Genomic DNA, 121896 nt, shown 5'->3' on the forward strand with positions numbered 1-121896 from the left:
CTGTTTCCCATTCTTTTTGATTCTTGCACAATTTTCCTCTCACAATTGGCTCTGAAATAAGCTTAACTCAGTGTAACAGTTGTTCTGATTTATCCTTTGACAAGACAGGGTACTGAGCTACAGAATGGCAGCACCTAGGAACTCTGCGTGAACAGTGAGAAAGAAGAAACAAGCCCGGAACCTTTCTTCATGTCAAGCTTAATCCTTCTTTTTTGTCTTACCAGTTCCAAAACACTCTTCCTCTTTCCTGATGTGTTCATGAATGTTAGAGGTTCATACTAATAACAAGAATATCCCAGGATGTTATTGAGCCACTGGAGCCCAGAGAATCGTATGTTTTACTCTGTCAGACTGCCTAACTGGGATCCCAGACTATCTCCTGTTAATTAATGAATAAAACTGTCACTGATATCAATGGGAGCAGACCCACAATTCACATTTGAATAGTGGAGTTCAAAATTAAACTTTTTGTATGGTTTTGGACATATGGAAATTTTGCATCATTTTAGCATTTCAGTGTTTTAGAGGTAACATAATAACAGCATGTATGCACAAAAGAGGTATTCATAAACAAGCTATTTACTATCTTATGCACATACTTTAATTTTCCCTTTCTTCACAACCCAATACTTTCATATATTTCCATTTCTCTTCCCGATTTTCCTTGCAACGCGGTCTCCTGTTAAAGCAGATCGAAAGAAGGTCAAAGCAGTAAGTGGGAGGAGGCTTTATGCTCTCTGTTTCATATTAATTTCAATTTCACATAATTAACACTGTTAACAGGTCATAATTGGCCTAAATACGCCCTCTTTGAGAAAGAGGGAAATCTGAAGAGAAATAAGATTTTAAAATCTTGTTTTCTAGTTCCTCTCAGAATACTGGTCCAAGATGAATTCTTAAGATAAATTCTAATGACTCTGAAGAGCAACCAAAAATGAAGAAAAAAGTAAACAAAACAAGCAACAGAATCAGAGTATTCTTTCACAAAGCACTAACATAAACAGATACAGCAGAAATTAAAGTGACAAAAGATAAGAGGCTTTTCTTTGGGGCCCTAAGGGAGCCTAATTAACTTCTTTCTAGAAATGGGATAGAAGCATCATACTGATTTTACTGGCAGATATTTGGCTAGAAATCAAGAGCTTCAAAAGGCATTAATGGGGAAAAAGGTAACATCTGACAATGAGGCAGACAGGCTCATATAAACTGGGGGATCCTTAATTTAAGAATTCCTGAGGACATACGGAGAGCAGACAAATGATGGACTGCAAAAGAGAATCTGAAGTAAGTACCAAAGATGAATCATACCAAAAACAGATTATCAGCAAACCAGCAATTTCCTTTCCATGTAGTAAGGGCTACTACCAGCCTGAAAAATGAGCAATAAAGCTCAGAAAACAGGTTACGGGGTTTGCTCTGACTTGCTGTGGCTGCTATGGGATTCAGGCCGTCAGCATATCAGCATTGCATGTAAGTACATGAAATCATTACTGGCATACAGGCACGCTATCTCCTCGTTTCCATTTATTATTTTTTTGCCAAGGTCATGAAAGAATTTCTGCTGAAGGTGCAATATTCCAGATGATGTTACAACTAACAGAGCAGGCCACGTGCAAGCCTTCATTTATTTGATATTTCTGACTGACTGAAGCTCTTTTCAAAGTTGAATTTAGGTCGGTGTTACTTCCTATGATATTCTACCTTTTATTAGCAGTGTTGTCAGAGCCACCTCCTGCAGGCAAAAAAGGTCCATCATCTTCAGAAATTCACCATATGTAAGCCAGAAAACTTAAATTATTATTATTCTAAAAAAAACATCAGAAAGGGAGAAGGTTGCTAATGATGCTATATGAATTTTTCCTGAGGCAATAAGCTTTCTAAGGAATTATATTTTTAAATACAATCTACTGTACCATACTTTTTAGATCTGGTCAAGTACAGACCTTTTCCAAACATATATATTATGTAAATATATACATCTAAATCCTCTAAGGAAAGTAGGTTTGGGGGCAGAAATTCCAAAACTAAGATACTTCAGAACTAGAATAGAGATACTGTGGCTTTCAGCAATACTCTACAAAGAAGCATGGGAACTATTTTTTTCTGTTATAAAGCAGCTTTTCAAGTAGAGCTCTGAGCAAGAAACTGTTCTCCCAATTGCAATTTTCATGAATGGTCACCAGTTTGCCTTTAGATGGTAATTTTCAGCCATTCCCATACTACCTGTTTCCCCCTTATTGGATGTTTCTGCTCCCTCAGGACACAATATAATTTTCTGAAATAATTCGGATTTCATCTATTAGTGTAAGATCCACTTCAGGGAGCTGTCTGCCCTCTTGACTCGCACCTGCTTTTTCTCTTTCCCATGCAGATGCCTTCACACCCTCAAATGCACCTAATCCCAATGCTATTTCCATAGCCATACTATAACTGAGGTGGTAAAAACTTCTGGCAAGGACACAACAGTAATAACTGGGGTTAATCTTTCACAAGTTGATTTGTGGGGTTTTTTCCCAAATAAATGGCAGACAATTATTTGGCAATGCTATATATGGCAATATATTGACTTTAAGAGAAGAATGGAAAAAAAGTACTTTCAGATAAAATCACTATGATTTTGGTTTCTATTTCAGGAAAGCAACGTAGGTGATAAAAATAAGTATCGCTACTGGCCTCTTCAAAAGGTGGGGGGAAAAAAGGAGGAAAACCCAACTGACTCCTACTTCACTTATCCCACAGCACTACTGCTGGGATAAATTACTTGCAAAGAAACTGGCCGGCTACTCAGCAAGAGTAAATCAGTGTAGCTCCTCTGACATCAGTTAAGTGTTGTGAATGTGTAATTTCTCCCAGGCTCCTTCTTTGACATGCAGCACTTTGTGACTAACTCTGGAACTATACACCAGTTGAGGAAACAGCCTTGAGCAGTGCTGATCGTAACATTTTTTAAATTGTGAAAAGTTTGAAATATCACCCAGGTCTGGTACTGAGTGAAGTTGTTCGAATCACTGTGTGACTTCCCCCTTCTTCTCATATTCTACACAGGAGACAGGTTCCCGCTGACTTGCCCAGTGTTACACCACATCTTTTAGCAGAGCAGGAACCAAAGACAACTTCTAGCCAACTCCCTTAAACAATGGTCAGTTCTTTTTTTTCCAAGGCAACAGAAATGCAGTTTCAAAACCACTTAGCCTGGAGCATTCCTGGACACACTCCTCTGCACCTGGAGCTGGAAGGATGTTTGCTGTTACAAAATACATTCTTTCCAGGCTTTAAATTTCAAGATGATGTGAATAGTGATAAAAGATACGAATGTGTCTGTGAGTAACTGACAACTAGTAACCTTACGTCTGCAAGAGATGTACATACATACATGGATACAGAGTTGTAACACATGCCATATATTCCCACATGCGAAATATTTAGTGTTCCATTCTCTCCCCTCTCACTAATCCAGCCATAGTTAGGCAACAGTGTAAAGCATAGAGAGGGACATTCACAGATTGCTGTGAGAAAATTAAATGACTTGACTTTTTTCTAGTTTAACTAGCAGTGATCTTTCTAGTTACATCCAAAATTGCCAGGTCCATTTTTAGGGTTGGCTTTTCCATTTTATGCCAACAATTCTCCAGATGCTAACGTTAGTGTCATTAGCATCTCATGGGGTCATTGGTATCCATACCTCTGAGCATGACTCTGAACAGACTGCCAAGGTAGCTTACAAAAATAACTAAGCTGCAGGTGGTTTGTGTGTCACAGAGGTCAGTATTTGGTAGTTCCCAAATCCTTCTGGGTCTTCAGGTCCTATGACCTGTGAGCTTCTTTTGGTAGTGCCGAAAGCCAAGGAAGAGCAGCTTGGAGGAGGCTGGAAGAAGACATTCACTGCAATAAAGACGTGCAGCTTTCGACTCAGAGCATGAACAGCAAAGCTACACTTTCATCATAAACTTAAGTCAAAATCAACTCAATTTACATAGGAGTCATTCTACTGATTTTAATGGGCTTTGGGTTAGGAACAATCCTTTAAAAGGTATATAATTCAGCTCTCCAGGTCTGATGACAATCAGCTGATACAAGAAATACAAAATATTCAGATACAAGAAATACAAAATATTGTGTGTTTGCACAAAACTGAGTCTCAGTCTCTGTGGGTCTGCAGATGCCACCATAATAAGAAAGATTAGTAATAAAATCTCATTCATGCCAATTATTCTGCAATATTTTCTGTTTTCTTGTAGTTTCACAGCAAGAAGATGAAGTGTGGTTCTCTATAACAGTTGGTCAGGTACCTATAGCTGTAAAACAGAAAAATTATTCAGTCTTATCTGATCACTTGAGTGTTGCACTTAGACTGGAAACAGGCCTCAAAATGCAGACTTCTTGAGAATAATCATGCTGAACAACCTACTGGGAAAGGCAAATGGGAAGGGGAAGGCTGAAAGTATTTCAGTTCAGAAGAGACATACAGAGGTTTACAAATATTTCCCACTAGTGATGGTGCCTCAAAGCTAAGACTTATTCTTCAGACCAGTAGTTCAAAAATATTGCCAGATGTTTTATGAACTGGGCAAAAGATTTTATCAAAATTTTCTTGGCTAAAAATGCTGAGCTGGATCAAAGATGTGTTTCACATGGTATTTTTTATGACGATGGCCAGACTCTATTTTTAATACAAATGCAAAACATCTTATTTTTGTTGTTAAAAATGTTCAGCATTACTGACATCTTCTCAAATAATTTGATTTGAAATGTGGTAACATGGGTTTTGGTTATAATTTTCCACACTCAGTAAAAGTCTATCTTTTAAATATTGTATTTGGAATTATTTATCACAGGTAAATTCAGCTGACAATTTCTCACTAGCCTGAGCATGTTTTAGGCAAGAACAGCTAGCCAAAAAAAAAATAAAAATTCAAGTTCCTGAAGTTAGAAGCTGAGACTGCCAAGAGGCAGATGTTGCTCCCATGCAATGCTGCAAAAGCATTTACAACAATTTCAAAAGTTCTGTTTCCCAAACTCAGCAAAAGCCAATCTTTGCTAGTGGTTCCAAGCACCTTTTTCTGACAGTACATAGCTCAAATGTTCTTTCCATCCTTCATCATGGTCCTAAACAAAATGCTTTTTCAGAGTGTTTGGGGTTTTGGGGTTTTTTTTCTCCGTCTTTTACATCTTTGATTTTTCTGCTCCCCTTTCACAGGCTTTTATTTACAAGCTAACCTGGGATTGCTCATTGTTCCTCAGTGCACTGTAAGTTCGCATCTGTATTTGCTCTTGAGAATTATATTATTTCAGGTACCTTATAAATAGCTTAAATTTTCCTGCACTTACGTTAAAAGAAAGGCTAAGGTCACATACAATCTTTAACAAAACATTATTACTGCAGAAGTAATAAATTGAAGGCATATAACTGCAGATCATTCTGAGGCTCTTGGTACATCTTGGTTCCTAAAAAATCTATTTGTTGTTACAGTTTCATGACACTTAGCATGCCTAGCAGCCAACAGTGAAGAATAATTGACTCTGTACCGACAGGAGAGTTTCTTATCCAGAGAACACTTCACAAATATCCTCACATATCATGTTGCAAAATGGTCTGAAGTCTTCTTTTTAATCTATTTTTGCTCAAAAAGTTAGGGTGTCAAAGTACTTTTCAACAGCATATGAATTACATGTGAAAGCTTTGGTAGAAATATTAACATTCCTTAGCTAATCAGTGGGAAGTGAGGAAATGTTAAAACTAGGAGTTGTTCTTGCAGCCACCGAACTGCATTGCATTGACAAGACCTGCATTTCTTTAGTTATTAGACCATATAACACCATGAGTCCAGGAATTGTTTTACTCTTCCACAGCACAGCTTAAAACCATAAGTTTTCTCTCAGCTTTTCACCATCTCCTGCCACTGCAGAGGTTGCTGCAACTATTTAGTGGTTCCCTAATCAAAGTGCAGTCAGATTTCTCATGTGTATTCTCCAAGACAACCTTTCCTGAGGTAGCGCATGTAGATCCATTAAAGTGAACAAAAAAATACCTCCACAGTGGTTCATATGGGTGACATGAAGACTAAATGAACTGCCAGATGCACGACACATTTAGAATTTGTAAGGTTTTTGCTACAGTCTAATGAAATCACACAGCATATACCTACGGCCACTTATGCACAAATTAAAATAATGCCATCAGTGAAGCTATTTCTTTCGGAGAACTAAGAAAATATCACTACTGACATCACCCACAAGCAGTATTTTGTGTATTTGTAGTATTCAACCTAATTTACATTTTGTTTTAAGAACAGAAAGGATGCAAGCTGCATATTGAGCCAGTGAAAATCCTAAATAATTAGCTCAAAACAGGTACAAGCGTCTCATGCCTGGATACTGCCATTCTGTGGGGAGACATCAGCTTAAATTGTTGGATTTTACCAGAGAAGGCATATATGTTAGAAACCTCCCTTTACTTCTGCGGACTTTGGACAGATGCTGCCCAAAGGGCCATATAAGACTGTCTCTTTCTCTATTTACCTCAAACTTGGACGCTATATCATTTAATAATGTGCATGATCTGATTGTCGAGATTATGATGATTTGGTTCTACCAGAAAGTTAGAGGTAACTGACATATGTAAGGAGATGATTTGAACCAGATTCTGGAGTACAATGAAGGACAGTGAGAGTCATCTGCCCTAGTTGGGGTGTCTGAAAGCCTATGCACAAGCTAGTCATCCTTGGTTCACTTTACGGCAAGGAGATGGTCGCCTTCAGAGAGTTACACATTCCAACCTAAGATTAGTGAGATGGCATTACATAAGTTGAATCACACTTTTGCCCCCAATTAGATGTTTCCATAGAACTTCATAAGAATCAAACGACCACCTATCAGTCAGGGGTAGGGGGTTATTTAACAGAACATGTGTGGGAGCTGAACAGCTAATGCCAGATGATTATCCAAGTGATTATCTGATCATTCAGCAGTTACCTCCGTCAGAAAGCTTCTCTATGCTTGGGTAATAGATGCTCAGGAGCTCTTTTTCTGACAGACACCTTCTTGTTGCAGTACAAGAAAATTCAAAGCTCTTCAGACCTTTATTGTGCAGTGGACCTATGCAGCGGTTTCCTTCAGCTATTCCACTGCTGACTTAGGAATCTTGTTTTTAAGTTTGTTAAATGTATTTAACCTCAAAGCCAAAGCAGGATGAATGAAAAGCTCATTATTTATTCATTATTTTACATTCCAACAGAAGAAAGTAATTCCTATACTGCTCCCCCATTTTACATAAATGGAATTTTTCAACAACAGAAATTCAATAGGCAAGTGTTTATGCCCAAAACCAAGGGTAAGACCTACACCACCCATGGTGAATAACAAGCTTCAGCTCCCTTTCTTTGGCAGTAGGTTTTGTTTAGTACCTCACAGACTTATTGCACTTATGACCTTTTCCCTTTGTCCAATGGACTAAGGCTCAAGGCAGATTCTGACAAAGTATTATGGGATTTGAGGCAGAGAAACTACTTCAGTGCTGCAAATATTCACTTCTAATTATTTTTAAGAAAATACTTAATGCGTTTAGAGATATGATTTTAGCAGAGAACACGGAGTAGCAATCACATTGACCGTGACTGACTTGCTCCAACTTTTCTAGGTATTAAGCCGCAGCTAAATGCTGTAAGTTAACACAAATCTAACAGAGTCAAAACCGCATCCCACAGAGTGTGGAGCCACCACCAGATAAAACCAAGTATCAGGTAGCAAATTTCAGTCAACTCTCTCCAGAAAGCTTCTAAATATTAAAGAATGGTCTCTTCATAAAATGGCTTTGCAATATTAATGGGCTACCTCTGTACATGTTCTTTCAATCAGTGCAACTGGTGTGCATGATATATCTAAAACCAATACTTTTAAGGAAGAAAGAACTATCAGTTAGGTTCCTTTTAAGAGCCTTTTGAGTATGCAAGTCCCATTAACATTTCTGGGATACTAAAATGAGGCCTGGCAACATAGAGAAGGCAAATATTTAGGAACTTTCAAGAGCTAAAAGAAATACGGTTTTATGTTTCAGAACAATACAGAAGAAAACTAACGACTACAGAGACAAAAAAGCAATAGAGACAAAAGAGACGAAGAAGTGTCTCAAACCCCTTTTACTAAGTTGGAGAACAGATGACTGTACAGATGAGAATAGGGGTGAGAAACATGTTTTGGTTTGTTTTTTTTCCAAGAAGTGTAGTCCCACAACAGGCACAATATAGTTTATGTTTTTGTCTCAGGAGGCTTGTCATACAGCCAGGTCTGAAAAACCTTGCTGCAAAGCCAAGTTCCTCCCTTAGACACACACACTTAGTTCCCATTGAGAAGACAAACCATAATACACCCCAGACTAGGATCTGATCCTTTTCTGTTCTCCAGTCTCCTGGTGGCTATTAATGGGTGGACTAGAATTGGAATCTCTTTATGAGTTGTCAAAGTTTCCTAGTCACATGCCAGACTTCTGTGGAATCGATACATTTCAATGATAATGTTTCATTTGTCTTACTTCAGAAGTTTGCTACAAATTAACCCCTAATTTGGTGAAGTAAGCACACAAAAATACAAATGCACAGACACCCTTAACCAGCATAGTGTAATATCACAAGGAATGGACATTGCACAAAAACATGAGTGCATTTGAACTAGTCTCCATTAGTTTCTATATCCCCAACTCAATAATACTATGAACACACTCCTTCCTGTTCTGGTACTTAAGAGAGGGTAAATGGTACCTTGAGACCTGTATTTTACTACAGAGACACAGAAACGTAGACATTTGTGATATTAAACATGTGCTCATGTGTTCATAATTACCATGAAACATGGTTTTCTTGTAGCTGTGGAAAGCAGCATCCCCCTCTGCTTAAAGACTACGTTCATGAGTCCCATTAAGAGCTCTGGCAAACCCTGACTGTGACAGACTTGGTGTGGTCCAACAGAGCAGGGAGAAGCAAGAATTAACACAACCATCTCTCCAATCTTATGTATACCACCACGCACAGTTTCACAGTAGCACTCTCCTCGGAAAGCTCGGCGTGCGTGAAGCAATTCTGTCTACAGTGAACAACTGTTAGGACTTCGGTTAGATTCAGCCTGAAACGTGTCACTCAGCCAATGACACACAGGCATTGTGGCCAAATATCCACCAGCCAGCCAAGCAGAGAATAGGATACATCATCCTCATTTAGCTCATCATCTGCAGGACATTTTCCCTGTGCTGCGGACATACTGCCACCATGTATCCTGAAGGAAAGGTAGTAAGGGTATCTGCTTGGGTATGACTGGGAATCAAGAAGACTAACAGCTTTGTAGGCTTTAGAACAATCATACTCAAACACATCACTTTATTGACAAATATTTAAAAAGAAAAACCTAGATCCACTCTACTCTCCTTCTTCAGACAGGAAAAGGAATCTAAAGAATTCATATAGTCTCAGTTTTTGAAATTTTCAAGCATGATTCACCATTTACTAACTTTAGTATGGTCTTAATATAAAATACTTTGAATACTAAAAATGACGATGATTCTGGCCATGAAATTCTTATTGGATATTTTTCTTAAATTGTAACCAGAGTCCGCAAGCTTGTTTTTTGTTGGAAGCTGCCCTCTGAAGGCTTTTCTGGAGACACTATAAGAGCAGATCTCAGATCAGACAAGTTGGTTTCAATTCAAAAAGGGCAGAGATGAGATAACATTATTTTAGCACTGTGAAGGAATAAAACAATGTGAACATCAGTCTATGCAGAGTTTAGACATAATGAAATAGCATTTATGCAACCATGCTGTTCACCACCACAGAATGAACTTTTGTGATCACATAATTTTCTCATGTGGTTTACCCAGCATCATACCAGAAACAAATGGTATAAAGAGGTTCTAAAACCACAAAATTTCCAAATTTCAGTCGAAGAGCTTTAGCAAAATACTCTACCTCTTTTTACTAAACTAGATATTTTACTGAACATCCCTTCATTCTGAATTCAGACCAGACTCAAGGTCCATTTTTATAAGCTGTCTAGTCAGAATTTTCGACTTCTATTTCTCTTAGTAACATGATAGCATAGGCTCAGCTCTGCTGTGGCAGGCAATGCTAATATGAAGACAAGGCTAGTTTTAAGGTCTCCCCACAAACCTGGGAGACAGCCAGCTGAGCTATAAAATTTGTTTCCACCTTTGTTTCCTTCTTCCAGCCCTATAGCTCTTTCTAGAAATAATCCACACAGAGATAAGCAATAATGTAGGAGCAGGTTTATGCACATACTGTCAAAATGTGGAGCATATCTTCAATATTTAATGTCCCGATTTAATAGAAAGATTATCACAATTTGACAATTTTAATGTTATAACTTTGATGTTATGAAATGCCTCCGATTCTACAAAGGCAACATTTGCTATACAAACTCATTTTGCAAGTGATTGCTTTGTAATAATCCTCTTGACAGATTTAATGGTAATTTTCAAAGCTAAGGAAACAACACTGTTTATTCCCTTTACCATTAATTTGAACAGAGGATTAAAAAAAAAGAAAGAAAAAGTATGTGTTTAGCTTAGTATGTCTCAAATTTCAAGTGTATTTCGTTACAGCTGGCATCTTTAAGAAAACCCTAAAAGTGTGTTTTAGAGAGTGATGAGGAAGAAATTAGATTATAATAATAATTCCCCCTTTAGCAACAAAGGGGAAATAGTTTTCCACCTCTTCTCGGTCTCTGTTGCATCTTAGCTACTCCCAGTGTCTCTCCAGAATGAAGTTAAAGAGAAAGATGAATCTATTTAAAGTCTATCAAAACTACAAAAGTGAAGCCAGCCTTGTAAGAATTTGCAAAAATAGTTATGCATCTACCATTTTCCTCACTAAGCAGGCCAAAGGAAAAAAAAAAAAAAGAAGCTGTAGTGATAGTTAAATAAGGCTTTATATTTTTCTGTACCATGAGACTTTTTTCTTCCATATTGGTACTATGGGAGCAATGTCAGCGTAAAAGTACATCATTTTCTTTACACTTCTGGCAGTTTTCCTTGCATCAGTTAGTAACGAAGCAGAAGGAGTCCCAGTTCAAAATAAACAAAGCAAAACCTTGCATGTATCTTTGAGCAGGCAACTCATCAATCTCTCTGTAACTGAGACCTGACGCTCTTTCTCTCCATGTCAGTATCTTATAGGAAAAACAACAGTCAGATACTTGCAAAACAGATATAAGCACAATAGGGTGACTCTGAGGACAAGAATGAGCAGACGGAGATGGAAAATGTTCAACCCAAAACTGCTGACAGATAAGTGCACATCACATTACTCTCCAAAACTGCTCCAAAAGTTAGAAGCCTCCTATAAGCCTGAAGTGGTTATGGCCATGGTTTGGGGTGTTCTGAAGTCCTGCAGCATGAATTCAAGCAAATTGGAAAGATAATACGACCTGCCTCCAGTGTTTCCCTGATTTAGTGAACTAAAATCTAATTTTAAAATTCTGCCCCCTTTTGGAAAGCCTTGGCTTTCTCCATCCTTTAAGAAAAGAAATTGACTGTGATAGAATTTTGAGAGGAAGAAGTTTTGCCAGGTTTGAATACCCTAAATTTCCTTATGGTCTATGAATGAACTGCGCCTAGGTGCCCTCTTTCTCTAAAGACTACTGATAGAGCACATCAAATACAAGCATATCTTCGCTTATGTGTATCTATTCATCTATTTATATCCACAGATATACATAAATATATGTAAAGGAGTGACTTGAGTGCATGGAGGTTTGTCTTGGGACAGGTGACAGATCGGTAATCTGATCTGATTAGAGCTGTTTGGAGCAGGAGAGTGGAATAGATGAACTCCAGAGGTCCCTTCCGATCTGGCTTATTTTATGATTCAATAGATCGATTGATCGATCTATCTATCTAAATAACTAACTATTAATATGCACACACACAACCTATATCCAAAGTCTGAGGATGGACAGAGTGAGAAGAGGTAGGTTTCTTCCAGAATGCAAGCTGCGATTATTAGTAGTACTAGTAATAAAAATTATCTCTGAAGAAATGCAAAAGTCATAATTAGTTGTTCCCTAGGTTCCCATTTTAATTTACCTTTTCCTTCTTTCCCTCAAAAAAAAAAAAAATTACTGTAATTGAAAGGAATCATTTATGATTTACATAGCTCATCAGTAGGGTGTTGTGGGAGGACAGATTAGTGAGTTTCATTGCTGTGCCTCTAGTAAAAGAATGAGACAAAAGAAATAATTATCTAGAGATTTCATAGTAATGGAAAAGGAGATAGCCTTCAGGGTGATGTACTTGGTGATTCTGAAACACACAGTGAAGGAACATACCCTTCTGAGCTGAGGAGTACCAAATAGGAGATATGCGATTTCTTTGTTACAAGTCATTTATATGCATCAGTTTTTATACCAGTTTTGTTTAAGGCATTTACTCACTGTTCTACGTGCCATGCTACCTTTTGAGAGAAATAAATTTAAAAATTAAATCAAATGTTTTGATGTCTGGAGGAGAATTTCCCAAAGTTACCAAAACTTATTTTCTCTTCTGCTCAGGTCACTATGCTACTGTCCCAGCAGGAAAAGACTGGAAGTCTTTGCAGAATCATACCAAAAAATCACTAAGTTAGGTTATGTTAGATCAGAAAAGGTGGAGAAAAGGAACAGTAACATTAAGGCATCCAATTAAAGACAACCTGCAACCCAATCTCTTCATATTTAAGTAAGGAATGTCATTAATTAGTGTGATACAGAGAAACAGAGTTTGGTGTCATCATGACCATTAACTTTGGTTTAAATTGCCTACCAAAGGCAATGGACCCATCCCCGATTATCTTTGATGTGTCTGGGACATCCAATGCCTTTTCTCATAAACTAATTAGAAGCTAGTACAGACTATATCTGCTGGTTTATGCCGCCATCCTGACCCTGGGTATCTGAACACCACTATCAGGCAGTACCACCCCAAGACAGAAATCCAGCCTATGCGTAAACTATGTATTATCATCATAAAAAAAAAAGAAAGCAGTGTGTTTCCAAAGTTGTGGTTGTTTATTTTTTTACTATCATCGGTAGAATCATCTTGGTCTGATGGTGCTGCCACATTTTGACGTGTTAAGTGAAATATACATGCAAGCAGCAAACTGTTATGGCTGAGTAATGGTCATGGTGGGACTTCTGTTCATGGCCTGCCTGAAGAACTCTTCAGATGCTGTAAATGCACCAGCAAATGATAACTTGAGGGTGTCTTCATACCTCTCTGCCAACTTGATTGCCTGCATCATGCTTACACCCAGAACAGTCGAAAGACTGGCAGTGCACACTCCCTAAATATCAAACTTCCAAACTGAGTTTGTACCACATTAATTAATCAGTGATTTAATCTTGTGTTTTGTTGAACATGAGGCTTGTTAGAAAAGACAAGGAGCATTTCACATTATCATTCCCTGCAGAAATCCTGCTCGGCCAGAAGTACATGTCTATCTAGTCTTCAAGGAGAAAGGAACAAAAAGAAAGATTTATGAGAACCTAGTAAAAATTAAGTTTTCTGACGAGTGACCTCTTCAGTAGATTAGTTGTTCATGAAATCTAGTGTAACATCCCTACATGGACCTAAGTCACAAAATCCATGCCCAGACACTCAGTTCCTGTCATAGACCAGGGCTCAAAGGCTGAAGTTTCTCAGGAATGCCCCCAACGTTCAGGAACCGACCTACTCACTTCTAAATCAAGAGCTGCATCCTAGGCAAATAAAAACCACACAGTTATGAAATAGAAAAAAGAATGCAACACATTGTGTGCGGCACAAAAGAGCACAGGTTTTCCTGTGAGATGGCTGGGATTTCTCCACTCTTTATTTCCTGTCTTTCCTTCTCACATGGGGCTCTTTTCTCAATTAGCAGCACACCTGGGAAATAAGTGTTCAATTAAATAAAGAGAACCAGCACAAACATGCACATTAAATCACAGACAGACACTGGCATTTATTCAGTATTGTAATCCTCCTCCAGAAACCAGTGAACATGCTGTGACACAAAGCCATACAGTTCTGTTTATAGAGAAGAGATTCTCTCCAGAGACCACTCTTCTTCAAGACAGGAGTTGTAACTTAATTCCCTTGAACAGATTGCTGGGAAGAAGCAGGGCACTGTACATTGGTTTCTGATTCCGAGAGATGCAAACACAACGTTGCCTCTCCGTACGTTATTAACTGCTCAGACTTATACTGCAAACAGCATTCATTTCAAGAATGGAAAAGCCCATCTCCAAAGACAGCCCACTTCAAACGCTGAACCAAAACTTTTCTAACACTCTAAAGCTCTTACTTATTCCTTCCCTCTTTGAGCAACACGCCAAATCTACCCTGGGCAGTCAGAAGTTCTGGGTCACAACTCATCTTTTTCTTTTTATTCCTCCTTCTCTATGTGCCCTGCTGCTTACATAGCCCACAGGGCCTGCACAGCTTCCCCTGTCACAGAGCTCACTATTACTCCACTGACTAACGCACTGGGTGCCTCCCATAGGCCAGACTCTCCTTTTTAACAAACTGCATATCATATGATTTACATTTAAGTTTAATAAACATGTCTATTTTACTGATAATTATATTAGAAATGGAAGACTGCTGCAAAATGTTAAGACAGGTTCCTGCTGGCCTCAAAATCATACGGACACAGAAGGATTTACTAGCTGCTAGTGCAATTCCCAACCATGGCATATCAGTTTCTGCCACTTCTAGCAAGCAGAAACTCAATTTCTTCAATGTCCTGATTGAAAATAATGATAAAGAAGCTAAATTACAAATTACTGAGCAAGCTAGATGACTGATATGTCTTTCTGGAAATGAGGATTTTCCTTTTCTGTCTCCTATCAGAAAACTTTTGTCAAGATAGAGTCAATGGACAAAGAATCAACTCCTACTTGTGGCATGTTTCCAGAAAACAGTGATTATATGACTTAAAAAGCAAAATGCAACAAGAAAAGACAGACAGAGTTGTCCTTGAAAAACATAAGTACCTTTCAAAATGATAGTACTTGGACAATAACGAGTTGTCCATCTGTGCCTTGCTATTGCACTGCTTCTTACTGTAGATGATCAAGCATCAAAAGCTAGCTCTAAAGGCATTGAAATGAATGAAGACTTTGAAAAGATCTCTTGCATTTCCCCTTCAGAAGAGTAGATAGGCAGTTTATACCAAAGACTGAAGTCCTCCTCCTGCAGTGATCCAGTTTTGGTAATTAATGTACACACCGAGCTGCTAAGAGAAGGGAGAGGATTAAGGGAGCCCCTGCACAAGGCACTAAATGGGATCACAGATATAGTCTATGAAATATGGATCAGGCCTTTGCCCCACCAAAGGCTGGGGTCACACTGGTGAGGTGCTAATGAAACACACTATAGATGGCAAATGACAAAAGGGACACACTAACAGGCTCCACTCTCCTCTGCAGGTTCCTTAGTGCACCATGATGTGCAGAACACTCACTCCTCTCAGGTGGGGCTAATGTGCAGAGAAGCTGGGAAGCACTTTCACAAAGGACTGAATTACCTAGAAATGATATATAGATATACTTCTGATTTCCCCTTTACATACTCACAGATCCTTAGTGGGAAAGGAGAATTGATTCTGCAAGAAGCACAGAGAAAGCTGAAGTTAATAAACATTTCCAGTCCTCAGTTCCATCCCGAAAGCTTCTGAAATCTGTGCACTTCATCTGATTAGAAGCTGTGCATTATTGGCATGCAGGAGACAGCATTAAAAAATGCTTGTTAGAATGACACTGATCCCACACTAGTATTTTAGCCACTAAGATGCTTGTATGCATCTGTTTGCCAAGAAACATCCCAGTGTCCAATCCCACATGGTGGACGCTTCCAGGAGAACAGTGATTATGCAGTACAGCGCAATATGACAGCCAAACGCAACTACGGAGCAGTGACGAAGAGTCTGTAAATTCCACCCAACCTAAATTGAATTTTTCTTTAGCAGTGCAGGATTAGCCCTTACTTATTCTTATAAATCGTCTGAAGTTACTATGCATGGTCAAGAATGATGATACACAAAACACATGGTACCCAGTAACATCACACTGGGGTAATTGTTGTAACTGCTGATATGAGGGCTATGAGTCTGGTTTTGTTACCAGCACAGTTGAGCTCTGCAGATTACATCATACAGATTGTTTCTATATCTGGCATCCATTCAGCCTGCGTGTATACTTATCCACCTCCACCTGCCTGCTTAGACAAATAGGAAAAAAATGGGGGAAAAAATAGCCAGACAGCATCCGTCTGCACTGAATTACAGAAGAGATAACATTAAATGCTATGCAATGGAGAAGTACTTAAGATTTCAAAATGGAAGAACTCCCATCTAGAGAAGCAGGGAATCCAGTCCACAGCAGGAACAGAAAAACTTAAGACTCTTATACGTTTAAGCACAGCAGAAGCCAGTGGGATACAACTTTACAAAACAAACTGACAGCTGTCTACTCAATCCTGCCATCAGTCAGTATTGCTTCTTACTCTTAGTCTACAATGTCTATTTTCTTCAAGTCTTTGGCATGGGTTGCCTCAAACACAATGGCGTTAAAATCCCACAGTTTATTACAAGATGATACAAATGAGGCCACAGAGGAAGCACCTACACAGTTGAATAAATGATTTTTTTTTTCAGAATAAGAATTCTGAAACAAGCCAGTGCTGAAAATGTCAAAAAAAAAAAAAATTCATTATACTCAAGGGGTAATGATCTCATTCTTTTTCTCCTCAAAAGAACGATAATCCTCAAGCCGGAGGTTAAAAGCTTTCTCAGTCTTAGCATTATCACACATGACCTGATAGTATTTGAATGGGACACAGAGATGGCCTCTCCTTGTCAAATATTGCATTCGCACTGGTACATTTTTTTTTGCATGAAGCTTTAAGTAGGAGCAGGTGTGGGTTTTCATTATATTCTGCTTTCCTACAAGCTTTAGAATTATGCAGCTTTCTGAGTGGCTGCGTTTGCCATAATGTGTTCTCATAATGAACCACATACCACTCTCGTCTTGTCGTGGTATGGGGAGAGCACCAGTTATTCATGATGCCTAAGTCCTGCACAACTGGAATTCCAAGTTTTTCCTAGAACCGTAACCAGGATGTAGGGACTTGTAACGGAAGTATTGAGGTTGGCAAGGGTCAAATATGAATGGAAATGTGTGTGAGAGAGAGAAAGCACCAGAAGAAACAGCAGAACAAGGGCTAAAAAAATAGCGTAATGGAGAACGCTTTTCCCAGTCAATCACGCTGAGGAATGTGTCAAACCCAGACAACAACGCGCTGTGATAAGACCGCAGCAGAAATGAGTCATTAATGGAAGACACTCCTAGAACAAGGGAATGGATAGCAACAAGGCTGCAGAACATCACTCGTGCCATTCCTTCATGTTACCACAACAGGAGGATAACAGTAAACCACTATTCCTGAATGCATATGAAAGATGTGCCCAAAAACTAGTTCATCATTGCCAATCATGAAGAACCACAGAGCTGTGATGAGGACCCAGTAGCTAGTGTCCCTGGTCCTTTGTGTCACACACAGACACACTTGGTGCTTGTGAGTAAGTGGAAGTAAGAGTGTGAATGAGAGTGTTTACAAATGAGTAAAATCAACTTGCTCAGAGCTTTTGCAAAAAACTTTCCCTTTCCCCTTCATTTCAGATCTGACGCTGAGTTTTGCTACACCGGTTACTGACAGGTTTCTTTGTACAAGCACCTATACTGACTGTAAAGCCAGGTCCACAAGGATGACCTGTCCTACAAAGATTTAAAAGGATTCAAAGGCCTTTATGCCAAATAATAAAGTCTCCTAGAAATTAATATCCATCAATACAATGCTATTAACTTCCTTTTCCATTAAGGACTTTTTCCTATAACATACATTCCTCAACACTTCTTAGTCAATGGGAAAGAGCAGAGCTTTTCTGTCTTCCTGAACCCAGACCACAAGTAACTTTAGATGAAACGAAAGAACACCTACCAAGCAGGCAGAAACGCTGATTGCTTTCCAGCTTTCATCAGCTGGCTGGGCTAATTGAGAACCACGCTATGCATTCATGGGAACAAACTGCTTGTTAGTGGTGTGAACAAGGAGGTTCTGAAATATTGCATGAGCTTTAAAACAACAGCTATTATTTTAACAGCAGTCGTTTTCCAGTTACTGTGGTAAGCACACCACCCAATATGACTCGAAGACAGGAGTATAAGGATGGGATATTTCAGAATGTCGAGCTTCCAGGCAAGCAACCAAGCATCATGGAAGAGCTGCTGAAAGCCTTCTTGAGAGTTTATGTTGAGAAAATAACAAAGCCCTTCAAGAAAAAAGCTGGGAGGTCCTCTTTCTCTGAAAGTTGCCATGCAAAGGTTAAATATGGAAACTTCTTAATGAGCACTGTGATTGTTTTCTGTTTGACACAGAGAGTAACAGAAAGCAGATGTTTCTGAATAGCCACCTTTAAGGAAAGGAGAGGGAGAAAGGCAGTTGGACATAAACATTATGGCTTCAGAGTTCAAATTTATTTACAGTATGTACACAGCTGAGAAGCCAAAAAAAAAAAAAGGCAGCAAAAATATTTTCCAGGAGGGACCTAAGGCATACACTTAGCTTTACATTGGACATATTAGCAACAGATAGATGTTAAACAGATGTTTGTTGTAAAAATAGCCATAATAATACATCTCCACATATAGGCTTAAGAAATAACTGGCTCACATGCAAAATTTAAAGGAGAGGAATACATGTTGGAGGAAAAAGTTCCAAGACAGAGTGTTTAAGACCAAAGAGATGGGTGTCTACTCAACAATACAAATGGAGCAATAAGATTAAGTGCCACTCTGGAAGACAGTGACATGGTGCTAGAGTGCTGAGCGATGAAAGATGCCTGTATTACCTAAGGAAATGAATAGTTTTGAAGTCCAAAAGTCTGCAAAGATTTCTAGCCCTGGGAGCAAGGCAGCAGAACAGCTTCAGGAGGACAGTCCTGATTCTTCATGAAACACAACTCAGAGATCTTTTGCCTAGATCTCAGGCTGGGACCAAAGCCAATGATAACAGTTCCAAAAGCACTGGCACAACAAAGAATGAACTGTGTGCACTTGTATATATGAAATTGTGTCAACTCTATGTTTACGTGAATAGTCATTACTGAAAAACAAACTAAGTTTTATAAAATATTGCATATTTAGCCATTTTTTCATTTCACTTAATTCTGTATCACTTTTTTTTGGTTGAAATTTCTCTGGATTCTGTCAAGATTTGTATGAGGTCAGGAGTAGTCACAACATTTATGGGAAATGAGGTAAAGGACACTGACCAATTGTTAAGGGAATTCAGAAAGCTCAGCTGAAGAGGAAGATCACCTCCTCCAAAACTCTCATTTGGCATTTCAGTATCTTACTTGACTGGACTCCAGACTCCTGAATGATTCCTGCGTGGCTGCTAGGCAGTGGCTAGAGCATTAAAGCAATAAAATCTCTGTGAGGCTCTTCCTTTCCAAGTACTATTTTAATCGGAAAATGATTGCATGCTTTTTGTCCATCTCATAATTTATAGATGGTGCAAGAATGTTTGGCTAGTTTCTAGCCAGCTTTATAAGCATCAGAAGATGCCATGAGAAAGATTACAAGTATGTTGCACCTGAAAGTCATTGTGTACTCAGGGGCTGAGAGACATTTGTGCAGGAGTTTCTAGGAGCCCAGAAACTTTGGAAATATAATTTCTTTTGCCTCACTTTCCCCTTTTCTATTCTTTTTTTATCATTCTGAGCCTAATCAGAAGCAGAAGGCATGCAAAATATTAATCAATGGTTTCTGTTCTGCCCACAATAAATAAAAATAAAGAATTGAGCACCTATCAGAGCAATGCCCTGAAATCATCTCACAGGCAGCAACACTTCTTGTTCTGGACAGATATTTGGGATGACCCCAGTAATATCAGCAAAGAACCAGGAACAAATTACAAGAATCTGACTGCAGAAGGGGAAGTTTAATATCACAAGTGAAGTTTCTAGAGGTGCATGAGTGGGTTTGAAGAACAGAAAAGTCAGTGGGTGAAACAGTGGTGTCAGCTGGTGACTTCAAAGCAAAGGGCTAGAAACTAGATATCCCAGAAGAAAACAAAAGAGAAAGAATGAAACATCCCATTCTACAAGAGGTTACAGACACATAAAATGATCAAAACCATAAAGGGTACAAAATCTCATTCCAAGTAGGAAGCACTGCTGGAAATGCCAGTTTCTGTTTAAGAGCAGATTCATCACTAACAATGAGAGCCACATCAAGGTTACATAGGCTGACGAGAGAAGCAACCAAAGCAAGAAGTCATTTGGCATCCAGAGGAAGGCACTGTGTACTCTCTGTTTTGTGACAGCGTGAAAACAGACCAAAATGTTTACCTAGAGGATATCTAGAACTGAAAAACACTTTCTACACACATATGTGATAAGACAGTTCTCTTAGGAGCAGAGATTGGGAAGAGGATTATTTTCAGAAAAATGATATAGCCACATTTTTAAGCATTGAAAATTAAGGTCTAGGAAAGAGGAAAGAGCTTATGATAGGAGTCACATCAAGACAAGGGTAGACAGATGGCCAGATAAAAAACATGAAGGTTTGAGAAAGTCCCTTGTGATTTTTTTCCAAAAAGCAAGTATTTATTTATTGTAATACCAGTACTCTCTATAAGGCAGACACAGATGGTGTGTCTACATCTGCATTTTAGTTCAAGTCAAAATTGCACTTTTTAAGTAAATCTCATGATTGACTCTACTTAGCAGGCTTAGGTTCACACAGGTCTTGTGAAATGGACTCCATGGATTTTAGCTGAAACCTTAAGATGCACTCCAAAAGCACACCTGATGCAACTGAACCAGTAATGAATGCCCGTGCCGGAGAACCAGAGTACAGCAAAGAAAACCTTGACTAGACATTTCCACACATATTTTTATTCAGGATCCCCTCAGAGTTTTCATTAGTTCCGTATTGTCTTCCTTTTGTTTAATGACCGCTGTCTTAGCTGACAGAATAAACTTTGTCAGCTTTCAATGAGTTCTTCATGTTCCTCTGAATAAGTCATCAAATATGGATATATATCCTGCAATTCAGTGACTACTGCCAAATAACTTTATAACCTCACTTGGAAATCCAGACTGTGGAATAGAAACCTAACATGTGAAACCTCTTACTTATATGTTTAGAAAAGGGAACTACTGCCTGATGGTATAATTTTAACAGGCTCTTGTTAATGTTGTGCTAGGCCACCCACCATCCTGAATGCGTGATTTTTAATTATTTAAATATAATAAAACACAAAGCACTTCCTAAACGCTAAGCTTTTATGCTTGTCCTTATTTTGGCCAAAAATAAGGATTCCTTCATAGAAACCAGAATTTGGTTAGGCGTCCTGATTTGTTCTTAGGGGTTTCTGGGATCCATGGCGATTATGTCAATACCCTCTGCTGCACAGAAGAGAGCAAACATTTCCCCATGAACTACAGGGCTGAGTTTAACCATGGTACCAATCTGAAAAAATGTTATCAAATATCAAAGTGACGCAAACAGCCCACTTTGGGGGGTATTTTATCATTTCAGCTAGAAAAGAAGGTTGAGGTTCCAACTGAATTTTACTAGTGGCAGAGATTTGTTAATACTGGTGCTCTACCTTCAACAACGTAGTCTGCCAACTTTTCCTCATGCGCATAGTCTCAGTGAAGCAGTATTACCAGGTCTCATAAATCTCTGGATATTTGGTAGTTTTCCTAAAGCCTCAGATCCTAGTTAAGTGGCTGCAAGAATTTCAACTTTCAACTTAATTTTGTTTCTCAAGCTAGCCTGAGGCAATACTGAATGAACAATTTCTGAGACTCACGCAGCCAAACCAAAATCGAATCACAATTCATTTTATAATTGTGATTCTAAACCAATTCAGAAATTACATTCACGACTTTTAGTGTTTCGAAATGGTCTGTCAAAGCAGATAGAATGATTCATGGGAACAAGAAATTAATAGTTTGCTCTTAATCCTCCGTTTATTCTACTGCATGAAAACTCCATAAAATGACTTGATCTGAAACTACTTGGCAATGCAAATGGAAACTTCGGTAACCTAAAAAAAGGGGCATAGTCAAGATTGCTATTATAGCAATATTTCAATCCTAATGCTCTAACTGAGCAATTTTTCACTCTATCCAAAGCTTAGTGCAAATGTCTTAGCTAAAGCATTTCTATTTCAACTTCATTGGTCCTTCATGACTCCTAATTAGAGAGTAGAAAACTGATATTTCCAGCATAAGAAAAATTAGAATCTTAAAACAACACCTACTCCCAATAATAAGACACAGAGAGAGCCTATAACTCACAGAACTTGTGTAGTCTTTGCAGTTAGCATTGTACCTACAACAGCCTGTCAGATGAGAATACACAACTAAATGCGTTTGTGATATAAAACCACAAAGATCCTAAAAAAAATATACACCTTTGCAGGGGGAAGTCAGTCTCTGGCCACTCTCAAACTGACTTACCCTGCTATAGAGAGAGCTTTCTGTCCAAAACTATTTAGATGGTCATACACATAGCAGATGTTCTTTACACATAACTTAATTATCTCAGTGGACTAAAGGGGTTTCACTGTTTTGACAGATATAAACCTTCATCCAGTCTACAGGTAACTTCAGCTGCAATGTGAGAAAATATCTGCTCTAGGAACTGAGTACTTTAACATGCAGAGGGGGGTTGATGAATTCTGCAAAGCAGCTCTGCGTCCTGGCTGGCAAAAATATAACTGCTCTCAAGCTAGATACAGTCATTTAGAAAAATACAGGCAGAGAAGAGTCTGTAGACCCTTGGCACCCTCCTGTAAATGCAGAGCCCAGCTGCCCCGTTCTTCTCACTCCTGTCATCCTGGGTGCCTCATGACCACTGGCAGTTTCCCTAAAACGTCAAGGGATTATGAAAAGATGTAGCTGTAATTTTTTAAAGAATTTTCCATACCTCTTATCTGAAGAGAAAGTTTCATTTTAAAAGGCCTATGAGGAAAAAAAAAAAAAAAAAGATTCATTACTGATTTTAAGTCTGTCTCATAATTTAAATTTTTAATCGGTATGATTAGGGTGAAGAATACTTCCTGTGACAGAATTTGTAAAACACCCTATGGATGGCTGTGGATTTTAAGCAATATTGCAACTGACATGTTAAATAGTAACAACCATTATAGTAAAAGTAAAAACAATCCTAAGAGGGTTATATCACTTTAGATTTTCAAGAAACTGCCTAGATTTGTTAAATTTAAATGAAAGTGTTTGGAGTTTTTAAAAATTAGATAAAATGTCAGACCTATGAATTTCAGGTTGCTACAGTCTCCTTCCTCTACCAGTTCTATAAAGTCACAGCCGTTACATGGAGGATGGTCTGTGCTTCCCCACTAAGCTAAGATTTTTGCATTGTTACTTAACATCCCTGTACTGAGACGCTCAAGGGGAACAAATGAGGATGCATTTGAGAATCCAAGTTAACAGAAATCAACTGCCGTTCTCCATACGGTAATCTCAAAGGGCAGCATCAAGTTAGCAAAAGCTGAAAAGCAGCAGCTATGGACCCATGGTAAGTGCAGTCTGACCCTATCTGGTTTAATCCTGACTTTTTTTCATGCTTTTGCCACATCATCATTTTGATGATTCAAATAAAAAGAACAAATTGTTAAATTTTAAAGCTCCAAAGCACTGAATTACAGGACAGTCAATTACCATTTAACACTTATTAATATGACAAAATAAAGGTGTACATTACATGAGCTTTTCATTTTTTTAAATGTAACATTATTGAACAAACTTTAAAATCATTGTTTTTTCTGTCAGAAAAAAAATAACCTACTAAGACAGAGGTACCATGTTATTGGGCTACCATATGGAAAGAGTTATATAAAAGAGGATCAACAGTGATTGAATTATTTTGTTATAGGCTAATGTAGTCGAGCAGCGAAAAACTTGTGCTTTACTATGTAGAGAAATAACAATAAGAGAAAAAAAAAAGTCTAAATCTTTTTGGCAGGAGACCTGAAGCTAAAGAAAGTCACGTCTAAAGCCAGGAATTTGTACTTATAAAATTCCTCAGTAAAAACCACACAGTGATCTCATATTACATTCATTCATAAAGCTGTTGGAAATGGCCATCCCTGATACATACATGGATTGTGTAGGTATCAATTAAAATAGGCCAGGTGGGAAAAAAGGGCTCACATGGGGGGTATCATATGTTAGATACTTGGTGCTGGGTTCTTCACACGGGACCTGCAGCACTTTTCAGAGTTCGAGGTTTAATTTGAAAACGTAACCCCTTCCTTTCTGTTTGAAAGGATGCTTGAAGTGTGGGAAAGAAAGGGGCAAACCTAGTACTGTTCTTCCATAGCCTGAGTGAGCCGCCTTCCATCCCACCCTTCCGCCCCTTTGAGTACGAGCGCAAGTGCCCCAGAGGAAAAAGCATGGTGAAGTGGGGTTCAGCCGAGTCACGTCAGTGCCTGTACTTCATGTACCTCAGCACACTGTGGAGACCGACTCTCCTCCCCTGCATGGGACCTCCAGGGTCCATGAGTCTACAGAGCTCGGTAACTTTCAGAGGGGAAGCAGCAAGTAGGAAAAGAAGGAAAAACCTAAGCAAATACACACTTGGTGCATTTTCCAGCACTTTGCAAAATACGTCACGAGGAGACTGAAGTGCATGAGGAGACTCAAGGCCTTAATTGCCTGGATGTATCAAGCTGAAGAAATAACTTTTCCACCCCGAATCTGGATTCAGAGATTATAGAGAAGGAAGCAGTCACGTGAGAGATATGAGCCTTCTCTAGGCCATCTTAATTACCGTAACTACCTTATAGCATAGCTAACTTCTAAATCCAGCTGAAAAGACAGCAGGAATATTGACAGTCATAAAAGACCCTCAAACATAATTTCATTTGTTAAAAATGATCAGCTTCAGTTTTCATTTTGTTTTCCCTTTTTATGTTTTCTTTCTGTTTGCTGTCACTACCATTCACCTGGAGCCATGAAACACATTTAGCGTGAAAGGCAAGAGGGCAACATCTGCAAAAAAACTGGTTCTTTGTCCACTAGGAACCTGAGCAGTTTCTGGCAAGAGCGGTCAGTCAGGGCTTTTGCAAACCTCTGCCAAAGCAATTGAGTTGTCACTGTAAGTAGGAAACAGATACCAGCTTCCCACTAGCGTTTAATAAGAGGAAAGCATGTGTGTTTCACTTGTGCCTTTAAAAATCACTTAATGGGCATTTTCAAAAAGTGCAGTTGAAATTTGGAGCCTAGGAAATCTTAGGTTCTTGAAGGCCAGAGATACCTTTCTGTAGAGATTCTGACAATGCTTCTCTACACCGGCTCAATCCCAGTTCCGTAGGGGTTGTCACTGCTAATGATGATGATGATGATGGGTAATGATGACGATGAGTTATAGAAGAACTGTGACTTTCTCGAGTGGCTAATCTGGTCTATACAATGGGACTCAAACCTACTCAACCTTACTCATAGGAACTGTGTGAATGACCCAAAATGGAAACTCCCCTGTGATTACTGAGAGCAGCATCTGATTCTTAAATTCATAATCATAAAGGTTGTGCCAATTTTACAGTAAGATTATTTCTGATTAAGCTTCTGATAAGCTAAAATGGCATATCTGTATACTAAAATTGCTTTAAAACATCTTTTTACTTTTGAAGGCAAAATATACATCATTTAGTTTAGCCTTTTATTGTAAAAAATTACAATCTTTATGACCTGTAAACCAAATGAAAGGAAGTTTTTCCATTATTGACCAGCCAATTTTACTGACAATATTTTGTGCAGGACTGAAAGCTGCCTATTTAACATAGTGATGGAAATCATTTTATGTGACAGACAAGGGAAATACAGGGGATTATTCTGTGTTAGTAAGAAACCTAGTTAATCTCAAAGCCATATCTCTTTATGGGTCAAGTCCATCTTGCAGTATTTTTTTATTATTATTTTATACATGCAATACTCACTTTAAATACAAGAGCAATTTCATATCTGTGATGAAAACAGGGTTTAATTTCATAACGACAGAGGTCACTGAGTGGCAGGAGGTGCAATTTAAAATGTTGTGGTTTCTTACCTATTCTTGCAAAGCCCAAGCCTTTAATGAAATTAACTGCAAAGTGTTGCAAGGTTGCAACGAGCAGAAATGGGCTTGCAGAATGTGTCACGTTTTCAGGCTTTTCGCTTCTTCAGCATAAGCACGTTTTCACAGGTATCTCAATGGAGGATGCGATTGAACAGCTGTGGAGATACAATACGCAAGTCAAGCAGCCATAAACCTGATTGAAGGTTTTAATTTGAAACACCAACAGGAGGAAATGAGGAGGGTGATCAGGACCATCACCACACCACCCACCCCACCTCAAATTCAGAGCTGTTACATCTGTTCACTCCATTTTGGGAAACTGCACCCTCAGCCGGCAAAGCAGTCCTGTGATGGGGCCTCACCTGAGTCCAGAGATGACAAACTGGGGTATACAAGATAGCTAAGACCCAAAACTAGGGTCAGTGCTTCATGAAACAATAACATGAACAGTGTTCCGTCTAGCGACAGGATTAATAATTGCCATCCCATTAATTTTTTATTGTGCATTCGAAATCTCAAAAAAGAATAATGGACAAGAGGACCCATGAGCTCTGCTTTGGGACCAGGATTACATGGAGTAAAAAAGGGATTTCCTAAAAGCTGAGGGAGATTCCTGTAAGACACATTAAATATGACTCTGGAAGCCAAGAGCCACTCTTACATCAGCCTGGTATAAAGTAGCCCCTGTGAGAGCTCAGGGCAAGATTGGGAAGATGGTCCAAAACCCACCCATTGGATTTCACACCGGAGGCAACCATGACTACAGCCCCAACAAATAGCTCCCTAATAAATCACAGGTAATGGGGGAGACCCAGGGCCAGTCCCGTTCCAGCGGGCATTGCTGTGAAATGCTACTTAGCAGGGACCACCAGGGCTGACAGACGATGGAGAAGATCACGCTGAGCTCTGGGAGCAGCCCAGAAAGGCAGGGTATTCCCCCGCGCCCCGCCGCAGGGATTTTCCTCTCATTTGTACAGGTGTGGATGAGGGGTTATTCCATTGAAATTTGCTGCCAGAAAATCCATGCAGATTCGCTGGTACAAAACGGCTGTATTGACAAAAATAAAAACATTTCCTGCAGATGGCTAAGGAATATACAGAAGTGTGTTCATGCTAGGTAGCGCATTTCTGGAGGATTACTGCCTCTTCCGCCTGAAATGGTAAGAGTGGCACTAAAAATGTACATATGTGCTATGTATACGTATGGTTCACAGCATCCTAACGTTATTTTGGAATTGGTTTTTAAAGCAAAACAAAGGCATTGTAATAGAGTATTTTTTGTGTTTATGACTTTACCGACATTCATCAGTAGGCTGCGTCTCCTAATGAGTGAAAAGAAGCAAAATCTTTGTCAGGCAACAAGTCCTCTGACAAAAAAAACCCAACCTCTCAGAAACTTTCTTTTTCAGATACCTCTCTTTTAAGTGATAAAGTTTTTTCACATCTTCTATATTCTTTCCCAAATTATTTTCTGGTATTTTTTTCTGCTGCATTTTTTTTTGTGTTGCTGCTTCCTGGAAACAAGGTGTTGTGATATCAGGGCTCCGCAGCTGTGCTCGTGATTATGTGCTGCCCTTTATACATCTATTGCAAAACAACATTTCTTCTTCATAACTGCCTTCTGGGAAAAAATATATGTGCATTTTAAAATGCATTTAGAAATATACACGCTTAAATCACACATTTTCCAAACAAATGTCAAAATAACTTAGTTTTTGCAATAAATCTCTTAAGACTTTGCATGGTCTTACAAATGTATGTTGAAATAGCAGACTCCCTATACCCCATTGTTCAGCTAGTCGTCCCCTTTAACACATTAACCCAGCAAATGCCTCCTGGCCAGGAGACAGGTAAGAAGCGGTATGTGTGAAGCATACCTGGGCATTTTTTGTGTCATTTACTCAGTGCAGCCTAGCTCTGTTTGCTGCAATAATCTGCTCTGTTTGCTGCTGCTGCTTCTTTACCTTCTGCCAGAGCAGTACTTTTCATACTCAGAGGAGTACAGATTGAATATATATTCTATGTATAAATCTGTCATGTTGGGAAGTTACATGGAGCCTGTGTGTTTTGTTTGTAACAGAAAAAAAACTTGAAAGTCTAGGTGGAGCCTTTTTATCACCTCACAATTTCTTTCTCTACTTCTGCACACCAGAGATTAAAAGCACATAGAGATTAGCGGTCTAGAAGGTCAACACTGGCAGTAGTGGCTGGGGATAAGGTGGGGTGAGAAATCATAAATACATTAAAATATGCCCCACCTCGGGTTTCAGTTTAACAAGTGCTCTGCTCTGGTGGGTTAATGTTGCAGCCCCGGGGAAAGTAAAATTAAAATGTCCTGACATCCACAAGCACTTCCAAAAATGGTCTGCAACACACACGCTGTTCTCTTCTCTGTTTTTTCACTAAAAATGGCTTTTCTATGTAAAACTATCCCAAATAAGAAGGATCGAAGACTCTTCTCAACTCTTTTGTCTTGTACTGCTGTGTCACCATTTCCACTGGTACTGAAAAGCTTTGTAGAAGGCATTCCCAAATTCAGATTCCTCTGGCTACCCAAATTAAAAACAAACAAACAGCCAAAAAACCAAACAAAACCCCCTACTTAAGTCTGAACTTTAATGTTAGTCAAAAACAACAAAGAGAAGGCAGAACTCTTATTGAAAAAAACTCTTGGATTTTTCCCCTTGTCCTCTGAATAAACTGTCTGCACTGTGGACAAGCACAAGCGATGCTTTGGCAGTGGAGTAAACATTTTCAGTGGGCAAACATGAGTTCGTCTTCCACTGCAAGGCAACAGCGAGGCGGCTTCTACAGCCAGCACGTGGACGGGCTCCAAACCATGAGCTGGGCAGAAGCTGCTCTCGACCAGCTGCAGATGTGAGGATGTGACCCTTGGGTAGAGGGCAGCACGGTGGGACACAGGAGTGCGTGCCACCCTGGCCAGTGAGAATGAAAAGGAGAGGGTGTCAGGTGCGAGACTAAACTTTCTCTAGTGTCCCAATAAATCTGCGTTTCCTACTGGCAAATCAGGATGCTTAAATTCTGATGGAAATCACGGTTTACACACTGTGGCTCAGGTTGATTAGAACAGCTGATTAAAACATTTACATTCCCATTATAACCAGGTCAGGCAAGTTTTTTTTCCAAAATCGTAGGTAATAAAAGTATAATTGGAGCCTTGACCTCTTCTGTGGCAAAGTTACACGTGTAACTTTTTGGACGGTTAAAGCAAAACCAAATTAAAATGGTAAGTGTGAATAATATCTGTGTCCTGTTTTACTCTGTCCCGTCTTCTCAAGGGTGGGTCATGACCTGAGACTTGAGAACTTCTCACCTTGGGAATCATACAGCAAAACCCTGTGTGACAGGGCATCTCAGGAAAGCTTGGTGTCTTGCAACCCAGAAAGACTAAACAATGCAGACATTAATATCCTAGCAAACATAATCCTACTCTATGAAATCTACTGCTCTTCTTTCTCTAATTATTGTTCTAAATGAAGGTCAGAGTTTCTGGTACTCATTTTATTACCTATCCACAAGTAACTCTTTGTAAAAAAGAAAGATTTTTGAGGAAATAATTTTAACTCATAACAGATTACATGCACTACAATTCAGAACTGAATTCTCTTCTGACTGGTAACACTCGTCTTGAATAGTGATCATTTTAATGGCAAGCCCAGCATCAAATGACACATTCGTATCTGTTTGTTGGAATAAGTGTGCATAAAGAAAACCGCGCGTCTTTGAACACAGGCTTTAATAATTGGAATGCTTTCTAGTTGGTCCTTATTTAACTAAAATCGAAAGAGTACTCCTCCCGTACAGGAAGCCAAGTCTAATGAAGAGAGTTGGATAGTACCTGCAAGAGAAATGCAGGTACTACTGCATTTCAGAAAGACGTCAGAACAGCCACAAACCAGCAGCGGCTTTTGTGTCCAGCAGCCAGAAAAAAAGCAGACAAGTGTCTTTACCATCCTGCGGAGAACAAAACCAGCATTGCCCATGTTTGTTGTTTTTTTTTTTTTTAATTGGATGTAATTTGAATCCTGGGACTAAATTTGCCATCTTTTGGTAGCTCTGACTTTGTACGGCTCCACCCTTTAAGGTGACTTCTTAAATTTATTTTGGGGGTATATCTGTAGTTTCAGAAGTCTGAAGAAATCAGCAGCGGACGACAGTCTGGCACACACTCAAAACCACGAGCGAGCGTATGGGCAACACAGTAAAACATTTGTTTGTTTTAGGACTATTGGAAAAGTTATCTTATTTAAAGTGTTGTGATATAAGCATTGTGGAGACTCCTGGAAAACTTTTTTGCAGAGATTTTAGACTGACCCGAATAGGCACCACCACTTCAAGTAGCTCTCTGGAGTGTAGGTGTTGATACTGCTCAGCAGAGGGTTAAGCTGGAGTGACTACAACAGTTGCCGTCCCAGCTTTCCTGGGCCTTCCCATTCCTATGGCAAGGATGACAGAAAAACAAGCTGGCCAAAAGCTTGCGCTTAAAATGCTGAATTCAGTATGCCAGCATACAAACGCTCTCCTGCAGCATCCCCGGCAATCCCTGGGGACCACAGACAGCTGGCAGCGCTCACTGTGCCAACCATCCCAGCCCAATCCGCTGAGGCATGCTTGTCGACACCTCCTGAACCGAATGGGCTGACTCACAGCAAGTGACCTTGCAAGAGGATCTGTTTTATTTTCCTGCCTTTACAACAGACTTCCTGGGAGATCACAGATAAATCACTCATTCCTCAGCTTTCCCTTCTGTCAAAAAGGGAAAATTTGTCCCTTCAAGCTCCCAGCAATGTTCCAGGACCGACCTCACACTCACAAGGGTCTATGAGATGCCCGAGTGGGTAGAGTGACTCCAACACAGTCAAGAGTGATAAAAGCTTTCCCTATTTTATTTGATGTTAGGTACCTCATCACCACAATCAGAGCTATTGTAGGTGTCTCATAAGAAATTTAGCCAGTAAACAACATTGATTGGTGGTAGTGGTGGGTATTTTTACTCCAGAATTATCATTGTAGGTCAGAATTCTCTCAATGTAAACATTCATATTTGTTTCAACACTAGTTTTATGAATATGTCTGCTTTCTGAGTCAACTTATTGATTGTGAATATTACATTGCACATGTCAGCACTTGGGACTTTTAAGTATGAATTACTACTTCCTTGTGATTACTCAGGTTGTAACCTTCCATCAAGCTGGCCTTTGTAACAGCTGCTCTTTACACTCCCTGGTCTAATTCTGGATGCATCCAACTAAAGATGGGCTCAGAATCCAGTATCCAGATACTTTTGATAAGAACATTAAATCTGACTAAATAGCCCCTGCTTTGTACAGATGCGATGCTATCTCTGCTGATTCTGGCTGCCCTCTCCATATGCTCAATACAGCAGAGTCGCTTTTAACAGGAACTGCCTAGAGCTTGGGATGGGGAAAATTGTTCATAGCAGGGTCTGGAAATTGGGAACAGAGTCAATGGCTTTTTGATACAATATTCTTTATTGTGAAAAAGTGTTTAGCAAGTAGGCTACTGTGAACATTGGCATTAAAAAAAAAAAAAAAAAAAAAAAGAAAAAATAAAAGAGAGACATATCCTTTTCCTGCTGGCTGCTTTTGTAGTATGAGGAAGGCATCAAGGGATACAACACAGGCAGAACACAGCTTACCAGCACTGCACTGAATTTTTTTTAAATTTCCTAGCAAACATCAGCCACATCTCAACCAAGTTTCTCCATCACTTCAAAAAGACAGAGTCCTTGATTAATATTGGGAAAAAAAAAAACAAAAACAAACAAATAAAACAAAACCAAAAACCTAATACGAAACCCAGCACCCCCCAAAATGCAAGCATTATCCTAGGAGGACACACTGAGGGGGCTGAGGCAGTTCACATGGGATCGCAGCAACACGAAAGCCGAAGGACTGGCGAGCAAGAAGTAATGTAACCAATTAGCATCAGCAGCTTAAGTAAAAACTTATCCCCGGGGCAGCTGCCTTAAGCAGCTTAAGCAAAGTTTGGCCACGGAAGGCCCTGCGACCGAAAGGCAAAACCCACAAAAATCTTTCAGTGCGAATGTGATGTGTCCCGGGATGGAAACCCAGCGGTAGGTGCCGGCCGCACGCCGGGATGCCTCCTGGGGAGGCAGCACCCGCGGGGAAGCCGTCGCCGGGCCCCCTCCCGACCCCGACACGGCTTTCCCCGCCGTGGCTCCGTGCCGTTACCCGCGGGGGAGCCTGGTACCCTCCTCCGGTAACCTCCTCCCGCCTGGGGCATCCCGCCCGCCTCCCCGGTCCCGTTCGCCCGCCGGAGCCGCTCGCCCCGCCGGTGCCGGCTGCCCGCCCCGTCCCGGGCGGCCGGAGGCGGGCCCGCCCCGCCCCGCCCCGCCAGGTTATACGGCCCCGTCCCGCCGCCCGCCCGCTCTCCCTTCCTCCGCTGCCGCCGCCGCCGAGGGCCAGCCAGCCGCCGCCTCACCGCCGCGGGGCCGGGGCAGGGGCCGCCTCCCCGCGGCCGGGCGATGGTGCCGGCGCCCGGGGTCGCCCTGCTCGCCGCCCTCCTCGCCGCCGGGCCGGCCGCCGCGGGCAGGTGAGCGGGGACGGCGGGGCGGCGGTGGGAAGGGGAGGGGACGCGGGGACCCCTGCGTGGTGTCCGGGGCTGGGTCCGGCTCCGCGGGTGGCCGTGCCCGGGGCCGCCGCGCTCGCCCGCTGGCGCGGGTGTGAGCCAGACCCTCCTCTGCCCGTGTCCGTGGGGGCTGGCCTTTCGCCAAAGGGTGAGGGGATGGCAGCCGGCGCCGGTGCCGGTTCCCTCGCAGCAGTCACACCGGAGCTGTGGGGTTGTTTCAGCCCGGGAGAAACGGTGACTGCAGTGGCCCGTGGGAGATGCAGATGTGAGCACAGCCGCACCACGTACCGAAAGGTGCGAGCTGCTCTGCTCTTCGGTTTGCTTCTCTAAACAGACGCTTTGAAACCAGCCTTGCCCTGGCAGCTGCTGCGTTCTGCAGAGAGGGTATGCGCCAGAAACAGCAGGAGATTTCGGGAGATGATAAATAAAGCCCTTTCCTTCAGATCAAGCCATTCCGTTGCTCCCCTTCCCAGTCCTCCAGAAGCCACAAGTGCTGCAGCAAGGGAGTAGCTAGGGAAAGGAGAATTCGCAGCAACTGGGGATGAAGCCTTCAAGATGTTTGTGTGCTTTATTTGTTTAGTATCAAATTCGTGAGCGGGAATGTTTATGATCAACAAGTGGCAGTGTGCCGTGCCGGCGCAGGCAGGGCTGTCCAGTGGTCAGTTCCTGGGCAACTGGAAGTTTATCATCTCCAGACCTGCTCTTATAGGTAACACGTTTGCCCTCACAGCAGAGCTCCATTTAAATGCTCCTTAGTTATTTTTTGATGTGGCGTGTTTGCATTTCAAACACTTTGAAAGGTGTAAAGCCACAAAATTAGAGCATTATCTCCTTCCAGAAGAAAGCACGGAGTTACCTGGAGCAAAGAGGGATGTGTTTGGTAAAAATGATGTTATTTGACAGTAAGCCGTGAAACATACGGGAAACCGGCAACTAAGACTGATTGCCCTACAGCCTGGCTTGTCCAAGCTGATGGTGGATGATGGTGGTGGCACCTCTCTTTTCTACCAAGTTTGTCATTCTGCCTTTTCCATTGGGAGGAAAAGGAAAGAAGAGATTTTCAAACATCTTGATGGAAGTCTTAGATGACGAGGGATTCCAGTGTAAGAGGTCAAAGAAATTCTATTGGCTCTGAATAGCTAGGACAAAGGAACAGGAAATAGTGAAAATTAGAATCAGTTTGGAAAAAATGAATTGATTATGATGATTTTTGTCTCTTAGAAGCGTGGTTTTTTGTGTCTGGACTTTTCTGCTCTGAGCACTTCCTTTAAGGAGTTTGATGGGCACAGGAAGCCTTAAAGGAACTTCTACGAGCCCAATCTAAACTTCATTTGGTGTTTTGGGAGGGACTCGCAGTGAAGCATGACTGTTGGCATGCTGAGTGCCTGAAACTGGCTGAAGGGATATCTAAGACACAGTTATAAAGGTGACACTTCTTTGGTTTTATTTAATATGACTATAGGTGAACTCTTCTCTAGAAGGAAGTCACTCTTCAAATAAACTTGTGTAAAAAAAAAAAAAAAAAAACAAACAAAAGCAAAAAGCCAACCAAACACCACAACAAAAACCCCTATGCCTTCATTTGTCAAAGTGTTCAAATTTATCTCTGCATGACATACACTCATAATAGACTTTTTAGGAATTTCTTTCAAATTGCTAAATTGTGAAATACCATCTATTTTTCCTTCCAAATATACCAGTTGATCAAAATTTTAGGTTTGCTTCTAGTTATCTTTTGCTAGCAACAATGTTGGGAATTTTTTTTTAGAGGAAAATTAAAGAAAGGGGTAATATCCTGTCTTTGAAGTTGACTGGAAGCTGCTAATAATATAATTGAGGCCTCTCCCTGCCCACCCCCCAGCAGCAGGCAGCTATTGTATGGGCAAGAGCTGACCGAAAATGTCCTGTAGAGATCTTATGGAAACAGTGCACTGAATCTATTCAGCAGCTGTGTCTTGAAGGGAAAAAAAAAAAAAAGAGGTTAAAAAAAGAATGAAACAACAAAAAAGAGGAGTAGGGGGTGGCGGGGGTGAGTCTGTTGGATAAGCAAGTCTCAACATTCAGGTGTCCTTTATTCACCTTTCTTTCCCTGGTTATTGTAATATTTTCCTTTGCAGTTGTTTGTGTATTTAAGCTATTGGGGATATCAGTCATACCCTATCAATCAACCTTGCTCTGCTGGAAGATCTATCTAGCCGCTTGATCAGTGGAGCAGGTGAACTTTCTGGACGTGTTTTACCGTAAATACATAAGTTTTCTTTTTTTCATGTCAAGTTAAGTAAATCACTGCAAGAAGTCAGAGGTACTGTGTAGGAGTTTAAGGTGTGTCTTCACATCACACACCCAGTTTATTTTGTCTGCTGCTCACCACTGTAGGTATGGAGTTATACGCTCACCCGGTCCTGGCCACTGTCTGAATGCTTTCCTCTGAACTGGTCTTGATGACTTCTTTTGGGATAGGATTCATAATCTTCATATTACTCCAGAGAGGAACAATTTTTTTCAGCAGCAGCTGAGCAAATGGGACGTTACGTCATTCATGCTTATGTTTGTATCGTTATAGGCAGCATTAGGTCTTTCTCAGTTTGTGAAAGAGAGTACATATCTTAAAATTAGGTAGGATTAGTTCTCCTGGTTCTTCAATGCTCTTCAAGACTCTCACCCCTCTTGTGGCTGTGTTCATACTCATGTCGCCCTCCGAGCATTGATGGACAGCAGTACAAGAGCAAATGGATATAAATCCGGTTTTCTCTTAACAAGCTCTTCTCTCTCTCATTTGGAGCTGCCTGACACCTAGTAGGAAGCGATAAGATCCCCCTCTCAACTTTTGGTTTGTTCAACTGGAGCCAAGTTCTTCGTGTCCTCTCTAAAACAGGTTTTTCATTCTTCAGATATCACCATATATACCATATACAATTCATATTTCTTCACCATGGATGTCAAGAACTGTACGCAATACAACCTGATACAGCCGCAGTAAAACTTCCCTGGAATTTTGACTGAAACACCTGAGATTCCCACCTATTTTATAATGGTCCTAGTGGCTCACAGTGATCTTATGACAGCTAATATGACCACGTCAACTAAGGAGGCCCTGGATTATTTTAGAAGTTCTTGTTATTCATCTTCAATGTTCTTTGCTGAATGCCATCCTACTGGTATCAACCTTGGATGGCTCAGTCTGCCACTTGTTACCTTTAGCACCAGTGCTGAAAGCTGCTGACTTTTGGAGGTTGGAGTTCTTCACTAGAAACTCAGAGACGGCTCTTGCCACTGACCTGCACAGTGATGCAACTTGTGCAGTCCACCCTCTCTTGCCTTTCTTCTTCAGTCCTGTGTTTAGGCTACATGTTCTTCAAGGCCTGGTGTATTTTGCACACTTAGCAGACAGTGACAAGCACAACAGTCTCACTTAGGCTTCTAGCTACTCCCAGTGAAATCATAGAATCACACAGAATCACAGAATGGTTTGGGTTGGAAGGGACCTTAAAGATCATCTAGTTCCAACCCCACTGCGATGGGCAGGGACACCTCCTACATGAGTGTCATATAGGCAGGGATCAGGAGCGTCCTATATCTCCAGTCTGCATTACTTCTCCCCCAGCACCCAGGAGGGTCCATGTGACATTGTCCCGGAAAGGATCTACCTGCCTGAAAGGATCTTCTCTTTATAAATAATCTTTCTTTTACACAAAATGTTGAACTGACAGCAATAGCTAAGCTGATGGCTGGTGGTTCTTCACAGGTCAGAGGGACTAACCTGGCAAAACTGTTTCTCCTCCCAGATTTTGGGATCCAGGTGGGCTCTCTGGTCTCATTGACCTTTCCCACTGCCAAAGGTTTTATTGTGCAGCAGACTAAAAAATGCAACAGTTCCTAACTTTTTGATTTTTTTCCACTTTTTTCCCCACCATGGGACTGTTTGTTGCTATGTATTTGCTCCCCTCAGTATCCCAAGTATCTTGCTACGAAGCTCTTGCAGATAAGGTATTTTCTGTGTCAGAAACAACACTTTGGACTTTTTGAAGAAAATGCATTTTAAATTATGGCCTGGAAAAAGCAGTGGGAACAGAGTATTTTGTATAAAGAAGAGAATTTCATAAAGGGCATAGGCTTGTGGTAATGGAGAACTTAAGTAACAGCAAGCAGAGGGAGAAGAGAACCAGAGTCACAGCAGCCTTTGCAGCATGGAGTAGGTCTACAAGACTAACACGGTTGTGTATTTCCATCGGGTTTATAATTTTGGCAACTAACATCATAGGTTTTCCAACTCTTGTAGCTGTTACTTACTGGCAGATTAAATGAACGTTAATCTGTATGGCCAGGGAGTCCTGTGCAACCAGGATGCACGTGAGCCTCTGAGCTTATACAATCAGTCTACACACATGCAGTGGCTGTGAACCTACAAGTCACTAGCTTTTATGGGGCTGACTGATGTTCAGAAAGCTGCTTTTCTGTAGAATCATTACTTCATCATCCAAAGCAATAGCGCTGTCAGTTATGGCATCATATATCCAACCCAGATTCTTCACGTGACACAAGCTGGAGTAGCCCCATTGACTTCACTGATACTAAAAATGACTCATTCGAGCAGGGGACCTGGCTGTATTTTTTGCCTTTGCCGTGCTTCTCATTAGAAAGGATTTATGTTGCACAGTTAATTTATTGCAGATGAAACATTCCCATCTCCTGTTTCTCCAACCAAATGCAACTTTGCATTCCTTTGCATTTAGGAACATTGCTGAATGCTCCAAGGTTTGGTGAAATAAAAATGCCTGAGAGTGGATAACGCATGAGGGAAATGTACAATGGAATACACGGAGCAGTGGATTAAAGTGTGTGAGTGCTTGCTGCAGCTAGCGTTTATCATTCTTTACACAGCTCGAGAGCTCGTGGGCAACTGATGACTGTGGGCCAGCCTGGGCTGTGTCGCTATGGTTCTAGGCTGGATTGCTGTTACGGCTGGAAAAAGAACAACAAGGGCCACTGCGAAGGTAACATTAATACTTAATGCTTGTTTCCTCTTCATGGCTGTGTACTTGGTACTAATAAAGGCATTTCATATATGTCTACCAGAAGCTACAGAAAGAAACCTTCCAAATGAAATCTCTTAACTGTGAGAGAGGGAATAAAACATGTTTGAGAGACCATCTCCTCAAAAAGGCAGAACTTTGGGTAAATAATAACAAACAACAAAATATATATTCGAAAATTCTTAGGTCCAGAAGGCACCATCTGTTCTTATCTCCTGCTCAGCCCTGGTCAGTGCCTATACTGTTACAGCTGTCGAGTAAGCGCCAAAAATGCCATGTCTTCTAATGCTTCATATGGACCCCTGAAGTGTTTTTTTTATCAGTTGGTATCCTTTATCTTCAGAAGTACACAGCCTCTGAGAACCAGGAGGTTTTAACTTTCTAAAAATATAAATCAAACTCAAGTAACATATCCACCTGTCTTCAGCTTGGGTAGCCAGCCAGTGTTCTGGTCTGTGGATCGTTGGCTCAACGAAGAGTCGATGTCTCTTAAGACGTTTCTAATTTGTTAAAATTTTAGAGATCTCAAGGAGAAGGTGATGTGGAAGCTCTCTCTAGCTGTACTTGGGCAAAACACAACAAAGTCATAAAACAGATGTTTTAAGAATCGTTCTCTGATGTTGCACCTGTTGTCCCGGAGAGTTTGGCATTGTATATCTGTAGAATTTGAGTAGAGGCTTCGAGTTACTCATTGCTGAAAATCAACAGACTGACGTCTAAAAAGGAAACATGCCAAAAAGTCTCTGCTCTGTATATACAGCATGACAGTATAAAAAAGGAAAAACTGTTTAATACCTTTATTAATATTTATGCATTGCTTAATAACATTTTAGTTTGATGCTAATTAATACTTTGAGGTACAACTGGCAAATGTAACCGATCAACCAGTGGAGTAAGTTGTCTTGTTGTAACGCAATTGGGTGCTTTCACAGGTGCTTTCTTAGTAAAATTCAGTTTTCATAAACTTTTAAGATTCTTCTTCGGCAGATTTCTTTAGGCCAACTGTAATTCTGCATTGTGAATCCAGCTGCAGTGGTGTTCTCTGCTTCAGTGTTGATACTCAGCTGGTCTTGCAGTATGCCACAGTGCATTCAGCGATACAGGTAGCGTTGAAATATGCCTTAATCTGCAGAGCTAGTATATCTGAGCGAATTTTTAAAAGTAGGGAATATACTTGAATTCAGCAGTATGTGTTTTAATTAAGAATTTTACTGTATAGTAACTAACACCGTGACTTTCATGTTTCTTCTAGTTCGCATAGCAGCTTAATTACACAAGGTAGCAAGATGCGCATCATGGTTCATACTCCTTTGCTGTTTTTCCACGTTTTCCCGAATAACTCTCATGTTGACAATCATATTGACTTTAGGAACCTTTAGCCTTAAAGTCAGCATTTAATTTCTGCCTAATGATCCAGAGGGATGAGAGTTAGAAAACCTTTACTTTCTAATGCATCCAGCGCTCTCAAGTCATCGTAAGCCTGATGCAATTATGCTTATTGGGATGTGTGGTAAGGATAGTTGTCTGATAGTTTGAGAGATGTACTCTGGCTGTTCCACCATGGGATGCACACGTTCCTCAGGTGTAGGTGAGGAGATCCAAGAGTGGAAAACTGCTGTAGGATAATGTGTCTCCTTTGACTGCAGGAGAGTGCCGTTGCCTCTTTCCTACTCCAGATGCCAAGCGTAGCAAGTCGAGCTGCTGGCTAGCTGGTTCTCACATAGGCTTCTTAAAAATAGGAAAAAGGCAAGAGTACAAAACTAAATGTGAATTGTAAGCATGGCAGAAAAATCACGAGGGAGAGAGCTAAAACGAGTCCCTTCTTTTCCAGGTCTTTACAAACCTGGCAAAGCAGACACTCGTGTACACCATACTAGTGTCACTTTTCTCCAGCAGAAATAAAGTGTTGATGGGTAGCTACCATGCCCAAACTAAAGGGAGAGGTATGAAGGATGCTGACCTTGTGCAACAAGTTTTTAGGCAACTAAGAAGGGACGAAGTTCTCAAACAGAGTCTTTCTAACTTTTTCTTTTTCTCTCTCCTTTCCCTGCCTGCCTCCTCCAGCTATCTGTGGACATGGCTGCAAGTATGGCGAGTGCACGGGACCAAACAAGTGCAAATGTTTCCCTGGATTTACGGGGAAGACCTGTAATCAAGGTTTGTGCACATGGGGGTATTACTCCAGAAAGCAGACTGTTGATGTTCTGTCTCCTGATCTTGTACTACGGATTGTGTCATCTTCCAAAATAGTAAAACAAGATATGTTCTTGTTTACATAAAAGAGCTTAAATTTTAAGACTCTTGCATGTCCAGCATCCCAGGCAAGCTCTAAGCTTCCTTCAGGACACAGTAGTTTGAACCTATGTCATGTATCTCCTGCTGGCAGATGACAAGGGCAAACTCTCATATTTATAGTCAGAGGACTAAGGCGGGGAGACATTATATAGGAAATTATTAGGAGAGCTGGAATTCAAATCCAGAACCCATGTTATTTTCTTAACTAGCAACCCATGTTACTTTCTTAACTAACCTTCTCATCAGAAAGACATGCAATTATGTGCTAGACATGTAATTTCTCAAGCTGCCTGGGCCAATGCCATCTGTTTGCATATGCCAATTGGTATTTTTGAGAACACAGAATTGGGAGTCTTTAGAACTGCATATTCAGAAACTTTGAATGCACCACTTTCCCTCCATAAACTTGCAATTCGACATGGAAATATTTCAGCTAACACGTTGGTGAGAACTCAGCTTTTTTTTTTTTTTTTTCCTTTCCTAATACATGAGACCCTTGTGTTGGATGAGATGAAAAGAGCAGGTCCCAGAGCATGGAGTGAGGTGGTCCCACTGCGCTGCAGATGAGTGAGGGAACGTGAGGGAACCATGATATAAATGGATGCATCTATTCTTGCTACCTTCCTAAGCACCTGCAGTCTTTGCTTGCAAATGTCACATTGACATGCTAAAAACACATATTTCAGAGTCAAAACAACCCATTTATTACACAGTGTCTTTCAAACAATATGCTGTAAAGCTGTACTGTTAAGCATTTTGGAAAACCATCTTTTGCACTTTTGTTGTAAGTAAATTCCTCAGCACCAGTAGAGAGGGAAGTGAAACAGCAGCCGTGGCAGTGTGTAATTGATGTGTAGGTATCACTTACAACTTCATCCTCTAAACCCTGAAGTTTAACCTCAAAAATTATTTGACGTCTTGAGTGTTACCAAAAGGCAACAGAGAAGCCCCCAGCTTTTCGGTGTTTTCTGTGCGGTAACTCCCGCTGGATTTGATGTGCCCTCCGTACACAAGCAGGTCAGTTCTGCACACTTGCAGTAGATTCAGAGACTGGGGCTTGGTGGAAACACCGCACAGACCTACATGTGCAAATTGCCTGTTAGCCCCCTGAGCTCTTCTACCTTCTGAAGCACAGCCAGGAATTTTTTCATAAAGCAGTGGCTGGCACAGGCCAGAAATGTCCTGGAGCTATTTCAATAGTATAGCCATATAGGTGGTCGTGTTCCAGCAGCCAGTAGTGCTCAGAGCCACTTTTAATTTACTAGCAGATGTAGCCTTGGTCTGTCCTTAAAGCAGAATGCCCTGCTGAGCAAGCTCAACATGAGCTAACTAAAAGAGATAAGGGGGACTGTATTAGTCTGCCACCGAGTCTGAGCTAAATTAGCCTTATCTCCATGGGTTCCCTTTTAGAGCTGTGTATGCTATCTGTACATTACTGCGCATTGGGCAAGATAGGGCAGGTAAGCGCTTTTGAAAATGTATGGTCTAAGTGGAATAACTTTTGTTCCCCTCTAGTTTCTTTGTTAAGAGAGTCTTGGTTATTTAGCGGAGCCCCAGTAGCACAAAAATCCAATGTGATTTGCAAGCTGATAGGTTGTCCTTTTTCAAACAGACCCTGTGTTTAAATAATAGAATGCAACCCTCTTTCTTCCCTGGACTGAGCTGTAACAAACTCTTCTGCACACCTGTAACCACAAAAAAAGTTTATGCTTTGAATGGTATGGAGTTCCTTTTGTGGTCTGCAGGGCCCATAGACACGAGAACAGATGCTTCTCCCATTGGAAGTGGAGCCGCACAAGCTCAGTGCTTGGAGACGGGCCTCTACTGAAATTACATCATTGGTCTTGTGTGCCCTTAAGCACATGTCGAACGGGCTGCGTACACTGGTGCATTCTGTTAATGAGTTCTGTCTGTTCACTGGTGAGGTTTCAAAATGCAAGAGGTAGAGGTGTCGGTTCACAGAAGTCACAAGCGCAGATGTTGTCCCCTTGCCACAGGACCACATAGCGTTGTCAGCCTGCACCACACAAATCAAACTCTTCAGGATCCCGGTTTTCTCCTTGTGAAGGATAGCTATTGGCAATTTGAAATTAATTTAGCTTCCGCAAAGCTGGAATTTGATCTCAAAATCCTGGATTTTGAGAAGGATTTAGGATGCTTTTATTCTCAGGATTTTAAGATTTTTGAGATTTGTGAGATTTTGACTTTTATTCTCGAAGTCACATGATTTTTATGTATTGTATTTCATCTCTGCTAGACGTCCCTGCCCTGATAACCTTGATACCAACGTGTAGCTCGCCAAAAAAAATCTTTGTTTCACTTTATCTCAACTGATCTGCTGTTCTTAGTCTCACATCTTTGCCTTTCTAGTACAGAGGTCAGCTGGAGGACTGAAATCTCCAGCTAGAATCAGAGAAATCCAGACGAATAACTCCCAGAAAACAGAGTAACTGCAATTCTCTCCCCACCCCTCCACCTCTTCCTAACAAGCTGCCAGATGTGGCCAGAGTTTGCATTAGTTTTTCAGGTGTAGAAGCCTGTGTGCGTTAGTTTTGCTAGCAGTCTTTCAGCCAGATGGTCTGCTAAACTCTCATCTTGCAAGGGGCTGGCTCACTTTCAGTCCGGGCGATTTTACTGTGGGGAATTCATGGCCTTAAGCAATATTATCCACCTATATGTATGAACGTATGTGTATAAACCCAGCACTCACTTCATTCCAATGACTTCTGCAGATCTGAACGAATGTGGACTGAAGCCACGTCCCTGTGAGCACAGATGTATGAATACACATGGCAGCTACAAGTGCTATTGTCTCAACGGGTACATGCTTATGCCAGATGGCACATGTGCAAGTAAGTAATAGAGCTGATAGGACAGGCACAGCAAAATCATCTAATCGCATTTGATCCCGGCAGATTTTCTTCCTGCGATGAATGGATTTAGCTTATTCAGGACAGGGTCTTTGCCTCCGCTCTCTGGTACTGTCAGCAGCTGAAAGAGGCTTTCTATTTGGCAGTATATGGAGAAAGTAAACTAGGTCATACTTGTGTTTTGGTGTCCAGAGGAATTTCTGTCCTGCAAGAAGCAAGAATCTTTGATAGCGTTACTTCAGATGAAGGACAGCTAGTAAAACCTTGGTGTATAGTCCTGCCATTTCATCTGTTGAATAAGGATGAATGAAAGCAAAGCACCAATATAGGCTACTTTTTACTGTGCTGAATTTCTTGCCATTACTCCTTGCTTTACCTTTCTGTGCTCCTTGACTCACTCATTTTCTCTGAGTGTTAACATGCTTCCCACACTTGCCGCCAGCTTCTTGCAAACATTTGTTCACTGAGCTAAGGCTTATCTAAACTGTACTTCTACCTATTTTCTTTGTCTTTAAGCCAGTATGTAGTGGAAAGGATTCTGCTTTCTTAGCCAACCTGATTTTTTAGACCTGAGGAAGCTTCCTATTTGTCAATGGCACTGTTTTGTTTGTAGAAAATACTCTCTTTTTTCTTCACCTGAGCTGTTCCGTACAGGTATTTTGGCTTTGAATTTCACAAAACCCTAGGTAACATGGTGACAGCCAGCCCTTTCTGGAGCCCACTGGACCGGAGCAGATGCATCAGTTGGACAAGGAAGCTAGCTGGTCCCTGCTTGAGAGGTCTGTCCTAAAGCAATGGACCTAGCGCTATGGGGTGCAGCACAATCTTTCCCATGGATATGCCAGAGAACCAGAAACTCTGAAAGGCTTTGATCTCCAAACCTTGGAGAAAATCACGCACCAGGCAGCGTGTCCGTTTGGCGAGTTTGCTGTCAGTTTTGGGATAACTGGAAAAATACCCAGCCTTGGCAAACATTTGCAGGAGTGCAGGGTCTGCAGCTCTGGGGCAGGCAGAAAAGCCAGAGCTCCGACTCCCTCTCTCTTACGGCAGGGAGGCTGAAATTGCTGTGAAAGGTGCCTGGAGCCACAGCTTTTCGAGGGTTTCCCTTCCCGGCATCACAGCTCGGGGCTGTGCCTCTGCGTTACTAATCATGGTGGGTTATCTGCAGCAGACGCCAGCTGCGGGGCCCTGAGAAACGGATATATATTCCATCCATTTCTTCCAAGATAATTTGTATATCTGCTGACACCATACGCCAAGCAGTTTTCTGTAAGGCCACTGGCTTATGGACAGCTGAAGTTGGCAGAAGCCAGAACTATAGTTAAAAGAAACTGTCCTGTCTCGCTTCCCCTTGAGCCCAGCGGCAGCTTTGTCCCGTCCGTCCCTCCCTCCCTCCCTCCCCCTGCTCTGAGTACAGACGCTTGCTGCCGCCATGCTTCAGCTTTCCACAGGTTGCGTTTCACTTTGGCACACGGAAATGTTATTTCTCAGTGGAACCCCAACAAACACTGACACGGAATGGAACCAAATTTCAGGGGAGAAACCACAGAAGGGAAGTCTTCATTCTTCACAGCTCTAGTTAAGGAGGCAAAAACCTTTATATTCATCCAGCTTGTGCTTCATTAACTCAACCCATCTGCCACCTTCCAGTCCTGAAGAGCTTTTATTTTCTTAAGCAGAAACTATGATTACGACATGAAATAGTGAATTATTTACTCAAGTAGAAATTATTTTTGGTTAAGTTTACTAGCGTCCCATTTCACTTGGTGCTAACTTGTGCTCGGATGAAATGCTGGGTTATTTAACCAACTGTAGAATCTCATCATTTTATTCAGGCAAACATTTTGTGCGTATTATTGCTCCTTTTGAATCAAATTCTCCGTGATGTAAGTCTTCTTCACAAGATGAAGTCTACCTAGTCTAAGCAGTCAGGCTTATCTGCAACCACACCAAGGGATTGTGGAGCTGGAAGAAGGGTATCAGAAGAATGTGGCTTTGGGCCACAGAGAATGATTGCTTAAAATAGTTAGTAGGTTAGTACCTAACACAAAATCACTCAAGTTTTGCAAGAGTTCCTATACTAGATATGATTAGCAATTCATCTAAACCAATATTATGCCTAACCAAAGCCAGCAACAGGAGCTTCAAACGAAAGAGAAAACAATTATCAGTTAAAGAATAATATTTAGTAAGTTTCTTTATTGCCACTTAGGAAGTAAATAATACCACAAAGTATTATGATTTACAGTCTGTCTTTTTTTCACTCTTACCTCCTGCTACTGTGTATGTTCTCATTCATGCAAAAGTAAAATACTTTTGCAAATACAGTGAATCATTGGCCTTGGATATTTATCACTTAGCCACGGAGTCTAAACAAACCAGGCTAAGAAAAACAATTTTAGCACAGAATATACAGATTAATTTTAATAGCACACAGAACTAATATGCATTATATTTTACATTCAAATCACAAATGATATGGCTGTAGCTATATATGCATCTGCACACATCATTGTCTTTTCTATAAACTCTGTTATTACGCATTCTGAAAGTGCTGCTACTTCTGACAATAAACATGTTGCATTTTGGAATAAAATTCGTATCTTTTTCTACTTAAACAGTAGCCAGTATTCAAGTTCTTGCAGTTGGTTTCTGTCTCTAGTAAGCTGACAACTGTTCCAGGCTTTTCACTTACAAAGAACCTCTATACAGTTCTGTTCCCCTGAATACTACCAGAGCGAAATAGCTGGAAATACTTTCTTTGCACACACCTCCATCTGTCGAATAAACACTTCCAAATACTAATTCTCTCCCTGGCACCAAAACACTGATTTTAGAAATATCTCCCTATATGCTTAATACATTCGTCCTACTTTTCAAACCTCTCATAGGTCTCTCAAACAAGATCTAGAACCCTATGTTTCTCTTTAGTGGCTAATCAGCCGTCTCCAACAATTCACACCCCTCACCAGTCTGTGCAACCAGGACGTATTCTGGGTAGTGCCTCTTTAGAGTCAGACACCTGTTCTATAAAGGATCAAAATAAAGGGCATCAGGCTAAGTCCATCAGGCTAAATAGTTCTAAAAAACAAACTCTATACTAAAGCATGTTTAATGGTGAGCAATAAAAACATTTCACCACCAAATAGCGGTTTTACGTATTATAAAACTGTCGCAACGGAAAACGTAGAAAAACCCCACTTTTTGTCTACTTAGAGCAGTTCCGTCTCTGAATCGAAAAGGCAATAGTAAGAAATCACAGAAATTGGAACAGAGGAAGAAGAAGGAATAAGGGCAGATCAGGAAAGTACAAAGTGAAGGGGAGAGGGAATTTAAGATCTGTCTCATGGACTGCTGAATTGTTTAATATAGGAATATCTTGGTTAATGATGAATGTATTTTTGTTGTTCTGATGAATTTTCTGCGTTCGTCCAGATCTAAATTTTAAGCGTGTGATCCCAGTCTAGATTTTTGCTCTTTTTGTTATTTTCAACACTGCTTTCAGGTTCTAGGACTTGTGCCATGGTGAATTGCCAGTATGGATGTGAAGAAGTCAAAGGGGAGGTACAGTGTCTTTGTCCATCGGGTGGCCTTCAGTTGGGACCAAACGGAAGGACATGCATCGGTATGGTTAGAGAGCTCACTCTCACCTTCTTTTCTATAGATTCTCAAAAAACTTAAGAGTCTGAGGAAAGGGTAATAAGTGGTTAGCTGTTCTCACTGGCTTGAATAATGCTTCTTGTTTCTCGCAGTGTGATGTAAGGCTTATGTGCTTTTTAAAAAAACCATTCTTGTAGCATTGGCCATGTAATTCTTTATGGGAGTCCATTCCCCAATAAAGAGTTAAATGTTTTGACATAATTTGGAGTCAGTAACAGATTCTGTTTCTCCCTATTGCTCTGAGGTCTACAATGCTACTGACATAATGCATTAGAGGATTTGAGGGTTGTGTTTGGAGAGGTTTTTCTTTTATTGTGATGACCCACAATACAAATGGCTGGAATTTTCTCCAGAAGCCTCAACATCACTTTAGCTGGGGGTTTCTTGGGTGATAAAGAAAGCGTTACTTACATCGCTTGGTACTGTTCTGTGATACCGGTTTTATATTGACATCTGACAAAACTGTGCTACAGAATGTAATCCCATGCTGAAATCATACCCATTTTAATACTGAAGCTAAATGAACTTATTTCGAACCCAATAGATGTGAAACAAACCCTCCAAAGTAGGGACCACTCCAACAGCTAGAGAATATGGGGCAGTGAAGATCATGTCAGGGAGGAGTTCCCTGCTCCTCAAGGAGGGGGTGATCCAGGAGTCATGAACGACCCCCGCAACAGCAAGGCTGTGCCCTGTGTCCAGGGTCTGTCCGGGCATCTTTCCAGCAGCTGGAATATTCTTGTTCCTGTTCATCACAGGCAAACCTGAAAGCCTCTGAAAGTGTTCGTTTTTCACACCAGATGCTTTTTGTTTTAAATTTAAGGGAAATACTGCTTTATATGTACTTCATGCCATTTCATTTTAAAATAGGACCAGTAGCAGAGCTTCATTTGTGAAAAAAAAAAAAAAAAAAAAAAGAATTTTCAGTTCCAGATTTCTTCTTTAGAATAGTTTTAGTTCGTTCTTGAAATGCAAGTTTTCCTTTTGAATCAGTAAGTACATTTTCCTGTAAAATGCTAACTGGTAGCATTCAAACAATTTCAATTTGAAAAAAGAAAGAAATCAGCCAGAAAATGATTATTTTTCCTTCTTTCTTACTTTCCCTCTTTTCCAATCTAGCCTTTCTTTCCTGGTCTCACCTGGCCTCTAGGGTATCACCCCTAGTCAATGCCAGGGAATGATATTTTGTGGGGGTTTTTTAACCTTTATTCCACTCGGGCAAGCATAGAAGACTGAAAATTGCATCTGGGAAATGTTTTACTTCCCAGAGCTGCCCAAATTCCAGTGGAAAATAGAGAATGAAAATTCCTCCTTGGAGATACTCAAAAGCCACACGGACGTGGTCCGGGGCAACCATCTCTAGGTGTTCCTGCTTGAGCAGACTAGATGACCTCCAGAGGTCCCTTCGAACCTCAACCATTCTGTGATTCTGTGAGAAAACATCTTGCAACAGAGGCTATTTACTAAAATGTCTTTAGCAACGTACCTGATGATATTGATGATTTCATATATTTTTACTTTATTTCTGTCACGATGGTGCAAGTCCTCTAGATCACAAAGGGCAGGTTGGAAATGATACCTTACAGGCAAGGAATAACAGTAGCTAATCCATTTCGGACGCTGCTTACCGACACGTACTGGTTGAATGATTTCTACAGCTTAAAGAATATTTTAGATGTTGAGAGGTTTGACATTCAAACATAAAAAATTAATTTTAGCTCCAATCGTCAAAACAATATTATACTTAACATTTCAAACAAAAGATTAAGTGAATGTATCGACCAAGAAACACTGCTGGGTAGAAGGACAGCTACTATGCGAATTGTTCTCCTTAACACACAGCTGTAATATCGTCATGTATGACGGTCATACGGCCAGGGACTACTTTATCACGTTTAGGAGCTATCAAATAAACCCATATGGATACTTGGCTCAACTTCCAAACTATAAACTCTCCAACATGAGAACAGTATTTCCTTCTTTCAAATGAAATGAGTTTGTAATTGGAAATGTCCTGCTTTGAGTAATCAGCAAGGCTCTCGGACTACTGCCAGTCACAGTTAACGTTTGAATTATGTAAGAGCCATTGGAAGGTGAACATTTTAGACATATGCATTTAAATACAATAGACAAGATGAGTGGTTCTCTTCAATCTCTTACTGAATTATTCAGGCAACTATTTTTGTTCTTTTGTATTGAGTTTATTTCTATTTACTTGCCTTCTCAAATGGCTTTGGAAGAATGCTGATAGAAGATAAAATAGACAAAAATGTACGTCCAATGGTTGGAAATATCAGACCTCTTCTTTCTCCATGACTTGTGGTATGTCATCAGTTCCCCACCTCTAAAATGAGAGAGATAGCATCATCCTGCTGTATAGCATAATAGTGCTTAATACATTATAGGATACTTTAATACTCTGGTATTAGTCACAGAAATACTATAAACAGATAAACATTTGAAGATCCCTTGCTATTAGTCTTAGCCTAATCCTCCTAAGAAGCTGCATTCCTTCTGGACCTGCAGAGCAGCACAGTGATGTGTTCCAGTTTTCCTCTCCTCCACGTGCATAGGTGAAGGAAAAAAATAACAATTGCAGACCAAAATTTTTAAGTAAACCTGAACCTCTTGTTTCAAAGAGTACAGTGAGCCTTTAGTGTTCGGTGCAGACATAAGCTTCATGCTAGGATCGAGTGCAGCAGGCTCGTCCTTCAGCTTGTGACAGACCCTGGTCCCGTCAGAGGCATGGGGAAATGAGAACCTGGAGAGGTCTGGGAATGCCCTGGAGGCTGGGGAACAGAGGCCAGGCCCTCATCAGGAACGCGTAGCATGGGCAGAAAGAGGGATTTTGACTACAGGTTTGTTTAAATATTTTTCTGCTGTTGTCCACTTCCCTTTGGTCACCTAAGCACTTAGAAAAAAATGGTAGACGTGATAAGAAGACCGACTGTGGTGTCCAGCAGCACTTCGCAGCAGTTCTAAGCTGTAAAGGGCAGCAGTGTGCCATGTCACTGCTGAGTGCTAAAGTGGGAAGGACAAATGCCAAATATCATAATCTGCACTCATTTAAATTTGATGTTATAACAAAACAAATCAAATTAGTAACATTTAATTACAATGGTTGTTGAATAATGTTCTTAGGGTCTTCCCATACCAAGCTTCCTCCTTCGCTGTCCAAAACGTCTGTCCCTGTCATCTGCCTTGCTGGGCAGACCACTTGCCCAGTGGGAAACTCTCTCCCCGCTATGTCTTGACTTCACCCAGCAAGGGGAATTGCAGAGATTCAGTAGAAGAGCTGCTGCTGCTCTCAGTTTCCTGTTTCTGGGGCTTTCTCTTAAACTATTCTCTGACATTTCCCTTCTCGAGGATATAATGGAATTTGTGGAGTTCCTCCTGACCCCGCTGCACGACTTTAGGGCAAATCATTGTCCTCAGCAGGGAGAATCCCCACTGCCAGTTACCCTAGCTTTTACCATGCCAGGGCTCAAAATCTTCCTTAAAGTCAGTTCACGTTTTGCTGCTTCATTCATATGAACGCATGCAAAAAGCTGTCCCCAAGTGTGAAATTATAAGACTTATTTATTAAACAACTTGTGATGGCCAAATCCCAACTAGTTCTTGCTTTCCCATTTTACCTTTTCACGGATCTGACCAGCATCCCTTCTCCTGCTCTAGACATTGATGAATGCTCCACTGGCAAAGCTGTCTGCTCTTACAACCGCAGATGCGTCAACACATTTGGAAGCTACTACTGCAAGTGCCAGCTTGGTTATGAACTGAAATACATCAGCGGCCGTTATGACTGTGTAGGTAAGATTTAGCCCATGAATTTTGCTTCTTCATTCTTTTCATTCCCACATCGTGCATCTTTCCTGTCATTGCCTGAAGCATGTTGGCCTAGTCGGGGGTTATTGCCTCAAAAATGGATAAAAGATACCACACTAAGAATATTCTTGATGGTACTTTGAGTTTTTCTCTGGGTTTTCTCTGTAGCCTTCTGAAAAACCTAATCACTGGCCCTTGCAAATTAAATTGCCTCATTGTGCCAAGTCAAGATGTTGAAGAGCTTGTAGTACGTTAGCAAAAGTTGACTACAAAGATGTGCTACTTCTGGAACAGGTTTAGTTAAAGAGACATTCTTTGTTCTCTTGGCTCTCAGTGTGTGATGAACAAGCAGTCTCACAATCTTTTTGATCTTCTTTTTGGTGTCCTTAATGAGGAATGTGAATCAAGTGCTTTTATGACTGTAAAAACAGTTGTTTGGATGGACAGTACATAACTTAAAAAAAAAGTATGAAAAAAGTAGATTTTAATTACTTTTGAGGTCTCTCTTGCACGCCTAAGTTTCTCCCAAACAAAAATAAATACAGGCTAAAAGTATCTTGACATGCCCAGGTGTTAAAACAAATGTCAAAACACCTTTACTGCTGTTTCAATCTAGTAGCTGAATTTTAATCCATTAGCAGTTGATTGCACGAGGACCTGGAAGGGTTGGACCTGCTACAAGAAGTGCATACAAAAGAGAATTCATGGGTTTTGTTTATATTTGCTTGGTATTGGGAATTAGGGGTGGAAGGGAGAGCGTAAGGCAGGTTTTGGAGACTCAAGTTTGCATTTCCTGTTGTATGCAAACCCTGGGAGTTATAACGTGGAAAAAAATACTTACTTTTTCATACAATATGTATGCATGGGGGAAAAACTGGGGAGGTCTCAGAACTCAGGATTTTATCTGCAAACCTGAATCTCATTCTCAGACATATCATATTTTTGAGTCAGTCTTCCTGCTGCTTGTCTCCTACCTGACTTACTTTATGAGAGGACTCGTCAGCTGCTAAAAATGAAGCAATCTGGATAAAATGCAAGTGGTGCAAAAATTTGTGCAACAACTTGGCTCCCTCATGTGGCAGAAATCAGAAACATCTTTGTAATGTAGCAAAACAATTGAAAAGGAGAAGGAAATCAGTTACTCTTGATGCCTGTACATTTTGTTCTGTCAGTTGAACTTAGTATTTTCTACTGGATTTTTCCTGATTATATTTTTTTCACACAGCATCATGTGTATGCTGGAATGTTAGAGGTAGATAGAAGATCTCAACATCTTGGCATGCTCAGGGTTACTTTCCATTGCATTTCTTCTAGAGTGAATGAAAGAATGAGAAAGATTTGGTGAATTGTTTTTTAATTGATGTCAGATACTCTCTTGGTGCCTTTTGCATTTTGTTAATAGAAGAGTGTGTACAACCTACAGTTTGAATCCTGTTCTCAGTCATAAAATCACTATGTTCATTTTGTCTGCACTGGGATGCTCTGCATTTTCCATGGATGCACATGCCAGCAGTTGTGCATTTGGAGCTGACGTTAAGCATTCTCTCCCAGTGTGAATTCTTCTGCTTCTAATGGTCTCTGGGCCATCTCGGTCTAAGACTAGTGCTTACAATACCTGGAAACAGATGGCCAGCACAAACAGGTTGTCATGAAGCTTGGGTTTCAGCGGAGTTTTCACTGAGGCATTTATATCTTTCCCTAGATGTAAATGAATGCGTGACAAATACACACAGGTGTAACCTCCATGCTGAATGCCTCAACACTGAAGGATCCTTCAAATGCAAATGTAAACAGGGCTACCGAGGAAGTGGCTTCGATTGTGCTGGTGAGTACCACTGGATGTCAGGAATAGTGCTATATTGTTTTTCTCCAATAATTGATGGTTATAAGGCATTTTCTAGGAAATGTCCTGTTGAACAGTCATTTAATACCAACTAAGCAAGACCTCCTCCCAAAATAACATACTGATTGCACGAGTCATTGCATAGTTAATACAAGTATTGTTTGTTCAAATTTATTTTGCCTATGAGTCCCCAAGTCTCGTAGTGTCACTAGGAATCACAAATAAAACAGAGAAGAGAATTTGCCCTGAAGAAACAGAGAAAATAGAAAAAAGTCTACTTTCCTTCAACTCCCACAGCTAGCCTCGTGGAGAGCTGTGCAGTCCCTTCCAGAGGAGTTTCAAGCTAACTTAGCAAAAAGTGAGAGTAGGGAAACTATTTTCACTAATAATTTTGCATTTGTTTGTCTATTGAACATTGAAGACCTCCTATAAAGATATCACTACCCAGTTCTAACTGAATATGACCCTCCAAGAAGGAAGAAAGAAAGGCTGTTCTTGTCTTTATATTTAAAATGAACCTTTTTATTGGATACCTTTATTAAACCTGGCAGAGGTTTCTTTTGCAGCTTTGTTAGGGATGTTTTCCTCAGGAGGACCTCTGAGTGCTGCTCAAAACTTTTGACTAAAGACGTTATGAAAATATTTTAAAGGTTCTTGCCTAAAGCAGATGAAGTCTACATAATGTATAAACCTTTTTTCCTGGGTCTTTTTCAAGCAATTGTCGATCAGATATGTATTATGATTATACCTCACGGTCACAGGTGTTCTATGAGTCTCTCTATTAATCATGTTCCTACTCCCATTAGGATAGTAATTGAAATCTCCAATATTGCATTGATAAGTTAAATTTCCGTCAAGTTTCTACTTCCAGTAAAAAACGTTGACTTTTAACATGGAAAAACTAAGCACACAAAAACCTGACTAGTACTGAAAGGTTTGTTTTGGACACAGATTGCCACAGCAGAGCTGTTTAGAAGGTTCTTCCTGCTCAAATTCAACGTTGCGAGCCAGATTCCTTGCTAGACCACATCCCTTGTGATATGTCACTGCAGCTTACTGCAATGGAAGGATGCGATGGGGCTTGAGACTTGACTGAATATCAAAGCAAACTGACATGACACATCTTGATGTGGTTGTGTTAAAACAAATGTACCATAGATTAAATGTTAAACAAATACATCTTTGAGCAAAAAGGTCTGGGGTTTTTTTGGTTGTGGGGGTTTTTTTTCCTCTTTAATGAGAAGCTGAAAATTTCAAAGGAAATTTTCCTTTTGACCAAGTCTACGTATAAAATATTCTTTCCTCAAGCAGAAACTATTCAACAGGAATTCTTGCTAAAATATGAACAAAGGAAATATTTTAGCTTGTGGAGAGGCTATGATACATTTTTTAATGTCTAGCCCTGTAAAAAAAATCAGTGCTGAAGACAGATGTTTTCTGTCTTCTCAGTGGTGTGTCTATTAAACTGTTTGCTCTCTCTCTGCGTACTTCCTCACGTCATAGTTCCAATTACTGAAGTCCATTAGTAATTTAGAAGAGGAAGGAGTCATGCATTCATAAACTTAGCAGAACACGTGAAATGGAAAAGAGATTTAATACAAGACAGGATAGAGGTTTAACCCACAGTAATGAGAGAAATCAGAGCCATAGGCAGAAGGTCGAAAGGCAAGGGTCTAGCTAGAAAGATGTACACAACAATAGAGCGGGGGGGAAATACAGTCAGTAACAGGTAAAACCTGAACAGCAGCGATGCTAAAAAGAAGCTGGTTTCTCTGGTCTTAATTCTCACATATACACCTCTTTCTAAGCAGAGAGGAGGAAGTTCTTTTAACCTTGAATGTTTCAGTAGTTGATTTTTACTGCAGTCCTCAAAAAAGTCTCATCAGAGCAACTGATGGGGGTCGGACATGCTATTGGGGAAAATGTTTTTCAAACAGTGACAAAAACGCCACTTAGATGTACCAATGTACACTGAAATGCTGTGTTCTCTGTGCCACATGGCAATTGTGGAAAACCTTTGGCTTTAGTGAAGTCAAAGGAAATTTTGGTCTTGGTTTTAATAGGATGAGAACACCATCCTGGGAATCTGGCGGCTGGGGGCTGTGGCTTCACATTTCTTTTGGTGGCAGCAGCTGCAGCTCCTGCAGCCCATCCCAGCTCCCAACAGATGGGCCCGGGGTTGTGCTGCAGCTAAAAGAAAGGCTTCTTAAATATACCCTCAGTACTCCATGTAATTATTCTCACAGGGTGGAAATCTCATTTCCACAGGGAACCATTAGTCCTTTATAGCAATTGTCTCTAGTATATAACTACGTGGCTACCATGGCAGCAGTATTAGCTTTTTATATCAAATGAAAAACATTTTAATATATAGCGTTATTTTCAGAGTATGAAATGAGAGTAACTAAGCACGTTGTTTGTAATGAAGCCTCTATGGCTACATCTCCTTATGCTACCAAATAACCTAATAAGTGAAGTAACGTAAAATTCACCTTTGCATAGAAGGTGGGGGAAAGTTAATTTGTATGTTAATATACTAACTTAGGAGAAAGCTGCTGAAACATCAGGCTGCAAACAGGGCTGCTTGCATGGATATGACCTGTGATCGTTAAGGCACCCTTTTGCCATTCAGTACTCCTATACACATGAAACATTGGAGGCTATTTCTGAACTGTCTCTAGCACACATTTCTTTTGAGAATCCACAGAGGTGTAACCTTTCAAATGCTCCCCAAAAGGGTCCTAGCCATTTCCACATCTGGCCTCTATCCTGCTGCAATCTGTTGCTGTTCTCAGGTTCATGTGTTTCCTGATTTCCTATTGTGCATTGAAAAACCACATTTCCCTCACCACATGCTTCTATGTCTATTCCAGCTTTTATTTAAGAGTAGGGTCTCACAAGGTTCCGTAAGCAATTAAGATTCCTGGGGGAAAAAATGAACCTATTTTTAATTCACATTTTTGGTAGGAAGCTACAAAATAACAGGAAAAAGCAGTACTAACTTAAAGCCTACAACCTTCAGCCGTCACTCTTCGGAGCTCAACAATGGCACTCTTGTTGTTGCTGGGCTGGAGGCAGAGGTTACTATTCTTCATTATGCTTTGCTGGATATATAAATGGCAATACAGAGTCACAACAGCTCTCTTTGTCCCTCTTGTATTACTCAGGTTCCTTTTTTTGCTCATAGGGTAACCCCGAAAAACCCATATATGATTTTGCTTTCTTATTACCCTGCCATTCCTGAGTTGGGTTTGACATCATAAAATTTCAAAGCTTCAAAAGCAATTCTGGTCCTATCACTGGTGAGATTCTTATGATTCAATTCAGTGTGGAGCCAATACTGCTGTCATTCTTCAATGGATAACACTTCAGCTTTTGTCATCCCACATTTCCTACTGAAAGCATTGCTGGCTGGTGCAGTCATCTATTAAGCACAGCCCAGTGTGGTGAACTTGCCCTCATTTCTCAAAGCATCCTTCCCTAAATAGGATGGTAAAAATTTTAGAAATGAAACAGGCTAGTAACATATATTGGTTGATGACATTCCATGGTGCTTAAAAGACAGTAAGAGTCTAGAATCTGTGCTTTAACCTATCTATGAAAGCTTTCAGACTCTCTAAAGACTCTGTAAAAAAGGCATCCTTCATTATGAGGTCGAGGACTTCTTAGACTGATTTCTGAAACCGTGTCCTGCTGATGTAATCTTTACTCACATCTACAGACTTCCCCTAAATATGGTAAACAGTTGTCTGTATCCTTCATCCCCTCTCCCACTTTTATTTACAGAAGCTACAGAGGGAGCTACAAAAGGGCTTGTAAGCCAGTCTCCTAGGCTTGTCTCTTACCAGGTTTTTAAATGTATTGCTAGGCGTGAAGGTGGAAGCCGTGCGGTGCCTGCTGCAGTGCAGAGCAAGCTGTCTCCTGTTGCAGCCCCCTTACGTTCAGAGCCCCAGCCAGCGCCGGCTGCGGTCACAGAGCGTGTGGGAGGAAAACAGATCACTGTCTGTCCCTCTCCTGTATCATCCCCAGAGTATTTCCCTTTACACAATACAGCACGGGGACAGGGGGCTGGCATCTGCTCTCTCTCTGTTTTTTTCCAATTTGACTTTCACAACTTGGTCATTAGGCATCCTACACCAAGCCATTTCTGTGGTCTTACAATCTTGCACCGCAGACAGAAAAAATATACTTGTAGCCAGCATTTGCCTTTGTTTTTCCACCTCTCTGTAATTCAAAGAAACAATATACCTTTGAAAGCTGAGACATTTTCATACTAGGGCAATAAACATAAACTGTTTTAGAGCAGGAAGCGTTAATCTGCACGCATAAGGGAGAGCTGGGATGAAATGTACTCCATTTCTTTTCACTTTCTAAAATTCTGTATGCAGTCATGTGGATGGATAAATGCACAAATGTTCGTGGGCAACACCTGTGTATTTATATACATGTCTTGAGGCGAACAGTTCTGAAATATCACTGCCTCAGCTGTAGCACCCCAGATGGTCAGAGGTGGTGAGCTGTGCATTCAGGCAAGTCCACAGGCAGTGGATTCAACAGAACAGACTGAGTTTAAGGTGGTCTATCCTTACGCTTGGATTATTCTTCCTGCAATTTATGGGTAGCTTTAAAAAGCCTTAAATACACACCTCCAGCTACTCTAAAGCTGAATGTGGATTAGAAGGATGCTAGTGATAAATCCTGAAATATGCTTGCTGTCTAGTCCCTCTTTGTCCCCATGAGCATCCCGATTTTCATATTGCAGCAGCAAACTGGAGCCTGCAAGCACGTGGGGATTATACGCTTTCATCTCCCTATTTTTGTCACTCCCGACAGTTGATTTTCTGCACTGCTTAGTTTTGCACATACAAGGAGATTGGTTTTCTGACACCACCGAGTTTATTATGTCGAGCTGTAAGAATTTTTCATTTCACTAGGAAGACTTCAAAGCAGAAACTAAAAGCAGATGTTCAGGTTTTCTGAGCAGTCAGTCCTGGCTTGAAAATCTCCATAGCCTCTTTATTAACAGCCTCAAGTTTCTTGTTACTGATTGTCAAGAGGAAATTTGTTTGGAATGAAGCTTTCCTGTGTAATTTTTGTTGCTGCATTCTGAGTTTAGACCCAGAGAACCTTACATCCTCCATGACATCATCCTCCAGAGGAAAGGCTCGCTTAACGGAGTATTAGTAAAGTTGTAATAAAGCAAGTATCTGACAAACAAGACTACAAGTTTTATCCAAAGGAAAACAAAAACAAAATCCTAAATTTTCATTTATTTTTTTATTGGCGTCCATTTCCTTTATACCTCCAACTGCAGCCTCAGAATATCTGAATTCTCCAGTGAGCACACCAAGAGAGTCTGATTGTATTCCTGGGATACTAAAAAGCATGTAGTTGCATTTGCCATAAATAAAATGTGATGAATTAACAGTGATAGGATTGTATTTTCCAGGAGTGAGTATAAATTCAGGGAACTTTCCCCTTTTCCTACTAGACTACAGTTCTATTTTATTAACTGGTGTTTTTATTTCTGCTATGTTTCCATAAAAAGAAGCACACAGAAAAAAGTACTACCCAAGGTTACAAGTCCAGTCCATCTGTCCCAAAATGCTACTATAATTTTTTTATTATTATAAAGTGAGGAGCAAAATAAGAACATATTCTTGCCCTGATAATGCAAGCACTAGACAGCAAAAGCAGAGGGGAAATAAAAATAGCTGACTTGCCCCACCATTTGCAATCCCAAAAGGCTGTAGGCATTACAGCATCAACACTGATGGAGAACCAAAGATAGGAAGCAGCAAATATGAGGCTATTCTGACCCATTCGTGGAAATGGTCTCCATCTATGGAAGAGCCTTTGTACAGCAGACTGGAACGGCTCAGCTCTATTTCCAAGGTACTTCACATAAAGGACTCAAACTGCAGAAGGCTGTCAGTAGCTTATGACACGGTTGTGCTATCCTACTCACCAGTCCTTCTTCCTAACCCACACAGATTCAGGCTGTGGCCAACACTAGAGTGCTGAGTATATAGTTGCATACTGTCTGGTCACGACATAGCAGTCATGAAATCCTGAGCTGATTTGTCTCAAGCCTCAAAGTCCATTGCCGTGGACTTTAAACCCCAAGGACACTCTCTTCCTCAGTAGCTCTGGTGCAATGGCAGGTAGGGACTTGGTTAACCCTAATGGAATCCTTATGGTGGGATGGGATCATCTCATAAACTAGAGCTCCTCAGATTTATGTCTTCTCTAAAACTTGCATATTTGTCACACAAAGCCTTCCAGACCTAGTTTTGGCACAACGGTGTTCCTCTACTGATGTTGAGCAGCAATTGACGTTGCCGATAAAAAGCAACAACTGCAATAGTGCCATAATTTCTCCTGTGAATTTGCTTTGTACTGTACACATACCTTGAACAAACTGATCCGAAGTAGTCCTGGCTTTCTCCCTCAATTTTGATTTGGCCGTCAGCACAAAGAGCCATCAGTCTTTGTCAGATGATAAAAGAGTACATCTGGAAGCGACTAAAAAAGATCAGTTAGTCTGTTCTTTTGCTCTGAGGCAGATCACGTTCAGCCTATTAATGACAGACCATAGCATAACCATTTTAAAAAACTTCTAGTGATACAAATAATCAAATAATCATGTGGTTTACTATCCTATAGCAAGGATAATAAGCAAGTTTTTCATAATATGTAACTAAAATCTCTCCTCATTTCATGTAAACTGACAATTTTCCTATCTTAATAGAACATGGAGAACAGCTGGCCAACATCCTATCTCAAAGGAGCCCTTTGTGCTGCTACTGGGTCCCAGCACTGGTGGAAAATCGGTCCTGCATCCCCACATCCCTAGAAATTCATCTTCAAATGGATTCCTGAGAAAAATGTCCCTCATTCAAGCATCCAAACATAGTTTGATGACTGTAGAGAGAGAAAAAAATGAATTTTAAAAGAAATAAAAGGCCTGTGTCTTGAAACTGCATACATTGACAAGGAAAGCATGATTTGAAAAATCAGGCCTGCCATGTAAATGTAAAAATGTCCTCTTATCAATTAATGTTTTGAATTTTTTGGACGGATATAGAGGATATTTGACTTCATGATACTTCATAATAGGGAAAACCCCAAATTCGGATGTTTTTTTCTTTCGTTTTACAGGTTTGAACAATCTCAATCGACTTTTACCCCACTCCTAAGTTTCTCACTTCTGGCAGTCTTTATGATTCTCAACAGAATCCAAAGTTTCAAGATACTACAAGGCTGGTTATCCTTTTAGTATTTTGTAGCCAAGAGGAATAATAAAATAGTAACAATCTCAGGAAATTTTACTTTTATGTTCTAGTTCACCTTGATATTGCAAGATAAATAATAATTTGGCGTTCTTGGATGCCTCTCTGAAGATTTGGGGTTTACCCCTGAGAACTAAATATCCCTTAGAGCTAAATGAAATGTAACAGAGCAGCTTGAGGTATCTACTCTCAAAATCCTTTCCATTTCAGTGGCTTCCAGCCTGTGGTGCAAGTAAAGTTAAGCCAGAGAAGTTCACACAAGACAGCTAAGAAAAATGCTCATTGCTAGCAGACTGACATTTGTTATGCAGGGAATCATACCTCCATGGACAATTTTAAGTAGTCCACAAATTGAAGAAGGACAATTTTTTTTTTTTTTTTAACCAAGCTCCAGTGTAAAAATAATTCATGTCAGGGGCTCTATGTCCCATGTTACACAGGAGTCCAAATGAGGTTACGGTCTTTTCTGTAACTCAATAGAGCTAAACACATGTACATACATTCAGTTCTATGCAGAGCTTAATTTATATCTCATAGTAGAAATTTGGCTGTATGGGTCTCTGGACATTGTAAAGGACACTGTGGTGCCATTTATAAATGTTGTCATTGCTGAATTGTTCCTTAGATGAATATTTAATATTTTCTTCTTGGTTCTAGTTATCCCTGAAAAGTCGGTGAAGGAAATTGCAAGAACCCCTGGAACGGCTAAAGACACAATTAAGAAACTTCTTGCACATAAAAACAGTGTGAAAAAGCATGAAACAATCAAGAATGTGATCCCAGAAGCAGCCGTGACACCGGCTTCTAAGACCCACTTGCAGTTATTGGACTATGAAGGTGGTATTGATCTTGGCAGGAGCTACACTGAGGAAGAGAAAGAAACCGAAGCTACTGCAGAAGAGGAGGCAGAGGAGTCAGACGAAGAGGAGAAGGAAGATTTTGAGAATCAAATTGAGCATGAGCAAAGCCTTAGAGGAGATGTCTTTTGTAAGTCTCTTCATTTTCTTAAGAATCTGGTTTCCATGTAAAAATATATACAAACACTAACAAAATCATCACGAAACATTACAGCTGTTTTATCAGAAATTACTTGTAGAGAATGAAAAGCAACCTAACGTACCTATGGGTGAGACTAAAGGCACTGAATCTCCCTTTTAGGGGAATCTGTCTGCAGTCAACGTGAGCAGGGAGGGACTGCGCTGTGCTTTCAGAGCAGCTTAGACATAGCACATGGCTTGTCCCCATTTTCTTCACAGAAGCCCCAGCAAAACAAGATAGTGTGCTGCTTCATTATGAGTAAGACAGTAGTTAGCTTTGATTCATGATAGGCATACTCATCATCCTAAGTAGTGTGCTTTGTTCAGAGGAAAAACACAGACTTTGGTGGTTTTGTGTTTCAAATAATATAGACTATAATAATAGGCACCACTGTTGTTCATGTCGTCCCCAACAGAAAAATAATAACGTGAATCTCAGAGCATGTTTTTAATCCCTTTTGTTTAAATGTGAGGCTTTATCTGAATGAGCACTCTCAAATTTAAAGCATTTGATGGTATTTGAGCAGGAGTCTTGCTTAATTTCTGATATTAGTCATTTATCTGGAACACTGACATAGGTTTCCTCAGTCCACTTTCAGATGTTTCCTTCCAGCTATTATCTTGTATCCTATGCAATTTCTTGCTGTGTTCTTTAAAGTTTTCAAATGCATTTTAATTGTTTTTTAGTACATCTGGCTCAGTCAAACATTCTTCAAGGTAGTCGCAAAAACACAGAATATGAAAAATAAACCCTGCTAATAGTTTATTCATGATACTTTCTCTTTTCCGAAGTATAGAAAAATAATAGATACTATCCTACAGCAATTAAAATTATGCATCATATTTCATAATGATAAAAATGAACAGAAATTCAGTTTAAGTTAGCATTCAAATTGTTGCTATTTGATTTGGAAAAATACATGAGTATAATTTCTTTAAAGGAAAGATCATTTTAAAGTCCTCTGGGAAAAAATGGTCTGTAATATTGCTCCTGTAAGAAAGCCAAGAAAAAAATGTGATTATTCACCTAAATAAATACATTTGAGAACGCAAGCTTTATTGCCAAAGGCACTCTTCTCCTAAAATTGCTTTTTTTTTTTTTGGTTTCCAGTGGTAATTGTCCTGTTTCAGTTCAGGCTAAGGTTATAGATTAATATTGCTTCCCCAAATTATGCTAGCGAGCTGATAAACAGAGTGAAGTCAGGTCTTTGTTCCCCAACCTCTGCCCTTCCTGCAGATATTAACAGTGAGGGCTTATGGCATGTTTCAGGTTTGCTGACAACACCAAACCAGGGAGAGTGCTCCATAGGCTAAAGGGCAGCACTGCTATTAAGAGGGACCTGGCCAGGCTGTGGCAATGGCCTGACAGGAACATTATGAAGTTGAAAAAAAGCAAATGCAAAGGGAGAGAAAAGCCTCATGCAACATTACAGACATGGGACGACTGCTTAAGAAGAAGCCTTGCAGAAAAAGGGAAGTGGTTCTTCCCCTCTGTTTGGCACATGTGAGACCACATCTGAGGTGCTATGTCCAGTTTTGGCCTCTCTATTACAAGACAGATATGGACATACTGGCATGAGTCTAGCAGCGCTCCACCAAGGTCAGGGGCCTGGAGAACATGGCATATGAGGAGAGGCTGAGAGTAACTTATTTTCAGCCTGAAGAGGAGAAGGGTAAGGGGAGATCTTATAATTGTCTTCAACTTTCTAATGGAAGGTTATAGGGAAGGCACAGCCAGACTCTTCTTGAAAATATACAGCAATAGGACAAGAAGAAATGAACGCTGGAACAAAAACAAAACAAAGAAAAAGATCTGATTAGATATAATTAAAAGAACGTTTTACCATGAAGGTGGACAAAAATTACTACAGGTATGGGGAGAGGCTGTGAAATAACCATCCTTGGAGACATTCATAACATGACTGAGCTGGGCCTTGAGCATCTTCCTGATGCACCTAGCCACATGCAAAAATACACTTCTGCATGTCAGCTTTTAGCTGGACCAAATGGTGAAAATACTCAGGACTGACATGCCACATCAAGCCCTTCCTTGCACACGAAGAAAAGTTCAGGGTGGGAGTACCAAAGTGAAGGAATGACAGATAGAGCGCTCACTCTCTTTCATGGTGGGACTTTGGTGTATTGAGACCCCTCTTCGGACCTTTTGACTGTCGGAGGTAGGAGGCAGTTGGCATACAGGCCAACACAAAAAGAGAACATCAAGATACTCAGGTTGAAAAAAAAAATTAAAAAACCAAAACCAACAGCCAGAGCAAAAGCAGCATGTTCATGTTTCCATCTGATAAATTAGGAAGCCCAGCTGGCATACAGAACATCCCCCCTAATTCAAAATCTGTATTACACAGACAACAGTGGCTTTAACCCACCTTACCTTCTCCAATGACTGTCGTAAGCTCCAGGCTATACTCAATCTCTCTGCTTTTTGGGAAAAGTTTCTGGCTAATGGTGCCATGCCTCCAAAGTTGAGGGTCCTGTGCTCAGGATGCCACCCTCCTTCTGGCCAGCCACACCAGATTCATTAGCTAAGTCTCAGCCTATCTCTTTACTCAGCCTTTCACTCCTGACAAGCTTATGCCACTTCCTGTCCACCTTCTAAGGACCCCTTCATAAATCACTTGCCTAAAAGAGGTAGCAGGTGCAGGAGCTGAAGCCAAATTGGGGTTGAAGTTTTCACTGGATGGCAAACTCCCCTTGGGGTTCAGCCTTACCATGTTGGTACTGCCAAATGCATTTGAGGCTCTCAGACCAAAGGATTAAGTGACTTGCTTCTCTTCTCTCACAAGAAGCAATAACACCCAGGTCTCCTGATGGCTAATCTCATACTTTAGTCTTATGACTACAGAATTCTGTTTCGCAGACATTTCCACTAAAATACTCTCCTGAAGAAGGACATCACTCTTCCCAGTTATGCCAGTTAATCCAAAGCTGGACATAATTTTGCAGGAAGTATGGAGAAAGTGAGCAGAAGACAGCTGCAATATATATGTGGCGCCTTTTGTTAAGACTAGGTTCTCAGGTACTCAAGCTTCTTCATGAAGGTAAATTGGTGGGGAGCTTGCACGTGCCAAGAGAATGGTGTGAACTGACCAGCACTGGTAGCACCAGATACGTTCAACTAAATGTGGTTAGACTGGGAAGGATTCAAAAAGATAGACTAATTAACTGCAAAATGCTAGTTGAATCTGAAGGGAACATTTACGCTCTGCAAGAGTATGCTTCCCTGTAGTTGTGATTTCTGTAGGGACAAAAGCTTTTGCTTCCACGCAGAATTGAAAGAACATTGCTGGTCTAGCACTTCAAGGAGCGTAGTACTAACAGGTTCTGTTAATAGTTATTACATATAATAAATTAAATATTTATACGTAATAGTGTTATTAGTTACAGATACATTTGTTCCAAATTCTGTGCCGTACAAGACTGTGGGCTCTTCTGCTTCCTCAATTGTGAAGCAAGACAACCTGTTAGAAAAAAAAATAATAAAATCATCCAAGTCAGTCCTCCTAGCTCTTTCCGCTTTTCTATGATGATGGAGGATGATGGATGGATTGATGGACTGGGGGAGGTAGCTCAGACATCTCAACAGGTTTCTTCTGTAACCTGCCTGGACAGGACAGGAAGGATTGCCAGAAATAGCGCCCCCACAGTAGGGTTACCATCTTTTTTTTGGTTAAAAGGACATGGGGCTCTGCCCTCTGGGTGTGGTGTTACAAGGGGAATGTGCTCTCCCATACTGGGCTACATGACATTGCAAAGCGTGGATCGTGTAACCTTCCTGTTGAGTACTTGGTGCTACACTATTTGGAAAAGATTAATTTCCCAGATTTCAGTTTCAGTGAGGGCACACAGGGAAGATCCTTTGTCCGTAGGAAAAGCCAAGTCCAAATAATGTACAAGAGATTTTTGTTGTGATGTATGGCGAGATTCTTTTTCAAGGGCTTTCTCAACCAAACCAGAACATTTGAACACCATATACCTGGGCGAGGCTGAGACTACTCGTCTCTACAAAATTGCCACTACAACTGACAGCAATGACAATTAAATTATTGCTTGAAAATATTAAAGCACTGTGTTTTACCTGTACTGTTGCCTATACTGTCTTTGTTCCAGTCACATTTAGCTGGAATTTTCCATTATTAATATAAGGGATTTATATGCTGAACACGCCAGAGAGATTTTATTTCACCGGGGAATACTGGCAGAAGGTTGGTGTGCTGCTTTATACAGGGATACTAGTTTGGCCAAGATGTAGCTTCATTAAGTATGTGATCTTGTATTATTTATGGCTTTCTTGTTTGATGCCAACTATATATAGCACTTAAGGCATTGTGCCATTTGCATTTTTCTTTCAGGATGGGTTGCATATGTTAACTGTGCTTCCTTTTCTTTTAAATTTTCACATGCTGTCCTTGTGACTATAAACATTCAGTGATGATTCAGGCACTTAATTGGTTGTACTTTTGGCTTTAAAAAACTTTCCTTTTTAATGATATTGAATGATCCTTTGGAGTACATGATTAGCTCAAATTTACAGCTCATAAATTTAAACATCGGGTTTTTTTTCCTCCTCTGCTGATGTCTATTCAGCAGTGACTCCTTTACTACCACATTAAATTCCTCAATATAACTCCCTCTAGTACTCACACAGCGTCTGCCTTTGTATTATTAATATTGGTATTGTTTGTCTTCCAGGAAAAATAGTTATTTAGGAAAAATGGATAGGTCACACTTTTCAGAGATCCTAATTATTATTTTTAAATTCATGTATTATTTTATCATAGTAGTTTTACTACATAATAAATATGTAGGGAGCTACATAAAAATCCTGTAGGGAAAAAAGGGTTTGCTATATGGAGATTGAAATTACTAAAATAGGCCAATTGTCAAAATACAGCACCTTCAAGAAAAATACTACTCAAAAGTTTTTTAAAAAATGCAATAGTCAAAGATAGCAAAGTGAAGCCCCCAACATTTAAGAACTGTCAAAATTAAGGTTATCTGTGAAAACTTAATTTTTGTATTATTTATATTATATATTATATTATTTATATTTATAATTTTTATATTATTTTAATTTTTTATATTATTTTTATTTTTATACCTTATGATATGGTCTGTAATGACTTTACATGACTATTTTCCGTGGGATCCTTACCTTGTTAAGTGTGAAGGAAGGACCCATCCTGCTGTGAAGGATGCAGTTTAATAAATAGGCTTCTATCCTAGCAATTACAAAAATTGCAGAAAAATTATCAACTTATGAAACTCATATCGTGCTTCAAACACTCCCATAGTATCACGTATGTAGCCAGCTGTGTTAATTACAGAGCCCCCTCCTTCGATAGCACCAAGAATGATAAAGGGGTTTTGGTTTTCTGGTTTATTTGGCAATGCTGAAAGTGGACTGTTTCCCTCATGGATTCTAGGCTCTTAATTCTGAAAGAGAGCACTCTCTCAGTTAATCAGGATGTTTGCTCTTATTCTTTCCTGATAATTAGACCACGGTGTGAGTAAATAATGCTCAGACCACAGCTCAGTCCGCGGCTAGAGATAAAAGGCTCAAAAGCTGTCAGACGTCCGGCGAAGGTAATCCTTTCAGAGGAGGATGTGGTAGCAGAGATGCGGCGTATTCCTTTCAGTACAACATAGTGATATACATGGGAAGCTAGACTTCTACTACCTCTTGTATTCCACTTGGGTTTTTTACAGTGTGCACTCTTGTTTTCTGGGGGTTTTTTATGGGCTTTGAACATCAGAGAGCAGTGTTAGAAAGACAGCAAGTACCATATTTTTGTGAGAGTTCCCACATGCTGCAGTTGCAAGCACTTAAGAATTCTGCGTGTTAGAATTAGCAAGAGTGAGTTACTTTTCCCAAATTTCATATTTTATTTTTACTTGGACTAACAAAATAATAACATTGAATTTTACATCTAGACTAACCTACCTAGGCAAAACCAGGCACAGGCATTTTCCAGGGGACAGAAAAATCAAACAGCTGTTACAAGAAATAAAAATATACCGCATTGCCCACAACTAGCACACTTAAATGCATGAGTGCTTATATTCTGCCGTGTATCTGTTCTTCCAGTATAGCTGCCTCAGCAAGAGCTCAATGTGATGCCACAGATGATTTATAAGAAATACAGTCCCACTAACAGAAAAAAAAAGGAATTAAAGTTTTAAGGATAGCACATGCATTACTGCAGATAAATAGAAAATTACTTCCAAGCTATAAACCAAGACATATTTTTCAGACAAAAATGTAATTTCCAAATGCACTAGAAGTGATTTTATATACAGCAGTTGGCAAAGCAGAGAGGTGAAACCAAGTGCACATAAGGGAAAATCTATCAGTGTTTTCAGTAAACTCCTTTAGCACCACAGAGTCACTTACTTACCAGTGCTTTTGTACTGCCTCTGAAGGGTGCCCATAAAGCGGTGCTCCACAGACATATTCTACTGAGCTTCTGCCTGTTGGGTTTGGGGTTTCGGCTTCTTTTCATTTACTTTTTCTTAATATTATTATATTTTCTTTATATTTTCTTAATATTTTCTTAATATTGCAGCTCAGTCCAAGCTGCAATATTAAGAAAATATTAAGAAAATATAACGTGCTTTTCCAGATGTGCTCCTGAAGCTTCCTATTGCTTTTGTGATCTTGTTGCCCCTTATTTGACTTATAGACTGACTTGAGGGTCCATCCACGTGGTACTTTTCAGGCGGACCTGAGCTCACTCCAGTTCTGCTCCAAGCAAACCAGATGCAGGCCAGTTCCAAACCAGAACTCATGTATTCAGAGTCGGCGCCATTGGCAGACCAGTGCTAACAAACCTGTTGGACAGGCAGAGTGAACTGGTGCCTGCCTGCACCTCTAGGAGGACACCGCTGTGCGCTGTATGAAAGGATACGCTGGAACCCAACTAGGTCTTTTAGTGGCAGTCTGCGATCTTTCTTTACTCAGCTATCTAAAGGTCCCTGGACAGGGGGATGGCTAGGAGGTGGCTCTCAAACCTCATCTATTTCTTTATGTACAGCGCTCCCTGTAAGCCTGGTGTTTTTAAAGTGGAATTCTAGTTCCATGTATAAATTTGTTTCTAAATCCCCTTTGTGACACTGTATTTAGGCACGTTTATACTAGAACAATGTCTCCATGCTTCTTCTCAGCAGTACTTTCTCATTTTCCAAGGTTAGTGCTAAGAAGTGTTTCCATGATTGCAGACATCCTCACAGTAGTTTCAGAGTTGGTTTATGTGAGTCCTACTATTTTTTAGGGAAGTCTTTTCAGCCAGATAGAGCTGGCTGGGGCTATTCTGTTTTGCAGTCTCTTTCCTCGCTGCAGTTCCTGGTATATAATACAATTGACAAACTGCATCTAACATGACTCAACGAGAGTTCCCCTCCTCAGAACAGGGGCAATATTCAGGTATGTGTCGCAGATAGCAGCACTGAATTCCTTGCAGATGCAAGAACCTGTGTTAGCAACAAGGTGGGTGTTCTCAGGACCAGAACGTCACCAATTTACTTAAACTCAGCTCATCATAGACATTCACAGACACAGCTCCTATGGAAATCAGTGGTACCAATTAGTTACATAGATACCTCTGAAGACCTGGGCATTAGTTCTCTCTGTCACTAACTCCTGCTCAGAAGATCAACCCATCTTACCTCATAAGGGTCTCCTTATGACATTAACGATTAAGAATGTGTGGCACCATGATACAAAGGGTTTTATATGTAGAGATTATATAGCAGCTAAGTGCTGCAGGTAAGTAGATGGGTGGGCACCAGCAGTACAGAAAGAAGGACAGGCTCTGCTGTGCCTAAAGGGGGACATATGTGAGCTTTTGTTGGTGAGAGTGTGTTCTTAGGGAACAAGAGACGAGGCCTGCTTTTCTGCAAGCTCCACTTGACAGCAGGAGAGCTGAACAGAGCAATCCTGATTCCTGCCTAGTACTTAGGAGGGGATAAACTTTGGATCCTGGCTATGTCCAATGATGGTCTGATGTAAAATGTAGGTATATTCCAGGAAGTAAGGTTTCTTGGAAACCTTTCTGTAGGCTGAAGCTTACAGTTTCTCATAATATGCAGGTGATAACTTCCAGTAAGTGTAGAACCTGAGTGCAATGCCTGACACTGAAAACAAAAATAGATTTGGATACAAAATTTGCCTCCTTTTATGTGCATGAAACTTCTTCACTTGAAGCATCAGCAGCACGCAGCTACACCTGCATGTATATCCCTCAAGTGAATTCAAGTGTAATTCAATAACTTGATAAATAAATCATTCTGGCAGCTGTTGTCTTCTGTTAAATCACTCCACTCTTTCCAGAACTGATCATATTTTAATAGCTCTCTTCATTTTGGCAAGAGTTTTCACAGCCTGAGCCTCTTTCACTAAGCATGAGGCCAAGTTTATGGCACGACAGTGAACTTAACACCTAATCTCTATGTGCCTGTTCCAAAATGTGTATATGTAGACATATATTAATTTGGAGAAAGATATATTAATCCTTGCCTTAAGTAAGAATATTATCCAGGTGATTTAAGCAATGGTCTAGGAGAGGGGAAGGCTGCAAGGGCAACAAGAGAGGACACGCTCCTGGCAGTTCATCAGAAAGCTCGTAAGATCGCATGAGTCTCCTTTCTCGGCTCAATTCAGCACCTCTGGAAGTGCCTCCAGGGCCTCTTCGTTAGTGTGTGTTTTCTCTGGTGTACACACAGAGCAATTTTTGACAGTTCTGAAGAAGAAGAAAGGTTAAGTAGATGGCATAGTCTTTATGGTGCTAGGAGGCTCTGGATTGCATTAGGTTGTAAGTATATTCTTAAAATTGAGTATGTGTTTACGACTGTGAGTATGTTGGAGTATTTCAATGGAAAGCCCTAGCTCAGTGGAACTCACGGGAACAAACTCCCCTCTGAACAAATGTGCATGCATGTGAAAGTAATAACTTTAAAAACATTTGGCATTTGCAACTTTCTAATAGCATGTATGATATAATGCTGAGTAGGGAAAAGTAATTTTCATTTCCATAGCTCCTATCATCTGTCACTGTTGAGGAAGTCTGAGGTTTTCTGAGCGCTGCCCACATGGCGTGGCTGAAAAGTGAACTTCAGTCTGTCAGGCTTTCCACTAACACCTTCTGTATGCAGTAATCCAAAGGGTCCTCCTCTAAAATGGCACATTTAAGTTCCTCCTGTTTTCATGAGTGTGACTGTATATATCATAGATATCATCTGCATATGTGTTTGCAAAGGATAGAATCTTCTGCCAGTGAAAGCAGAGCTTCCCCTTATCTCATGTGTGATTAGTTACTTACACAGGCTCTGCACAAAGAAGGTGAGACTATCTTTTATTTTTTTAGTGAGTGCCCTTCTCTACTAATCACTTAAAATATTACAAAAGAAGCTTAATCACAGAACTTTAAAAATACTTATTTTACAGTATTACTTAGAGTAAATAAGAGTTTGCAAGCTTGTATACCTTTGTAGCTCATCAGACAGGAGAGATTTTGCCTTGGTCTCTGAGGTTGCTGCTGAAAAATAGTGCTTCTTGTGTAACTGTCTCCTTTAGGCCAGTATCTTAGAGAATGCGCCTAACATTCATTGACTGTGCTGCTGTACCGACTTGTCCAGTTTGGCACAAGACACGTCAACCAATTTTTACACAGGAACTTGTTTGGGGATTTTCACCGGCACTGGCTATCAAAACATCAGGCTGTGCTTGCCAGCTGTTTCAGGGAGGGTGAGGAAGAGGTAGGGCAGTTGCTGCACCCTTCCTTCCCAACAGACAGCAGAGCTGATCAGGTTTGCAGGAGAACATGTACCCCAGAAGAGAGTACGACTTCAGAAAAATAATTTCCTGGGGCTTCTGTTAGAGCAGCACCACCTATCACTTACCTGAATACAGAGCTGTGGGCCCTTAATCCCCCAACGTTTATGGCTTTTACCAAGTCTCTGACATTACTCATTTTTTGAGGCCGCTGGTTGGCAAAGTGCTGCCAAGCCACTGAGTCATTGTCTTCGCTGTCTAGCATAGTTCAGGTACTTCAATCAAAACTTCAGTTGAACTTTTGTAGCAAGAAAGCAGATCACCACGCCAAAGAAAGATCATGTTCAATGTTTTATGACCTTGTGAATCTTGCATCTCCATTGCCCACAGCTTAGAAGGCACAGTGCTGTACGAAACAGCAATTTAAACCAAGTTTTAAAATTCAGAGTTAGTATCTAACTGGGGTTAGGAACATGAATTTGGTGGTGGAGTGGAAAACACATCCATTGAGTTATTTAAAGAAATGATGGCAACTGGTGTAAAGGAATAAAGTCCCATTTTCTATTCATGTGATAACTCAGCACTTGACAAGTTGTCTTCTCTAGTTCCCAAGGTGAAAGAAGCAGCTGCCTTCGGACCTCTCCTGGCACAGAGGAAAGTTCCAGTGTCAAGACCAAAGCAAGAAGGTAGATTATTTTCATTCTACAGCATTTATTTTCCTGTGTACTGTGTATTTTTATAACAACACCCAAGCCAGAACCAGTTTAAAAGCCTTTAACATAAACCAAAGGTTCGGTGAGCACATTAGAGGCAGCATCTGGCCAAACCATTTAGCCAGTTCAAATGTGAGAAGTTTTTTTTGTATCCTTTTCAAAACATACTTTAACAATGTCCTTTAGCCATGTTCTCTTGGTTTTTCTCCTGGTCCTCTGTCAGAAGTCAATAGAAGTCTCCCCTGAACAAGACTGAATAAATATTTACCCTGAATCTTAAATAGCCTGGCTATGAATTTATGATGGTTCACAATTCATCAGTAAGTCTTGTGGATATCAGAGTAAGATGACACTACCTGTTCTTTCTCACATTAAAAAATTGTTGTAAAATCAGTCAGGGGAGCATACAAGGTCCAAGACCTGCCAATTTAGGTACACAAACAACTTAGGCTTCTGCCATGCCTTAGGAAACCGCTTCATGCATTTTCAAACAGAAAACTTCACTGCCTCTTCGGAACCACAACAGACTGCAGTGTAGGTCTGGTCAAAGCAGAGTATAAAAGCTGATCAAAGGGCACTCTCCCCCTCTCTTCTGGTGGGAAACAGTTTCCCTGTGATGGACAGAATCACAAAGCTGACTATAAAGACCTGCTTACGAGAGCCACAGAAAAAAAGCAGAATCCAAAAGGGGGGATTAAAAGATCGTATGGAGCTGATGTGTTTACAGGGCAGCAGCATCCTCCTGGGGAGTTACCAGACAAGTGGGCAGGGGCTGAAAGGCTGTGATTGGCTGTAGCTGAGATTATTTTTAGGACAAGGTGGGTTTCACCCAAAAACAATCCACAAATGCTTCCAAATCTTAAAGAAAATTAAAAAAACCCAACAAAATAGACTGATATGCTGTCTGACACAAAGGGTAAGATACTGGGTTTCTTCCAATTCAAATGCAGTACTCTCAGAAACAACGGATTTATACAGTAAAGTTCTCTAAATGCCATGTACTGCACTTTTCTGTCTCATGATAAAATGCATGAAAAGAACAAGAAGGATGCCTCTTTCTGAGGAAAGTCAAACGGCTGATATATTATTCTTAATCTGATCTGTCATGCTTGCCTTGCACAGTGTTTCTTTCTCTGTGTATGTAATGCTTTTCATCTGCGCAGTCACGAAGGCTGTGGTGTGCTCTGGGTGGCACCCTTTTTCAGTGTGCTCTAAAGGTCAACTGATTTGGGCTATTCCCAGCTCCATGGAGGATGAGTATCAGGTGCTGGCATAAAGGATTCCTCTCATGGGAGGCCAGCTTTTCTCTTTCAATGGATAGAACTGGAGCTCGAGCATCTCGGCTGATTACAACTACAGCAGTATAACAAATGGAGGGAGGAAAGCTCTAAAGTTGGCAGATCCCAAACCATTTATCATGCAAGAGTTCAAAACTAACACCTCCAACTATATGTGGCGATCAGCAGGCACTCAGTGGACAGGAGTCACAGCATATAAACTCATGTGCAGATGGGAGACTGGCAGTAAAAAGACACAACAGATTTTCCTGTGAGTTAAAGAAAGAACTACCACATAAATTCTAATATTTTCTCTCTTCAATTTAATGTAGGTCATCACTATGTGAACTCTGATTGTAGATAATTTTAGAATGACCTATGAATTCATAACTGGGTGAATAAAGAGCAAATTATTTTTATCAGTACTTATGATATAGTGCTCCTCTTATCTCCAAGTCTCCATTGCCAGTTTTTTTTGCAGTTGATTGCAGCTTCAGTCGAGGGGTCTGCGACTGGAAACAAGATGCTGATGATGACTTTGACTGGAATCCTGCTGATCGAGATAGAGGTATTTAAATATTTGCCGTCTAGTTATGCTTTGATTTGATGGCTCACCCCCTCCAAATAAAGGGGGGATAGAGGGGAAAACGGAATCAAGAATTAGCTTTCCTATCATAGAATCATAGAATAGTTAGAGTTGGAAGGGGCCTAAATATCATCTCATTCCAACCCCCCTGCCATGGGCAGGGACACCTCCAGTGGGTTATCTTTATAAAAGAAAAAAGGAGGCAGAGAATTCTGGGAGTGGTAATTGTTTCTTTGAAATATCCAGTGGCAAATGGTTATCAGCAACATATTTCAACACAAATGTATCAAAATATGAGAGAAAGGATTAGAATATAACTGTTCAGAATTGCAAGGTACAAGGCAATGGAAACCTTATTAGTTACGCGTTGTGTCTCTCCAAGACCGGTAGGGCGTTTAACCACATATCTGCCATGTAGATGGATGTGGCAATCCATGGCTTAGACAGCACTGTGATAATTGCTCAGAAATCTCAAACTCTGCAAGACAAATGAGTGACGGCATTCCTCAGAATGAGCCAAGGGCAGTGGGCTCTTCAAGAACAACCGATACCTGACCTGGTACCGATGCCAGGCCTGCTAAAACCTGAGAGAGAGCTCTGCGAGTGCAATGTGTGACTGTTGTGCTGGTGTATATAAAAAGGTGGGGCTGAAGAAACTTGTTTGAAAGGATGTCTCTTACCCTGTGACACAGGAACCGTTGCAGAACTTAGTGCAGTAGGGACCAGTGGATCCTGCAGATCCTACAGGCCACCTGCTCCAGTTCCTACACGCACGTAGCCTCCATCTTCCCTCACGGTCTTTCCATCCCAGTCTTTCTTCAGTATCCCTTCTGCTCCTGCTGTATATATTTCCTTTTCCCCAAGTCCCTTCTCTGTCCTGTCACTTCCGGGAAGACTTGACCCTGACCTTAACCTCCCCAAACTTATATCTGCTGATTATGACTTTATTTATGGGCTCAGATGGTTTAGCCCTTTATCACTTTGTGGATCTCTGTCATTTCATTGGTCCTCCAGGATTTGGGGAATAAACTGTCAGTTTCTTTATGAGTTTGTCATCACTGCAGGGGACAGTGGAGAAAGTATTGAGATAGCTCAAGTACTGGAAATGGTCTGAACTCAGAGGCACAGCAGCATCTTTCAGGCTGTTGCATTTGAAAAACTGATATGATTTTGCCTTTGAAAGGTAGTGCAAGGAAGAATGACTGTAATTGCCAATGAAATACAAACTCATCTCCTCTGTAAACTGATATGACTTCCAGCAGCGCAAGCGTATTCCTTGTAAAATACACTCCCTGCTGCTTTTCTCCAGTCTGACTTTAAAGTATTGAAGTAACACAGCTTCCACATATTTTCTTAGCAAATACATATTCAATTTGCTAATAAATAAGTCCATTAAAGATGTGTTTTCCTTTTTTTTTTTTGTTACAAGGTGATGGGTACTACATGGCAGTTCCAGCCTTTGTGGGGCACAAGAAGGATATGGGGCGTCTAAAACTTCTCCTCACCGACCTCAAACCAAAGAGCAGCTACTGCTTGATTTTCAGTTATCGGCTTGCTGGCGAGAGAGTGGGGAAACTTCGAGTGTTCCTTGCAAACAAAAAACCCACTCCTGTCTGGGAGCAGAACAAAGGAAAAGATGAAAGGTGGAGAACTGGAAAAATAGATATATTTCAGGGGGCTGAAACAACCAACAGTGTAAGTGTAACATGATTTATAAGCCAACTACCATAATCAACATAACAGCTTAATTTCCTAATCCTCAAGTGTTCCACCAACTGTTTTATAGGCATCGCTTACTGGCAATTGAAAGGCTTATCTGAAATGGGAAACAGAAACACAGATTTTAGGAGGCAGAAAAGTTACTATCCGGTTGTAATTTCAGAACTGAATTACCCCAGTTGGTTAGAACACTGATGCCAGTAATACCGTCATTTTGTAAAAACTGCATCAGATCATAAATTAACACAAACAATGAAAATCTCTCTTTAATATCTCATGCAAGAGAAACATATTTCCAGCAAACATATGTTGTTGGAAAAATGAAAATTATCCCTTTTTCATAGAAGAGGATGCTCTCAAACCACACTAGGCCAGATAATTAGTGCAAGGGGAGACATCATGTATAATCAAGGGTGGCCAATCACCCTAGGAGCAAGATATACTAGCTAGCCAGCAGGGAACACTATGCACTGATGTATGTCTGAAAACTGCCTCAATCAGGGCTTCAGATAGTTTCTCCTTGAAGTTCTAGGGCCTGGTTTTCTTTTATGTGGCTGAACGTTTGCAGTGCTGTGTAAAGGCTTCCACTGTATAATTGAATACTGTGATTATAAATGAAATGCAAGCTCTTTTCAAGGTTCTTTGCACTGCTGGAATGATATAGAAAAGCCCTTACATAAATGTAAATCAGACTATAAAAACCCCAGCCATCGTATTCATAAAAATGAACCTACTTTCTAGATACAATATACATACTATACTATACATATACATACTATATATATAAAAAAATATATATAGTATATACACTATATATGTAGTATATATAAAGTATATATATCTCTCAAAACTAAGGATCAAAATAGATTGAAAACAAAGAGCTGTAATGCCTTCAAGAAAAGGAGTGCGCTAGCATCCCATACTATGGTAAAACTACATTATTATAAGAGGATTTCACTCAATTTGCATTTTCTCTGTACAATGGAAATAAGTAATCTTATTAAAGGAATCCATTCGGTATTGTAAATCCACAGAAGATTATCAGTCTAGTTCAAATAATACACAGAAAATCTAAGAACTGCAAGGATTTAAGTCATTAAGTCCTGTATTGTGGTAAAACATTTCTCAAATATAGCATTATTATTAATTAACATTACAAGTTGCTAAATGGTTGGATAAATGACATTTTGACAATACCTCTCTTTTCTTATGACAGGTCACTTTTGAATCAGAACGTGGGAAGGGCAAAACTGGAGAAATTGGAGTGGACAATGTTATACTAATTTCTGGCCTATGCCCAGAAGATACCTGATAATGGCTATTGGAGTATACTGGATTTAATCCTATTTTTAATATTTGCCTTACTAGTAGCGTATTTTTGTATAATTTTCTTTATAAAAACCAACAACATAAAAACTGTGCCTTGAACTTAACGCAGCAATGCAAACAGAAAAACTGACGTGCAAGAAGCAGAGTACACTTTTTTAATGAGTTATTCTAATACACGCTTTGAGTGTAGCACTACTGTATTTTATCACTCAAGGTCAGGGTTTCTAAAGTATTATTTGTCTAGCTTTTTTACAAATTTTACAAGCTTTTATTCCTTAAAGTCCTTTTCAAGACTATTCTTAAGTCTTCTATTTCATTTTTTCTACTTCACAAGGACATCGAGCAGTATTTAAGAGGATGTTACTACTTCTGGTGACATAATTTTAACTTCCTACTTAGTTTGTAGATATTCAATCTATTCAACAAGTAAGAGAAAAGAGAAGAGCTTTATTTCCTTCTTGACGGAGCTATGCAAATTGCAAGTGGAGTCATGTCTTTGAGGAATATTTTCATTACTAATAAAGAATGTAAAATACCTTGTTTGTCATCAATGTCTTTGAGTCACACAAATCAGTATTTAGAAATGATCCCTTTATAGTTTTATAAGCGTGTAGTGTTCATCTTTAACAGATGATGTTACCAACTGGCACTGAAAAAAAAGAACAAAAAGAACGACCCATTATTAGCACTTTAAAAAATTCACACTATGTACTGACCTTCAGGGAAAAACTGGTTCCTGTTGGATTGTAGGCATACTTTACCCCGCAGAGGTATGAAGGAATAGTTTTCATTTTCCAGCAGACAGTATAGCCTAGTGCCCACACGATAACGCTCCTTCTTACACAACTGAAAAAAACCCCTCTGCTGCAAGTCCCTTCATGTCCCTTCAAATTTCAGCAAAAGGGATGGAGACTATCTGCCATCACCAGCAGCAGGGAGGTGAGAAGAACCTCTCCCACAAACCAGGAGCTGCTGGCCTGCCACCCCCACCACGCTTTCCCATGAACACACACATGTACACGTATACATACACTTACATGTACAGGCACATGTACATGTAAGTGTACACATTTGAGGAGGGCCTAGAATCCAGGTTCCACCTCTTCTTAGAAGAAGTTGAATGACAATGCTGTGGAGGACAAAACCATCTTCTGTCTTGTGATCTCTTCTGAAAGTAGGTGGTCTGAATCCCAAGAGGACAGAGATGCCCATGGAGAAGGCCTAGTTCAGGCAGTGCTCCGTTAAACGTGCATGCATGCATTTTCCTCGTGGTTAGCTCTGTGTATCCCCTTCTAGGTTGACTGCTCACTGTTTATTATTAGTGATGCTCTTGATTTTGTTTCTTGTATGAAGAAAGGGACATTCAAAACAACTGAATAGAATTTTATAGAGAAATACTAAAGAACCCTGAAGAATTCAGCCTATACGAATCTAAGCTTTTTAAAAAAATACAACTCCAACAGTTCAAACACCTTGAATTGCAACTAGTCAGGGATGCTTGAGACATTTCTTGTTGAAATACAATATTTTTGCACTTCGCACACAGTTCAGGAAAGGGTAAGCAAGACTGAAAATGTCTGAAAAGTTTACAATAGCTATGTAATCAGGAAGTGCGTGTTCTTCGCTAGAACTAGTCTGTGTTACAAAACAGGTGCTCTGAGAACTGTACGTGGACTTCACCTTTGACACGTGAATTTCTTTCCTGGTGTCTCTGGAGGTGCTGAGGCAATTACAGAATAAGGACTTGAGAGAACCAAATTCTCTTTAATCTCAGACAAAGACCATGGGAGTTGCAAAGCAAAGGGAAATTTCCCTCAGTAGTGGAGGACTGTGATCTCAGGATGCCTGAAGAACCTGGTCAAAATGAGGCAGAAAAGTGAAACAAGTATTTTTCTGGACCCAGTCCTCCTTGTCTGACTCTCCGAACTACCCTTACTGAAGACTGAGAAAATGAAAGATGAATTTTATTGAAATCGAATTCTGGGTCTAGCTTCAAGCAGCAATAACTTACACATACACAGTGCCCCTAAAGCCTAAGAAGCCTAAGAATTGTTACAGTATTGAGCATTACAGTACAAATTATATATTTGAAATATATATGTGGAGCAAATTGAGTCTACCTAAAAACATGCAGCTAGGCATTTCTTGCACGTGCAGTTACTTGGCATGGAAAGATAAATACTGCCTGTGGGAAGGCATAATGTCTAAAGACTATTTGCTCAGTAGACAAACAATAGAGAGTAAACACAATGAACATGGTCTGATATGGAGCCAGATATGACGATATTTATTTATTGTTGGTTGAATTGTAGCCCACCATGAATCCTGACTGTGACAATTACTTTAGGAGTAGCATTCCACCCAAAAGGCAAAATAAAAAGCAAAGGTTTTGCATTTTATGGAACGGGTAAGAAAATTATTTGCACAGATCAGCACGGACTGCAATAGCTGCCATAAAGCTTTCTACAGTAGAAGAAGAAGTTGTTTCTCATTTGTTTGCAATGGATTGTCCGATACACAACAGCTTGCATCACAGCAGATCATAAAAATAACTCTAGCATAATAAGATCTGAAGAGCAAAACTGAAACCTTTTTTGTTGTGAATACATTCAAAGATAGCTGCTGCAGAAGCAATAAAATAAATCCATTATGTATAGGCATTCATACAAACCGTGTCAGCACATCAGCAAATTAACTGGTATTGTTTGCAACATTCACTCAAAAGATGCAACTGCTCAGGGCAAAAGCTACGTGTTTCTCCTTCAGATGAGAACAGTTAAAGGGCATATTATGCCCACAGTCATTAATGCCTCAAAATGTTCCTGACAGTTTTCCATTACTGTGAAATGTGAAATCCATTAGCTACTTGATTATTTTAGACAGCAAGGAAACTGCACTGGGAGTATTTGAAAATGTTAAAGGTACGCTACAATCAAGTGGCTTGAACTTTGATTCACAGCTCTTAAGTCTGATAATAAACTTTGGAGACAGTACTCTGCCTACAAGTTAATGGCAAAAAAAGAGCTTCTAGCTAATTACCCAAATCTATACTACATCCTCCAAAAACTACTCAACAGATGTGATCACTTAATCTTGAAGGTTGTATAACGAAAGGTTTCAATCACTTTTCTTCAACTGCCAAAAGAATTAAAAGAGAGATTTCATTTTGTCAACCTTGAATACATGGAAATGCTGAGGCACGTTCCCACAAGATGATTATCTTGTAGCCTGCAATTGAAAAGCTATTAGATGTTATTTTTATACATGAAATAAGGATTCCCCACTGCAATTTTTAAGGATCATAAAGTTGAAGATAATGGTGAGATGCCTTCGATGACTGATTGCCACTCATATTTACTTCGTAATTGCTATATATTTTAGGACAGAGTCATACACCTGCATGTACTGGAGGTATTGAAATTCATGACAATATATTAATGAAAAGGTAAATAACAAGAAAGTGTGGATAATAATTTATTTGGTCATATGTGCACTGCTACATAAAAGCTCATCACAGGAAAATATTTTTAATGGAAAAGAATTTCTTATTTCGATACTTATTAACCTCTCAAATACCTGACTTTAAAGTTTGATTTCAGCAAAGTTAGACATTCAGTCTCTCTGACTTTCCCCCTTCCAAACTCCAGCTCTTCAGGAAGTGCACATTACAGAGTACACCAATTGTTATTTTTTTATTTGGGGAGTATTTAGTAGTGATTCAGTAAAGCATGACTGAATGTTTTAGAAGGTTCTTTCCTTTTCCTTTTTTTTTTTTTTAGGAAATAGCCTAATACTCTGCCTGAAAATCTCTCAATTTCTTAAAATTTGTGTAATGCATTATACCGATTCCTATTTCCAATACACCCCTGAGACAGATTTGAGAAACATTTGAATAGCGATTCTTTTAGGTGCTCAGATTAAAGCTATCTTTAATCTCACAATTGAAGTGTTCTATTAATTTTAAAATGAAATAAAAATATTTCAAAGCTAAATATCATCAGGAATAATACAATTTATTATGAATAATCAGTGTATTTGATGCCAATAGAAACATATATTTGAGTTAAAGGAAACAGCATCTCCCTAAACTTGCTTTAAAATAGCATTTCATTCTTTTTACTTCCATACAAAGATGGTGCTTCTCCAACAAGCTGGATGGTGTGCAGGAGCACTGAATAGCTCCACAGACATGCTTTCTCAAGACCCAACTCCCAGCACTCCCTCAAACGATTCACAGGTAGAGTTTGGAAGCCAAAATTCCGAAGCAACCAGTTCCAGGAGGCAGTTCGCATGCAGCAACTCCATTTTTTGTAGCACTGAGGAGGTGGCATGTTTAATTTGCTGCTGTTCATTCTGTATACAGACAATAGCAAAGTTGGTAGCTCATTTGGGCATTATAAATCTTCTTCCAGAGCTGACTGCCCTGCTCCATTGCTTTCTCCTGGCTGTACAGGGAAAATCGGTGGCTAACTGTGATACCCAAAATCTATTTGCAGAATTGGACACCTCTGCGTTGGAGCCGGAGCTCCCATTATGTAATTTTTTTTCCTTACTTGCTCGCAGAACCATAGTGAGCCTTTTCATGAACTGAATCATAAGTCTGGATCATAGAGAGATTTTGGTTTTTTTTTCTGTGAACTCTAAAAACAATATAAATTCAAGACTTATTGACAAAATAACCGTAAAACTGAAGAAATCTTAAACCAAAGAAAGCTCTCCAGAAAGAACTACAGCACTGCACCATGAAATGAATGCCATTGAGAGGGCCTCTCTTTCTGTGGGCCCCTCTTTCTGTGGGCCCTTTTATATTTCTTTCAAAATTTGCTAGATCTGAGCACCTCTCTTAAGAGAGCACAAATCTTGTTATGGTATCCTGCCACTGAAGCAAACTGGACACTACCAAGTTCGGTAGTGGCCACTACTGGCCAATAACTCAACACTGGAGGAAGTCGACATTAGGCAACCCAAGAACACGAAAGTGAACCCGAGAGACAGGTCACTAATTAGAGCATGGGAGAAATATGAAAGCCAACCTCAAATGCAGATACACGGTGAGGGATATTTTCTTGCGTCTGGTTCTTACTGCTCCCTCACCATATTCATGTTTCTTCTTACTACAAGGTTTGGTATCTCAATCAATCAATTCAATTATTACATAAACAAACCATTTTGAAAGTATTGTGTAGCTTTTCCTGCTGTCCCAGCTGCCTTCCCACAAAAGATGGAAATGATTTTGAGGGCTTTATGCCAGAATAGATATAGTTGTATACCTCCACTCAAACTGCATCCAAAGTTAAAAATCGTTTTTCGATGTATATTCCCCTGTCAGGAGACAGATGCCTCATCTGGCTATTGTCTGTTGGATTTGGGAGACAGATACAATTGCAAAGACATGAAATCTCCTGCCAATGACAAATTAGGCATGAATATATTGGCCACTCTGGGCTCCCACAGGAATTCAAGCAGTTGGAAAGACGTCTTCGGAACCACTGGAGGATATTTTCCTAGTAGCCTCCCACACCTCCAACTTCACCAGTTTGCTATTTGCAGTACCTGTCCCTCTGCTTGTTGCTGCTGCTCTGCTACTCCGGGAACATCCTTTCCCGACAACAAGGCCATCTAGGGTCCTTCTCCTTAGTCGGTCAGTGCCATCATTAATCATTCTTCGCTTTCTCGATTTTCAAGGATGACACAATCTAATTCTTCCTAGGCAGGAAACACAATAATAAAAATCGTGCTTTAAAGTCAGTGCCAGAAAATGTCCACAATTCCGAACAAATCCATTTTATTCAGCCATGCTAATAAAGAGTTTCTGAACTGTTGCCACCTTTCATTTTGTCTTTACAGTCATATTATCATGGAGATTTAATACAAAACTATCCTGTGGCCAAATCAGTGCTTTATAAACCTATAAAAAGAAAGGCTGTATGAGCTATAAATCAAAAAATGTGATGGTTTTCTATAGGATTAGTAGTACTTTTAATAACGATATTTATAATTCTGCCTTTCTTTTTCAGTCAGGAAGTAAGAACATTTTTAATCATGTATCACAACTTTGGTGTTCAAGCTTTTTGCTGAAGACACATTCTGTTCCCAGCCATGTTTACGGAAATCTTTTACTCATCTCATTTCATGATTGACACTTGGATTTACTCTGATGTTACGGAAAGCTGACATTGACTTTGCCTCCCTGTCTAGGAGGATTTCTAGCAAGTGACCAGTTCCCTTTCAGGTTTTCAGAGAGGATACAATTTCCTTGATTGCTCTCCGTAAGGAACAGCTGCTGCCGTTACCTGTGCACAAGGTTTCAGAAAGTTCAAACCACAGCTCCAGTGCCTGTACCCAGGGATTTTAGAGGAAATGCCTGTCCGTCAGTCCTTCCTGCCACAACACATTTTGCCTGAGCTATTCTGAAGAGGCAGTTGTTACCAGTCCAAGAGTGGACAATAAAAGGGAGAGATTAAAGCTTACCCTTTGAAAAATAAATTGAAGAAAGACTTCAAGGGAGCTCACACATACTTTGTTTCAAATACAAATTACATTACAAATTACATACAAATATAAATACAAATACTTTACAAATCTTTTGTGAATGGCAGTACATCTCTGCAACATTTCATTGCTAATGTATGATCAACACACAACATCTTCAAAACTGGTAAAAAAAAGCTTTTTATTTCATTAAAAGAAACTGCATATCACTGTTCTTCTAGTGATTGTGATCTCTTTCATAGATACGGGTATGAGTTAATAAACAAGCAAAGTAATAATTGTGGCAGTTTTCCAGGTCTCCTGCTTGATGGCAAGCCAGAACTGATCACATGCGTTCTTATGCTAATGTTGCCTTTATATAGATCACGTGCAGAAAATGTAAACCTGCAGCTCATTTAAACTCAGAAATGTTAAATTTTTACAGTATGTCCAAAATGATGTGTTGTACCACTGTGGGACTATATGACAAAGCAGTAAATTACATGATAAAATAGTAGCCTGTTATGACATTATGATATGACATAATTTAAAAAATAAAATAAAAAAATATAAAAATTAGTTTTATAGAATAAATAATACCCAATTATTTTGTTTTGATTTTGTTTTTCTTTAAACAGAACCATTGTTTTATGAAAAACTTTTTTAGGGATGCTTATTTGAAACTGATACTATTCTGTGCAAAAACTTTATGATGAACATTGTTTGACCAACATTTTTCCAACTAGTTCTGTGGTTATTTAACACTTTATCTGCTGGCAGAATATCTCACTTCGTTGAATAGAAGCTTATGTTTTTAGAGAAGCAGACACTTATCACAGCCCATACTGAAGTCTCAAGGAAGCTGTTGCTGTTAGAGTAGCACTGATTTTATCCTGGAAAACCATGCAAGCACAAAGATGTACATACATATCATTACACACCTATAAAAATATGTATGATTATAATGGGAATATATTTCCATCTGGGTTTTTTTGTTTGATTGTTTACTTCAGAGGTAATTAAGAAAGCATTATGATCTGTTTTACAGATGGGAAACTGGAATAATGATCCCTTTACTCATTAGATCAAAGAGGATTTAATGGAGATGCCCAAGCAGTCTTTGGAGTGAGGAACCTGCCTTGAGGAGAGGCATCCTCAGTTTTGATCCCTAATCAAAGGAGGGCTAATCACAAGGAACAAGTCACACTCCGCTCCTTCTTGTGCCTTCCTGCCAAGGGAGATCTGTGCCTTTGCAGCAGGCAAGGCACTTTGAGGATATAAGGAATTCTATACATACCGTGCTTACAATTGTACAGATAGAGAAAGGTTAAAGAAAAATAGCACTCAAGAGCCTTACCCTGGGAGCCCCAAAGTGAAACTACACTGCAAACTCTTGAATATTGCAATGATAGCTACTGTTGAGCTTGTGACATGCATATGCTGCAAAAATACTTAAAAATATGTAAGACAGGCCATTGGATGACATGCCACATTTGGACCCGGAAGGCTTAGACTGCGTTCCTGTTCTGCTACTATTTTATTGTGCCAGTTCTGGACAGTCATGTCATCTGCTTCAAATTCTTCATCTCTTGTTTCATAAAATTATGGACCTTTTTGTGATAGCTTTTGTCCCACACTTTGTTTCTGTGTGAGCCACAAAGACAAGGCAAAAAGGAAGACTGATCTCAACTGTGGCCTCCAGGTAGCCATGGCTAACCATTGTACCACGCGTTCAATGAATTTGTGAGTTTGACACAAATACATAGCAAGTTAGGTATTAAACAGAATTAGCAATCATTCAGGGTTCTTCAATTACCAGTGTATAATGCAACCGCTGCAGCAGTAGCAAAGAAAAGTTTGATACCACTCAATATCAAACACTGTTCACTGGTTCATTACAATAATTTAATAAATTGCTTATGTGATTTTTTTACATCCTATACAACGTGAGGCTTTTTTTTTTCCTTTGTGATTGGTACTAGTGATGTTCATTATGTGAAAACAGGGAAAAAGAGGTGTGTCTGCCGTACATGATATCCATGCTGAAACATATTGGCAAGTTCAGGTAAGTAAATTCAGTTTACTCTCAGCAGAGGGCAATAAAGGCCTCATTAGGGAATAAAACCAATAACATGCATTAAAAAAATCACACCAACTTTTTACTGTTACTGAGATTAAACCCCTGTACATACACCTGTACATTTGCTGTAGAGCCTTCATTCTAGAAGAATGAATAGAATATTCTAGAATAGAATCTTTTACAAAATCATTTTGAATACCCTAAAACATATAGAAAAGATGAAACCACAGCAATAAAAGCAATGACAAATACCTTTGCTCTGAATAAAATGCATCACCTTTTAGGTTTTTACTGCATAATCTGATATGTCCAGCACACTTAATTATATCCAAAAGCTGCCACCCTGTGAACTAAGTTTTGTAATATTTAACACTGCGTGTACCAAGAGCTCAGTTTGTCATCCAAAAGACTAGCTGGTTACACCAAAAGTAATGCCGTACAATGTTGAAAATGAGAAGTTTTGCAATGTTTTTTTCTGCTTTCCATTAGCTATGATACTAATTTACCCCACCTGGCGTGTCACACTGCCTTTCCCTGTGTTTGCTTGAGAAGGACCATGTCACGACTGAGGTTAAAGTTTAAAATCACGTGAATATCATCTACTTTTCCACCAGGCTCAGGGCTGAGGGAAGTCAAGGAGCTTTCCCCGCTTTCCCCAGCAGAGCGTTCCCAAAGCCCCGCTGGCCAGGCCTATGTCCAGCTCCCGCTCCATCAGCATGGCGGCCGGGCACCGGGGGAAGGCTGTGCCCAGCACAGGTGCCGCTTCACCCCACGCTATGTCAGAAACACACCAATGCCCAAAACGGGCAGCCTCAATGGAAGCTACGCCATCACACCTGGGGTTGCTTAGGAAAGCAAGTTATTTCCACAGCAGGTGCTTTCTCCGGGGTGCTTTTAGCCCTGCAGTGGCCCTGGGGGGCAGCACAGGAGCTCACGCTGAATGTGTCCCCTCATCTTTCCACCCCCATGGCCGTCTGACAACGGGAGACGCGGTTTCTCTGCCCGGGGGCGGCCTCCCGCCCACCACGGGAACAAGGGGGCCTGCCCACACCCTGAGGCAAGTGTCCGCCTCGGCTCCGGGCGCTCTGGCGCCGCCGGGCCTCATCGAGCGCCGCGGGCCGGGCACAGCGCGCAGCCGCCCGCTCGTTCGCTCGCAAAGATGGCGGCGGCGCGGCTCGGCGCGGAGCAGGAAGCGGGAGGGAGGCGCCATGTTGAGTCCCGCGGCGGAGGTAACGGCACTTGTCCCGCTGCCGGGGTTATGCCGGGGGGAGGTAGTAACACTGTGTGTATCGCCAAAGGGCAGTGGGAGGGAGGCGCGCAGCTCTCCCCTCCTCCTCAGTGATGCCGGGGAGACGCTCCTCCGTGTCCTGGCGCCGGGGGTGAGGTCAGGAGACGGGGCGGTGAGCGAGCGGTGCGGGGGGCTCCCCGCAGCGACGTGAAATGGCGCCCCGCGGCCGGCAGTACCCCCAGTGCTAGGGCCGGCTCGGGCCTCGGGGACCGGAGGGGAACAAGAGCAGCGGTAAAAGCTCCCTGAGGAGGGTGGGGGGACGTTGGCCGTTGCGTCCGTGCTTGTTTCTCGTTCTGCCTTGGGGGTGCCACAGGTCTGAGGAGGGGCGGCGCTTCGCCCCTAAGCGATAATACAGCAGCGGGTCAGACTTAAGCTAGGTGGGTCTGAGGATGTGTGGGAGGAACAGACCTGAGGGGGTTTTCATGAAGGATTTGGAGAACAAACAGAGTTAGCGTACCCGTGGCATCGCTGGAGGGGCATTTTGGAGCACGACTGTGTGAACTGGCCCACCCGTTTCATGGGAGCGATTGCTGGCTGACTTGCAGGCCGATCTCCACCTAGTTTCTGGGGCCAGCGTGTGAGATGCAGGTTATGGTGGTGTTGGTCAGCTGCTGGCATCCTGAGGCCGGCTCCAAACATCTTCCAGACAAACTGTCATCTGCGGCGGGCTTCCACGTCAGGCAAACCTCGGCTGCTGTCAGACAAATAGGTACGGCTGGGCTGCTTCTCCCAGCTGTTGTAATTACCCTGATGATTTATATCATAAGCGGCTGTAATTCCCACTCGCAGGAGAGGCTGACCTTGAAAATTGCAGGATGGGTATCTGTGATGGTAGTATTATGGGAATTTTTATGTATTTATCCTATTGGTCTCCATGCCACAGCGAGGTTTTGAGATAAGTCAAACGCTGGCGTAAATATCGAAAGGAATTAGAGAGTTTACACTTTTCAATGTAGTATTTTTTTAATAATTAAATATATAAAACTTCATTTCACGTATATTTCACGTCTTATTTCTGGCTGTATGTCAGCTGTCATGATCAAGACTCTTAAAGGATTAGATGAGGTGTTCATATTTAAGTAATTTAAGTATTCATGTTTTAGCAGAAGGAATTTTAGCAGACACGAGCAATATCTTATAGATAGCCTTTGATTTGATACTCTTTCTCTGTAGAGGGGTTAGGAACATATGTGCTCTTCTGCATACAAAGGATGTATTTTTAAAGGGAAAAAGTTATATCACTTTTTCAGTGGAAAAACCTGTAAAAGAATGATAAAGCAATATATAAGTATGTCCCGGACAATGGAATGACAAATAGAAGTAGTATTGAGCTGAGGCTTAACCAGGAACTGAACATTAGAGCAATAAAAAGGCAGTGTTCATCTGACAAATGATGACAAAAACTCACAAAAGTTAATAAAACATGATTTTATTACTTACATGTTCCATTTTTTTATTAATTTGTCAGCATAATTTGCCAGTAAAAGACAGTGCAGACTGAACATTTGGTTTTGCTTCTTGTATGCTAGAGTTGAAGTTTTTGCTACCTCTTTATGAATAAGAATAATCTTTAAAGCTATTTTGTCAAGGAAATGCATTCAAGAGAAAGAATTGTTCGTTCTTCTCCAAAGTGATTCGTATTTTGCTTCTAAAGTATTATGTGAAAAAACATACTTTGAATAGATATGTCTTAAGTACATTTTTACTTGTTGATTTAGGCTCCTATCAGCAAGCCAGTCTGTTTTGTTGGACTTCTGTGACAATGTAGAAGCTTACTGAAAGGAGGATAATAATAAATTCTTTTTGTTTTAAAATCTGTTGCTGATGGAAAAATATGAATATTAGGAAAAGAAGCAATCGTTTCACAAAGTGCCAATAAAATAATTTCACACAGTGTAGTTTTGATTGGGTACTAAGGTAGGTGATGTTATAGGAATGGTATTAGGATTTTCTGCTTGTCCCAGGTTAAGCTTTGCTCTTCATGACAGAGCCATGTTGGGAAAATGCCGGATGTATTTCTAGCAAGCTTGGGGTTTTTGTGCAGATGATAAGCTGTACTCTTTAGTTTGCAAAAGACTGTTAATTTATAATCACAAAAAATATTGTATGATTTGTGAAAAATTGTGTGTAGCCCCCCCAAAAGCCTGAACCCCTTGATAAACTTCACTCTAGTGGGTCAGCTTAATTAGTGCAAAATACGTGTGGCACAATCTGTGTCCTTACCATAGCAATGTAGCATTGTTTCATGTATGAATCATCTGCTTAAATTTCATTCAAAACTCTTCTTTTCCGATGTGATTTGTCACTTGTGGCCAAAATGGTAGTTCGTTTTTGAAAATGTGCACCCATGTGTCAGAAGCCTGACTTTTGATCTGCTGGAAGCTCCAGCTAGTACCTCATACTGGCAAGTAGTGGCAAGTGTCAGAGAAAAGGTATTCCTGTGCCAGCTTTGATAAGGCTTTGTCATAAAAACTTGGAAAAAACAGACAGCCCCATGGAAAATTTGTGCGACCGAACTTGAAAGTGTGATTTTTTGAATGGAGTTAGTTAATACTGAAAAATCATCTGGTTGTAGATTAGAGAAACTGTGTTAAGTGTTTCTTTATGTGAAATGGTGCCAATTTTAAAGCAAATAGAAGCATGTGTTATTTATACATAATTTCAAATGAAACTGTTGATGAAAAATTGCTCTGAACTGTCTATGCATTTTATTATTGCCTCATTGAATCATAATGTATTAGAATGTATTGTGAATCTGTATAGCTATCCTATTGTGGAAGAGATTAGCTAATACCTCCACTTGATAGTTGCACTTTGTAGCTTGTTAAAACTAATTTTTTCTTTTTTTTTTTTTTTAAAGCTTAGAAGTATTTTATTAAAAAGGTCAACCACATAAATAGAAATAAACATTTTTAAATCACTGGAATAATGGATTACACGTAACATTTTCAGGGTTTAAGGTGTTTGTCTAACTCAGATAACCAGTCAGTTCAGTAGAAAAATACACATGGGTAAGGCAGACAAGATACTGGAAAAGCTGAAATATCTTCCAGTGAGAATCCGTTTAATTCTAGACTAAATTATTAAGAGAAACAGTTAGCACGGTAACATCTCTGCTGGGCTGGGATGTGTGTGTCCACTGTAACATCAGCTGGAGGTTCTAGAACTCCAAATAGCTGTAGCTGTTCAATTCTTTAAGAATTTTTTCAGCTACTTTTTGCTGTGAGACAATTTAGAAGGATTATTCGTTTGGTGCAGCTGTAATGTTTTGAGTCTCTTCCTGAGCTCCATCTTGTATACTGAGGTCAAACGAAGCCAGTGGCTAAGCAGTCTGGTAAGGGCAACAGCTTTTCCTATCTCATTAAATCCATGCATGTTTGTTTGATCTTATTAGAAAAATGTGCTGACAGCTCTACTTTGGGGTTGATCCCTGAGGCTGGATAACCTCATTATGCAGTCTATTGATTTTTTTTTCTAATTATTTTTTTAAAGGAAATAAGAATTCTATTTTAATTAAAAATGGGGGTTCTAGGAGAAGCAACTCCAAATCAGGATTAAAAATTTGCCCCGTAAATAGCCTATGGTGTGCATCCTCACACGAATGCAGCGTACTCTGATCTCTCTCCCCTGCAAACTCCCTCTCCTGGGAAGAAAGCTGTGGGAGAATGGTTCCAGTGAGGGAAGCATAGGGTAGAGACCGTATAGCTCCAGACTAGTTAAAAGTGCTGTAGTTCAGGCAGTCACTGATGTAAAATAAAATACACAGAACAAAGCTATTGCTCTATCAGACTACTTTCCATTATGCACAAACTCTTATCACAGATGTTGTCCTGGAAAATTTCTTGAAACAATGTTTTACATAGTATTCTTACTTAATTTTCCTTTTCTTGTTCACTCCGGCTCTGTTCTTTTGTGTGCAGAAGAATAAAAGATGATTTTGCTTGTGGCACTACAGCGATAGCGTTCTGCAAATGAAGTAGAGATTTTTGGGGAATGGTTTTACAATAATCCTGAGCTCACGTACTCTGCTGCTGTTGGATCTTTGACCAAGAGGTGACTCTCTTGGTCAGTGAGGTGTCAGTGGTCATGGACAGCTGGCAATAGGACTGTTTTATTTTTCTCAGTTATGATTGTATTAACTTAGCCTTATTCACGTGGCTATTCTTCAAAGATGAATTTCTGTATAGTTCAGAAATTTATAGGGGTGGGAGGCAGTCCTGCTGAGAGGCAGGAAGAGCTCTGATTTTTGCCAAGATGGAATAAAAGCCCTGGAAAACTATTTCTTGGTGATGTCTTTGATATCCGCTCTCCCACTGTAGATAGGATGAAGGAATGTTTTTGGGTCTGGAGGCTGGCTGTGAGAATTCTCTGATTTCCTCTTAGGCTCTGAGTTTAAAATATCAGTTGATCATTTTCATTGTCTATATGGAATTTAGGTTGCCCGAAGCGAGAATCTGGTGTTTCCAGGACTGTGGTATGCACCGTCTCTGCTGTAGCATTAACCACGGTTTTGGCAGAAAACTGATTACATTATTAGGAGTACTTGGTTTCTGATCTTTATCTTGGCTATAGTCTGGATTTTCTTCTGATTACATAGAATTCCTTGGAGAAGAAAAATCATCTACATCTGAGGTTGGGATGAAGGAGAAGACGACTGGTGTTCAGCCTTCTCTACCCTTCCAAGACATTCATCCACACTTAGTTGAATGCATTCTGAGTTTATCTTGGCTTATCAGTGGGAGTTAGCTGCGCTAAGGCAAAATAGGCTATGGCTTTGACCACATAAGGCGTATAGCAGAGACAAGGCATTTAACCCAAAAAGGTTTTGGAGAAGGCAGTCTTTTTCCCAGGGGCTGACTTTGCTTGCAGTTGGCAGCAGTTGTCCCAGGCTGGGATTTTTGTTTGTTTGTTCGTTTTCTCATGCTTAGTCATTTTACTGTTTATAAAAAGTTCTGATTCAACTTGGTATTATTACAGGATGACCATATTTTAAACTTGAGGTACCTGATCTTTTTTCCATAGGAGCAAATTGACTTACAAGATTTTTACTGATCACCATCATTTATTCTTGTATACACAAGTGACTTGGTACGCTGTGCAGTCAGTGTGAGAGCTCCCAATGATTTGGCAAGACAGTACCTCATCAGCACAGTATTACGGAGTCTCATTGTAAATACAAATCAATCTTTACCTTGTAACCTTTAATAGACACTTGGAATTCAAATAGACACTTGGAATTCAAGTGGACATTCTCATGCATTGCTGAAGTTAAGCAGGATGGAAATGCCTTGTTTAGTTAGAATCATAGAATGGTTCGGGTTGGAAGGGACCTTAAAGATCATCTCGTTCCAACCCCCCTGCCATGGGCAGGGACACCTCCCACTAGACCAGGCTGCTCAAAGCCCCATCCAGCCCGGCCTTGAACACTTCCAGGGATGGGGCATCCACAGCCTCCCTGGGCAACCTGTTCCAGTGCCTCACCACCCTCACAGTAAAGAATTTCTTCCTAATATCCAATCTAAATTTACCATCCTATAGTTTGAAACCGTTACTCCTTGTCCTATCATTACACTCCCTGATAAAGAGTCCCTCCCCATCCTTCCTGTAAGCCCCCTTTAGGTACTGGAAGGCTGCTATAACATCTCCCCAGAGCCTTCTCTTCTCCAGGTTGTAGTTGTAGGGAGGGATCACAGAATCACAGAATGGTAGGGGTTGGAAGGGACCTCTGGAGATCATCTAGTCCAACCCCCCTGCCAGAGCAGGGTCACCCAGAGCAGGTTACACAGGAATGCGTCCAGGCGGGTTTTGAATGTCTCCAGAGACGGAGACTCCACCACCTCTCTGGGCAGCCTGTGCCAGTGCTCTGCCACCCTCAAAGGAAAGAAGTTCCTCCTCATGTTTAGGTGGAACTTCCTATGGTCAAGTTTGTGCCCGTTATCTCTTGCCCTGTCACTGGGCGCCACTGAAAAGAGCCTGGCGCCATCCTCCTGACACCCACCCTTTAAGTATTTACAAGCATCGATAAGATCCCCCCGCAGTCATCTCTTTTCCAGACTGAAGAGACCCAAATCCCTCAGCTTTTCTTCCTAGAAGAGATGTTCCAGTCCCCTCATCATTCTTGTAGCCCTTTGCTATACCCTCTCCAGCAGTTCCCTGTCCTTCTTGAACCGGGGAGCCCAGAACTGGACACAGTACTCCAGATGCAGCCTCACCAAGGCAGAGTAGAGGGGGAGGATGACCTCTCTCGACCTGCTGGCCACGCTCTTCTTGATGCACCCCAGGATGCCATTGGCCTTCTTGGCCACAAGGGCACATTGCTGGCTCATGGTCATCCTGTTGTCCACCAGGACTCCCAGGTGGGACTCACCAGGACTTCCACTGAGCTGCTCTCCAGCAGGTCAGCCCCCAACCTGCACTGGTGCATGGGGTTATTCCTCCCCCGAGGCAGCAGCCTACACTTGCCCTTGTTGAATTTCATAAGGTTCCTCTCTGACCAACTCTCCAGCCTGTCCAGGTCTCTCTGTATGGCGGCACAGCCTTCTGGTGTGTCAGCCACCCCCCCCCCCCAGCTTTGTGTCATCATCAAACTTGCTGAGGGTGCACTCTATCCCCTCATCCAGGTCGTTGATGAGTATATTGAAGAGGACTGGACCCAGTACTGACCCCTGGGGAGCACCACTCGTCACTGACCTCCAGCTGGACTCTGTGCCCCTAAAATGAGGGGATGAGGATGTTTATTTTGTACTACACTAAACTGTGACACTATCATTTGTACTTTTGCTCTTGCATCTCTACAATAACAAAAATGCATGATACATTTCATAACTTAAGAAAAAAAAATCCTTTTTCTTAGATTTCTTACCTCTTGGAACAGCAGAACAGTGTTGACTGAGTACAATTCAGTTAATTTTACAACTCTTTGTTCAGCAGCATTTCCCAAATAGCATTAAATCAGGTCAAAACATGGTCAAATTCCAAATTAAAAAATTTTGAATGAAAAACAACGTACAGGACAATGACTGCTTAAGGGATGCACCGTTTCCCTCCTGTCTGTATCCCGGCACCTTTGGACTTACAGGGGTTGTTTTTTTGCCAAATTTTGGCAGATAGGTACTCTAAAAATGTGACGTTTTCTAAAGGTCATAGGGAAATAGTTTTATCTTTTTTCTTAACAGGCTAGAATACCTCATTATGCATCATTATGCACATTTCACAAGAGTCAATGGGTTTGCTATGTCACAGCTCCCTCAAGTGGTAAAACAATTTCCCATTTGGAGTTGCAGCTTGGTTTCTGTGAAACACTTGCTTTCTCTTCAGAAAGCTATGAGGCTTCCCCAACTTCCTCTTTGCTCTTTTTTTTTTTTTTTTTTCCCTCCCCCGGCCCTTCCCCCCCCCCCCCCCCCCAAATGTTTAACATTATGAGAAAAGCTGCTTAGGGCTGTGAGGTTATCAGAGAAGTTGAGCTGTGGGTTAAGGGGTTGTGATCGTGATCTTTGTTCTGCAGCTGACCTGTTGAACCAGCTTGGGCAGGTTGTTTGTCCCTGTAAGCCTCGCTTCTGTCATCTGAGATCTAGAGAGAATGATAAATATTTGTAGGGTACCTGGAGTACTTTTAATGCCTACTTATTCTTTCTAAAAGTAACTCCTGTTCAAATCAATGATTTCGCTTATCTGGCATAGCAGAAAACTGAAAAACCCTTTGTCAGTCAGATATCTGGCAGCTGTCTCAGGTATCGCAGACTTCCACTGTTCTTTCTACAAAGTAACAAAGTGTACTCATACCTGGTGGTTTTGCCATCATTCCACAAACAGCAAATCCCTGATTTACAGCAGAAACATCGGAGTTCAAAGGAATAGGAACCTGAGCAGGAAAGAACTCAGGCTTGCTATAGTTAGGTTCCCAGTGGACTTTGCCTAGAAAATATACTCCAGTATTATCACTGCATCAGTAATTTCGTATTTCTCGCTTTAAGGGACATGAAAAACATGTTTTGTACAGTTGTCTGACGAAATCTAGTCGATACGAAATGCTACGCAGGATTCACAGTATTAAAGAATAGCTCTGCCTCATCCTTTGAAGGAAGTCAGCAGTAGTAAAATGAACCATTTCTTAGCCTTACGTGTTCTTTCTAAGTTCAGGAATCTCCATTTAATTTCTGAGCCTGTAAAATAATGGTCTCTGTCAACTTTGGTGATAAATCCAGTCCTTGCTTGATTTAGGGGCAACAAATGCACAAACAACTTGCACCTGTTGAGGAAAGCATTCCTGTAGAAGTGATTTTTTTTGACTTAAATGTGCACCTTGTCTGTAGTAATTTCTTTGCATGTCCATAGTCCTTAGTACTAAAACCCGCATACTTTACACTAAATCTTGAGAACTCAAGAAGTTATTTTGCATTTGGATAAATATATTCTATGGTATGTGTAGCATAATACATATATACGTAGGTACAAGGTCTGTTAGGTGGTTCAATTTCCAAAATTATTTTAAAATCATTGTTCATGTTTTGGTGTCCGTATTATGTATTCAGTTTGTTTATTTAACTGCTGCCATAACATTTATGTACTTGAATTTAATGTTGCATAAACTTGAAAAAGTCAATGCATGACTAAGACAACCTTGAAATTTCTAATAACGTAATTTATTGCCTTAGCGCATGCATGGAGAAAGTCCTAAGGTAGAATGTATATATGTATACACAATCATGATTGGATTAAATAACCTTTTTCTATATCTGGTAGAGGGTTAAAAAAAAATAAAACAGGTTGTCTTAGATCTGCCTATTAGAAAAAAAGCATTTTAGTGTGGGGTGATGAGTTAGCAGATGTCAGCTTCTTCTCAGCAGCTGTAGGTGTCCAGTAAGTGTAAGGTAAGTCACTGTGAGCGTGTCGCAGAATGGCTGTGTTCTCGCTGCAGATGCCAGCGCGTGGCCTCCAGCTCCATTCAGAGGCTTTGTGTTAGTCACCCCAGCTGTCAATGCCTACTCATAGCTATGGAGCTGAAAGAGTCTTTTTCAGCCATATAATTTCTTGTGTGAGATTCACCACAGAAACAGGCATGTCTTCACCTTGCCACGCTGGTGGGCTGCCTAGGGTCAGGTGGGTAACCATGAGCAGGGACCACTACCATAAAGCAGACGATATCCACAAACTTTATGCACCATTTCTTATTTATGCACCATTTTTTACATATGGATCCTCAATCTGCTGTATTAGAGATGAAACTTTCTGGGAAGCCTATTCCTCAATGAAAGATCAACCTCACCTTTGTTGCAGGGTAAAAGTATATTTGTGGACAAATTATCAGCAGAGCACCTTGTCCATAGTAATTTCTTTGCATGTCCATAGTCCTTAGTACTAAAACCTGCATACTTTACACTAAATCTTGAGAATTCAAGAAGTCATCTTGCATTTGGATAAGTATATTTTATGGTACGTGTAGTATAATACAATACATGCATAGATAGGTACAAGAACTGAAGAAAATGACATTTGAAGTGGAGTATGTTGGAAGGAGCAGAACTGATTCTAAGGCATAGAGCAATCATACCAGTTGAGCGTATAACTGTGTCACAAACTGTGCCCTAGATTACATGAAAAAACAGTAAATGCCAGCAGGTCATAATTTTCTAATGTCAGCTGCTTGGTGTTTAGGAGACGGGAAGCCATCCTGCTGTAGTGATGGCCGCCTACATAAGAAAACACCTCTTTGTACTCTCACAGCATCTGTGTTCCTGCAGCAGAGCAGATGCCAGGGTGCAATTATGTGAGCTGATTTTCAGTGTAACAATGCGTAAGAGTTCAACTTCTGTATTTGAAAAATGCATTCTGTTTCTCTGAAACTTCTTGAGTGGTAAATCAGTTTCTGTGATAGCCATTATTGAGGTTTTTCAGGACTTCAAAATGTCAGACAAGAATGAGCTGTTTAAATACAGATTAAGTGAATGCAAAGATCATTCACTGTGGAGGTCAGGTTGGTTTTGTGGTTCAGGATGATAGAAACAGGTGAAGGTTTACGCTCTTGCGCGCTCTCTCTCTGTCCTTTTGTTTTATGGAGCTCTGAGGCCGTACCTAAAATTTGAACTTATTTCTGTCATGCAGAAAACAAATCAGCTGGGCTGGCGGTCACAGAAAGCGACAGAGCGTGCAAATTACCCAGCTGTATCATTTGTCCCTTCTCTCCCCCATTCTCAGGAGATTTCATCATGGAAACAGGGATGGTGCAAGAAATCTGCTTATGAGTTGCTTTAAACGTTGACATGTGCAGCTAGCCTTGTAGCAGTCTCTATCAGGCAGATTACATTTTCCAGAGCAGAATCAGGATGTGTGCAACTTCAGACAAAACACTGGTTTTGTGCCCAAATTTAGAAGACTAACTCCTAAGAAAAGAGGAACAGTTAATACTCACAGCACACCATTCATTTCTGCATTCTACATTTAATTCTCCATTTCAGCAAACAGGACAATAGTGTGTGTAAACTCCTTTTGTGTGTAAGTTTGCACATAGCAACACACTGACCAGTTTTTGGTCAAAGGGCTTGATAAGGAGGAATCAAAAAGAAATATTACTCAAATCATGAGACTTTGCATTCTGAATTCTTTTCATTTAATGCATCAGAATAAATGGGAGCATACTTTAATAATACTACGGCTGTAAGAAAATAGGTACTTTTCAGGATATCAAGGGATGTGTCTTAAGAATTTCCAAAAATAGCAGTTAGGGGTTTGTGGATGTCACTGTTTTGAAACTGTTTCGCAGGCGTCACTCTTTTTGAGTTGCCCTGCCTTGATAGGCAAACTGTAACGTGATGCCAGAGCTCACAAGCGAAAGGGCAGTGGTGGGGACCTCAGTTAAAAGTTTACTAGTCTGACTTCCTTCTCTGTTAGCAGCTACAGAGAGAAACTTTTGGAAGAGACATAACATGTGATCTCTTGCGTAGCAAGTGAAAGGTTGAGGGTCATATAGGAACCAGGGTGGCGTTTTGGGATTAAGATCCACTAAGTTAGGTCAGGCTCACTTACTTAAACTTGCTGCAGAGTAACCCCAAACCTTCGCTTTGCAGCTGCCAATAAAATGTGTTCGGTTACTGTTCAGTAATTGAAGAAATACCTAATATCAAGTTATGGTGACATATAAAAGTTCCTTAAAAGGCCTGAAAACTCTGACATCTCCACCAGGTACTTGAAAAAGTCGTTTTGGTCAGATACCGTGTCCACATTAGCTGGTTAATTTTATTCTTTTGAAGTAATAAAGGCTTGAGGAAAAAACCTGTGAATTGTTTTTTTCATTTCAGACTATCTCATCTGTCAGGTATAGAAGCCAATATTAACCAAAACAATGTGAGTGTGCAAGTTTTCTTAAACTTTCTAACTTCGTATGTTTTATGGGTGATTCTTAATGCATATATCTAATTTGTGGCAAAACCAAACAAGCTTTTGAAAAACATAGCTATGCTACACGTTGCTCCCTACTCCAAATTAGTCTTCTAATGCCAAAAGCCATGTATTTGATTTTAACTAAAGGGTTTGTTATGAGAAACCAAGTGGAAACTTGCAGATTTTACTAAAAACAAAACCACAGATAGCCAGACATCTCAGCACTTATTATAAGGATTTGTGCAATAAAATCTTGGTAAATTAGGGTATAGCTGCAGGAATGACTGGTTTTAAAAAAAAAAAACAAAACCAACCAAACACACAACCACCAAAAGAAGCAACTTGTACTGAGTTCGTTTGTAGTCAGATGCTTGAAAACTGTGAAAAATGGAAAAAGAGCTTTAAATACAGGCTCCCAAAAGCTGAGACATAAGTCGTTTTTTCTGAGGAGGGTTATTTTGTATATGCTTTCCGGAAAGTTGACAGCAATGATCTCCCTGGGTTTGGAGTCTTGCAGTAAACTTCCATGTCATTGCAACTTTCAGACTAAATTGCCTTTGGAGATTATTGTGAAGCTATTACAGAATTTATTCAACAGTATGAGATCATTCTGTTATTCAAATACCTGTTACAGCAGAAGGTCCCAGACATTTACGTTTCTGAGATCGAAAAATAAACTGATTTTCTGAAAACAGCATTCTTACTAAATTCAATTTGTTGACACTAATACTTTAAAAACCCTACTAATATTTTTATTGTTTTTCTGTATGTGTGAGGAGGTGGAGATACGTTGCCTATAAAGCCTCCGTTTTATTTTTTGGAAAGCGTATTGTTTGATAACAGTGTCTAGATTTTAAACATCAGCGGGTGATCATCTGGTGTTTTTGGTGAAAAATGCTGAATTTCAGAACTTCTTGATTCTCGGTAGCCCAGCTGTACTAGAGTCTCCTAATGCACAAACACTGCAAAGTCGACCTGTAATCTCATACAGCAGAGCGGTTGTGTACTTACCTACTTTCTCTTGTAGTAGCTGAGAATCTCCCTGTGAACTTCTGTTGTGTTGTGCATGCGTAGAAAAACAAGTGTGGCAAACATTTTTATTATGCTAGCAGTGTCTTTGTTAGTGTGGTTTTTGACAGGATACTGTGCTTTTCTTAAAAATTAGTGTCATGCCCTGCTTTTAAAATTGTTAACCCTACCCCAGCAGAAGGCCCTGTGGGCTCTCCTTTCTGCCAGTATTTTCCTTGCATGAGTTAGACTAGCATGCCTGCTTGCATTTTTCCAGGACCCAGGCCCCTCTTCATTTTGCACTTGTTCCGCTAACTCTACTGTACACCATTTCAAGAAAAAGCTGGCAAAACCAGTGATGTATAGAAATAAAATAGGGTAATACAACATAAAGTAAAAATAGAACCTTGTGAGAATATGCAGAAAATGGATTAATGTCATAACTGCAATAGACGATAAACCTGTTTTCGCTTTCAGGTTTAAAAATGTCTGACCAGAAAAATATTGTGCACAGAGCCCATTGTATTGAAAAGCTACTGTCTGAGAACAATTTCCAAGATATTGAGGATCATCTTAAAGAACTTGAAGATGTTGATATGACTATAGAATATCTTCAGGGGACGGAAGTTGCCAAGGCTGTATATAGAGTACTCAAGAGCTGCCCTTCTGCAGAACTGAAAAAGAGAGCAAAGCAGTTATTATCAAGGTGGAAAGGACTTTACAAGAATAACTGTGTTCACTCAATAGGAGTTAAAAAGTCAATTTCTGTGTATGCAAAAGAGGAAACTGAACATCTCAGTGTGGTTCCTACAGAGCAGTCACTATCTGAAGGACCATGTCAGCAGGAAGCATTAGAAGCTACTAGTTCTAAAATTTTGGTCCCATTGCAAACTGTTAAAAATTTGAAATGTAGCGACACAGAAGGCAGCATGAATCAGCTTTCTGCTTTTGAGGAGCAACACACTGATAATGAAGGTTCTAAATCTCTTGTTAAGGAAGGAAGTCTGCAGCAGGATCCAATGAGAGCTCTGAGGTGTAAATGTACGGATCTTCTTTGTAAAGCTTTGACTGGTCCTGCCAAAGATGAGGAAGAATCTGATAAATGGCTAGAGCTAGCTAAAGAAATCGAAGAACACATTTTTGCTCTTCATGCTAAAAGTGACAGAAAGTATAAAAATTGCATCAGAAGCAAAATCTCTAACCTGAAGAACCCTAAAAGTTGCCACTTAAAAGACAACCTTCTTTCGGGGGCGTTGAGTCCAAAGGCTTTTGCTGAGATGACAGTGATGGAAATGGCCAGCGATGAACTGAAACAGCTCAGGGCTCTGTACACAGAATCATCTGTTCTGGAACATCAGCTTCCACAAGTTATTAATGGGACACAGACAAACAAAATAAAGTGTAAGCGCTGTGAAAAATTTGATTGCACTGTCACTATGATCGCCAGAGGAACTCTCTTTCTTCCAGGTTGGGTGCGAAACACAAATCCAGATGAACAAATGTTGACTTACGTTATTTGTAATGAATGTGGAGAACAGTGGTATCACAGCAGATGGATTTGTTTGTAACGCTAGCCCTCTTTAGGGGGCTAGATCCGAGAAGGTATCTCTGTTGAAACTGTGCAATTTAAAATTTTGTATTAATATTATGTAGATACTGCCACTAAAAAGTGCAAAATCAGTTTTAAAAAATTGCTAAGTTATTTCTGAAGATTACTTGAATAAATCTATGTGTTTTTAAGTAATGTCAATATTTAAAGAAATAAAAGAAAAAATGGAAAAAATAATAACGCTGTGTCTGAGAGAGGAATATTCACTAGTAAATCCATTAAAAATATTCCAAGTGATGCAGGTTTTTTTCCCCAAGGTACTGAGTACTTGGAATTTTTGTTATCTTCAGCAGCAGCTCTCTCAGAGAACATAAGTTTTGTTTACAGTAAACAAACTGTTTCCAAAACTGTAGTTTACATACTTGCGTGCATTGCAAAATGTTCAGCATGGGCTCACTCCTTAATTAAATCACTTTTTGCAAGTAAATGTTAGGTTATTAATTTGGTTTGAGAGGTAATGTCAAGAAGGAAAAAATGAATGAATTAGAGTGTAAAAGGGGGAGAAGGCAGCTTGCAAATGAAAGCAAAAATGAAATTCTGTTTTAACTTTTTATAGCTATGGGGAGGAAAATATGACTTGCAAGAATCTACCAGTTTGCAGTTCACATTTACAATGTAAGATGGTGTGCCCTGCAACTCTTAAGAAATTAATGTAAGATTAGAAAATGGTTTATTTCAGAAAGTTATGCAAATACATTACTAAACTTCTCTTTATTCAATAAATAAAGGTGTTAAGTTAATGGGACTTAATCACTTTCTGAATAGATAACCTCTCTTGAACTTGGACATCTGTCCTGAACTGAGCAAAATAGTATTTTTATGTAGTGCACATTACCCAGAAAAAATGAATAGAAGGAAATCAAATAGCTAAAGTTTTTATACATGCTTTTGTTCCAGAGTCAACAGCATTCCCACTGGCTGCATACTAGAAGCACTCGTTTATCAAAAAATATCACTGCAGCATTCTTCTCACTCAAGTATTAGCCCTGGTTGGTTTTCTTTTTCTGGAAAAGTTAAAATTGCTTCAAAATTGGCTATCTGAATACTTCGAATGGAGTGTATATCAGAAGTCAGGGAGATGTTTCTTTTCTGAACTGGGAGAACCGCCCCAGTCCAGGTATCTTTCACAGCTGTCTGTTGATCTATAGAAGACTACGTTCATACTGCGTGTCCCTATTTTGATTTCTTTGCTGTTTTTGAGTTACTGTAAATGTTTGAATGAGAGGGAATGGGTCTTGCATTGAGTCCTCATTTTCTGAGCATGTGAGCCTGTCAGCTCATGGACCTAAGGAAATGCAGTGAAGATTAAGTCTGCCCTGCCTGAGACGTTAGGTTCTTGCAGCAAAGCAGTAGTACTGTTTGGAAACATAAACTTCATAATGAGTTTCCTTATTGGACTACGGAGGAGATGGTGAAATAGGTCAATAAATTGCCAAAAGTCATACGTTAGGCACAGAGGAAAGTGTTTTCTTTCACCCTATTGTATAAACACAATAAAACTGCGTACTTGGCGTTGGTGGAGATCTCTTACAAATGCACAACAGGCATTTTGTAGTTCAAGGCTAAAATGCATCGGCTGAGCACAGAAACCTGGTGAGTATTTGCTGGGGGAATTAAAGACAGTTCCTGCTCCCATCTAGTCCTAACACAGCTGGGGCTGGTCAGCTGCTCTGGGCTAAGGCACTGCCCTGGAGCTCCATGGGCTGTCAGAGAAAGGAGTTGGGGGCGTGAGATGAGAAAACAGCTGTTGGTGAACTAAAAGCCAGCCAGGACTGAAAATAAAATGGAAGACAGGCCTTTATCTGTATATGGTGAAAACAGTGTGTAACCTGATGTTACAGAAAGGCACTATTACTCTATTGGGAAAAAAAAAATGAAGAAAAATCATTTCCATTCTGTGAAGTTTCATAGAAGCATAGAATGTGTTGGGCTGGAAGGGACACTTAAAGGACATCTAGTCCAACCCCCCTGCATGTAAGCGGGGACATCTTTAACTACATCAGATTGCTCAGAGCCTCATCCAGCCTGGCCTTGAATGTCTCCAGGGGTGGGGCCTCCACCACCTCTCTGGGCAACTTGTGCCAGTGTCTCACCACCCTCATTGTAAAGAACTTCTTCCTCATGTCTAATCTAAACCTACCCTGCTCTAGTTTAAAACCATTGACCCTCGTCCTATCGCTACATGCCCTTGCAAACAGCCCCTCCACAGCTTTCCTGGAGGCCCCCTTCAGGTACCGGAAGGCTGCTACAAGGTCTCCCCAGAGCCTTCCCTTCTCCAGGCTGAACAACCCCAACTCTCTCAGGCGGTCTTCATAGGAGAGGTGCTCCAGCCCTCTGATCATCTTCGTGGCCCTCCTCTGGACCCTCTCCAACAGGTCCATGTCCTTTTTGTGCTGAGGGTTCCAGAGCTGGACACAGTACTCCAGGTGGGGTCTCACCAGAGCAGAGTAGAGGGGCAGAATCACCTCTCTGGATCTCCTGACCACAGTTCTTTGGATGCAGCCCAGGATGCAATTGGCCTCTGAGCTGCAAGCACACATTGTTGGCTCATGTCCAGCTTTTCATCCACTGGTTAACTTTCAGTGGTGTGATTTACTGTGGCATTACCTAGACTTTTGTCATGTGAAAATGTGTGTTTTAGTGGAATTGCACTGATATGAAACAAATCTTAAAGCATTAGGCCAGATCCGCAGTGTTCAACTGCGTAACCACTCAGTTATGTCTGACCTTCCTTCCCAGCCCTTACCCACGTGCTGGAATTGACGCTTACAAGTAGTCCTGCTTGTTTAATGCAGGAAGTACTTCTGTGCAAAGTATTATTTTTAGCTTTCAATAAAACCATAGGAAAGCAAACACTTCTGTGTTAACTGGTTGACAGTAAGCGCAGAGTTGTGTGCTGTCGTTTTGGAGGTCACGATCCTGTCGAGGAGAGCTGTACGGCAGCACTGTGCTGTGTCAGAACACTGTGTAGCAGGAGACTTTATTTTAGCGGTGAACAACAGGCACTTATAAATAATTTCTGCCTGCAGATGGTTTTGAAGCCTTTCCAGTAATGTACAGCTCATCCAAGTTTTGTCTTGGCGAAGGGAAACGCTACAAGGCATGGATGGTGCTTTTGATAGAATACATTTCAAGGGTAAAATTTGTAGCCATAATACTGACTACGTTTGTGACATAATGTGTAAGATAATTTTCTTTTGAACTGACCATCACTAAACGTATAGTGCTAAGCTCTATGCCCCAACATGACTGGGATTTTCTACAGATCCATATTTGCTGAGCAGCTAAGAAAATTTAGACAGTGGGTATCTTAAAACTTTTTCAAACCGTTGGGCAAGCCTGCAAGAATAATGAAGCAGATGCAGATCTGAGTGAGCCATACCTGCAGCAACAAGAGCGTCATTTGGTTTTAGCCTTTCATATCTTGCCCTTTCTTCTGAGATTTGGAAATAATGAAATCCAGTTACTAACAGCTGCAGCTTAGAGTACAGAAACAACTCTCAGTAACTACAAATAGTACAAAAAATGGATTGTAACCATGCCCATTTTACAGCTGTCCCTTAACTTCCTTCTGTTTCAAACCAAGAGCAGTCAGAACTCTTAGGGCAAGTCCTTGGTACCCTCACAGCTGTAAACTCAGCATTTTGAAGTAGTTTTCCATGGTAATACATTGTGAGGAGGCATTCCTCCATTGCCTTCCTTCCCCATAACAACTGAACCTGGGAGCTGGCTTTGTAAGAAATCCAGTTAAAGCTAGACGTTAAAAGATGAGAATATATTTGTAAATTTTGTGAAATCCAGTAATCACGAAAATAATTTCTGTTCTTACTGAAAGAGATGGGGCCCTTACCTTTATTCAGGAGGTACCTAATCTAAGCTGCCTGTTCAACACACGCATAATTGCTAGGTTGTTAGTATTACCAAAAAGCCAGGCACAAAATAGGCTGCTGCTGCTTGCCCAGATAGTAGTCTGGGACAAGGAGGAGAAAAATACTGGCAGAAAGGAGCAGAAAGTATTGGAAGCTGGGGAGAGCGAACTGGGCCCATTGTAAGTATGCGGAGGACACAAATCTATAGGAAATGGGGCTTTCACCAGGGCTGGTGAAAGAGCTCGTCTAGGTTTGGTTTGATTTTATGCCTAGTTCATGCTGATAAACATGCTGCCAGCAACTTCACATTTAACAGTCAGCGGAACTGCATACAAAATCACAGATTATTGTATGACCTTCTTGATCATCTTATGCCCTTGGTTATTTTCACCTAACACCATTCATTACCACTTTGGACATTTTTCCACCTGTGTTTGTATCCAATCCTTGTTACTTGAAAGGTTTAGTAGAAAGCAGATATCGTGTAGCGTCATGTGCCACTATATATCAGAATAGTGTGCAGACATGAAGTGCCAAATACCAGAGATGGTCATTCAGGTAAATCATTGCTGTTATTTAAAAAGGTGTGGTCATAGTTTCACTAAGTGAAGTACTGCTCCAGGATGCAGTTTGTCGATAGGTTTTATTGTCCCTACCCAGATTGTGTAACTGCGCAGGCTTAAAATGTTTGATGGGATAAGATTGTATGCTTTGGCTCAAAATGGCTCTAAAAAGTCAACTTGCAACTACACAGCCTATGCGCCAGCAGGAGGGTGTAGATTACTGGAGGACAGGGAATATCAGAGTCCAGAAACAAGAACAAAAGGAAAGCTTTGAAAAGTGAGATTCTTTTATGTTGTTGAAGTCATCTTTTTTTTGGTTTGTTCCAGGTGGGAAAAAGAACTCTTAACTTTTTTTTAAGCAGAGACAATTAATTTTAGTGTGATGTTTAGCATATCCATGATGCTATTCCACAAAGGAGCATGACATTAGAGGTGATCCACACAGACACAGGACAAATGTACACCGAGTAAGGCTAAAGTCTGTATTTGATTTCACTGGGTTTTCCAGAGATCCTGTAAATTCAGCTGCTTCTTGAGTCCTATGATTTAATAGTAGCAATCAGGTCTTAAACATTGAATGCACTCAAAGCTCAAGCAGCCTGTAGCTGCAGAACTTGTAATATGTGTTTTAAGGCAATGAGAGGTAAATCAACAATGAATTTCACACAACTTGAAATGTAAAAGCAAAGACATTGTTCTGAGAAGTGCTCTATCAATTGAAGTCTATGTTGGTCCCTTCACAACAGTGACAAAACTCCATCTGGTTCCTGGAGATCCACTGCTGGATCCATTTCATTGCATTCTGTTGAGGGCCTTCTGGATCTCCTTCATAACCCTCTTACTGTAGCACTTTTCAGGGAGGTACTCAGCTGCCACTTGTTGTTTATAACTCTTTCTTCCTTTCCAAGCCAAAAGGAAATTTGTGCTGTTTATTGTTTATTTAAAATGTGTTCCTTTCAGTCTGCTGCGCTATGTACATTTGTTACTAAAGCCAAGATCTGCAACTCTTTAAACAAAAAAAGAACAGCTCTTTTTCTGGCAAAAAGAAAAGGTACCAAGTAAAAGGCTGGGATTATGGAGCAAATATGTTGAATTACAGTCCTTCAGAAAATCTTCAGCGTTCACTGAGTGCCTTGAAGATAATGAAAGAAACAAGAGCACTTTGATAATTTCTTGAATTGCTTGGGGGCTGGCTTGATGCATTCTGGTATTAGCAGAGCCATAAAGCAGGTGACTTCTGTCCCCTTATTTTGTACTGCTGTAATTCAGCCAGGAGGTGACAAAGTCATGGTTTATTGAGGCCATGTCACCACTTGCCAGGATGAGACAAAGTCTCCTTGCCAAATACAGATGGTAGAAAGCATTATTCACAACCTCTATTATATGAGAGCTTTGCTGATACAGAACTTTCTCATATACACACACATACAAAAAATGCCCTTTATTTGCCATTGGGAGGTTATTTGTGCCGTTTGCTAGCATGTGACCTAACGACAATTCTGTCTTCATGAATACAGCTCTGTGAATAAAATCCTCAAGGTGCAAGGTCAGCTTTCAGATGAATGTGCTGGTGAGGGAGCAGCAAGGGTGGGCTGCTGTGCAAGAGGAGGCAAGCCAGGAGCAGAGGGTGGGTGACAAGGAGCACAGGGACAGTGACTTGGGTCACCATCCCACAGCACCCAAACAAGAAGAGCGGGGCAGGTCCGGTGACAATGATAAGCCAAAACTCCAGTGAGAACCAGACAAGTCCATGGGGAGGAGACCATGCCAAGGTGGGGCTGGTCTCAAATGGAGGTCGGGGCATGAGCTGGGGTGCAGGACCACGGCCACCGAGACAAAATGTGGCTCCTGCTGTCAGGGGGGACCCCTGTGGCGGCCGGCCCCACCAGCGCTGCCCCAGCCCTGCTCACCAGAGCTGGGAGGGTGAGGCAGTGGCCTCAGTAGCTGTGAGCCCACAGCACCCATGTCCAGGACTCTGCACTCTCTGCAGAATGTAAAACGGGAGTGGTTTTGGTGTATGTGTTTCAAACCACATCTTCGCTGGGCATTTTCTTCTGTCTCTTCCTAAGAACTGGAGGGTATACTTCATGTGACCAGTCCTATCAGTGGCATTATTTGTTCTACGGTTTTTGATCATTCTACAGCAACTATTGTTTTTGTTATATACATAAATAATAGTAACATGGTGGATGCAAGGGAAAAGGACCTTCAGTTCATGGTCCTCAAGCATGCATGGGTGTGTTTCAACCATAGAGCAACTCTATTGATACTCTATTATGCCTCCAAAATCATAAGCATAATAGGCCATGGTTACAGCATGGTGCTTTTCTATTTTCTTTTATGTTCCCATGTAAAAGAGATCAAAATACATCTTATATCAGAAGTTTAAGAATTTTGTTTCTAACTAGAATTTTAAAAATTTGAGGGACTTTGACAGCCTTGGGAAGTGGGCCCATGTGAAGCTCATGAGGCTCAACAAGGCCAAGTGCAGGGTCCTGCACCTGGGTCAGGGCAACCCCCTGTACCAATATAGGCTGGGGGATGAAGGGATTGAGAGCAGCCCTGCCAAGAAGGACTTGGGGGTACTGGTGGATGGAAAGATGGACATGAGCCAATAATGTGCGCTCACAGCCCAGAAAGCCAACTGTATCCTGGGCTGCATCCAAAGAAGCGTGGCCAGCAGGTTGAGGGAGGTGATTCTGCCCCTCTACTCTGCTCTAGTGAGGCCTCACCTGGAGTACTGTGTCCAGCTCTGGAACCCTCAGCACATGAAAGACATGGACCTGTTAGAGGAGGTCCAGAGGAGGGCCACAAAAATGACCAAAGAGATGAAACACCTCTCCTATGAAGACAGGCTGAGAGAGTTGGGATTTTTCAGCCTGGAGAAGAGAAGGCTCTGGGGAGACCTTATTGCGTCCTTCCAGTAGTTAAAGGGGACTTGTAAGAAAGTTTGGGACAAATATATTAGCAGGGCCTGTTACAGTAGGACAAGGGGTAATGATTTTAAACTAAAAGAGGGTGGATTCAGACTAGATATAAGGAAGAATTTTTTTATGCTGAGGGTGGTGAGACACTTGCCCAGGTTGCCCAGAGAGGTGGTAGATGCCCCATCTCTGGAAACCTTCCAGGTCAGGTTGGACGGGGCTCTGAGCAACCTGATCTAGTTGAAGATGTCCCTGCTCATTGCAGGGGAGTTGGGCTGGATGACCTTTGAAGATCCCTCCCAACCCAAACTACTCTATGGTTCTATGATTCTAAATTTCCTTAAATGTATCCAAGTGTCTGAGAACCTGTGCCATCTCAAGAAAAAAAGATGGTAGCTTCATCCCACAAGGTATCAAGCGCAAAATAGAGTAATTATTTCCTCCACTTCTAAATGCAGACTCGTTTTTCTTTTTAAATCACAAAATGATGCTATAAATGATCAGAACTTGTGTCTTAGAATTACCATCATTTAAAGAGGCTGTTTTTCTACTTCTCCAGCACTTGTATTTCACTTTAGCGTTGTATGAAAGCAGATACCAGGAAAAAAGTACTGAAAAAATTTCAAAGTCCAGCTTTGTTAAATGAGTCTAGTATCATCAGATTTGCCTGTAGCATGGACTGCCTTTTAATAATGCTGCTCTTGTCAGAGGAGACATTTCCTTTTGATGTTACTGAGACCTTGTTTTCCATTCCTTGGGTTGTGTGGTAAATCTGATCCAAAACAAGATGACTCTGCAAGTGGCAGTTCCAGTCCGATTGCATCTCCCTTATGATCGGAAGCATGTGATGATGGCTCGAGCGAACGGGTATATTTCAAGTGCACTTTTCTTATGCCTGTCATCGCCTGTTCCTCTTGATGATGTGGGAACCTCTTTAAATACTTAAATAATTTCTGCCCTTTTCATTTCAATTGCATTTTTCCCTATCCTCGTGATGAGTTGTAAGACCACAGAAAAGACTCTTTATCACCAGCCTGTTTAGACTTTTTTCCTGTGATCTTGTTTAAACAGTCAAGTTGGATTACTGCAGAAACAAAAGTCTCTGACTGCTCTTTCTGAATAGCATCCATTGGGGTTTGGTTCATTCCCTCATTGACACGTGTATTTTTAAATGTCTCTACCTGTGAAGCGAAGCTGCCTTACAATCGTGAGTTGGCTTACGTGGGGCCCTCGACGTGGAGCACAGTGAGGCTGCTGCCTTTAATAAATAACCCTGACCTGCAAATACTACATAGAGGCTTTTTAAAGCTTGATAATTCAGAGCGTTCTAGAGCAAATGAAAGCCTTAACCTCTTCCAGTGGAATAGTCGTCCTTCTTTTAAATGTCATACGCCAGCCATCACTGAGCATGGCCCTCTATGGACACTTCAGTGCCGTGCGGTCAGAGTCACAGAATCATAGAATCGTTTTGGTTGGAAAAGACCTTTAAGATTGTCAAGTCCAACCATTAACCCAGCACTGCCAAGTCCACCTCTAAACCATGTCCCTCAGCGCCACATCTACACGTCTTTTAAATACCCCCAGGGATGGTGACTCAGCCACTTCCCTGGGCAGCCTGTTCCAATGTTTGGCAACCCTTTTGGTGAAGAAATTTTTCCAAATATCCATCCTAAACCTCCCCTGGCGCAACTTGAGGCGGTTTCCTCTTGTCCTAGCACCTGTTACTTGGGAGAAGACACCGACCCCTGCCTCGCTTGCTGTGAGCAAACCCGTTCCCATTCCCGGCCTTGCCAACTCCAAAACGTTTCCGCATGTCCATAGATGACCAAACAAACAACCCCCTCCCCACACACCCCCACCCGCGGGAGCCAGCGCCCACGGGCGCGTCCCCGCCGCCCACCCGCGTTCCCGGCCGGGGGGCGGGGCCAGGAGCGCCCCCGCCCCTCCCCGGGTGGGGCGGGGCCCGGCGCCCGGGGCTCTGCTCACGTGATCCCCGGGCCCCGCCCCCTGCCTTCTCCGCCATGTTGTTTCTTCCTTCGCCAGCGGCCGGTAGCGGCTTGGCCCGGCCTCGGGACCGGCGGCGGCTTCTCCTTTCCCGCGGGCAGGTATCGGCACGGCATCGCGTCCCCCCCCCCCCCATCACCCCCCCTTCCCTTTTCCCCGGTAGGCGCCGGGGGAGCAGTGGCCGCTGGCTCCGGTGCCGGTGTCCCGGGGAGGGCGGCCCTCTCGCCCGCCGTTGAGGTGGCTCAGGGGGCCGCGCGAGGGGGGACGGCCTGGGGCTGACTGGGCTTTCGTTATTTTCCTTCCTCCGCTTAGTGCTCCGTTCACTTCTCTCTCCGCCGCCGCTGTCCGAGCTCTGCCGGCTACCCGGTGCTGGCTCGGTGCCTGCCGGCCTCCGGGCCGTAGGAGGGGAGCCCCGGCCGGCCGTCATGTCCGTCCCCTTCCCCGTGGCCGCCCTGTGGTTGCCCCCTTGCCGGGCCGGCGGTGGGAGAGCGCGGCGGGCGCTCCGCGGAGCCGGTGCGGACGGCGGGGCCGTGTGGCGTGACCGGGGATCCCGTGACTGCGGGGCAGGCGGTGACTCCGTGGGGGAAACGGCTCCTGCCGGGCGCCTCCCGGGAGACTCCCTGTCTCCGGCTCCGCGCTGCTTCTTCAGGACTGATAAAGATCTCTCTGATCTGCTTGGGTGAAACTCGGTGTCGTACCTGTCAGCACCTTTCAAAACTAAAAGAAAATGGTCCCCTTATTGCCTTTTCCCGTTGCTGTCCGCTGAGGAAGAGCTGCTGTGTTCCCAAGCAGAGCCCGAGCAATTCGCGTTACGTTTTTAGTTCTTCTTTTTCGAACCGGTGACTTGATGTCGCTCTCCTCTGCAACGGCCAGTTGCTTTTCTGATCGTGGCAGATGGCTATGGAAACTTAGATGTGGTGCTGGCAGGAGAACCAAAGGATTAATCAGGTTAAGATTATTCGATCGCTTACGCCTGAGAGGTTAATGAGCAGTTTTCAGTGTAAGTATTCCGTGTTAAATTTAACTTGTGTAAAATAATTGAACAAGTAACAGAATAGTGCAAAAAAACTAGTTTTAAAAACCTATAACTGTTACAGCAAGGTTACATATAACTAGATATGTGGAGAGTACTTAATTATATTAACTTGGGTGGGGTAGGCAAGTAGGGAACGTGGCTAAATTTTGTTTTGGAATTTAAATGCTTCTCTGCAGATTGCTGTCCTGCAGTTTGCCACCTTACATGTTGTTTTTCTTCCATCTTGTCCACAATAATTTACAGCTGTACTAAATAAGCATGTGGGTTTTATTTGTCTTTTAAAGTGTTATACAACACTAAAGTTGTAAGTGCTTGCTTTTTTTAGAGCAAGGATGGTTGTGTATGGCTGGGTTTTTGGGGGATTTTTTTGTGATTTAGTAGCTTATAAGGCAACAAGCTGTAATGGCAGACTGGAGCAAGAGCTATTTCTTGGACATACCCAAAATAAATCCAAGTCTTTTTTTTATTCTTAGCACTTCTATTTCTAGAGAAGCCTGACCAAAGAATAGTACAGCTACATCTGTGTTTCAGTATCAACGTGGAATTTATAATGAACTGTTATTTTTCTCTGTCTTCTTTCAGGTTGTATGGTGCTCTGTTTGTTGCCTTAATTTTAGTAAAGCCTTTTCCATTAAGTCATAAATAGGAAGTGTGTAGTGTTTGTGTGTTTTGGTTTTTTTTTTTTTTTTAAAAAAAGGCTCTAGCACTCCTTGTTTTGCTTTTGAGTGCTTAAACAAACCATCAGTTTCCTTAAATTGAAAATACATGAAAAAATTTGCAAAGGGTACAAGGAGGTATTTGGATTCAAGCTGTATTTTATTTTGTGTCAGTTTAGTAATAAATCATGGGAAAGATCTTTTTAGCTCCTTAGGATTGGAGTTTTGCATAAATGTTTCACAATGAATAAAAACTTCCTAGCGAAGAGGCTTGTAAGAATTCCTTAAGGTTTTTTTTTATAACGTTCATTCTCTTGGCGTTGTGTTTTTGTTTTCATTCTCTACCAAGCAGACAGTGTGTTGGCCTGGTACAGTGTAACCCACTTAATCCCTTAGGGATGGGCTTTGGTCACAGTTATATCGGGAAGAATATCAATGCACAATGTAGCCTGACCAACAGAGGTTTATTGCTAAGAGTCCCTGGAGGAAAAGAGAAACTAATGCAAGGGAGAAAGTTGAGCACATGTGAGCAGAAATAATTGCTTGATAAGTTATTGAAAGAGTGGAAGCAGTAAGAGAGAAGTATGTTGCAAGGAGAATTCCAATTAACTCATGAATTGTTAGAGATGTTGGACCAAGAGCAGCATCTCTTAAGGGTGTTTTGAAGTTGGCTGAAAGTAATAGAATACTTAAGATGGGAGATGCTCAACTGTGAGCTGCTGAGAAATGTCAACTCTGATTGTATCAGAATAAATAATAGTTTGCTCATTCTACTTGAACATGGGGGACAAGATGGAAGGTGAATCCTGGGTCTCTGTAAGATTAAACTAGCAGAGATATAAATGTAGGTATTTCTCCTGACAAGTTTTAATGATTGAGTTTGTGGCTAGGTATAAATTGGAATAAAAGGATTGATTCTGGCAGTAGGTACTGGGATGATTTCATGATCCAGGGGTTATGCAGACTTAAAGATTCCTTTGCTTGGCTGCTGCTTCTTTCATAGTCCTGAGTCATGCCAGGCAACTGTTTGAACTAGAGTCCTGAACTGCATAGGAGTCAAAAATAACCTTATAAAGAAACCCCCAAATACAACTTCTTGGTATACAAATGAGTGGCAACAGCTGCATGTCAGTTCAGTTTGGGTTGTGTTCATATTGCAAGTTATTGTGAATAAACTCTAGTGATATTCTGGTGTTAGATAAAGTGTGTCTAGGCTGCTTATGGGAAGAGGCAATTTTCAGATAACCTGTCATCAAATTATTAAATATCTGTCCAACAGAAAACACAAACTACCTTCACAGTGCAATGATGAAATCATAGATAAAGGAAGGAAGACTTGCAAGATGATTAGGATCTCGGTAGATTGAGCCGTATGACTGAAGGGCTTCTAGAGAATGAGGCAGCTCACAAGTGGCTGTCAACAAAGGAGCGTTGCTGATCCACAGGCCTTGTGTCGGTACTCAGTGGAGGGGAAGGACAGTTTGGGGGCTGATTAATGTCACAAGTTTGTAATGCACTCAAAGGTGCAAAGTGTGTAGCCTCTTGACTTTGTATCTGTATGTTCCCCTTTGAATTGAGAGCAAAACGTTTCACAGTCAAACAGGCTTGTGGCCTCGTACGCACTAAAAAACTGTTATTGTGCCACTTAATTGGCCAAGGTGTAAACCAGTACCTTCTAAATACAAGAAGAAGGATTAACTAAGCAGAGAAAGAGGAGAAAATTTTGCTTCTGTCCTTTCTTTTCAGATTTCTGGAAACTTGCAGATCTTCTGTAGGTGACAATAATAACTGCTCTGTAGTGATTGAGGGCTGAGAGATGTAAGAACTCTACTAACAGTAAGTGTTGAAAACTGCTTTACATAGTTCTGGATTTTGCCCCTTCTGCTGCAACTCTGAGAGTTCTTGGGACTTTTTTTTCTGACACTTTACAAAGTAGCAGTTTATGTCACTTTTTTCATGAGCCACTGCAACTAACAAACCCCAGGAAACAACTTCCTTTAATGCTAGCCTGATAAATATTGTCAAAAGGTTTGTTAGTGTTGTGAAAAAAAAAATTACAAATGAGGGAGTAAGTTTACATTATGGTATTGAAAGGCAAGTGTTTTTGTCAGACAAAATACTTGAAGTGTTGATGTGCCTTTTTTAAACTGTTAAATGTCTGATACCTGTGGCTTAATAAAATAAGATGGCTTAGCAAAGAAAATTGTGAATAAGCTTCAGAGCTGAAATGGATGTGTTGTATATGTGTAAATCTGAGAATAGTTAGGAAGATATGAAACATGATCAGTGTTACTGTTGTGTTAGTTATGGAACTGCAAATTCTGCTTGTCAGTAACTTTGAGACAATGTTTTTCCTTAAATTTTTAACAAAGACGGGCCCTTTTTTAAAAAGTCTTGGCTGAAAGCATATTAGGCGTAAATGAAATGTGGAATAAACTTGAGTCTGCCTTACCATGGATTTTTTTTTTTTCCTTCTCCAAGTCAAATATATGCTCTTTAATAACTTTAGTTAAAGGACAGCATGCCACATATCTCAAGGAAACCTTTGGGTTTAGTCTTGATTTCATATAGCAGGTCCTTCATCAGTGACCACTGGCTGAAGGTGGTAGTTGAAATAAATTTTCTTGCCTGTTTCCAAGTTAGAAGGTAGGTACAAGTGGAGAAACAATAGTTTGGAAACTTGAAGTGCCCTGTACATCTGTTCCTTAAAGAATACAGAGGGAATTCAGTGGTGCTGTTGCAACAGAAAGTTTTTTGGTGTCTCTTATTGAAAAGGGGGGAGGGGAAAAGGGTGAGAATTCAGTTGCTAGGTGATTTTTTTTTATGGTGTGCTGCTCTGCCTGATATCAGTTATGGTGAAAGTGAAGCTATAAATTCGTCCATTTGACTCTGTTTGCTTAATAGTTTATGTGGGGGTGTAGCTTGCTGACATGATAGCTACAGCACAATTACTGTGTTGGCTAACACCATTTTTCTGTAGACAAAACTTGAGTTCAGCACCTGTTTTCAGCCTTCAGTAATTGGGTCCTCCTTAATCTATTAAATGATTTTTATAGTAAAAAAAAGACAAATTCCTAAACTAACTTGGATGTTGCTGCCGTGGTTTTCTAGACCAAGAAACTTGCTTTTCTTCAAGTTCTGCCTCAGTACCTGAGTGTTAAAAGAGGTAATTGCACTCAAAATAAAAAGGCAGCTTATGCAGCTGACAGTCATGGAATTAAGAAAACGTAAATGGATAGATTGGACAAGGCAGTGGTGCTTCATAAGCTTCAAAGGGGAGGGAATCAAAGATACTGTAATGCACTCTGGTTTTTTTTGAAGTTGCTTAGCATGTTGTTTTTACCCTTGCCAGCAAACGTTTGGACTGCTGATGGAAATGTTTAACTTGTAATTCAGTTCACTGCTTAAAAGGCTTCTGGGAGGTGACAATTAAATTACTTCTATATGTATGGAGGCAATTCAGAAATGCTTATCAAACTGCACCATGGTGGGGGTCTTTTTATTTATTTGCTCTGAATTTCTTTGCTTATTGAAATGATAGAGGAACACAAGGGAAAAATCTTCTTTTCAGACTCCTCTGTGTACTAGGTTGAGACTACCTTTACAGTAAACTAATTGCACGTCACAGTAAGAAATAACTGGAACAAATAGTTACCTGTAATTCTGTGGTGTCTTGGAGTTCCTGATGTTGGTTAAAACAGTCAACTTGCACATTGGACATTAAGTGGAAATTCAGCATTTCAGATGCTGAATGATGATTTGAAGTGAACAATTAAGGTAATAAATATTCAGAAATGTATCAGATGTTCCAAGAACATTGTCAAAAAGCACATTATACAAATAAGTTTGAAGTATGTAATAGGAGAAATAGCATTAATTCTCCACATATTAAGGACTTTATTGTTATTTTATTTGTTGGGGTGTTAAGCCTTCATAACTTAGGAAAAAAAAGGTACAAAATTTGAGCTATTTAAAAATCTTAACTTATTTAAAGATGTGTAAGTGGAAAAAAATGCATCAGCCTACTGTGCCAAAAACATCCTGGTTCTGCAGATACTCTAAATCACGTAATCAGTGGGGCTGCAGATGAGTCCCTTATATAGTCAAAAAAAACTGTAATTGTATAAATTATTGTATAAAGTCTTTGCTGCTTCTAAACAAAAATGCTTTTTAATGCTTTAAACGTGCTTCTTTGCTGCTTCAGATTCAGCTTGTAAGCATGTATTTAAATGACCGAACATATATCCCATCTATTTTGGATTAAAAATTTTACAAAAACATAAACTGGTAGCGAAGCATGACAGCTTTTACGGTGGAAGCTGAATGTCTTGAAAAGTGGTTTTGCCTGCAACATCACATTGAGATACTTATCAGTCCTGGGAAGACTGTTTCTGTAGCCTTTGTGTAGTGCACCAGTTTGGTTCTAGTTGAAAAGACACTTTTAATGGTTTGTGGCTGCTCTGTAATTGTCTGCCCAGTAAAAGTATTTTTTTGGTCATCAGTCTCCTAGACCTCACTGTAATGGCCTATGTAGCTGAAATTGTACAAATTAATGTCTCAGGTTCTGGATGTGCAAGAGTACTAGATACTGTTAACAGAGTTTCCTTACCTGTCTTTTGTTTAAAATGTGGCTTCATGGACAATTTCATGATAAGAACTACGGTTCTTCAAATTCTAGAAGCTAAAGAAACAAGTACGTAGTACCAGTTAGAACTATTTAAGTCGGTTATTTATTTGCATTCTGTCTTTTAGGGAACTTGTGATTTCAGTAGGACAGAAAAAAATGAATTGTAACTTGTTCCCCACACTGAAGTAGAACAGGATAACATTCCGTACCGTCTGTTCTAATGAATGCATTATTTATTAAGAAGATGCTCAGATAATTTAGTCATAAACAAACAGTAGGAATTAGGGAGATAAATGAAGACACTGGGCCATTTTAAAGATTGCAGCACGAACCTGGAACTCATATGCAAGTAGTCCAGTGACTTTAATAAGGCTTTTCACATACATAAAAATGTATGTGTTCATATCCTGAGCCATAGCAATTATTTACATAGCATGTAAATGAACAGTTTACTTATAGCTCTTAAGTAGTTTTAACATTGTTATGATACAAACCTGTACAAAGTTAAGGATTTATAAACATTGTTTTTAATTACACAGTATGAATGAATATATAACTTATATTTGAAATTTATAATTTGAAATTTCTTTGTGTTGAGGCTTCAGCTGCTCTCAAACTATAAAGCATTTCTTCTGTCTTACTGTAGATTGTGTCTAAGAAATAAACATTCAAAGGAGGAAAGTTAGAGATAAAAAAATTCTTGAAATTTCTTGCTTCTAATGTAGGCCTTGATTCTAAGGCAGCATGGAGTCATATGACTCTCATGCCAGCTTGTATCAGGTATTAATTCCATAGCCATGCTCTGTGGGTGATGTATATGCCAGTAATGCTAATTACAACTAGCAGGACTGCATTCCTTCCTTCAGAGAAGGAGACGGACTAGGCAACTTATGACCCTTTTCCATTTTAAATAGATGCTATTTTCAGAGAAGCCTGCTTTGGCTGAATTACTTTGAGCTCTTTTAGTATCAGGTAGGTATAGGAGCAGCGTTCTCCTCATATAGAAACTTAAGTTTGGGCTCTTCAAAAATGAAACTTTTCCCCAAGCAAGTAAAACAATCTTTTACAGTATTAGGTGATGCTACTGTAATGAAGGCAAAGCTTGGGCTGATACAAAATGCTAATGAGCTAACTACTTTAGTGTCAAAGGATATTTTTTAAATTTTTTTTCCTTTAAGTCTGACAGTAAAAACGTTTCATTGGTGCACCATCCCTGTGCTGGCAGTTAGACTATTCACTAGCACTTCCAGGCTTTCAGACAGTTTTGCCATGGGAGGTTGACACCTACAAATGGAACTGTCAGTGTAGGCTTAGCCTCAGTATTTGATACCTTGAGTACCATTTGAAGTCGCAACAGTGAATTTACTTATATGGTAGTTGTAACAGTATTCTATTCATCACACCTGTTCTGCAAGGAATAAACTGTAAAATATTGAATGTTTGTGTACCAATACCTAGTCACCTGACTTTTAAAATAAAATTTCAGCATTTGTTCTATAGATAGCTGTGTTCCCTGTGAGTTGACTTAAATTTTCTTGTCTGGTTGCAATTTTCAGTGAAGTGCAGCAGTGTCCTGCTTTATTTTTAAAGCTTCCTCTTCACTTTTGCACGTTAAAAAATAACTTTGCTAACGAAATACGGCACTGAAGTGACGAGTTCAAGGCATGTGCTCTATAAAATTCTCTCACCCCACTTTCTTCCATGGATCTTTTCAGTGAACATAAATGCATCGTTGCACTCGTTGAAGGTGATGCGATACCCCTTCTGCGCAAATGTCGAAGGGTTTGGGGGTTTTAAGTGTTTTAAGTGACAGACCAGTAATTCATGCAGGGTACTGCTTAGGCTGCCATACAGGCTGCAGTCTGTGGAAGAGACACCTCTTAAACACGTGGTATTCTTGAGTGGGTATTCTTACTGTGAGTATCTACGCTTCACCTATTTAGCGTTTTCCTCCCGCTTTTGTACATGAAACTTGATGTCGGTGGACTTTAACACTTTATAGATATTTATGTGTGTAAAATTTTCTGATCGCAGTTCTTTTTCCATGTTAATGATTTTCCTAATCTTTACAGGTCTAGGAAATCAGGAGGATCTACTTCCATAACAATGGCAGCAAAATCATTGCTCCTCAAAGTAATCCTGCTAGGAGACGGTGGAGTTGGGAAGAGTTCCCTAATGAACAGATATGTCACCAACAAGTTTGATGCACAGCTGTTTCATACGATAGGTGTGGAATTCCTAAATAAAGAGTTGGAAGTTGATGGACATTTTGTTACAATGCAGATATGGGACACGGCGGGTCAGGAACGTTTTAGGAGCTTGCGGACTCCTTTCTATAGAGGTTCTGACTGTTGCCTGCTAACCTTCAGTGTGGATGACTCTCAAAGCTTCCAAAACTTAAGCAACTGGAAGAAAGAATTCATTTATTATGCAGATGTCAAGGAGCCTGAAAGTTTTCCGTTTGTCATACTGGGTAACAAAGTTGATATCGATGAAAGGCAAGTGTCTACAGAAGAAGCCCAAGACTGGTGCAGGAATAATGGCAACCATCCCTATTTTGAAACCAGTGCAAAAGATGCCACTAATGTTGCAGCAGCCTTTGAAGAAGCCGTTAGAAGAGTTCTAGCCTCCGAAGACAGATCGGATCACTTTATTCAAACAGATACAGTAAACCTTAATCGGAAACCCAAAACCAGTTCATCTTGTTGTTGACTTAAAATTTATTTTTTTTTTTTTTGGGCCAAATTACTTTTGACTAGCTTGCTCTATAATAGGATGGGGAAGGCATAGTAGATAAAATAGCAAATGGGTTTCACTCTAAAATTAAAATTGTAATATTCTGCTGCTTTCTTGGGGGAGCAAAAGAAAAATTTCCATTCATGGGTGACCCATTATTGAATTAATGACGCTTTCTGTTTAGGAAGGTGTCAAGTAAAACCATTGATATAAGAATGTAATTTGCCAACTTTATTCAAATGATAAATACTTTGAATATAATTAAAACTTGAAAGTTCTGAAGCACTACTTTGGAGAAACTGTTCTGGAATTCAGGCACAAAGATACTTTTATATGTGTATATTTTTATGAAATCAGCATTCCACTTTTGTTTCACTGAAGTCAGTTTCTTAACAATGCTACATATTAAACTTCAGTCTCACTACATTCCTTTTGCTGTGAGTGGTACTTCATCTCTAACGTGTTTATTATAAGTTAATATAAATTACCTTCAGGTCTTCTCTAATTGCCTAATGTTGCTATAATTTGTGTAGGTTTTTAAGTAGGAAATAAATTTCCTACGTATTTAATGTCCATTTTCCTTTCATTTACTATTCTAATGCTGTACAAATTCCTCCAGCAGTTTAATGCAAGATACTGATGATTTTTTAAGTTAATACATGTCTCTGCCTTAAGTCCCATTCTAGCATGTATCTGATCAATAAGGTAAAAAAATCTGAATAACAGAAGTATAATCATTTTTAGTTACAAAAAAGATATTCTTTATTCAGTCAGCTTTAATAGCACTTGAAGGGATCCACATTATGACGAATTTCTAAGAGAACGTTTAGTATGCAGCCTTAAAGTTCCAAACTTCTTGTTCCTGTTAACCTATGAGCTATGAATGTGTTTACGAGTAATCTCTGCACTGTGAAACTAAGGATTGGCAATACGTAGAGAACTCAGGAAGCTTTTGACTTAAAGTAGATTGTGACAGCTTTCAGCCCTAATACAATACCTACAGCTAGTGTTTGAGCTGAATTTGATCCTTATTTAATTTGCTATTTTAGGATATGGGCTTAAACATTTAAGACAATGTCTTTTATATTACTGTACTCATTACACGATGAACAGAAGGAAATTCTGTATTTGTAGGACACTCTTTCTGCAGTAATGCAGGTGAAACCACAGAAGTGTATTTGAGGCTCTCCATTGCAGTTAAATGGTAGAATACCTGTTTCGGAAGTTGTTGAATGTTGGTGCGCAGAGTACCCACTGTCCTTGTAACAGCAACCCTGATTAGCGCACTGTTGCTTCAATGTGTAATCTGACTGCTAAAAGGCATGCGCGTACACACGTTGTGGGCTTCAAAAGGAAGTCTGAGGCCTGTAGGACAGGCCGTGTTATCTGCTAAACTACACAGACTCTGCTTTCTGTACAGTGATATTTTTTGTTCCAATAGAAAAGCCTTTCTTGAGAGTACAGTAACAGCAAGAGTTTTATCTGTTCACTCTGTAACAGGTGTAATTATTTGGAAGTAAAGCTTGCAAAACAAAGCCTTCTTGTCGCTCTTTATACACTTTTCTGAATGTATTGTATTCTTGCTTGAACCTGTCCAGGACTTTATTCCACAGATCTGCTGCTCCTGCTTCAAAGTGGCATCTTTTTACCTTTTGTATGTTCCTAAGTCTAACTAATTCCTACAGTCCTGCATATACAGCAACAGAACTGTTTCAAGCTTCAGTCACATAACAGCGAAATACAGGTTGAGCTGCTACTTCTGTTTCATTTCTAGTCAATGAATGAAAAGATCTGTGAAGAAAATCTTAGCTAAATCCCTCTTAAACTGAGATAGCAAAAAGCTTTAAAAAAGACTGCTTGTGTCTTCTGCTGCTAAGGGGGCTGCTAAGCTAGTGATGTCAAACTTGTAAAACTACTACCTTACTACTTAAAGCTTCCTTTAATGTTCTTTTTAGCAGAGGTTAAGGTTGAAGCAGAACAGGGGATGAAGTTACCGTGACTAGGGTAGTACAGATACGATTCAAGTAAGATTGCTAAAAAGAAACAATTAAGAATGAGAACCATTGTGATCTTTCTTGTGCCTAAGCCTCCATCTGTGTTTTCCCATCTGTCCCCTTTCAGTGTAAAATCATGGCTACCAAGCTTCCATCTGAGAAGCAGGCTTAATAAAGTTAAATAAAACTTAATACAATGAAGAGTATTACTTGTGCCCTGGGAGCTGCTGTACCACAACTGCACACTAATCACAAAAAAAAGTGTCTATAGGAAATAAGGCAGTATAGGAATTACGTTGAGGTTGGGATTTGGTCTCAGAAAGAGACTATCACGTACTTGAAAGAAGCAAAAGTCCTATGACAAGCAGATGTAGATGATAGTTACATAAAAAAAAATATAAAGCTTAATAACAATCTGGCATTTCTGTACAGTACAGTAAGCACTTGGGTCTTATGTTTCACTTCACTGATTCATTTCAAGTACTAATTGTACCTCAAGTATTAGGGGGTCCTGTTAGCAATATTTAGAGTTTTGTAGAGTGATAGAGCACACTATGTAATATGTATGCGAAGTTCCAGATGTCCTTTAAAATGAGGAGCAAAGAATACCGTCATGGCAAATACGTGGGACTGATGAAAGCTATGCATATTAGAAGAGATAGCAAAAGGGGAAGGGGCAGAGGAAACCAGCTAGGACACTGCTAACAGCTCCTGTTACAGCAAAGTCTGTAGATGCTTAGCACAAGACTGCTGCCAGAACCAGGCTGCTTGCTTTAACAGTTGTTCTGTACCTCAAACAGATCTTACTTAAAATGAAGTCATACGACAGATTACCTAAACGGTAACTAACAGAACCTTGCAGAAAGGTAAGTTGCATTTCTGGCGTAGATTTACTAAGGCTGGTTCATGTTCTTAGCTTGCGCTAATGTTCTTATTTCCTTATGTTTGATTTTTGTACTATCTAGGATAATGCCAGTCCCTTTAATTTATAAGCATTTTTGTTGCCTGTATCACGTAGCACAGGTTATCGGCTGCTTTCTCATACTGCAGCAGATTTAATTTGAATTCTTACTCCTAAGCCTCTGAGATGGGGCATGAGTATAATATTGCAAAGGATGTCTCTCTTCTGCCTTGTCCATTGAGGAACTGTTCATTGGCTAAAACTGCAGCTTTCAGGCCTAGAGCAGATTTGTGACTACAGTTGATCACAAGACAACTTTCACCTGTCACTTCCAGATAGGAGTCTTTCAGCCTACTGTAAAAAGTCACAAACCAAAGCTTAAACAAGTGTTTCCCTGTACACAGGCAAGTCACAGCTACCTCGCCAACGTCCTTTAGAATTCTGTTATGAGACAATGTTCCTCACCGGAAACTCTATAATTACTCATGTAATGAGGCAGGACATAATTCTCCCTTTCCTGTGGCCAGTGACAGGCTGTTTTCATAAAGGCTAGATGGACCTGTGATACTGCATTTCCCATTTACAATTCCTATAATCAGAAGAAAAGGGGAAAGACCCCTGGTGGGGCATAAGAACAGGCACCATTTGGCTAACTGCCTTCAGAGATCAGGCAAGAGATACAA

General features: G+C 40.5%; 3 protein-coding genes across 12 annotated transcripts; all 3 read left to right on the plus strand.

Annotated features, from left to right (window-relative positions):
* The first annotated feature begins 32659 nt into the window (after positions 1-32659).
* On the plus strand, positions 32660-76346 carry EGFL6 (EGF like domain multiple 6). The gene is made up of 12 exons (XM_063351243.1): positions 32660-32769; positions 37687-37799; positions 39903-39995; positions 42866-42985; positions 46509-46628; positions 50339-50473; positions 52191-52313; positions 60281-60610; positions 71053-71133; positions 72919-73005; positions 74453-74718; positions 75959-76346. Exons 1-12 carry the CDS (start codon positions 32702-32704, stop codon positions 76052-76054), a joined length of 1632 nt encoding a protein of 543 aa, XP_063207313.1. The 5' UTR covers positions 32660-32701; the 3' UTR covers positions 76055-76346.
* Positions 76347-85718: 9372 nt separating this feature from the next.
* On the plus strand, positions 85719-120509 carry RAB9A (RAB9A, member RAS oncogene family). Of its 7 annotated transcripts, XM_063341992.1 has the most exons (4): positions 109255-109364; positions 109576-110263; positions 112702-112791; positions 117655-120509. In XM_063341992.1, exon 4 carries the CDS (start codon positions 117689-117691, stop codon positions 118292-118294), a length of 606 nt encoding a protein of 201 aa, XP_063198062.1. In that variant the 5' UTR covers positions 109255-109364; positions 109576-110263; positions 112702-112791; positions 117655-117688; the 3' UTR covers positions 118295-120509. The 7 variants fall into 7 exon arrangements, with proteins under 7 accessions (XP_063198071.1, XP_063198079.1, XP_063198062.1 ...); XM_063342009.1 differs by lacking the exons at positions 109255-109364; positions 109576-110263 and adding an exon at positions 85813-85851; XM_063342017.1 differs by lacking the exon at positions 112702-112791.
* On the plus strand, positions 85752-99998 carry TCEANC (transcription elongation factor A N-terminal and central domain containing). Of its 4 annotated transcripts, XM_063341873.1 has the most exons (3): positions 85775-85851; positions 97205-97250; positions 98772-99998. In XM_063341873.1, exon 3 carries the CDS (start codon positions 98780-98782, stop codon positions 99860-99862), a length of 1083 nt encoding a protein of 360 aa, XP_063197943.1. In that variant the 5' UTR covers positions 85775-85851; positions 97205-97250; positions 98772-98779; the 3' UTR covers positions 99863-99998. The 4 variants fall into 4 exon arrangements, with proteins under 4 accessions (XP_063197933.1, XP_063197943.1, XP_063197950.1 ...); XM_063341863.1 differs by lacking the exon at positions 97205-97250 and having other exon boundaries at positions 85752-85851; XM_063341880.1 differs by lacking the exons at positions 85775-85851; positions 97205-97250 and adding an exon at positions 85874-86141.
* Positions 120510-121896: the final 1387 nt, after the last annotated feature.

The sequence above is a fragment of the Chroicocephalus ridibundus genome, chromosome 1, assembly GCF_963924245.1.
Source record: "Chroicocephalus ridibundus chromosome 1, bChrRid1.1, whole genome shotgun sequence".
Classification (NCBI taxonomy): domain Eukaryota; kingdom Metazoa; phylum Chordata; class Aves; order Charadriiformes; family Laridae; genus Chroicocephalus; species Chroicocephalus ridibundus.

Bases quoted from the DNA above. Each gene is read 5' to 3' on its own strand.
- TCEANC (XM_063341858.1), top strand. From the start codon at position 86,493: ATGCAGGTTATGGTGGTGTTGGTCAGCTGCTGGCATCCTGAGGCCGGC. The intron at 86,620-98,771 runs GTACGGCTGGGC...TTTCGCTTTCAG, and splicing joins GGCTGCTGTCAGACAAATAG to GTTTAAAAATGTCTGACCAG.
- RAB9A (XM_063342001.1), top strand. From the start codon at position 117,689: ATGGCAGCAAAATCATTGCTCCTCAAAGTAATCCTGCTAGGAGACGGT.
- EGFL6 (XM_063351243.1), top strand. From the start codon at position 32,702: ATGGTGCCGGCGCCCGGGGTCGCCCTGCTCGCCGCCCTCCTCGCCGCC. The intron at 60,611-71,052 runs GTAAGTCTCTTC...TGTCTTCTCTAG, and splicing joins CCTTAGAGGAGATGTCTTTT to TTCCCAAGGTGAAAGAAGCA. The intron at 71,134-72,918 runs GTAGATTATTTT...TTTTTTTTGCAG, and splicing joins GTCAAGACCAAAGCAAGAAG to TTGATTGCAGCTTCAGTCGA.